General features: G+C 45.7%; 4 protein-coding genes and 1 pseudogene across 4 annotated transcripts; 4 read left to right on the forward strand and 1 right to left on the reverse strand.

Annotated features, from left to right (window-relative positions):
* Positions 1-25,490: 25,490 nt before the first annotated feature.
* Positions 25,491-48,881, forward strand: LOC119433524 (protein patched homolog 1-like). Its single transcript, XM_037700766.1, is given in 15 exon segments — positions 25,491-25,986; positions 29,637-30,187; positions 31,176-31,299; positions 32,849-33,063; positions 33,859-34,006; positions 36,993-37,421; positions 38,287-38,540; positions 39,886-39,962; positions 41,399-41,508; positions 42,358-42,670; positions 43,150-43,319; positions 43,321-44,130; positions 45,096-45,392; positions 46,092-46,317; positions 47,577-48,881. Coding segments are annotated over 15 exon segments (3,897 nt in total). The 5' UTR covers positions 25,491-25,881; the 3' UTR covers positions 47,645-48,881.
* Positions 48,882-59,177: 10,296 nt separating this feature from the next.
* LOC119433828 (putative inactive tyrosine-protein kinase Wsck) lies at positions 59,178-102,982 on the reverse strand. The gene is made up of 17 exons (XM_037701090.2): positions 102,467-102,982; positions 98,765-98,842; positions 98,386-98,495; positions 92,391-92,580; positions 88,470-88,566; positions 86,387-86,633; positions 83,066-83,123; positions 79,222-79,400; positions 78,673-78,895; positions 75,272-75,391; positions 69,198-69,361; positions 67,269-67,370; positions 67,137-67,207; positions 65,213-65,253; positions 64,381-64,477; positions 63,827-63,917; positions 59,178-60,294 (listed from the first exon to the last, which is right to left on the reverse strand). The coding sequence occupies exons 2-17, from the start codon at positions 98,805-98,807 to the stop codon at positions 60,223-60,225; spliced, it is 1,905 nt and encodes a 634-aa protein (XP_037557018.1). The 5' UTR covers positions 98,808-98,842; positions 102,467-102,982; the 3' UTR covers positions 59,178-60,222.
* Positions 102,983-114,825: 11,843 nt separating this feature from the next.
* On the forward strand, positions 114,826-116,271 carry LOC119434006 (intracellular coagulation inhibitor 2). The gene has a single exon (XM_037701302.2). The coding sequence runs from the start codon at positions 114,868-114,870 to the stop codon at positions 116,074-116,076; it is 1,209 nt and encodes a 402-aa protein (XP_037557230.1). The 5' UTR covers positions 114,826-114,867; the 3' UTR covers positions 116,077-116,271.
* Positions 116,272-120,083: 3,812 nt separating this feature from the next.
* Positions 120,084-121,307, forward strand: LOC119432680 (intracellular coagulation inhibitor 2). Its single transcript, XM_037699835.2, has one exon. It carries the CDS (start codon positions 120,126-120,128, stop codon positions 121,305-121,307), a length of 1,182 nt encoding a protein of 393 aa, XP_037555763.2. The 5' UTR covers positions 120,084-120,125.
* Positions 121,308-129,913: 8,606 nt separating this feature from the next.
* Positions 129,914-131,426, forward strand: LOC119433028 (intracellular coagulation inhibitor 2-like; annotated as a pseudogene).
* Positions 131,427-135,098: the final 3,672 nt, after the last annotated feature.

The following is a 135,098-nucleotide window of genomic DNA, read 5'->3' on the forward strand; positions in this document are numbered from 1 at the left end:
AAATTGAAAGAAGAGAGGCCGAAACCGAAAGTATACGTATGCTGCGGAACCACTGTGAGTGGGAGTCCATATATAGGGCGCAGATTACCGCGTACTTTCGGTAACCACCACTCAAGTAAGTCACCGCTTTCACCTGGATGAGCCAGCTAGCCAGGTACGCCCCAAGCTCCTCCCCTCCGTCCCACTTACTTTCGTTTTTGGCCCTTGATTTCGCCTAACGTATAGCAAGGCTGAATACAACCATAAAAAAAAGCAACGAGGAAAGAAAAACGACAGCCAGGAGCTCTAAGAAACTGCGCGTGGACATAAATCTGTCATGTTGCCGTAAGAGAAGCGCTTAGGAAGGCCGGGGCGGAGCGATAGAGGGCGTGGGGGAGGCTCTCGCCTGGTACTTTGCGGTAATTGCCGCAGTAGATAACCACCACCGCTGTCACGCTTCTTCATTGTCGGTTATACTTTAATTTGCCTGCTAGTGAGCGAGTGTTTTAGCCTCCAGCCTGCGGCCTCTGTAACTATATACCTTACCTCACAATACTAATACCGTACAGCGTGGCCCGAGCTGCGTCCGGAGGGAGCCAATGAAGGCGCCCGAACGCGCGACGACGTCGGTAGGTAAGGCTATTGATTGGTCGGTTCCTCGGCCATAGTGCCTCTCGCTATTGTTGATTGGCCGAACATTCCTGCTCGGCGGCAAATCACAAAGCGTTTCCGCGATGCGCCCGGCTTCGCGAACCGAGCCCCCGATTAGCCGAAACGTCGCGCGTGCACCACTTCACACTTGGAGCGCACGGTTGAACTTTCGCAAATGGCACGGCCAGAAGTATTGCGTGTTACTCCATGCTTTTCGTTGCTTAGCTCTTAGCAGCCTACATGCAGTAATTCTAGTCCTTAGTTGCTTGCACCGTCATCTAGGGTGCAGTGGTAGAGGCAAGTGCATGGTCTTTTTCTTGAAATTCATTTCGACTCAAGTACAGGAAGCACACATTTGCAGCGCGACGCGCACTGCTTATTATCTAGGCTTGGACACAACCACGGCAAAGTCACGCTAGGCTTCACAGCGTTGCACGCTAATCGTGAAAGGCAGTATACCTTGCACAGTGCTGCCCGGCTTTAGTGAGACGAGGCGCCGTGGCCGGTACCTTGACAAAACCCGCTCTCCCGCCGAGCGATGATGATGCACGTGGCAAAAAAGCAGCGCGGGCGAAATTGGGGCCTGAGAAGATAGAATGTATTTCTTTGATATACGCGTGGCTTGATTGCTCTATAGCGGCTGCAGCAGCTAGAGCAATCAAGCCCGTATATATCAAAGAAATACATTCTATCCTCGAGCAGCAGCATAAACGTATGCGAGAGATTACGCGTTGCACAAGATGGCAATCAAGAGAATTGTACGCAGTTAGTTTTATAGCCCTTAGTTAACCGTTTCACGAAAGCGTAAGTTTTATAAAAGTTTAGTTTTCTCTCTCTCTCGTTTCACATAGATTTAAACATGCACGTTGGATATGCACGCACGCACGCACACACACACACATACTGTTTTAACACGAAAGTGTTTTATGCCGGGGTCCACCAAGACTTCACTGACGTATTTCCGTCACGGAAATACGTCAGCTTACAATGTACACGAACATAATACAAAGAAAGAAACCAGAAGAAAAAGTTCCACAAACATAGAAAATTTGGAAATCGAACCCACGACCTCTCGGTCCGCGACGATAGATCGCCGAGCGTTTAACCCATTGCGCCACAAACGCATTTGCAGAGAGCTACACAGACGCACCTTATATATCTAACACTCCTCCGTGTACCCGCGCTCTTGCTCGGGGCGGTGCCGCCGCCTACGAGCAGAAAAGAGAAGTACTGCATTATGACACTAACGCGCACCGACAGTGAACGCTTCGGTGGTCTCAGCACTACGACGCCTCGATGCCAGCATTCGAAGGGACGTTGGCATCAAGAAGCACTACCAACGCCACCTAGGTGGCGTTGGTAGTGGCGTTCACCGTACTCAGCACAGCGGAGCGTGGCCTCCGCAATTAGCTCTGAAAATGTTTCTGAAGTTGATCGCGGAGGCTGCAATTACGACGCGCTGTACGCGCTGATTTGACTCGGTGACGATTCAGTTACGTGCTTTGTCTTGCGCGTTGTATTAGTGTGTCAGTTACGTGCTTCGTCTTTCGCGTTGTGCTAGCGTGTGCAGCGTAGTGCAGCTTCCATATGCACGACGGTTGCTCATGGTCATCGACGTTGGTAGTCGTGATGGAGGAGACGTGCCACCAGGCGTCAGCGTGGGTGCATCAACGCCTAAGGGCGCTTTAGCCACAAAACACCAATAGACATTATATATCAATGTGCAATAAACATTACACTACTTCTGTGAAGACACGTTTCACTTTCGTGTTCTATACCGATTCCTATATAAGAGGGATCAACCACATTTTTTTGTTATTCTTTTCTCACTTGTTGCCTGATACATGTATGTTGAACTGCTTTTATTGAGATATAGCAATTATATGGACACTTCAACCTGATTTCTGCCGTCGGCGTCGCGTCGTCGTCGCCGTGAGGTTCCGTATAGATAATATCTTCGCCGCGCGCCGTATGCCCGAGCCGAAGCGTGCGGGGACGCACGCTATCACGGAGAGCGAACGCACTCAATCTCCCACGCGCAAGCAAGGAAGCGGGAAGCGAGCGCCGGAGGGAGCGGGGGGGGGGGGGGGGGGGGGGCACTTCTACTCTGCCAACAACCGCGCTCGTCGCTCGCCCGCACCGTCTCTTATCTCCACACGGCTCTGACCTTTGTATGCGCTGTGCATTCGCCGCTCAGTTTCCGTTGAAGCGATAGACCGCACGTACCTTCGCCCGCTTTGGCGTATGCGCTTGCTGCGAGCGTTTTGACAGTCGTCTGCAGTCATTCAGTGTGATCTATTCTATGTTTGTTTGTGCGCGCTCACACCACGCTTGTTCATTCAGTTAGTAATAGTCGGGCCACATTTTCCAACGCACGCTACACATGTAATGCTGCCCGGATCGGCAGTGCAGCGCTACAGGTGTGTCCCTTCGCACGCGCTGCCCACGGGAAGCGCTTCTCATCAACACCACCGTTTCACACGCGCCTTCTCGTGGTCATCGAGTCTCTCTTCATGTCGGTCTACTTACGCCGCAGCACACCTGCTTACTTAATCAGCTCATGTTTACTACAATTCATATTGCTACCAAAGCCGCTCACTTTACTTCGTATCACATTGCTGTGTTGCTATCGCATTCATTGCTTCGCCCTTAGGGCGAAACTGACATTTTTTTGTTGTTATGTTCGTTCTTACATGGATCCGTTACTAGCCATTGGATAAGAATCCAGACATCACTGCCTGTAGAATGTAATGTGTAAGTTGAATGTAAACTCAATGTAAGCTCGCCGGGGCAATTTTCGCATCGGCTAAATGTCCTGTATAGCACATAACCCTAAAAGCTAAAGGTAAATAACAAATCAAGCTAACATAGATTAGGACGTCAAAAGTTTCCAAGGTGTCGCTTCTATCTAAGTGATAAAATGACGCAGACGTAGAACATGATTGCCGGCGACCACTGTGAAAATGCGGTATACCAACGTCTAGATTGTAACATGTTTTGATTGTAATTGGTAAGTTTTAGCCAACTTTATTGATTATAGAAATATTAATTACGTTGTAGCTCGATGCCAAAGAAACTGCAGTTTCACCAAATTGGCTTGCTTCTCATACCGAAGAAATTACTGATGCTATACCGCTTCGCATCGCATGTCGGCGCTGTGATGATGATGATGATAATGATGATGATGATGATGATGATGATGATGATGATACGATCCTCCTTGAAGCAAATTGGTGTAACATGCCATTAAGCTTCCTCGATCTTTTATCCTTTCTAGTACATCAAACTATTTAGATATTTTATACACTTAGCGATATTACTAAAAATATAAAGTTGGGTATCATCGCATTTTCTCCTTGCCATTTGCACCAGCAATATTAAAGCCGCCTCTTATAATTGCCATCGCAGGTTCATTTACGTTTCTCCTACTGTCCTTGACCCTTTTCAGTGCTACCTACATGTTTGTCTGCATCGTGAACTCGCACCTTTTTTCTTTGACGGTTTTACAGGTGCGCCTAATTTCGCGGTTCCAGCCGTATTCTACACTTTTCATCTGACAACAGTGTGGCTTAGTGAGAATGCGTGTACTAATGTCCAAAGCACGGCTTCCGAGCTCACCGATCACCGACCTCGGGGGCCACGTCCATAGCATGTAGAGTTTTCTACAATAACTGTCGCTGCGACCGTTCAGATGTCGTGGGAAAATACATAAGGTTAGTATTTGTTTAATCTTTATGCTTTTGGTTTCAAACGTTTCTGTGACGCTGTTTATTACGCTTTACCGTTCTAAATTTCCAAGCATACCGTATGTTATAATTGTCGGCCTCGTGTAGTCTGTCTTATTACCTACATCGTCCCGTTGTACCGTGATCGTCTTCGCGCCGTTACTGTCGCCCTTATATACAGTACTTAGTATCGACGTCGTACCCTCATCGTCGTATATACCGTTGTCGTCGGATCGTATTGTAATGCACCTATGACATTTCTTCGAGTGACCTTCTGTCATTTTAGTTTTCAAATATCTTTTAATAATCCCCGCTGACTGAAACGCTTCTGACTGACTGAAACCGTTTTGGGCACTCTCACTTGTGTTTGCTTCTGAAGAACCGGACTCGAACCATGCATGATAAGCGGGACCACGGCTGTCTCAGGCAAGGCTGAGTCAGCCAGCTGGAGTAACCTCCTTTTGTCATAAAAATAGCTTAGTGCAGATCCAGATCTGTACTTGAACGCGATAGCTTTGTCCCATATTAATACGTTTTTCTCGCGAAAAGAGCTGAGAAAACTTTCCTTCCACTCCGTCCACGGCTTGTTGCTGTGCGCGGTGACACGCAGTTCGTACCAACGTTTCGCTATTCCCGATAGGAATAGTCACGTCTTTTTTACTTTCTCTGCATAGTTTTTATTGCACGCATATTCATAAAATGTTAGTCGGGACTCGGGACTACTAGACTCTCCATAAAACATGTCTAGCTTCACGTGTTCTAGACTCAGTCTGTTTATTGCTCTTCCAGTCACGTTTACAAGCAAACGCATTAATTCATTTCGCTGTCTGTTCTGCTCCTGTTGCAGTTCAAGAAACTGCTCCTGTTGCAGTTCAAGACGAAGCAATGGTAGCAGGCTTCGCGCAGTTTCGAATTGGAGTCAGGGCAAAGTTCTCAGAATCTTGAAGTTTCATATTCAGCTTCACTTTTTCTTTCGCAATTAGATCACCTGAAGTGAGCTTCGTTCTAGCACTTATATAGGACACAAATGCGTCGGTGCTCACTGCTTCCGGAAGAGCTTGTTCCTCTTCATCTCGGGGCGTTGCAGCCAATATTCGGATGCCACCGCGATGATTTGCTCCATTGATGAACTCCACCCACATGTCGGCTTGAATGACCACAGAGAAAGTATGTGGCTGCGCCAATTTGTAATAATACACATTAGGGTTAGGCTATGGTGTCAGCCATCTTTTTATTTTGCTGATGATGATGGCCTTCTTCTCAGCGTACATGTACAAGCTATAGCATAATATTGATGAAATCCAGTTTATAATTGTCCCTTTCATCTCTACGTGAGGAATGCAGAGATAGAAAAACTCAACAATCTAATACGCAAATCCATCAATATCGCCATGGGGCTCCCATCCACGGCTTCAACTACGAGACTTCTCAGGATGGGCGTTGCTCACAAAGCCAGTCAATTAGAACGACTGAAGCTCACGCCCACCGGCAGATCAGTGTTCCAACGGCTGAGCTATAAGGCGAAACCTTTATAACCGCCGCGGACCGAAAATGAATTCCCTCGAACATCCGCGAATCACTGCGCATAGCACCAATCGCACGCACCCCACGTACCACAAGGAAAGAAGACAAGCTCGACTGGATACCCTATACGGCGAAGACACAGGCAAAATCCGGACGCCAGATACCCCGACGAAGCCAAATACCCGCAAAGAAGCGCTTACGCCCTGAGCGTCGTAGATTCCGAGGGCAGAGAGCTAGAGTCTGCCACAGTCACGCGCACAAAACACTGAGACTGCAGAAGAGGTGGCGATCACTCAACTACCATGTGCGTATACGCAGCTGTCGTCTTTTTCGATTCTCAAGCAGCTGTCCGACACTACGCTAAGGATCGCGTGTCGACAGAAGCACTAAAGATGAAGCGCCGAAACACTCCGATCCCGGACACCTGCGTGACATGGGTTCCTGGGCACGAGGGGCTGAAGGCGAACGAAGCGGCACACGCCGCGGCCCGCGATCACGCCGGCCGCGCGCCATCCCTTCATACTCTCGAGACACCCGAACCTGCGTTAGCGGGAGCAGAGACCATCCCCATCGGTCCTTCAACATCGCAGGCTAGAGTGCAGGGTGTACCCACCGCCTCACCCAAAGCTCAACAAAGAAGAAATCACCACACTCAGAAGGCTACAGAGTAACTTACACGCACGAAATACTCATGCATAGACTCTACCCAACGCTACAAGGATATACCTCTGCCCAATCTGCGGCGTACCAGATACCTTGGCGCACCTGATCCTCGAGTGCCCATGGCATCTAGACACAGACGCATCGCCCTCTCCGAAAGACTGCAACACCAGACAAGAAAGCGAAGACTTCATCGAAACGTGGGAGGCCAAGCTCGTATCCGAGGACCTGGAACAACAACGACGCCTCGTCGCCAGGGCCAAGGAGGCAGTGAAGGCCAGAGGGTTCCTGGAATGAGGAGACCTCCCACCTAGAGTAGAACCGGGGCTTGCCCCGGGATACTGTTTCGAAAATAAACGTTTATTCCTCCTCTTTTCTGCATGTTTCGTAAAGTCTACTATCACCATCCTTTACACGCGGATCAAACTCATCCCTGCACTGTATACATATACCATTCACCGCCCTTGGACCACGACAGAAAAGTTGGATGCGCATCCTGTCGCACAAACACCGTTTTGCGTTCTTTCATTCTCAGCACACGTCACGAGACTGGAACCACCTGCCCCCTAGTATTGCTTCTATCACGGATCATCGCTTTGATTAGACCATCTTTGTTCGCGTTCTGACGTACGTTGCAATTTATGTACCAGATTACCTTGTCTCTTTTTGCTATTATGATGTGCTTTTCGTTTTTTATTGCTTTATGACTGTGTGATATCTTTCTTGTTCTATTATGCCTTGTTGATAAGTTCTTTGTTTTTTATTTGTATGGAACATGTTGCCCTAATTTCTATTTCTATTATATGTAACCCACTCCCCTCAGCAATCTTTTAATGTTTGAGGGTGTATGAAATAAATAAATAAATAAATAAATAAATAAATAAATAAATAAATAAATAAATAAATAAATAAATAAATAAATAAATAAATAAATAAATAAATAAATCTTGCCAAGCGGGTTGGGACAGCCAACCCACACCTTGCAGACGGGCTGCTCGCTCTGGAGGGTGCGCTCGAACGCGAATGTGCAGGGGTCACGAAGTTGTAACCACTGCATTTTATAACGCGCGCATCGTCGCTTTTGCGCTCGATGATCCATAAGCAACCGTGAATTATTCAATCGAACAGATGTCTGTATAGAACTTAGGAGCGGTGCGTTCAGAGATGAGCATTTGCGCCGTTTGTATGCCGTATGTAAGCACGTATAGGCGACTGGCCTGAGACAACTTGTTTTCAGCATGCTTTGCCAGATGGGCCGCGCACGGCAACCGCAGCTCGTCCTCCTCGCTATCAAGTTGACTCTCGCTGATTCATTTTACCTATGATATATCCGCATCACGCCAGGCGACCTTCAACAGCGGCCAACATACAAAGCGACGACACGTCTTGTAGTTTCGCGTGATATATCGCTCGCTGTGCAATAGGCTGTTTTCGTTACGTAGAGGGCATCGTGGGTCGTGGTGGCCGACCATTAAGAAAACCGCTTCGCGCTTGCCACAACAAGGAAGCTGTCGTGACCCGAGCGACCTTCACTATAATCGGTGCAGACGTACTTGGCCGCAAAGGGTATACCTACATTGTCGAAGGGGGTCATTTGACACCCACGCTGGCGCTCGCCCTGTGCTTGGTGCTGTATGAAAACGTCTGGAACTTCTTTCTAGAGTGCTCGAGCGCGTGGCTGCTGAGCAAATAAAGAGTAATATCACAGCTGCTGCTATAGGTTCCAGGTACCGGTTCTGCACACTGCAGGTGTTTGTCGTGGGACCTTCTGACTTCCGATGGTCACTCCAACATTGCCTTTCAAACCTACCAGCAGCCCACGGACCTAGATTTCCGCGCGTCGCATTGTACCTATCCAGCGCTTTATAGACGGAAGTATGAACGACTATACAAGCGCTTTATTAGTCGGAATGAACCAACTCCGTTTGCGATGTAAGCTTTGCTGTCGGTCTTCGCCGACCAAAAGAGGCTGCACGCAGCGCTCGGTATAGTGGTGGCCTGACTTTGCACGTCTACCAGCAGCGAGAATAGGCCCCGAGTGCATGGTTGTTGCAGATTGCTGCACACACTGACGGAACCATTGTCCTGCGCAGCGAAAAATAGCGGTTCGCCAAGCGGCAGTAGAGGCCTTTGGAATTTGAATTGTGCACGACATCATACCACCGCGATATTTTTTTTTTATTTAGAGTTTTGTTGTTATAGTAACGGGTGTGGGGGAGAAGAGGGGGGGTGCCACTTTGGCGGCACATTCTCAACCGCAGGGAGCCTCTGAAATGCGTGGTTGGAGCGCGTTCCAGGCTTCTGGCCTTCGCTCGATGGCTTTGCGCGGCGCGCAGCTGTCAGCTGGCTAATGGATGATACCGAGCGCACGTAGACAAAGGATGTTACTGTACTGCACGGTTGTATCCTGGTCCGTTGACGCGAACAACCACGTTCATGCTTTGACGCACTGAAAACCGTCTAGATCATTGTGGTATAGCGGTAGCGATCTCTCATTATGTATAGGTGCCAAAACGGCAGAAACGTTTGAAGCTTTAGAGAGACGGTCTGCTGAATTTGGTATGCAGGATGACGTCTGGAGGATATCGGGCATCGTGGATCTGCTCGTCTGAATGCCGCATTTGCAGGTGCTATGTTTAGTGAATCAAGTCTTCATACCTAATCGTTATATCTGAAAGTATATATCCTATATAGATAGAGCATAAGTTGTTACTATTATAGTTGTAAACAGTATACGCGACTATACGCATATGTGCTGTCTTTTGTACTTCGGATGGAGGGTGGTAGGATGGGCAATACTGCAGTTCGGACTCGAGATCGACTGCGATTTGTCGCTCGATATGTATCGGTATCTTATCAACTGGAGGTCTAGTGCATGCATGAGCGCGTTTATTTGTGCAACTTCAACTGACTTTCTAGCGTGTCGCTTTATTGTGTCCTGATAGTTTGTTGTCCCTATGTGTTGATGCTTCATAGCTGGCGTCGTCCAGCTCTTTGCAAACAGCTTTGTCACTTGATGCGGTATGACGCGCCGCATCTAACATATGTTAATTGACCTTAAAAGGGACGATTGTTTCGACTCGCGCTGTGCGATTGCTCGGTCGGCTTTCCGAGTAATCGGTTTCAGATTCGCATTCTACAGGTGCAGTATAGAGTCAAACATATTTGGATGGATGTTATATACAGGAGGAGGTTCCATAGTCGGAGGCTGTACGGGGACCTACTATAACTATAAACGTATTCTAGAAAGAATAAATTGGCAACGACAAAACATATTAAGAAATGAAGTTATCGATCCGTTACAGCGTGCAGCCTAACTGTAACAATGGCAAGTGCTAATAGCAAGCCTCACTATACGATTTTAACTGAAAGTTTCAATCAAAAAGCAAATATAAGATTAAAAAAAAATATAAACAAGAAGTCAGAATAGGCTTCTTGTTAGGTTTATCAGGTGTTTGTTCAGTTGCTCCGGTTCAGGTTTAGTTAATATCAACATTAGTTGTGATTGCCATTTTGAATCGGCCGAATAGTTTATTATTCCATCTAATCCCAACGCCGTCTACTCGGCTTATGCTGTACAGGGGTAACTGGGAGTGCCTGGGAAAGCCCTATAGCTGGTAAGAGAACACCTATAACCCCTTCGTCCTCCAATGGGCTTAAGCATAGGGTCGTGGCGGTGATTATGATGATATTATGAAACGGGCTTTCAGTACACTTGGGCCAAATGAGCCAAGCAATGAGCACCTAGAATTGTGCGTGCCGCTGATAGGTCCGTAGGTTTCGCATTGAAATGACCCCCTGCGATAGGCGAGAAGAATAAGGGCGACTGAGGGTCGCGATTTATTGTTGATTGCAACCACACGAAGTCAACAGACTTTGCAGCAAGCAGAACTTATAACAGAAATGTATGGTTCTTTTTTCATTTAAATGTAGAAATTAAAAAAAAAATGTGCAGATCCTACGCACTGTGGGAATCGGTGTATACGTGAAGCCTTCACGATCCAGAGAGGCGAAATGGCGCATCACGACAAGCAGACACGCGCTGAAGATTTCAGTGACGAACGCGGCCCTCAGCCACCATGGTGGACCTTACAGGGCAAGTGCAAGTTTTAGTCAACATTAAAACGTGTTGAATCGCAAGACAAGACGGGCTTGAGCTCGTAGAAACGCGCAGCAAGAACAAACGCGCAAGCGAAATTCGGCAGGTTATTTCCAGCGTTGCTGAGCAGGTCAATTTCATCTGCAAATAGCAGGTTGCTGAGATACTTCGTTGTTAATCCTCACTCCTAATCCTTACCAGTCCATGATAACTTGAATACTTCTTCTACGCTTGCAGTGAATAGCATTGGAGAGGTTGTGTCTCCTTGTCGGAACGCTTTCGCGTTCGGTATTTTTCCCGCTTTTCTTGGGGAGAATTAAGGTAGCTGAGGAATATTTATACATATTTGCAAACATATTCACGGATGCTTCCTGTACTCCTTGACTACGCAATGTCTCCATGACTGCTGGTATCTCTACTGAATCAAACGCCTTTTCGTGAACTATGAAAGCCACATAGAGGGATTGGTTTTACTCCGCAGATTTCTCAATAGGTGGATAGCAAAATTTCGGTTGTCGCAAGGCATTGTGGGGTACGGCGTATTCTGCTACAACTTCCGGTTCGCGACCACGACGCCGTCTTTGCCGCCGTCACTTCATGCCCATGCTTCACGCGCTTTGTCTTTTATATACTGCGGAACTTTGGTGAAAACCACGATGCAAGGACCGCTGGGCAGTTCCAAAACGTAGGTGTGAGCTATCGCTCCTTCGTACTTATGTTGGCGCCCTTAGACTCGTGTATATTTAGGTGGCAGGCATTTCATGCCCTAACGTGTTTGTGTCGCGTCAAATAGTCATATAACGTTTATGAAGCGCAAACGTTTGTCGAGCGCAAATAAACGTTCGTTAACTTAACAAGTAGTTTTTAATAAATGGTAAGTCAACCTAATAAGTGGCTGTTTGTAACGCTTCTCATAACAAACGGTTATCCCGTCGATCGCTTCGTCCGCTGTTTTGTCTGCAGCGGTGCTTAGCGCGCGCCATGTCGTCGGCTGCTGTGCCTTCGCAGACTCCCGTTTTTTGTCAAGAGACGCATGTCGTGTATGATTGCAGAGAGAAAGCACTGATTTAAGTATCTCAAAAGTGCACGAGTTATTTTGACGTATACCTCTCCTCCCTCTTTCGTGCAGCCTCAGTTGCATTTTCGTTGTACCGGAATGAAGGCGGCACATAATCAATGTGCTGAGGATCCTTGCTGGGTGCACCTGTGTGTATTTAACTGATTGTTAAAAAGGGGGTATTTGTACTAGAACGTTAGTAGACGAAGTTATTCGCCAAAACACTTGCCTGTGACGAAATGATCTTCACATATTCTGGCTCCTACGTTCGGTACCCACAGCTCGCAATTCACGGTCGCTCGTTTGACGGCAACTGCCCATTTACGTTTGTGCGCTTCATTCCATGGAAAACGAAACATTTTTTTTTCCTTTCACGGAAGCGTTCGCGCACCCTAATGCCGAGCAGCCGACCATAATCACGTTGCTAACGCGTGTTTTCTTCGCGAACAGCGGGAAATCGCACTATAGAAACTGCTGGCAAGGCTGAACGAAGCAACAGAAGCGCTAACCCTCGAACCGGAAGTCGCTAGCTGACGACATCGTCATTTTGCTATCCACCAATTACCTGAGTGATGATGTGGATATGATCCATTGTCAAATAGCCCTTCTTAAAGCCCGCCTATCTCCTGCGTTCTAGGGTATCAGAGAGCAAACGGGGATAGCCAATATTCTATAGTTGACATTAAGAGGGAGAAATGAAGCTGGGCAGGCCATGTAATGCGCAGGATGGATAACCGGTAGTCCATTAGAGTTACAGAATGGATACCAAGAGAAGGGAAGCGTAATTGAGGACGGCAGAAAACTAGGTGGGGTGATGAAGTTAGGAAATTTGCAGGAGCAAACTGGAATCAGCTAGCGCAAGGCAGGGCTATAATTGGAGATCACAGGGAGAGGCCTTCGTCCTGCATGCAGTGGACATAAATATATAGGCTGATGATGATGATTATGATGATGATCTTCTGGGTTGCCTAAAGTTCAGTACCGCGCTGATTCTATTAGAGATTACCTTGGTGAATGTTTTGTACAATCCGGAAAGCAAGCTATAATAGGTCTATAATTCTTCAGTTCTTTAACGTCTCTCTTCTTACTGATTAGTATGCATGGTGATGACATTCTTGCAACTCTCTTTGTACCCTTGAAGAATTGAGGCATTTCGAATAATCGGTTGCAAGCTTTTCTAGTATCATATCCCCTCCATCTGTGATCATGATCGACTGTCATTTCTTCTACTCTTCTCCTACTGCATTTCCCCGGGGCATGTCTTGTTGCGAAACCCTTCCAACCTAATCACTATAGATACACATGGGACTTCTGTATCCTGTTCGTCACTATACTTCCACTAAAGGTGGCGTGGCTGCTCTTGGTACTGTACAATTCAGTGTAGAAGTCCTCTGCTGCTTTTACTATATGTCATAGAATTTCCTGATGACATTACCCTGCTTCACGCCGGCCCCATTTTTCACTGCTTCCTCGATATTTCCGATGTTATAATTTTGAGTATCACTTTCTTCTTGTCTTTCATGGTTTGACGGGTTCAGCCAATTCAGCCTGATCTCTGGAGATACTGCCGTCGTTTTATTAGGTCCTTAGCGACACTCTTCCACGCGAAACGCGCCAATATTAATTATTTGTGCTTAGCCTCCTGGCGTGGCTATATGGTGGTTTTGTAGACCGGGGGTGGGGTATTTACAAAACGTTCTTACGCTAGAACTGTTCATAAGAGAAAATTCCAGCCAACACTGATGCTGGACATATTAGTATCAGAGTCGGCCAGCGTGTCCAAATAGCACAGCCGGAAGCTTTGTGAATACGGCGCCATGTGTTTTTTTCTCTTAATCTTAACAAAATTTGTAAGAATTGCCTGTCGGTGATCAAGCAATTTATCAGCCTGAGATAGATTATTCAGGAATGCGACAAATAATTGCGCAGGAAATGGCAGTAACCTCTTAACTAGTTAGTAAAAATTTGTTAACTCTTTAATGCTTCACTTTCGGGTGGGTGCACGTCGCGATTGATTAATTGAAACCGCTGAGTTCGGAAGGCATGCCCACTTGGAACGACTTTTTAAAATAACTAGCAAACTTGAGGCTAAACGCACTGTTGTTCCGCCATCTTTTTCTTTTTTTCCCTTAGGCGTAACGGTCTTTTAAGCAGTGCAAGACAAATTGAACTGGAACGCCGATGTATCTCATCCCACATTTTGAAAAAAGAATATATTGAATCAGGCCAGCAATAGAATTTCTTCTTAGTGAATACGTCCTGCGAACTCATCGGCTTCATTTCGTAAAATGATATATATTGGCCCAACAATGATTATAGCTATAAGTTAATTCGTTAAATCTTGTTAATGATAAATTGTGTGTTTTGATTCGCCTCTTTGCGTTATCCAGCTTCAAGGAATGGAATTGTACTATATTCCAAGGCAATATTTTTAAAATTATGTCAAGATAAATAATGTAACATCTGGCATACCAACCTGGCGCCCGGCTTTTAGATGATAATGCACGTAGGTGTCCCATACAGTGTTGCCATTTCAGCAAATTTCCTGCTATATATAGCTGATTTCAGACTTGCTTAGTGATATAAATGCGCATGGCATGTAGCGGATAGCGAATCTTTTACCAAACTTCGCATGGTGTTCAACTTGGCACATTTTTACTCGATTCACGATAACACTTGGGTTCGAAATGTTTTGGCGGAACTTTTGGCAGTAGCTGAATCGCAACAGAGGTTTGCACTGCCTTCCGCTGATAACGGCGACGTTGTATGTTCGCACAACTCATCCAACGCGATGTGCATTGCAGATTTCTGGAAAAGTGTTGTACAAGAGTATAGTCACATACATGTGCCTTCATTGTATACGTTGGTTCACAACTATTTGGCAAGCGTATATTGCGGGCGTTCATATCACACCCTAACACGTATCACGAGCATAATGTATATTTATTCCTTCTTTCTTTTTTACCTGTTCACTTGTCAGCAACAACTCCAGTGGAAAACTTGACACTTTCAAATCTGTCTTTATAGCAAAAAAAAAAATTGATGCGCGGCTGATATCTTCACAAGAACCGAAAACTGGACAATGCTTCGCTTAGGCTCAAGGGTTAACCGGCAGAACCGGGCTGGGTCAGGTATGGGCAGGGGCGGATCCAGGTTTTTTCGGAGGGGGGGGTCAGCTTTTGTCGGTGATGATGATGATGATGATTATGATGATGATAGCTTCTCATTTACCGAAATTCACCGTTTCTGCTCACGATAAACCCGCGTTTTATATGGCTAGAGCAACACCTGTAGCCCGCCGTGGTGGCTCAGTCAGCTCAGGCGCTGCGCAGCTGAGCACGAGATCGCGGGATGGAATCGCGGCCGCGGCGGCCGCATTTCGATGGAGGCGAAATGCAATAACGCCCGTGTGCTTGCGTTGTAGTGCACGTTAAAGAACCCCAGGTGGTCAAAATTAATCCGGATCCTTCCATTACGGCGTGCCTCATAATCAGAACTGGTTTTGGCACGTAAAACCCCAGAAAGATGAAGAAGCCCTATAGCGAAGCCAGGTATCGGTTTCTCCGAGCTTATAGGAAAATGACATTACCCAATACAGCCATGTGCTTGGCGGCTGTGCCTGATAATACAGGGTGTTCAAAACTAAGCTTGATGCTTTTCTTAAAATTAGGCACTGGGAGGCACGCGAAGACCACCTGTGCAAATAAGTTATGTGGCCAGGGGGGCACAAAGTGAGATAATTATCGCTGTGAGCAGCCCAATTAACTAAAATTGTACAAGAATTTTTGTCGACTGCAGTAAGTGGTTATGTTTGTATTGAAAACTTAGAGGCAGTCGTGTGTCTACACAGCATCAGTCGGGAGAATTATTCTAGCGTGTTCGTGCTCCGAGATGTCCGACTCCAAATTTCAATTGTACTGCGCAGAGTTATCGAGTCGACGCGAGAGCGGTTTATGCTTTGCATTGCTGTGGAAGGGAGGCATTTTGAACATTTTTAGGTCATTGACATCTTGATGGGTGAATTGTTGTCATGAAATTTGTGCATGACAACACCAAATTTAAAGCGGCAGTATGAAATATTCGTTAGCATAGCTAAAAAGGTTTCTGCTGTTGATGGTACCGTTGTTGCTATTGGTTTCAATAAAACTTACAATACTTGGAAATCAGCAGTCACTTTATTTGCGTAGCCCAGGCAAGGACCATGCCCGGTCGTCTAGTCACCATTACGCATGCGCACTGCCCTCCGGCTTCTCTGCGCGCGCCATTATCTCGGCATGGCAGCTGCCGCCATTTTTACAGGCTGCGCGGTCGCGTGTTACGACAGCGGTTACGGGTTCTTCGATTTTTTTTTCGCCAGCCGTGAGGGGAAGGGGGACAGTTATTATTTTTGCCAATGCCTCCGCCGCGTTGTCAGACTAAGCGCCGTACCCAACAGCCGCGGCACATCAGGGAGGAGCTTTGCGCCGATCCTCACTCTCTTGCATGCGTAATCATGCAAACGACAATTAAAATTTGTAGTTGGATATCTCGGAGCATAGACACGCTATACTCGCGGACAACTTGCTGTGGCAATGAATGGCAAGCTACGGGCGCGTGGATGCTGCACATGTGTTACCGCGCCAAGTAGTCCGGCAGCGTTTGACAGTGCTTTTGGTTGCTCGGAACAGACGCTGAATCGACGCAACTTCCACGTGCGACGATTTCGCGTTTGCCCAGACGCGGAAGGGAAAAGCCGCAAAATGAGTAAACTTTTACACTCAGTGGTGTGTTCTGTCTTATTTAACTGTTGCCAATAAGCTGTTTATGTTTACTCTTCGCCAACATAAACCAACGTGGATTAAAACGCGGGACTCTTTTCAGAAGCACCCTCACTTGTGAGCGCTTTGCCTCCGTAGCTTTCCCTTCATTGCCACACAAAGTTGTCCGCGAGTAAATAAGGATTCTTCGAAGTGAAACTGTGTAGAAACACGACTGCCTCTAACTTTTGAATACAAACATACACACTTACTGCAGTCAATAAAAAGTTAATTATTCAATTTTAGTCAATTCGGCTGCTGACTAGCGATAATTATCATCTCACTTTGTGTCCCCCTGGCCACATAACTTATTTGCGCAGGTGGTTTTCACGTGCCTCCCAGTGCCTCATTTTAAGAAAACCATAAAGCTTAATTTTGAACACCCGGTATATCTAGCCTGTATTGTTTCTTAAAATAAAATTTGGGATGATCTGTCGCAGGTTCGTTATAAACGTGTAAGCACGGGTCCATCTTCGGAGTTCTGTTGGGACACCTTGATTTCCTTAAAAAGATTCCTTGTGTTCGGTGAGACACCTTCGTTTGCTTTGGAGCAACGCTCCGCTCCAACGCGGCAACCACTACGCTGGTTGTTTACGATATGCGAATCACCGCGTATGAAGACTCACGACGCCACCTACAAGAAGAACGATGTGGTGTAGTAGCCGAGAGCGCGAGCCAGCGTCTTCATGTTTTGTTTCCCGCGCGACGTCATCCTTTTGCACAAGGCGCGCATCTGCTCCCGTTTTTCTAATCACGCGACGCCATCCTATGCCCGCGCGCTGGCGTTGGCCGCTGACGTCACGCTCCCCCATTTCGCAGCCGCTGCTCGAGGTTTCGCCCCGCTCCGCGAGCACGGCCACTCAGATAAACGAATCCGGCGGCTTTGAGCCTCCTATGCTTAATTTACGACAATACAACTGAGAAATTACAATGAAAAACTTGTAGCATACGAACGGTACTTTGCTCGTACTGGATATTGTCAACGTGTAAGTGTGATCACAATTGGTGCTACAGTTAAAAAAAAAGTCGCCTATGCGTAGTCCTTAGTTTAGCTGTTAGTTGTTATTATTGATATATGAACACTTCAGCGAGAGATCTCTTTCATTAAGCAGGTTGGTCGCGGAACCGATGACAGCCAATGAGGCAACCGATGACACCCCGAGGGGGAACTAAGTTGATCAGGCGCGAAGGCGCTCGGGCGGACCTCGGCATGTTTGGCAAAAGGGACGTCCCCTCGTTCATTCGACGACACCGACGGGACGAGTAAGGCACGGCCGGCGCCAGGAGGTCCAAGGTGTGCATGAGAAAAAATAACTGCGGCAACCTCGCGACACCACACCCCTACGGAAGACAACTAAGCTTGTGAGCGAGCTAGCTTTACTTCTACATGGCTGTTACCACTGGTACTCGCGAAAAATAATTTTGAAGAATGCTGGTGGCCATATTTTTTGCGACAGGGCCATCCCCTTGTCAGCGAGGGGGCGATGCAGAAATCTGAGGGGGGGGGGGGGGGGGGGTCAGGACATCCGGACATCCCCCCTGGATCCGCGCCTGGGTATGGGTCCTTAAGATTCGAACCTGGACTGTGTACGGACCAGGGCCAGTATTCACAGAACTTTCTTATACGCTGGAATTGTTCGTAAGAACAAATTTCAGCCAATCCTGATGCAGGACATATCATTATTGAAGGCAGCTTTCCAATGGCATATTTCACTTCGGCCCCAGGTTTGAAGCCGCCGGGCCGGGCTCGGGCGGGTCAGCGCACCGCACTTTCGGGCTCGGGCCCGGGCGAGGAAACGCAGCCCCTGCAGTGCTCTAACACTGACTGCGGCTCTATAGTTCATTGGAGGTGACAAACGGTATATATATCCTCCTCCTCGTAACAAGCTCGTCTCGCTTATCGAGAAGTTCATCTGGACACGTTTAACACATGAAGCACGGGATGCACCTTTCTTCTTGACACTCCGATACACACAAATGTGTGCCGCATTACTCGCGTGTGTATAGAAGCTGCGCGAGAACCGCGGTGGCGCGCTAATAAACGAACGTTGCCCCCAGTAAAGTGGAAGGCTTACGATTTATCTGTAAGACCGATCAACCGTGTTTTCTTTCCCTTTTTTTTTTTTTTTTGACATATAGACCACGGAACACATATAGCCGAAAGGCGTCGTTCGAAATCACGCCCATCAAAAAAAAAAAAAAAAAAAAAAAAAAAAAAAAAAAAGGTCACTCAACCGCGATATTCATGCGGCCACCCAACCGTCTAAACTATATATTCCACGAAGTAGTTGCGCGCCTTTCGGACAAACAAGACTGAATAACTCCGGCAAGCAAAGCGGACTAATTACGAACTCACGATAAGACTTCGATTGGTTATCAACAATGTTCTCACCGGGGGCTTCAGAACTCTCTCTCTCTCTCTCTCTCTTATAACGGCCGACTTCCAGCTCGCGCATATCAGACAAATGACTGCCTGGAAGGCAGGAGTGTACCCACAATCTCGCAAGTCGAACATCGGCCGTCTCTTCGCAATGCGACCATTTTTTTTATCGAGTCTAGTTTACTCGAGCCGCGCAGATATACGGGTTGTCCCGGGGCGCACTGTGCACGATACGCTCGATCGCGCTTGAACCAATCTCGTCTTCTTAATAAGCGGACGACGTTTGCGTACACCGGCGGTTTTGGAGGGGGTTCTCTCATTTGCCAACGATGTACCGCTCAAGAAGAAGTAATAATAATAAAAAAAAGAAATCAAACGCTATAACAAGTCTTCCCGGGAGTTCGGAGCGGTAGGCTTAGCGACAATGCGTCACTCGCTCACTCGGGACCCCGTGTAATAGCTTCCATTTCTACCGGCGCAAATGCCAAGGTTGAATCAGTCAACATTATAAACTGCCTCATTTAACCGAAACGGGCCTTGAGGCACCGCTGCCGTAGCAGTTATTTTTATTGGTATCATTTGTGTTCGGAGGATTTGCCTCCAAAGTATAATGAGAAAATAATATATAAAAGTGTGCAGTGTATATATGTAGCATTGTGCTGTAGTTTATGCATACTTTAATTATTAGGGGTGCGCGAATAATCGAAACTTTCGGATAACGAATCGAATAAGGTCCTGTTCGATTCGGTATTCGAATCGAATAGTCATGTTCGTAAATGCGAATATTTTCCCCCCCGGATAGTTTTCGAATATTTCGAAACATCAACTATGCGCAATTAAATATAACATTCCACGCGATTCTGGCACTATTCGGCTCGTTTTCAAAAATAACCCCCAGTAGTTATTGTCATTCATTTCTTATATTCCTTTTATGTATTATGTTATATATACTGATTCACACGTACTGCATGTTCCTTCGCATTTATTTTCTTTTTGATTAGCAATAAAAACGTATTTATCATATAATATAACCATTTGTTGCCTGTACGGGTTAGACCTATACTATACAGCCTATGGGTCGAGCAAGTGTTTGCGTTCATACTTCATATGTGTTGCATACCAAGGTACGTGTAATAGAGACATACCTGCGGCACTTTCTCTGAGACCTTTCACCCAACAGCTGTAATTGTCAGGTTATAGGTTCATGTGCGCATGGCTTCATTCCGGCCTTTCTCAGCATCTTCAGCATCATTACACGCGTTCCAGGGTACAACCAAAGCAAGCGTCGAACATCTGTCATTGACCACCTACTCGGGCGTCCTCATCTACACACCAGAGCTATAGTCGTTCACCCGTACGTAGATGGTGTCCCCGTTACTGCTCTGATTGATACCGGCGCGTGCATCTCTGTGATGAGCGACCAGCTTCGTAAACGGCTCGAAGTCACGACATCTGCGGCGCCCTGTGCTGTACGAGTCACTGACGGAAGAACACTGGCCACAATAGGAATGTGTGCCGCTCGCGTTGGTGTCGCTGGCCGCAAAACATCTGTTTTGTTTACTGTTCTTCAAGAGTGTCCTCATGACGTTATTCTAGGCCTTGATTTTTTTATCCGCTCACTCCGCACTTATGGACTGCTTCTCTGGACTTGTTCAACTATAGATTTACCTTGTACTGACCCTCCCGAGGAAGTTGTCAGCAGAATGTGCTTCGCCGAGCACATTCGATTCGCCCCACAGGTCACAAGACCTGCGTCCTCCTTTCTCCAGCTCCACCTGTGCCTGACGGTGACTGCGTTGTTTCTCCTCTCGCGGACGTTCTCCTTGCCCACCACGTTGCTCTTCCGCACACCGTCGTCTCTGTCACCGACAACTCTACCCGCCTTCCTCTCGTCAACTTCGGAATTGGCGACCACGTCCTACCGCAACGCCTTGCGGGGTATAGAGTTGTCGGTGGTAGTGACGCTGTCCTCCTCGCAACACTGCCAATTATTAGCCTTGACTGCTGATATTACGTCGTCTCCCGTTGACTCTTCATCTTTTTTTGCCGGCTGTCTTTCCTGAGCTCACTAACATGATTGCTCCCCAACTTCCGCCTGACTACGCCGACCAGTTATGCCACCTGCTCGCCTCGTTCAGCGACATTTATGACCTGAATGTCGCCCTTTAGGCCAGACCTCTCTCACGACACACCGTACTGACACCGGTGGCGCACACTCTATTCACAGGCGGCCATACCGTGTGTCCTTGCATGAATGACAAGTCATTCAAACGGAGGTCGAGAAGATGCTCTCCCGAGGAATCGTCGAACCGTCATCCAGTCCTTGAGCGTCCCCTGTCGTTCTGGTTAAAAATAAGGACGACACCTGCGCTTCTGCGCGGATTACCGGTACCTCAACAGGATCACCAAGAAAGACGCTTATCCTGTACGACGCATTGATGACGCCCTCGACCGCCTCCACGGTGCGAAGTACTTTTCTTCCATCGACCTTCGTTCCGGCGACTGGTATATATTGCCGTCGACCACATGGACCGCGAGAAGACTGCCTTTATAACACCCGATGGCTTAAACCGGTTCAAAGTCATGCCTTTCGGCTTATGTAATGCTCCAGCTACTTTTGAACGCATGATAGACACGCTCCTGCATGGCCTCAAGTGGTCCATCTATGTTTGTTACTTAAATGACGTCATCATTTTTGCTCATGTACATCTGCCACGCACCTGGAGTGCCTCTCGCTCGTTCTTTCTGCTTTTCGCAATGCTGGCCTTCAACTTAATTCGTCTAAATGTCACTTCGGACGCCGCCAAATTACTATCCTCGGTCATATTGTTGACTCATCTGGTGTGCGCCCAGACCCGGACAAAGTTCGTGCAGTAAAGAAGTTTCCCGTGGCAACATGTATTAAAGATGTCCGGAGCTTCGTGGGCCTGTGCTTGTACTTCCGCTGCTTCGTGCACAATTTTGCGGAAGTCGCCAATACTCTTACTGCTCTTCTGAAAGCATACGTTTCATTTTCTTGCGGCCCTGAACAAGCAACCGCCTTATGAAAGCTTATCTCTCTCCTGACATCTGCGCCCATTGTGGCGGACTTCGCCCCGTCTGCTCCAACATAAGTCCCCACTGACGCCAGTGCTCATGGAATCGGTGCCATTTTATGCCAACGTTAGCGAAGCCACAACCGCGTGATTGCACACGCCAGCCGTCTCTTTCTCCAATTGAGCGGAATTATTCCATCACTGAACGTGAATGCCTCGCACTATTGTTTGGACAGTGGTGAAATTTCGCCCTTACCTATATGGTCGGCCATTTACAGTCACCACAGGCCACCATGCGCTCTGCTGGCTTTCGTCCCTCAAAGGCCCTACCGGTATTTATGACCCTACCGGTCAAAGACCCTAAAGTATTTATGACAGTCGTCGACGCCGACTATGTTCCCGGGGATCTTGTCCTTCTATGTTCTCCGACCCGCCGCGTCGGCCTCACGGAAAAACTAACGTCTCGCTACTCCGGTCCTTACCAGGTCCTCCGCCAGGTGACCGACGTAACTTACGAGACCTCTCTGGTCACACCTATCCTACTCGCTCCATCCAGACTTCTCAGACGTCGTTTATGTCAGCCGTTGAAAACGCCTAAGAAGCACCGGGACGGTGCTTCCACGCCGGGCGGAACTATGTTACACTGCTCTGCACAACATTGAGGAAGAGAAGCACACACAGTGACTGGCCTGCTGTGGACTTGTCAATTGCGTACATAGTGTAAATGCATTTCCCGTCTTGCTTCTTTCCTCCGTAACAACATATATATGTGTGTGCGTGTATGTGTGTGCGTGCGTGGTATGCATGACAGTCAGGATTATCTATTGGCTGTGTGAGCAAAATTTTTCATAGCTTGTGTCTCACGTGTCCATCGACATGTGTGATAGTTACGAAGCCCACGGTCAATGTCCTCCTTTCCTTGTTTTGAAAATTAAAACAACTATATTGTTTACTTCGGCCTCGTGCCCCTCCCCTCCCTCATAAAAAAAAAAGAGAGAAAGAGCCGCTTATTTGACCTTGTTTTGAGATGGTTATCCGCTCGCTGGCCACCGGATTCGTCTGGTTATCCTCTCTGAACAGAAGCTTAAAGACTAAGCAGGCGCGAAAGCCACTGACCGCGAGGACACATTGTGCCTCCAGCAGCAGCAAATGTCTTTTAGACTTTTGCAACGTCCCTCGCTAAGAACTTGGATTCACTCTTGCGTGAATAGAGCTTGCAAGACAATAAAGAACAGGCGCTTTTACACCGTGTGAAAACGGTCTCGGCAGGTGAGCTCCGACGCAGTGCGTGCGCGCCTAGGCTTGAATTGCTGAGCCGTGAGCACTGCGATCGTGCGTCGACCAGTGCGCACCGACGGGGAACGTACTACAGAGCGCGTCGGTTTTTCCGAAAACCACCACCACGCGGGAGTATTCGCGAAGAAAAAAGAACTCTTTCTTATTTCCCTTCTTCGTTGCGGACAAATTGAAACGCCTCTGGCCCGTCAGGAGGGGGCGCGACCGTCAGCCTAGGGGGGCGGGCAGGCACCGGCAGCAAGTGAGTGAGGCTGTCCCAAAACAATGCGCCCCGCGGCGGCATCGCGATGAAGACAGGCGCGCGGCGGCGCGACAAGCGGTGAGGGAGAGTTTTGGAGGTGGGGGGAGGAAGCCCGTGACCGGTCCGCCAGAGGATGCCTGGCCCGACGCGGGTGGTCCGAGGCGGCCATGCTTCGTTCACCCCCATCCCCCCCCCCCCTGCGGGGGTACAGAGGGGGTGACGCCAGACCACCGCCATTCCGTCCGGCCGCGCGAGCGGCAAGAGTAGTCCTTCACCGAACTCGCTTGGTGCAGCGCGCCAAAAAGGCCCGTCATGGAGGACGAGGAAGGGGGGGGGGGGGGGGGCAAGTGGGGGGGTAGGCGAAGCGCCGGTGTGCGGTTTGCTGTCACGCTCTTGGCACACACACACATGCGCTCACGCTCTAGCTCACGCACACACTCCCCCCTCTCTCACCATTCCTGGACGAAAGCCTGGCGTAGACCCGCTTTTCCGAAACCGAAACCCGACCACGCCGCCGTATGGACGCCGGAGCCGTGCCGATAAGCCTTTTCGGAATGTAGTAGCTGATTTCGATAGGAGATGGCGCTACTTACCTCGGGGCCAGGGCAGGTGCTCATTTTAGTTTCGGAACCCTAAGTTGTAGGAGCAGTCTTGAATCACATTGCCGGACGGCTATCAGAATCATGCGGTTTTTGTAAAGCAGCGGCAAATGTATCATTTAAGCAGCGAAATCTTTGGTGATTCTTTTTGAGTTGTCTGCCAGCAATGATGCGAATATTAGTGGGATGTAAGTTCTGACCAACACCGATAGTGAGTGCCTTGATGCTTGATTCTGGGAGTTCCGGCATAAAGAGAGCCTTGGATTTTCTCGCAAGTGGTCTTGCGCCGCCGACCTTATTTGAAAGCTGCAAAAAAAAAAATAATAATTTCGAATGTTCTGAAATTGTGCAAAACGAAGTGGCGTTGGGCTTGTTGGTGACATTCAGAAATAAACACGTCCGCAACACGGTGGTGCCCCTTTTACGCACAACATATTCCTGTAATGGCGCAGATTGGAACGTTGTCCGGAAAATTCGCTTCAGCTACGGTAAAAGCTGGACCCACTCAAATGACTGAAGAGTTTTGCCAGCTAAGCCGAGAACTCGTACATTCTGATTTCTCTCTCCAATTTAGGCGAGTCAATGGAAAGAAGCCCAAGGTCTAGGCTGAATTTTCTTGGTAAAGGCGGTACACTACCTTTACCCTGCAAAGGTAAGCGCTATGCGGCAGCCGGGAAAAAAAAAAAAAAAAAAAAAAACACTAATCGTCGAATAGTCTTCCAGCCGCTGCGCTGCTAAAGGTGACCTTGAGCACTTAATGTCTCGCTGCACGCTTCTGCATCATTCAGGTGCGCACAGCTTAATTTGCTCCGTCTTCTCCGCTCGAAGCGCACTAATTACCGCCGGTGCTTGTTTGCGTGCTCCCTGAACCGCATCCTCGCTCGGTGAAGACGTCTTTCTTCAGAGGCCTCGGACGGACAGGTGGGAGCGGAGTCACGCGTTTATGGCCAGTACGACTCAATGCGCCCCTGCGGAGAATGGAGTCAAAGAAGTGGAACAGAAAGGAGACCCCGGCCATTGTAACGCCGCGGAGTCAGCGAGCGGCGATTGCGCGCGGCACGCAAGAAAAGAGAGGTGCCCACGGGCGATTCGCACGCGTGCACCCTCGCCTGTTGCGTATATTCGCCGTCGCCGTCTTCTGACACGTCCGAGAAACATCTTTCTTTTGCGAAAGAGCCGATCCATAAAAGCGGACCCCCTCTCCTAATCCGCATCTTCGAGCGTGCGATTATGAAAACTTCATCGCGCTGTGTGGTCCCGCGCGCGCGGGAAAAATGACAGCACAAAAAATACAAGCGCTCGCCCGCGCGAGCGCAACAAGGAAGCAGGCACAAAAAGATCTCCCTCTCCTCCTGAGCGTCGCTAGGAGACCGGAGGACCAATCGCGTGGCTCTAATGGCATCACGTGGTGCCTATGGTGGCGCTCCTCTGGACAACAGCGGCGCCGCTCGGCACTCGCGTGAGCGTGTGTGGTTTTGTAATGGAGATGGCTGTCGGTTGAAATTCTCGGGGTCGAGGAGCTGGCGGCTTCTCGGCCGCCCTTGTGTTTTTAACAGTCCTACGCGCAGTACATCTTTCCGGATACGTGGTCGTCACACGGCGCGGTCGGAGAACAGTATTGACCAACCGTGTGCGGCGTGGTTGGCAAGTGTGGTGTTTGGCCCCCCGTGTTGTGTGTGTGCGCCCTCCTCGCGGATCGGTATTTTGCGTTCGGAAGCCGCGAGCTCGTCACGCAGTTTGTGCGTTCGATGCAAAACTTGAGAAAACCTGGCGCCGTCGCCACCGCGCAACAATGTCGAATACCGACGAGGCACGTCGGACATTATTGAGCTGGGCGAGATGAGCCCCAGGTCATCGTCGTCGTATTGCAGGAGACACGATCTTGGTCTTCTGACGCGCACCAGTTGGACGGATGCTCGCACGGCGGTTCGGCAGATCGAAAAGGTAAGCTGCCATGCCACTGAAAAGAACGGCCCAACTGCATGCTGTCGATTTTCCGTACAAGCCCGTAAATATAGCTGAAAGTGGCGAGCACGTTTTATGCTGCGAAGCTGGCTTCCTCGCGAGCGGTCATACGCACCGTTACGACTTTGACGTCTCAATTGCACGGAGGTCCGCTCAGCGCTTGTTCCGTGCAGTCCCATCCTTCGAAGGGAAATCACTTCGACGCTATGCGTGCTTGTCGGATCCGTGTTTTGAGCGGAATGCAGAAACTCGTGTGCCGTGCATTGGGTGCACGTTAAAAGGAACCTCATGATGGCCAAAATTTATCCGGAGCCGCACACACTACGGCGTGTCTCATAATGGGATCGTGGTTTTGGCTCGTAAAGCCCCGGAATTTGTTGTGGTTTGTGTTGCGGTTTGACGGCGTTTGTAATGGCGATTCCGGTGTTTCGTCGGGTGCTCATCAAGTCGCGCCGGCCTTGATGCAAAGATTGCTCTATTTTTAATGGTCAAGAGTTGATGTGTGTTCTGAACGTCGCTGCGAAAGACCGCGGCTAGCAACATACAACTTGCAAATTTCAGCGAGTCGTATGTTTCAAGCCGAATGCAGCTCTGATCGTATTGAAACCGTAACTTGTAGCCGCTTATTAGTACGCGCTGCAGAGTTCGCGTAGTAAGTAGTAGAGGAGTAGTAATACGCACACGTCCGCTTCCGCACTGAACGGACTGCGGCATATATTTCGTCGCTCGCTTCGTGGGGGGCAGGTTTCTCTGACCTCGTTCCTTTTTTCTTTTTAATGCTGTGCTGTCACGTCGCTTGATGTCTTTATTTCTCTCTCTCTCTGCTAAGTCTCTCCTAGCCTCCTCGTCGACCTCCGGGAGCAAATGCGTGGATGGACGGAAGCAGATTTTTTTTTTTTTTTTTCCCCGTCGCTATAACTTTCGCGCTAGCCCGACAGTTCGCTACAACGTGCACACACACGCCGCCGTCAGTACATTTTATGAGACCGAATGTCGAATGCGTGTGCTTTAACTTCGTCGAGACGGCAACAGGGCCGCGTTATTGTTTACCGGGGTCGACAATTCGACTGAAACGGTCGGCACTGGCTTCCACGATGCGGCCGCAACAAATCGAGCAGCGCACGCAGCTGGCGGATGAACACATCTCGCGAGCTGACAGCGAGCGGCCGCTCCTCCTTTGGGAAGCCCCCCACCCCCCCTCCAACACCACCCTGTGGGGGTCAGGCGTCCCCAATTTTATTTATGGGGGATGGCGCACGAGGGGCCCCAAGATGGATTCCTCGGTGCGGGTGGTCCCCGCACCCCCTCTTCTACGAAGAAGCCACCCCCCTCCTACCTCGCGGCGGGAAGCTATAGCCGCCTCTTCGGTACTGCCCCAAGTGAACTGAACCGCGCGGCGTCTTCGGTGACGTCTCTGTTGAGCGTGCTCGGCTCTTCCAAGCTTGGAAAAAAAAAAAAAAAGACGGCTTTTTTTTTCATTTTTTTTTTTTTGCGGGCCTCAGAGCTGGTCAGTTCGTCTCTCGTTTAGGGGTTGTAATGAGCACGTTTTCAAGTAGCGCAGTGCGCCGTACATATATCGAGTAGATTGGCTGATAACACGACCGACGTAAAAATGAAAGTAAAGGAAAAGCCGGGTGATCGAGAGCGCAATGCTTTCGAGTCAACCGGACCGTGCTATTCGATTGCGCACCGTCCGCAAAGACAGAAAAGCGCCGCTAGCGCGCTTCAATCACCGAATCTAAAAAAGTGCAGTAAGGAAGGGCAGGTGCGCACCGACCTGTGAAAGCGCTTCTTTTTTGCATGCGACTGTGTGTGTGTGCGCTAGAGATGAATGTTAGCGCGTAGGTGTCTCTCGCTGTTGGCAGAAGGTTTCGTAAGACGCGGCCACCGCGTGTGTGGTCGCTTCCCTCTCCGCGCGGTTGTACACACTATCCGGGGAGCCGGTCGGCTGGTGGCCAGTGCTGCTCTCACACGCGCATTCGCGGAAGCTGTAACGTGGAACCAAACTGTGAAGCGCGTCGTTCGCACGCCATGCGAAGGCTGGTCACTTGTCGCTCCCTTTTTTTCTTTTTTTTTCTTGCTTATGCGTTTATATACTGCGCTGTCGTCTGGGTCATGGCTCATCACCCTTCTGTTTATAGTACCAGGCTCGTCCTTCTTAAACGCATAAATTCCGTTCCAAACGACTTCGTTACTTGAGCCGAGAGAAACAATAAAAATGTTTTTCATTGTAATTCGTTTTGTATGTATCACGTATCAACGTTTTCCTTTTGGCGCAGACTGCTCCCTACTCATGAACCTAGTGGGCCTCACACCCCAAACCCCATTTATTCCTTCAAATAAATGCTTTTCTCCTACTCCTCCGCCTCCCTACTCTCGAGAGTGTGTGACCGCCCTGCCATCAACGCGGCTGCAAGAGCCTTGCCAATAATTTTTATGGGTCAACTTGCCTTGTGCCAGCTTTCAAGTTAGTTGTGTTTGCCCCCCCCCCCCCCCCCCTTTTTTTTTTTACTTTTTTTAATTTTCTTTCAGCCGCCTTTTGCCTGCGAAGTAGTGCGTACATTTCATCCTGTTTAGGTTGCTTGCTGGGAACAGTAAGGAACACAAATGCCCGACCGGAAACTTTCGTCTCGTGTGCCCTGCTCTAGTTCAACACGGCTTCCGCGATTGTCCGAAAGCAGCAACAAGAGACAATTGGTCACTAATATACAGTTGCCCTTTGAACTGTTTGCATAGCAGTTGTAGCGGCTCTCTGGGAATGGTCATCACCATGTTGTGCCACTAATAGAACAAGGTATATATGAAAGTTTGAAGTAACAGAAATAAAACTTCAGTTTCGGGCACCAACCACCAAGGCATTTACAAAGTCCGAGCGCAACCCATGGTAGCAAGAGTCAGAGGTTGCCTTCCTGCTAAATTAATGAAATGCATTATCACTTGAGCTGAAATTGCTTCTGTTGGTTGTTCTTCAGGGTGTCTATAGTGTTTATTAAGGAACTGAATTAGTGCTCTATAAATACCACACACAAGTGAAATTCAAACGGATACTTATTAAACCCAAACACGATATAATTGTTGTTCTCTAAGCTGTCGTCAGAAGTTGGCCCTTGCCTTAATTTGTTCTCTTGTACTATTTTGTAAGTGACCCAACAAGTTTCTACCATAACATATTTGAAATCCTTGTTGTGCTGTAGCAGTTATTGGACATTGTATAGATGTGACACTCTACATTGAAATTTTGATCATGGTGGAGATCACAACGACAAATGTGAAAATGTCAAAGAGCTTGTGTCCTGGGGCTCTTCCTTTATTGACCACTTTTGACAGTGTATCACATTCCATGCAAGCTGATTGGCAATTCCTGCAACTGTTTCTTGACATTACGTAGTGGCTGAGCGCAGTGGGCAGGAGAAATGTTGCGACACAAACAAATGCCTGTCATTGCTGCAAGGCACCGCGCTGAATGTTGCATCTTGCAAGAGTGGATGTTATCACTAAAGCTGAGATGACCACGTCCTCTGGTTCATGTGCTGTTTCATTGTAGATGATAAACGCTTACATTATAATGCAGCTGTGTGTGTTCCATCGTTACAAGAGTTTACTCATGAGGAACCATCTGGTGCTCGCAGGGTCGCGCCAGTGGTGGCCGCTGGTCACTGCTCGTGCGCGGCCAACTTCAGGGACAGCTTGTGCAGCTGGGCCGATTCGTCGACCGCAATGCGGGCAAGGTGCTCTTTGTCGGACTTCTGGTGCTCGCCACCTTCTGTGTGGGCCTCAAGTCGGCTCACCTCGAGACGGACGTTCACAACTTGTGGGTGCAGCGTGGTGGACGCCTTGAGCGTGAGCAGGCATACGTGCGGTCAACCCTGGGTGAGGGTGCGGGCACGAGTAGCCAGTTGGTGATTCAGACAGCGCCCTCGGGTAGTGATCTCCTGCGGAGGCCCGAGGCGCTGCTGTCACATCTCGATGCCCTTTCCCGGGCCACCCAAGTCACCGTGGACATGTTTGAGCTGACATGGCGGCTAAAGGACCTGTGCTATGCTCCCAGCTTCCCCACGTTCGACGAGAGTTACGTGGACGACATGCTTGAGAAGCTGTTGCCCTGCATCATCGTGACGCCCCTCGACTGCTTCTGGGAAGGGTCCAAGCTGCTCGGACCAGAGATTCCAGCTCACATCCCGTGAGTGCTGTCATTCCTTTTAAAAACACTTTGTGGCTGGCTGTCTGCTGACGTTCCAAGTATTTCCACTTCTAGCATACAATGCAGTTATTGTGAAAGATGTGAAGATGACGACCTGCCGAAGAATTGCCCTCAGAATGTGTACTTCTCGCTGTGCTGGGGATTGAGCATGGATAACCAAATTAGTTAGCCATTTTCATATTTAAAAAAGTCATTTTCTTTTCCTGCTCACATGCATTGTCATCTCTTCAGTGCAGAGTTTACACACACATCCCTGGAGACTTACTACCAGAAAATGTAAAGGCACTGATGTTGCAGCACTTTAATTTATCCTCGCTAATCTTTTTTGCATTGTGATTATCCTCAATAATATAATGCAGAGTTAGGCCAGCCTTCTTCTTTCCTCTTTTGGCAATGTGATTCTTGTCCCTTTTCATTGCCTTTAACAGAACTCTGGTAGTACTGACAATTGGGCGAGTTGGTACGGATGCATGGCTTCAGAACAGCGCAATAAGGAAGACGTGTGTTCTTTCTTCTTTCGTCTTCCTTGTTGCGCCGTTCTGAAGCCATGCATCCGTAGGAACTCTGGTAGTGCCTGATCTGTCCTGCAATGTATTCTACCAGGGGTGATATTCTCGTGCAATCGGAGATACTTTCATGAGATTTGCCGTCACTATAGTGCCAAACGTGTTGGTGTCTTATTAGCAGAGCGTTCCCAGCACAGTGCACGGCATGGTTGGCACAGTGGTACGGCACTAGTCACATGAAATCTTGCAAAAATGAAAGTACTCGTATCTTCGAAAGTGATCATGCAAGAATACTGCCCCAGGACTCGGCTTTCAACATTATTTTCTTTCATTGTCAAGCACCTGAGCTTACATTTTCAAAAAACATAAGGTACCCTAAATTGCTGACTTTAATGAGGGCTTCAGCTGAAGATATAAGCTGTGCAGTGTGTTCTTAAATAGGCTTTTTCCTCCTGATCCAGAATCCTAGGCTTTGGTGTGCAGTGGACCGACCTCAACCCGCAGCGTTTAGTTGCTGAGATCCAGAAAGTGGCGACCTTTGGTGGCTCCTTCCCATTCGACACTATCCAAGATTTCATGCGAAGGGTAAGAGGAAGTACACCTATGATCAGTAGAAATTGATATGCCTGGCATAGTTGAAGAGGCTGTACATGCCTCTTCAACTAAGCCAGATAACATGAGTGTTTAGCAAGTCTAGATGCTTACTGGAGAGCTACATGGTACATATCCACTCTTTAAATGCAATCTTTACTTGACCAAAATTTTGGTGTGGTCTGTAATATGCTCTCAATTGTACATCACCTGATGTGAATTTGCTTAGATCATGTGGCAGTTATGCTACTCGCAGTGATGACTGCATCATGACAGCGGCAGCTGTAGAGGCAAACTTCTTTTCGGGTGCCTGCAAAAGGACTAGAAACTTGGTGTCTGGTGCAAAGGCTGGTATAGAGGTGGAAGTAAGTTCTGATTCTGTGTATGTGGATGCAACGTCTTCAGATGTGCCACCTGACCTTTGACACTTAATGGGAGCTGACTTAAGCAGACTAGAACAACTCCTCTTTTATGGTCGAGTTGGATGCCCTAGGTCAATGTGGCTTGCATTATTCATAACTCGAAACTTATTGGGCTCTTCCCTTTGGTTCCTTTAAAACACAATGCCCTGCACTTCTTTCTACCAAAGTATACACTGTGGAAATCCTAGGTGTTGCGGCAAGCTGATACAAGAGTTTCTTGGCACTATCGTCATCCATCTGTCATTTTTATGCCTTTTCTGGCTGCTTTAATTACTACTTTTGCACAAGTGTGATTTACTAATACCTCTTAAAATAATAGTAGTCCCCTTTAGGTCTCTTTGAGCAATGTTTGACAATGCGTACTATGTGTAACACCAATTTATTTTCTCACTGACATTGGAGATGAATACCTTGAAACTAGGGCTAGTCCCAGAATTTCTACTAATTGTATGTATTGAACTATGACTGGCTTCAATTATCCAACAGAAAATCTACACTAAACTTAATTTTAAACAATATTTAGTGAAATTCACCTTATTTATGATAAGCTGATTATAACTATCACAGTTTTTATGTTTACGACTGCTATGAAATTGAGCAAGCAAAAATTACAATTCTAAATTGAATTTCCTGTTTTCAATACTTGGAGGCAGTTGTTGCTGAGACACCCTGTATGAGTGTGCTGAGACACCCTGTATAAGGTTTCCAGGGGTGATCAGATTGACTGACTATGTATGCAGCCATTGCTGCATTCTGTTTGCTTACAAGAGGCAACACAACCGCCGATCGTCATCATTTACCACACTGGCATGCCAGTTATGAATGCCATAAAGGATAGTGTAGGAAAGTATAGTCGTCATAAGCAAAAGTACCTTCAGTGTGAACAGATGACGATTACATCTGTCAATTTGCTTCTAATTACAGTCTTTCTCGTTATTTTTGGGTGCTTGAATGCTTGCACCGGACATGCGGCTTGCCTGCACTCCATATTTTTGGGAAATTTGGTACAATTTTGTCATTTCCTGCATTATGGAAATGGTTAAGACTGCGGCTAAGGATTTATCACATTCTGTATTTAGTGACATTGAGTGTGTATGGGTTATGTTTGCTTCAAAAAACAGGCAGGCATCACATCAGCATACCAAGAGAAACCCTGCTTGGACCCAAGTGACCCTCGCTGTCCAGAAACTGCACCCAACAAGCGTTCAGGACGGGCACCTGACATCGGTGCACAGCTGACGGGTGGCTGCTATGGTTTCGCAACAAAGTATATGCACTGGCCTGAGGACCTCATTGTTGGAGGTGTCCAGAAGAACCGGTCGGGGCACATTGTTCGGTGAGACATTGTTTACCACAGAAATGCCAAGTCGCAAGAAATATATGGCAGATTCCACTCCTAATTTCAGAGAAGTTGCTAAAGTACTCATATGAGCACTCAAGTTACTCTTGAATTTGGCAAATCGGGTAAATGCAAATCAGCCAGGGAAAACCGTAATGCTTTGTATAGATCACAGCGAATGTCGTCAAGTGTAGCATGCAAAGCTTGATGCACTCCAGAATGTCTTGTTGAATTCGGGCCTTGACAGCAGAGAGGGAGCAATGAATTGTGGACTAAGGTAATGTTGAAATAACCAGAGGCACTCGCGAACCTGCTCTGAAACAACCAGTGGAATTCACCTGTGGTTTCTAAAGCTTGAAGATATTTCTTACCGTCTGAACTTTTCTTTAAATGCTATTGTATGCAGTCTCTGCAAAGTTATTGCCATGAATCCTTGGGACACATACGTTAGCATGTTAACAGATTTTGTAATGAAGTGTTTATTTACTTTGAAAAACGTATTGAATGTGCTGAATTTAACTAGCTTAAAGAGCCACTACGTTACCGACTAGAGAGTGCATGTCTGCTGCATGCTGAAAAACGTTGGTGCTTCTAGCATGAGGTGAAGCCCTTCACCACAGCAGCTGTGGAAGGAATTGTGCTGTGTGAGGAATTTTACGAAGGGCCTGCAGGAAAATAACACGCTTTAGTGCAGTAAAAGAATTATAATGGCTCAATGGGTGGCAATTGCCTGCCCCTTTGCAATGCACGCAGATGAGCCATGACAGTACCGTGTGTGTATCTTGTGCACAGGGCGGAAGCATTGCAGTCGGTTGTTCAGCTGATGGCAGAGCGTGACATGTACCACTACTGGAAAGGGCACTACCGGATGGCGCACCTCGACTGGACAATGGACAAAGCGCGCTCCATCCTTGAGGCCTGGCAGCGGAAATTTTCAGAGGTAGGAAAGGACGAGCAGCATCACGCGTGCAGTTAAAGTCTGCCGTTGTTTAAGGAAATGGGAATGATTTAGAATAAATGACAGTATGAAATCTGGGAAGGGTGCTGGGAATGACATTTGTAGATCTTGTAGCTGTTGAACTTGACTGAACATAGTTGAGAGCAGTTTTCTGTTCACAGCCAAAACTAATAACGAAGTCAGTATGGACGGAATAAAATGGTGTAGGTGTTGCGCAGGGAGGCCAGTTATGCAGAGGACCTATTTTACAGATTTGAGAGCTAGTTGTGATGTACAAAACATTTATGACCTGCTCAACAGTTCACCCACTTCGCATAGAGGAAGGTTCCTTTTAGCTGCCTGATGTTATGTTGAAAAAAAGAAAATTGCCAACCAAAACCTTGTTTCTCCAACCAAAACCTTTGTCAGATGTTCTACGTCAACAGAGGCTTCATTGACTTGAACATTTCTGTGTCCTGTTAAATCTGCAGTGTTGCACAGAGTGGTAATATTGCAATCAATTTTAGTCGTGACACTTTGTGACATGCAGGCCCCTGATTGGCAACTACTAGACGGATAATTCACAAAATTTCAGTTAACACCGGTTAATTGCTGGACAGCGTTACAGAGTTCTGGTCAGGCACTGAGTTTATTTGCCAATGTGTATATTGTGGAGTTTCCATCACACTGTTATTTGTCCTAGTAAAAAAGCTGAACATTTCCACAGCATTGGCTCACAGCCCCAGAGTAACATATGTAAAAAAACACCATGTTGCATTGTTAGTATCTGTCCGCAAGTACAAGCTATGCTTAATTTTGGTTTTTCATAGCACTGTTGTGATGCAAACCTTTGATCACAATTCACTCTTTGTTACTGCGTGGTCAGATCCGACATGAAAATTTATTTTTTAGATCCGACCATTCCTTGTGAACATATTTTCGGTACATGTTGATATCGGTGATAGACATTTTAGATTTACTTTGTAGTTTCTGATAATCTGTATTAGTATATATCCATGTTTGTTATATCAAGGTTCATAGTACATTCATGTCTCATGCCTTCTTTCTTCTGTCAACTCTAACTGCAATAACTAAGAAAACATGGAAGCATGCCAATATTTCATAATTGCAGTCATACTGGGGTCTGAAGAATTATTGCCTGCTATGCTGTCGACGTCCACTGAACAAGTTTCCACTGAATCCATGTCCACTGAACAAGCATCACCAAACAAGTTTTCTAACATTCGCCGTGCACTTGATGCTAGATTTGCCAATTAAATTTTCGTGGTGATGGCAGTTGGGAATGGATGGTGATAAACACTACTTTAGTTCTCTTGTACTTTGATCACACTTGGAGGCATCGTTGCTTGAGGCACAGTGGAAATCATAGTCTTACTGCAAGTCATGTGGGGGGCAATGCCTTATGTCATAAGGAAAGACATTATTTGAACTTCAGCGAACCTGTAGCAGACTCGGCAGACATAACAAGGTCATTAGTTTCATTTTGGCTGCTGCCATCGTGAGACTTCCTCATTGAAATTGTTGCTTGGGGATACAAAGGAAATGCTGAGGAATCAACTACCTGTGCACTTAACATTCAAGCACGAGCTCCTCCTGTGACCAGTTGTGCTGCCTTCATGCCTGAAACATAACAAAGTTCAAACGGCTAATCCTAATCCTGTTGTCTTCTTCGATATGTGTGACTAACCAAGGTTCTCGTTTTCTTTTGGCATGCCGGCAGGATCCGAGGGAACCTTGCATGCATGTCAGGTACTGGACTTGGATGCCTTTTGTCTATTTCACTGCCTAATGCATGCTTGCCTCGCTTGGAGCTTGAATTTGCTGCTACTTTTCAACGATCTCGCTGAGTGAAAATGCACAGTGGCCATTTTCTTGCTAACCACAGCTACCGTTTTTTTCATGCGCACAACCCGCATAAAAAATTCAAGCAGTTTGCAGATGCAATGTAGAAGTGTGGGTTTATGCGCGAATGTTGCCTGTGGTGCGGCTTCACTGCAATATGCTGCTGTATGCTGTGAAGCCACACCATGCTTCAACAGAGGTTGGTAGTTACAGGTAGCATTTTTGATGACCATGTACAAAACCAGAAACCAATTCAATTTTCCAGCTTTGCTTCTCGCCAATAATTTTGTGAGCTTGTTTATTATATAAAATCTGATTGATCTAGATGAACTTGCATGTGCAGGTTATAATTTATTTCTCTCTCTCTCTCTCTCTTTTTTTTTTTTTTTGAAGGTTGTATTAAGAGTGTGGCACAGGCGGGCTGGGCTTTAATTGTGAAAATACATCACGTGCAGGAGAAATTATTTTGAACTGCTGGTCAGTGGTTCTAATATATATATATATATATATATATATATATATATATATATATATATATATATATAGGACTGCTATTCTTGTGCATCTCATACATTTTACTATTAAATTCATGTGCACATACTTGACGTAGTTGCAATAAAAGAAATTGACGTCAAAGAAAGGTAAAAAAAAAAGCAGTAGTGAGCTATGCCAAAAGCCCATCACAAATGGTACATAAAACAAAACATCGATGAGTGTAAAGAAATGTAATAAAATGAAATGTCAAATGGCATAAGAGGGTCAAAGGGCATGCATGTTTCTTTCCCTGCTTTGTTCTTGAAGCTCTGGTTAAGTCTCTCAGTTGTTCTTCTTTTTTTTTTTAATGAGGAATTCCCTTGTGGACTGAAGGACCTTTGCTTAACAAGAAAAACACAAAATAAAATACAAGAAGTACTCTTCCACGGCCAAACGTCTAATTGATGTGCTTGTTATAGTAGGTGTAATCATGCCACAGATACAATACAACATTGCGTCCTGTGCAGATGCTTTAGTTTCTTTTGTCTGGGAGTGTTTGTGACAAGCTAGTATTGACTCTGTAACAGCAAAAATGCAACAAACTTAAAGTTCCATGCAACTGCCTTGCATCTGACTATCATGCCTGTCCCAGGAGGTCCTGCGGGAGGATGCGTCGTTCGAGTACCGCAACACGACGCGACGTCCCATCGGCGAGCTGCACGTGTTCACAGCCACATCGCTTGCTGACGTCATGAAGGACTTCTCGCAAGTGAGCCCGGTTCGCGTGGCGCTTGGCTGCCTGCTGATGGTTGTCTACGGCTGCCTGTCGCTGTGGGCTGCTGCCGCTCGTGACAATCCCTGGGGCAGTGCAATCCTAGGCACTCTCGGAGTTCTTCTGGCTGTGGCCGCAGTGGGGGCTGGCTTGGGCCTCTGCGCCCTTCTTGGCCTGCCATTCAATGCAGCCACGACTCAAGTGCTGCCGTCGCTGGCACTCGGTCTGGCCTTGGACACCCTGTTTCTGCTCGACCAGGCGTACCGGCAGGGAGCTAGGAGTCGGCCACCACACGAGCGCACTGCTCAGGTGAGGCTTCACTGACACCTGCCCGAATAAAGAAGCTCCTCTCATGATAGTGAATGTGTACTACTTGAAGTTTAACAAAGACACCTAAAAGCACATTAAGGTCAGCACATACAATAGAAACATGGGAAGCAATAGAGAGACGAAGGAGTCTGGATTAGAAATCAAATGTGTGTGCATGACATTCTTGTTGTGATTGAGCGGAAAAAGTGAGCTTGGGCTGGTTATGCATTGCATAGAACAGGGAAGCTGCGTGTATTCAGATAACAGAAAAGGGGCCAAGGGAAGTGAGAACACTATCAAGGCGGCCGAAGGATTAGACGAGGGTGGTGAGATTGGGAAATTTTCGGGCATAGGATGAGTTTGGCTGACACAGGTTGGTGGTAATACGAGGTCTCGGTTCAGGGCCTTTGTCCTGTTGCAAACCTAAGAAGGCTGAAGAAGATTAATGTGGTGACGTGACATGAATACGGAAACCATTAAGAAAAGAAGCTAAGGTCAGGTTCCAAGCTGGGTCCAAGTAAAAATTCTGAAACAGTGCAAGCAACAAAAGGCAAATGACATAAATGATGTGTTGTCTGCAATAATTCTGTCTTTTTGTTGTGTGCATTGTTTCATTTAATCTGCCCAGAACTACAGAAAGTTGGGCGAGTTGGCTCATGTATAAGAAAGTTCCAAGGAGTGCAAAAAGATGCAGACACAAGGGAAGAGAAAATAGACCAGACAAGCTCTGCCTTTTTGCTGGCTTCTGTTCAAGGCCTTTATGTCCGTACTGTTCTGCCAGGTTTGCTTATGTGATGCACAGGGAAGATAACTCAATGGCTGCTCAGACAAACAGAAGTGAGCATCCAATATTTCCTCTTACCAGGTGCTGAAGTGCGTCGGACCCAGCGTGCTGGTCGCATGGGCTGGTACAGCTGGTGCATTCTGCGCAGCTGCGCTGATCCCAGTGCCAGCACTGCGGGCCTTTGCGCTCCAGGCTGCTGTGCTGCATACCTTTGGCACGGCCACCATGCTCCTCTTGTTTCCGGCCGCAGTCAGCGTGGACCTCAGGCGAAGCCGGCACAGCTGGCAACAGTGCTGTTCAGCCGAACATGCCACTGTTTTAGTGGCTGCTGAAGGGTGCGTGCATCCTGCTTTCTTATATCAGTGTGGCCTGTTCTGCTATAGGATGATACATTTTGTTACTTTGCAATCCACCTATTGTAGTATGCCTTAACAAGCAAGCTTATAATGGACAATGCGAAACAGTATGGAGAGTCAAGAATTGTGCTTCTCTAATAACTCAAAGTAACTGCTGATCAGTAACTCAAAGTAACTCGAAACTAACTGCGCACGTCTCCTCTCTTACCCCGGCGTAGGTGACTGTGGCTTCATGTGCGCTGTCTTCCAGTGGGTTTAGTGCTGGGGGACACGTAATCTTGAGTTTCGGAAACATGTTGAAGCAAGAGGCAGACGAAGCATTCGCTCCGCTCTGCCTGCTCTCTTCATGATAGTGTTGTCCCCCTGCAGACATCAATATCTGCCATGGTATAGTGTATCCTGAAAGCTTCGCACTTAAGCTTTGCAGGCTTCAGCCTTGTACCGCTGATGTGAAAATATTGTCAGCACGGTCGACACGGCATGAAACCGTGCCTTTGGTTGTCTACTCTCAAATTTAATGAAATGACATTCTTTTCTGATTGAAATTTTTTTTTACGATTGTCGGATAATTCTGAACATTTTATGGCCCTTTCCGTGTAAGAAAAGTACGTTGGCCACATATGTTCGAATTTCGATATAAAGAAATTTTGATATACAAAGTAAAGTGCCAATTTTACTGCCTTCGTGATATTGTGGTTTAGCTGTACTTGTAGTGCTTGTAGTGGTAACAGTGGTAGTGACCCTAGTAATAGTATAAAAATTGAGGAGAGAAATATGGTATAGTCTAACCTTGTTATAACGAAGTTGCATCTGACATGAAAATACCTTGGTTATAAGCATATATTCATCATACGTTGATATTGGCAAGCAAATTTTAGATATACATTGTTATATTTAATCATTCGTTATATTCACGTTCTTTATATTAAGGTTTGACTGAATGTTTTCTTTCTGCCTTGTTCGCCTTCTTCTGTCTACATCCCTTCGCACTTTCGATTCTAACTGGCCTTGGAGTACTAGAGTGAGCAGTACTAGAGTGCTAGATAGTCTCTTAGGGCTTGGTGTGTGGGTCCTTTTTTTATGTAACCAGAGAGGCTGCTGTGTCACGCGGTAAAGCTGTTACAGCATTTCTGGTGCTGTGATGTTTTTCTACACAACAATAAAAATTCAAAACTGTCTACTCTTGCTGCTAGTGGCTGAGCACATCTCATGTGTAGCAGGTGTATGCAGTGAACAAATTAGTAAAACAAGTGATTTGTCTTCAGTGGTAATCAAAACGAGCGGCATCTGCTAAACAAGTGCTCCTTTTCTTTCGTTCATGCAGGGACTCACAAGCTCGATCCACTACCAGACCAGCGACAGTGGTAGCAGTCGGCCCCTTGGAAACTTGGGTGGGCACAGGTCAGTACCTTTATTTCAACCTGTCGCCACGGCACTTTACATGTTGTTCGCATGACAATAGCAGCCATATTTAGTTTTGCTCAATGAAATTTAGAATCTAGGTTTTATACCAACTCCAACGACTGCAAATTACATGCAAAAGAAACGGTTTTCCGTAGAGCTTCTTGTGCATGCCAATGGCATTAAAGTAGTTGTAGCAGTGGTAGTGTCAATAGTAGAAAAAGTAGTCATGTGTACGGCATAGCATATGTAATAATGAGAGCTCTTACCATTTTGCATATTAGTATATTATATTTGCTTCAGTGGCTCAGTTGCTATGGTGTTCTGCTGATGAGCACAGGGTCGCGGGTTCAATTCACACTGCCGCCACTTCTGTATTCCCAGTAAAGAAAAAAATTAACTCCAATTAGCTTTTCCAATAGGAATCAACTGGGACCAATAGAACCAATTGGAAAATGCTTACTTCCAACCTGTTACGACTGGATCAGAGGAGAAACCAATTGGAGTTGCCAATTGAAATGAACTGGACCCAATTGGAACCGAGTGGAAAATCCCTTGTTCCAACTGGTTTCGATTGAGTCAAAGTGAAACCAATTAAGTCCGATTGAACTTGCCAATTGGGATCAACTGGGCCCCTTGGGAAATCCTTACCTCCAGTTGGTTACGGCTGAGTCAGGGATGCAACCAATTGAGTCCAATTGGACTTGCCAGTTTGAACCAGCTGGGCCCACCTTACATTCCCAACTAAGTCTAATTGGACTACCAATAGGAGTAAACTAGCTAGAACGTAATCAACTGGGAAATCATACTTTCAGTTTATGAACCCATTCAAGGAAACTGGAATGAGCTATAGCTATATATGCATGGCAGTACTAAGGCTATAGCAAACCTGTTTCTGACAGCTGCAATCCTATTTAGGTTTGCTTTGTGGGGCATATATGTGTATTGGTATTGCCCACTGGTACAATTGGCCATTCCAACAAATTGGCACCCATTGGGTACAATTGGTCACGTTCCAGTTGGTTCAATTGGTCCAGTTATGTACTAATTTACGATTGGAAATTTTCCAGTTGGTACCAATTGAAAATTTTCCAATTGGAGTCAATTGCTTTTTTTTACTGGGTTCTGATGGGTGCAAAATGCAAAAAAAGGCTCATGTGCTTAAATTTAGGTACACATTGAAGAAACCCAGGTGGTTGAAATGACACTGCAGTCCCCTCACTACGGCATTTCTCATAGCCCTAATGTTACCTTGGGACATTAAACCTCATCATTTAAGTAAAATTTTTATTTAATAATGTATTCAGCTTGTAGCTGGAGCTAACTGAAACCACATTTCAGTTGCAATTGCTGCATTTCAATGATTTTTGGAGAAGGTGTGTTGACCTGTTTGTTGTAAAGTGAGTAGTGGTGATGACAGGGTCTATCTCATGCAGATGCTGCTCGGGTGGTCGACGTGAAGCAAGGCGAGAGGCAGTGCTGGTGGTCATTGGACTACTTTGCCAGTCACTACTACGCACCATTCTTGCAGCAGACACCGGTGAAAGTGAGTATTGGCATGCCCCGTAGCATATGCACTGTTTTGTGTATGAATAGGAATTAATTCAGAGAGTAAAAGTACACCAGCAGTTTCTGGTCCAATGGTGTCAAACCTTAATTGTTATAACAGAGTTGCATGCGATGCAAAACCGCCTTCTTTAACTTGCAATATTTGCCAAAAGCGTACACACTGATATCAGCAGAAAATAAAAGGTACATTTGCTATCGGGTCACTATGAAAGAAACGCAAGCGTCAAGCTAGTGTACCCCATAATTTACCGTTTGAAAATAAACATGCTTTCTTCGATTCCGTTGCCACCGTAGTCCTGCCTCGAAGTTTTTCGTCGGCTGCCATCTTGGTTTTTACTGCCTCGACCAGACAAGCGCCCATATCTAAATTAACCCAATTTTCATTGAAAGTGGGGTGGGCACTACCGCAATATTTTACGGATAAAACTTCAAGTAAAACTCAATTTGCTCACATTCCCCACCGAGGATTTACTCTCGAGCTTGCAACATGTCTCTTCAAGCCATCATAATGCCATCATTTTCAGCCTTGCTGCTGTTGCGTTGTCATTCTGACGACCATGTGTGAACTTGGCCATTGAGCGTTTCTTCATAGAAAAAGATGCGTGCCTTTTGTGCTATTATTACCTGTGCTGTTCCTGTATTTATTGATGGACTGACATTTTCTGAGGAACCATGTATATCTTTAGTAAGGTTGCATCTACCAAAGGGGTTCTGTTGGCGAAGGGCAAAACACGAAGGGGTCTTTGGCACGCTGGGAAGGCCGACGGCATTTCCCCAAAGTGAGAAGTTTGTGAATCTGTCTAAGTGATTGCATCTGCTGCTGCAGGTTCTGACTGTGCTGGGTCTGGTGGCGCTCCTGGCGGCATCTGGTTGGGGGGCCCTGCGTGCAGACGAAGGCTTGGACTTGGCTGAGGTGGTGCCAGGCGGAAGCCGGGAGCAGGCGTTCCTGAAAGCACAGAGCCACTATTTTGGCTTCTTCCACATCTTTGCCATAACGCGGGGAAACTTCGAGTATCCGACCAAGCAGAGACTCCTGTTGGAGTTTCACGAGGCGTTCACTTCTATCGAGCACATCATCAAGAATGACGATGGAGGCCTTCCCGATTTCTGGCTCACGCTGTTCCGTGACTGGCTACGAGGTCAGTTCTGGTTTGTCAAGGTTGCCTAAAATTAGGTGTTGATGGGCTTGATCGCCGTCAGCACAGTATAAAAAGCAAAGCACCTATACTGGAGAAATTATCCCTGTATAATGGACCAAGCACAGGTCCACATCAAGGAAAATTAAAACAACTTGTTCACTTTTAACTTAAGTTTCTGGCCATGGAGAATACATTTGTACAAAATAACAATGAAATGTTGTTTGAGTTAGAGCCTAATTAGTATGGTTATTAATTAATTGGTAATTGGTTGGAGATAGTTGAGCATGCTGAACTATTCCCAACTGAAAACTCACTCCAGCATATAAAAAACGCTACTATAGGCTGAGGTAATTTCTCGTGCTTAAATCAGAATTTTGAAGTGTCGAACTCGGCATAGTATTATGATGGATTGGGTATTACAGAGTTTTATGAAAGTGTGCATCAAGGTGCTTAACTTGTGTATCTTTGCCTTTCTGCAGGCCTGCAGAAGGCATTTGACCGTGACTGGGAGAGAGGCTGCATCACCCGTGAGCAGTGGTTTCCAAATGCTTCAGACGAAGGAGTCCTTGCCTACAAGCTCCTTGTGCAAACGGGCCGGCCAGACAACCCCATCGACAAGAAGCTCATCCCCAAGGGACGCCTCGTTGACGATGAAGGGCCTTGTCAACCCCAAGGGTTTCTACAACTACCTCTCGGCGTGGGCATCAAACGATGCACTCGCCTACTCGGCCTCGGAGGCCAACCTCAGGCCCGAACCACGGCAGTGGATACACTCGAGACAGGACGTCGAACTACGTGTCCCCAAGTCAGCGCCGCTTGCCTACGCCCAAATGCCTTTCTACCTCCGTGGCCTGCGCAACAGCGGCGAGGTGTCACGTGCCCTTGAGAGCGTGTGGGCACTGTGCGCACGCTTCGAGGCGCGGGGACTCCCCAACTTTCCTCGCGGAGCCCCCTTTGCCTTCTGGGAGCAGCACCTGCGGCTCCGGATTCACCTGATGGCATCGCTGGCTCTGGCTTTGGCCGCTGTGTTTCTGGTGCTTGCGCTGGCCCTCCTCAACCTCTGGGCTGCCTGCTTCCTCGTGCTTGTCCTTGCGAGCTTCGTGCTTCAACTCTTTGGTGCGATGGGCTTCCTTGGCGTGCGGCTCAGCGCCATTCCTGCTGTCCTCCTTGTGCTGGCCGTTGGCGTCGGTGTACAGTTCACAGTTCATGTTGCAATTTCGTTCCTGACAGCCATTGGCTGTAGAAATCGTCGAGTGTCGCTGAGCCTGGAATGGATGTTCACGCCCGTGGTGCATGGTGCGGTGTCAACTCTGTTGGGTGTGCTCGTGCTGGCGTCGTCCGAATTTGACTTTATTGTCCGGCACTTCTTCTACGTGCTGTCGGCCCTGGTGGTTCTGGGTCTTCTCAACGGACTGCTGTTTTTGCCGGTGCTGCTTTCTCTGGTGGGACCGCCTGGCGAGGTGGGCATTTGCAATTTGGTGTTGGCAGTTTGCAGTGTACCATTACAAATGTGGTCAAAGTTTTTGCCAGGAGCTGCAGTCAGCTCAACGAAAGAAGATTCTTACTTTACCTGATATGTTGTGCGTCCCAAGTGAGAAACAGTAACTTATTAAATGATAAGCATGTTGCTTAGCATGTGCGGTGCTGGCACCCTTGTATGCCTCTTTGTGGTGCATTGACATAACTTCAGCCCACAGTTGCTGCTAGAGTGCCAGGAAAGTAGAGCCACACATTACAGTGTTCTCTTTAACAGTGTAATGCACTGTACATGGAAAATGCAAGAATATTTCCTTAGGTCGCTGTCTAACTAATTCGATTGAATTTAATTGCACCGAAAGTCAAATTTGGGTGAATGGATTGGAGAAGCATCTTCATAATAAAAATTCAATGAAACTCACAGATCTTACACATAACTGAAGCAGCAGGTTTGCAACCCCATAACTCTGCAGTAGAAAGAAATTTCAATACAATAAATGCACTTCACAGAATTGCAATATCTGCCACTGAATTAGAATATTCTAGTTGGTCTTGACCTAGAGCTCTCCATCTCGGAGAAGAATTTATGGAAGACATAGAGTGTAGTACTGTATAGAGCATAAGCAAGTTAGTACTATTCTATATTGGAAGTAAAAGTGTAAATAGACATGTGTAATCGGTGACCGTTAGTCTGTTAAACTAGTGAATACTGATAAGAGGGGAAGGGAATTGTGTTTGGCCAAGAATTTGATTGGGTAATGAGATGAGAAAATTCACTGGTATAGCGTGAAGCAGGGCCCAAGTAATTACAAAGCATTGTAGAAAGCCTATTGTCTCGTTATGATAACATCTCAGTCTCTAATACTGCCGCTGGGTGTGTCGAAAGCTGCCGTGTGGCGCAGAAAGCTGGACCTGTTCAGAGTTTCATGAAAACCCTTTCTCTATCCAGTTGGTGCCTCAAAGTCGTGGAGATCGCATAGCAACACCATCGCCAGAAGCATCTCCCGAGCCTCCGCAGCGAATGCTAAGGCCACCGCGTACGTTTGGGCGTCCTGTCACTGGTCCACCACTCGGAGGTGCTGGCGTGCGACGTCACCCGTGGGCCGACTCGCTGAGCACAATATCAGAAGAGCCACCCTCTTACCACTCCTGCTCATCCTCGCATGAGATTGTTCTACACCCAGAGGTGGTCGTCGAGACTACCACGGTGACCACAAGCAATGGAACCACAGAGACTACTACGAGAGTGAGTGGAATTGGCACCTCTGTTTCTGTACCACCATAGAACTGCCTTCAAGGGGCTGCTAGGTTTGACTACCTTTGCATAAGTTGTTGAGCTGGCTACTAAAAGGTTATACAAAAATTCTACCTCTTCTACTGTTGGATACCCAATATTGATGTCTAAAGCAATAATGAGCTAGCTGGAGTACAATTGACGTCTGTTTATATGAACCTAGCAGAGCATAGAGTTTCATTGGAATCCTATATTTTTGTGTAAGGAAGTGTTTTAACATTCAATGAGGCCTCTTGGAATGTTTGAATACAATTAAATTTGAAGCCGGATTGAATTTAGAGGCATCAAAAGAAAACAGGTTGACTGTCGCATCATGACACCGCCAATATGCAACATTTTGTGGGAGCGGTCAGAAAAGGTAGGGAGATTACTTAAAGAAAAGCTGAGCTGGCTTTCTCTAGCCTGCTACTCATTCCTAGATTCCTAACTCACACTTTGGCAATGTTTGTTTCTTCACCATCATTACAATGTGACAATTATATAACTGTGCACTTCAGCTTTTCTGAGAGGACAGTTTCATCTTCTGTTGTTGTACAGTTCCGTATGGAGAAAAGGTTAACTCTGTGTGCAGTAGTAGGGCAGTGTATTAATTTCTGTGGAGAATTCGCTCTTGCGAGGCAGTGTTATCAACAATATCATTTTTGCCTGCAGAACACTGTGGACACTGGTGATCGGTCATCGTCAGCTCAGAGCAGCAGCAGTGGTAACAGTGGTTCAAGCAGCCGTTCATCAACGCCGAGCGAGGGTGGAGGCGCTCCGACTGTGGTTCAGTCGAGCAGCGACTGCAGTGTGCACCAACCGGGAGGAGGGGCTACCACCAACGTCACGACCAAAGTCACTGCCAAGGTCAAAGTGGAGCTACACGCACCTGTTCACGGTGAGAGCAGCAACCTCATCAAACATTGCTACCATCAAGGTGCAAAATGTGTTCTCACTAAAATGTGGATTCAGTGCTGCCCCTTCAGGTGTGGGCAAGAGGGTTAACTGTGTTCACATTTTACAATGCTTCCTACATAATATGCTTTTTACAAAATGATTGCGGCTTCCCGTGGTTACATATGGTGCTTTCCACCACTACGAAAGCATCTGGTTGTTATGTGAAGGGCGCTCAATTCCAACTTGTCGTCATAGCATGTTGTGTTGAATACCCGCAGTTAAGCCTTTTTTTCAATAGATGTACATGAAGTGTAGAACATGCTGACTACAATAAAGGGTTATTATTTATATATTTATTTATCTTGCATTTGCTTAACAGAACAGTCACCTTAACATTCACAAGGCTTCAAGCCATACTATTATGGCCACATTCATTTGGGAAAACCTCCGTGTATTCAAACTTGAACACATTCTGAAGAGACCCAGACGGTCGTAATAGTGTCTGAAACCTTTCACAACACCATCTTTCATAGCTTGTGTGCAGTTTGGGTTGTGAAAAATCATTACACTCATTAGTACATCACTGTTCTCTTGCTGAAGTCAAGGTCTTCTTAGCTCGCTTCACGTGGGTTTGGCATATCCTAGATATCTTGTAACCACTCCCAGAAAAAAAAAAAAAAAGGTTTAGCTGGGTCACTTGTAGTTGTATTAAAATGAGAATTCGTAAAATGATACCTCTTCATGCCGAGAACACATAGCAATAGTCAGTAACCAAGAATATAATCAAGATATAATAAAAAATTATGATAATTAGCTGCATACAAAGTGCAATGTGCCGTGCCTCTGGTGGAGGGTGCAAAGTGCCCAAATTTGGTAGAGTGCCTTGAAATCCTCCTCACCCGCTGCTTGGAGAGAAGGACATCGAGGCACCCCAGAGTTCGGGACGAAGGAGAGCTGGGCTGCGTGAGCGCGTTCGCGAGAGCCTTGGGCGTGCGTGCATGTCTGAGTGAGCATGCGTGCTGTCGTCCTTGAACACATGCAGACGCGAAAGCGGCACGCCAGCCTTGATGCATGGTAGTTCATAGTGTGTGAGGGGTCTGTAATGGCCACATGCAGCCGTGTCCGTCTCGCCCAAATGTGTGAATCGTTTCATGGCTGTATAATCAATATTTAATCATCGATTCATTTCAACTACCAGGATTGTCGACCTTGCCTTCTTTAGCATCGACACTTGTTTGACCTTTTCTTGTTTCTTTGCAGCCTCTGAACGAAGTCACAAGCATCGGCGGCGGCGAGACAGCAGCTGTTCTCGCGACTGCAAGTTTTGAAGGGAGACTCGTCCTTCCGCTGCTCAAGGTTGTGGCAGCCAGTATTTATTTTCCTTAGGGACCGCTGTACATAGGCACCTGTGTGTGGGGGTGGCCCGCGTATTGACTAACTACCTCAAGTGAAGCGTCCCCCTCTTCCTCACTCTCCACACAGCATCATACGGGTACAAGAGCCTTCTTCTCAGCAAGGGGGCGCCGCTCTTCACTCAACGCTGGATTGATTAGAAACGGCCACAGTAGTGACACGTCCTTGCATAGGAAGGAAAGCCTCTGAGAGCCCCGCAACGTATACAGTGTGTTTGGAGTGAATGACTGAGAAGGCTGTCCAAGTGGCCCGATGGTGATGGGAGCCATTCATCTGCTCAAGGAAGTGTGCTTGCTGCCGGATGGTACGAACCGTGTTTTTTTTGCCAGGAACAAGAAGTGTTCCTTTCCAGGACAGTCAGACAGGTACTCCGGAGTAAGTGGACGACACCTTTACACTGCCATGTCATCGATTTCTGCTCAGTGAACATTCGCGCGTGTCGAGGACTGTGAAAGCTATCGGCCGCTGGACTCTTGAATTGGTGCCTTGGTTTTGCGAAGTGTGTGAGTGGAAACGCGGATAACAGTGTTTGCCAGTGCGTTAACACATGGGATTTGCCCACACGCTTTTTTTTATACCTTCGACCAAAGATGGCCTGCCTGCCTTTTTTTTTTTTTCTGTTGCTTTCGCGGGCATTTCTCTTTGGCAGCGTTCATTGCTGCTGGAAGTGAAGCAGGGAGCTGTTCAGCTTATAAATCGGGTCTTTCTGGTTCCACAGTAGATATACTGCAATGCCAAGCGTTATTCTTGGGACAATTTCCCACCTCTATTTTCCCTCTCTCCAACTCTTGAAATGCTCATGGTCAATGTACTAACACTGGATATCCTCAGATGCATCCATTCTGTGCACTGTGGACTGGCTTTGAATTGGATGCATCTCCCAACTTCCTGTTACGATCCTCTTGAAATTGGCAAAAGCTACTATGAGCTTGTCCTGTATGACGCAAAAATAGTGTGACAGAATGACCACACATATGGTGTTGTAGGTTAGAATATGACGTTTTAGTAGAATTTATTTATTTTCTGACTCTAGTGAGGGCCCTGTTGTTCCGGCCTCCCTAGCATTGTTACTCATTGAAATTATGTGGGACCACTGACTTGTTTTCTAATTATTTTTAATATACTGAAATGAGTAAAGACTGAAACATGAAATGCCGTGTTGTGTGCTATTGTAGTTACGGCCTATCGGGTCCAAAACCAGGAATCTTTTTCAGCTCCATGACATGGGCCTTCCAGACACTGCCTAGCAATCGGTTCACCTTAGAATGTACAAGATGTGCAGCTCTGCAAGGGACGAGCGTGTTGCAGTGGGGTTCCATAATGTGCCTGAGACTTTCCCTTCCCAAGCATAAAGATTTACAGTTTGTCATTTTTTTCCTGCAGACACCCAACCATTCTTTACATATGTTGCAGCATCTGCAGTTAAGGCCTATCCACGCTTTCTCTGCACCTGAGCTCGTATTCACAAAACTCTCTTAAGCTACAATTGTTTGTAAGAACATATTCCAGCCAATCCTGACGCTGTACATAATATTAGTCAAGGCAGCCGGCCAATGGCAAAGGGCATTTACGCACGAAAAGATTTGTGTATTCAGCCCCTGGTGTCTATCCTTTGGTCTGCTCAAACCTCGCTTTGTAGGGTGATTTTCAAATAGTCATCATATTCAGGAGAGTCGAGGTATCGGCGTGAAACTTTGCAGATAGTGTGTAGAATGTGCACGTGTACTGGTGAAGCATCTTAAAGTACACCTGGAAAAAACTTAAGACTAGCAATTAACAATTTTGTGGGTGCTTGAGTGCATTGGTGAAACAGTGGATGCTTGAGCAGAGTTAGTGGACCTTGTGTAGATAACGGTGAGTTCCTTAGAGTGCCCAGTAAACTTTTAAAGCCTCTAATTAATCACCAAAGTCCCACTGAACCTTGGTAGAGCAAGTTGCCATGGCAGCCGGCCTTCCGAATATTTTTGATGGTCTTCTCATTAGCTTCTGTAGACTAGAGTGATCTCTGCAGTGATGTTACTGCTGCACTGAACTGCACCAAGAAGCGAATGCTGCTATGTCTTGCTACATTCGAGCAAAATATGAAATCTGTGCACCTCCCCTGTGCTGAAAAGGTTGCTCAAGCTACTTGGCCTTTCAAAAACTTAAGTAGCCTCAAGCACTGTTTCTCTGCACCATGGAAAGCGACATGGTGTGGACCTACCTGCCATGATTGTTTAGTGGCAATGGTGTTGGCCTGCTAAGCACGAAGTCGCAAGGTCAAATCCCGGCCACAGTGACCAGCAGTGTGGAGTTTCTATGCTCACGGATCAACTCGCTTGCAACATTTTCTACAGATCTACATTGATTCATAATAACGGCTGCACTGATGGATTCTTCAGGTGGTAGCCGAATCGATCTTCACTTGTGACTGGTTTTGTTTAGGCTGCTTGTGACTCCTGTGGTTTAGAGCTGGGGCAGCAAGCTTCAAGTTTTGTTTTCCATAAACAGGGCTCTATTAGTAATATTAGTAAGATCGCTATTTTATCCATGCAAATGCAGCTTGCACAGATTATTTTTTGAACCTGCTCGATTATTCCCCAAGGCAACACCACGTCCTACATAGTACCAATGTATAACGATGACTGAAATTTCGTTCACTGTACGGCGTCTCGTTGGATTTTTTTGACTTAACGCACAGAATGCTGCCGGCTGACGAAGCAGTGCGTGGCAAGCTGGCTGTCAGTGTGTTCGGACCAGTAGACCTTTTCGGTAATTGGGTGCGAGATCACAAGCTAGACTGGTGGGTGTAGAAGCTGAGATTGGGGGTCCAAGGATGATAACTGTAACTACTGTGAATGCCTACCTAGTTTGTGTGCTTACTGGGCAGAACGGCTTGAAAGCTCACGTGTAGGCAGAAATCTCCAAACTGAATTCGTGCAACACAGCCTAATCTGACAGTGCTGCACAGTCATGGTCACATGCGCATATATCTGTATTTCGCGACAGCACCTGACACACATCAGGCTGTACGACAAGGGAAAGACAAACGCCCCTGCAGTCTCGACCATCGCAGTATTTCAAGTAAATATAGTATATATCAGTGAAGCCCAGCATAGGGCAAACTTGTATTTACCATACCACTATTCTTAAACACCATGGTAGAGATAAGTTATTTTGGGGGATACATTATTTGCAGGAGCAGACATCCGAAATCGCAATACAGTCGAACCTCGTTGATACGATTCTGCATAATACGTTTTTCAGGATAATATGCTTCTTTTTCTTTTCCCGATAATACGATTGGGTTGGCTAATACGTTAGATGATATGATTTTCAGGTGATACGCTTTATTTTACGGTTCCCGTAAAGATCGTATCAATGAGATTCCGCTGTAATTGCGGATGAACTCTTTAGTTAACTTACATTCATGAGTTAACTTATCAATTAGTTACTTTTGGGAACATGTTGCAATTTTGGACTTGAAGATGGTCAGTGCTTGAGGCACATTCAAGGTACACTAAAGAGGAACACTGTCAATTTAGACTGATAAACTATTTTTTCGGAACTAAATTTTTTTTTGTTAATTTTGCTGTAATACGTTGATTATAAGATGAGGAAGAAAAGGTGAAATTTCATTTTTTTGAATTTTGCGCCGAAACCCTAGCTCCAATACATAGGTGACGTCACGAATTTTGAAATAATATTCGTATTTTTAGCATTGTCGCTCAGTAAAAGTTTTTGAAAATTGCTTTGTTCAGTCCTTGGCTCTTTTAGAATACAATGTAGCCCATCTTCACCGATAAAATATTAATTGGGCCCGACCAGACACATCGAAATTCGTGATAACAAGGCGAGTTAAGGCGGGAACTTAAAGGCGGTGTCGCCACCGGTCTTTCGTTTTTGTCTTTTTTTGGCCAGGCTTTGATGTCATACCGGGAAAAGTTAGTTTTTTTATAATCGCCCCATTAGCGTGTGCCATTTTTGCTTCTCGGTCAGTGACTAGGAATCCACTGTAGCGCGATGATAACCCAGATTGAGACGCCTCGACGAGCAGAGTAACGATGTCGTAAACCAGTAGTACGTACCACCGTACCATGGAGGAAGGAAAAAATTTTTCCTTTTTTTCCTTCCTCCATGCAGAATATAGATCCTTTTTGCGGTGTAGTTTGCTCTAGAGAAACAAGATGGCGCTTTCGGCGGCGCGCCGCCTCAAGCGAAAGCGCGCGAATGCGAAACCATTCCCGCTTCTGCCCTGCTACTGTGTGATATGTCGGCAATGCGTCTGGTTGATTGCTTACACACTGTGCTCCGTTCATGCTGCAAAATGTGCAAAAAACGGTAGAGGGAATACGTGTGCCAGAGTTGGCTGCAAAAATAGTGACTGGCATATTAAGGAACGAAATGAATCTGTGTGGTCAAGTTCATGGGTCGCTGCTACAGAAGGACTGCCTGTGTTGTCGGCCCTTCGCGATGCGTGGCTTTCCTCGAGGATAAAGAAGTTCACTCATCCGCCAGCGTTGTACCGCTAAGCTCCAAAGAAAGGACTTCGACCCCGGAACGTCGGCAAGAGTGAGTACCGTTCGTTACACAAAACAGAGTAGCACCGCTTCCTGGCATAGTATGTTTGTGGCACGTTATCTACACGCATGTGCCCCAACTCACACTTTAACTTACGCCCACTTTATCGCCTACGTATCAGAAGTAAGTAAACGAGCCTACTCATGATTCAATGCGGCCCGAAACATGCATGGGCGACGGACTACGTACACTGACAGCACACGAATATTAGTAGTCGAACGTTTCGTGACGGTCCACAGAGTAAGCAAGTGACTAGCGCGATACTACGTTTTCGCTACAAGCTGTTGCAAAGTACAGACATCCACGTTCTAAGCATTGTGCGCGGCAAGAACAAACCTACCGCAATTGAGCACACCTGCAAGCTATTAGGCAGCTAGTAAAAAGCAATGGATATATACCTCACCGAGGAACGTTACCTGAGTCAGAAACATGACAAGCCGTTGCTTCAAAGTGATTGGCAAATAAAGAACGAAGAGCAAAATACGCTAATCCTGATTTAATTCCCAAGAGGAAAGTCTTGACAACTACGAACACATTTCTAGCTCCGCTTCTAGTACAAGTAGTGTAAACGGTGCTCGCGCTATTTGGACAAGGCGACATGTGAGCAAGGGACCACTGCAACATGTGAGCTGCGCTAGTAAGTTACCGATCTCTAGTTGATTAGAGTTCAATATGTGATTCTGTCAGAATTTTTAATGTCTGCAGGTGCAGATAAGAAGTGACCTAGCTGTCTTCAAAATCTGACTATAGTGTGGGGATTGCTTGTATTTCCAATTAAACAGCCTCCATTTCCAGAGACGGTGTTTCATGTTAGCTCGCTGCAAAAATGAAGACAGGGAATCGGTCACAAGAAGTGGCAAAGGTGGCGCTACACGTACGCAGCTGATGGATGTATACAAATTCCATAGAGATGCAACTGCTGCTGTGTCCCTGGCTTGTGACTGTGGAATGTGCTGCAGAATGTGTAGGGTGTCCTGTACCACCTCACCGAGTGCGTTGTCTTGTTCACCCGTCTCGTGCTGCACTTCTGAACAGTGACAAACTTTCCTGAAAGGTGGCGCTTGGGTGGAGCAGTTGCCGGCATGTCTTGCACTTGATCTGCCTGCAGCCATCATCCTCCTCCTCCTCTTGCACATTAGTTGATCATACCTTCGTACATATTACGCTTCCTACAAAATGATTATGAGGGACTAAAACGGCTTCCCGTGGTTACATATGGTGCTTTCCATCACTACGAAAGCAACGGTTTTTGTGCAGCGGTGAAGGCCGCCATGTTATGGTGAAATTGATATCAAATGTAAATTCAACATAACGTATGTTGGAGCTCTGAATTTGCTTTGAAACGTAATGATCAATGATTGTAAATTAAAAGTTGTTTCACATATATCTCATTTGAATAGACAATTTATATGTGCATTTTTTAAAACCAGTAATCGTAATTTTTTTTTCTCATGTTGTGTTGTACCAGCTCCACGTTGGAGGTCAGCTAGGTGTTTCTATGGTTGCGGCGGTGAAAGCACAATGTCGTGGGGGTCGAGAAGAACAGCCCGCCACGACTGCACTCAAACACGGCAGCAACGGCTGTTGCATTCGAGCGAGGCCGTGAGCCAGTAAACCATCCTTTCTCGTATCTGTGTCTTCCGCGATGCACTCATTTTGTGCATTCCTGACAATTGCAATCAAGCATTTGTCTCCCTTTCCTGTGTGTCATTTCCTTTTACGATACGTAATGCATGACATGTGATATGTCCCACGGTGTGTGGACATAAATTGTGAGGGGTAATGCTTTAATACTCGCACACTGTCTCCTACTACTGTCTGGGTGAAGCACGGAACCTTGCGCAAACTGCAAAGCTCTGTTGTTTCGTGATAACACCGTAGATGGTGCCCCCGTTCGGACTAAAAAAAAAGGCAGGGTCTCTCTGGTATGTTTTTGAATTTGTTGTGGTGGCATGTAGCTTGTGCCACGATAAAACGGCACAGGAACCCCTCCTGCAAGCTTATATGCCCTAGTGGCAGAACCAACAGGACACACAGTGGGCTTTGAAAATTAAAAAGAAGTATATCTTTATTTCAATAACACGAGTCTATCTGAGCATATTGCAAGGACGAGCTCCAGCATTAAATGTAAAATAAAAGCACCGGTATAAAAACCTTGCAAATGTACAAAGGCAGTGAATGACATCGCAGAGGACGTATAATCTTGCTGAACTATCCTCGAAGTGCCTTCAGTGCACAGCGGATGACAAGAGCTGCGACGAGTGATGCAGATAAAAACAATGAAACTTGAGTAGACAATCTTGACACCACAAGAAACAGGGCACACAGGCTTGACAGAATATTGCACAAACATGATACGACGTGGCTCCAGAAGCTGCAACTCAATGCACAAATTGAGGGCAGCATATCTGCAAAAGTAGGGATATTCAAACAGTGAAACTCTCAAATGAATATTAATATTAGGGGGAGAAAAGAGATTTGAATATTGCATTGCATACCAAATATATTTCCTATTCCTAAAAGTAGGAAAAGAAAGAGAAAATGCTGACACAGACGCAAAGAGAGGAAGTAAATGAACTTATGTAAAGTTTTTTTTTTTCAAAACTTTATGGGCTACTTTGCCCCTCCACCATATATGTGGTTGTTGTAGTGCTCATTACACTCCAGACCATTGGATACAAGTTCTTTTTGTTCCCAAGGCCGTTGGAACTTATGGCAAACCAAAGAAAGTCATTTAAGCAGCCTGTAGTCAGCCTGGCGGTCTTGGCCCGTATACTTTTGATGAAGATTGTACGTTGTGTGCGAATACCATTACAAGTTTCTTCAACTGGACCGTTTAGAAATGAGCCATACTCTTCCTGGCTGGCTCACAATGGGCACTTGAAATGGCCATTTGCCCTATCAGACAAGCTTCAGTAAATGCAGTGACTACGTACATGTGGACATAATCGAATATACGAATAAAGTGAATGCAGTAATTTGATTTGAAGCCAACATATTCGATTTGTATTCTAAATTTCTGATATTGGCAATGAGTGACCCTTAGCAATAAGTGACCCCGTAGATGTACAGCAGCAGGCAATAATATCACACTTACACATTCTAGCAATGTGTAGCAGGGTTGTCATTATCCCATATTCACATAGTTTTACAGGCTTTACCAGCTTTATATGTTTTGCTTGATGTATTCATCAAGCTGCAGGGACTCTACTTGACAACTAAGATGTTATCTAGTTTACAGAGTCTTCTTGGTTGACCAAAGACCACATGGAAGGGCATTTTAATTTCTACTTTCAGTTAAGGCCACAAGAGAACAACAAAGTATACAGGCTGTAGATTGTGGATTACTTGCAATGTCACAGAATCAAGTGGAATGAGAAGTGTGATGATTATGCTACGTGTTATTAGTTTACCTGACCTTGTAGCAATGGGATACAAACTAGGAAATATACACAACCTTGAACAGGCAGAAAAATAGGGAATGTGGGTGCAAAAAAAGAACTAATAGTATTGTATAACTGTGATACTTCAAAGTGAGTTCAAAGTGGGAAATACTATTGGCTGGTCAGGTAGAAATGCAAAATTGTCACGATCACTTTGTGTCAAAAAAGCAGGGCTTTGGTTTAAAAGCTTGAATGCAAAACGAAGAGAGCCAACAACCTCACCTCGGAATAAAATGAAAATATACATAGTACTGTAATCAATATATATATATATATATATATATATATATATATATAATTAAAAAATAGAAGCACGTAGGAAAAACACAACAAGACGTTACTGACGTTTCGGCCGGGGTCCGGCCTTCATCAAGAGCCTTCATCACTCTTGATGAAGGCCGGACCCCGGCCGAAACGTCACTAAAGTCTTGTTATGTTTTTCCTACGTGCTTCTATTTTTTGAACTACTTCTGTGCCGGCTCCGGTTACTCTTTACTTCACATATATATATATATAAGGTTTACAAAAATGGTAGGAGGTTTACAAAATTCAAGTGAAACTACAAAGCGGGATAACTGCTGAGCACCGGCCAAATCCAGTTAAATGATGGGTAGGTCGGAAAATGTGTTGTACAACTGCATATAATCGGAGTATCTAAGCTGATTTTATACAGCCTCGAATATATAAGACGTATACTGTACTGTTATAAACAGTTATAATTACGTATAAGCAGACTGCTTTTACATACAACATACAATGAGCACTTTTCACACATGAACAACCAGACCACTATTTCACAAATATCGTAAATGTACCCCCATTGTTGTATAGCTGGTGTCCAAAACATGGCAACCACGACTTGTCTCCGCACTTGCAATACACAAAAGCAAGGCCTTCGAGACTGGCTTCCGTTACTGCAAGGGAGCCGTCGCTGGGGGTGCGATTTGGACACCACCTATTGGCATCGAGAGTGTGCCGTTAATGTTGAATACTTTTTCACACTGGTGCACATAGCGAAAAGTTGCACACAACCTCGGCTGATTTCCATTTTCTAAACACTTGAATAAAAAAACTTGCCTGCAGGGTTGTCCACTTCTATGGGAATAGCTAATTAGTGTTTAGGCTCTCAAAGTGGATTAAATTTGAAATAAAAGCCTGTGGATTAATGCTTTTTAACAGATACTATATATATATGTTGGGCAACACGCAAGCAATTTTTGCCACAAGGACGCTACATTTTGACGTTTAATATTACAATTGGACTAAATTCTAACAAGATGTTTGCCCATAAGAGTAGATGATCTTGTACATACAGTTGAAATACATAAATGCATTTGGGCTTTGTTCATTCATTCTTAAAGGGGCCCTGAACCACGTTTTATCGAAGTCGATAAATGCATTTGAAGTTAAATTAGACTATTTCAGAAATACTTTGCCACAAAAAGTACTTCAATGCGTTCAGCAGAAGCGGAGTTATTGGCAGTCAAACATTCCCGTTCTTGGTGCTTCCGCTCCTTCTTAAATGACTTGCACTGTGAAGGTGCGGCTGAGCGGGTTGTACCCAAAACACTCTGCCTACTGAATAGTTCAAATTTGATTTTGAATGTTCATGTAGACGCCACTATTTCCAATTTTGGTGCCTACTATGTGTCAAACACAGTTGTCCTCAGCCAGCAGACTCGTCACAGCACCCCATGGCAGCCGCGGTATCTATGCTACGTAGCAGACAGCAGCTACATGCAATTGCAGTGCGTATGTGCAGCGTTTGCTTTGTGCACGACAGGGCTTGAATGCGCACTTGTGCTCATATGCTCCTGTCTAGATGGTGCGGACCGGCTTTGTCCTGCACCAGCTTGATCGACGGATAGTAGCCACATCCAACTTGTGCATTTTGAAGTGCTATCAATGTGTTCCTCAATACAATGCAAAGTCTGCTAAGGCATCTAACCAGAAGTGGCTAGGAGCGTGCGCGTGCTGGAAAGCATGCGCATAGTCTGACCTTAAGTCTGACCTTAAGAGGCTAGTTTAGTGTTAAAAATTTGTCGAAATTAGCGAGGGCCGTTGGGCCTTGACACTGATAAGCAGGGTGGCCAATGGTCAATTCCTACGCGGGCGAATGTGGCTGAGTCTGCGCAGACGATGATCTGCTTCTTCCGGAAGTACGTAATTATTATCAAAATTCGAAGCAGATTTTAGTTTATTCCAGCCTGTTTATTTATCTGCGTCAATAAGTATACACAGCAACAGTAGGAAGAAGCGCCCTGATCCAAACACCCTTCTTGATTGATCTCAGCTGTTGGCCAATAGCAGCCGCATATGAAAATGAAGTTGGGAAATCTGCAGGCAGAAGTCGGAAATCAGCTAGCGCTAGACAGGAGTAATTGGAGATTGCAGGGAGAAGCCTTCGTCCTGCAGTGGACATAAATGCAGGCTGATGATGATGAGAATCTGCTATATTATGAAATAAATCATCCAGAAAAGAGTGAGGAGCAAGGTTCTGTTGAAGGGAGAGCGTTTGAGAAAAAGGCGACTTTGTGCTCTGCTTGCGAGCTCCACGCACGACTGCAAAATTTGGCTGAGATGTTCACAGCAGTATATGCTATCCGTGGACTGTTTTTATCGCCAATCTCGAGGGGTGGTTCAAAGGCCCCTTTAAAGGGTCATCAAAAGCGTACAGAGAAAAGTGGAGGAGGAAGGGGGAGGCGGGGGTTTAGTTGCACACTCAATACTTTTGAGTGCACTGTACCACTTCGGGTGAATCATACAAGTCACCACATTAAGGCTACTTGAACGAAGGAGTGTTGTCTTGAGAATCAGTGCAGGTGATACGCTTATTTTTTTTTGCTCTCACTTTCATGGCAGTGCACAGTATTCACGAGGCAAGTTCAAGTGCTAGCTTTGCGCGGCATTGATTCCGTATTGGTGTAGCAATAGTGCAATGCCGGTAGAGTGATGTCATTGGCTGACGAAGGGTGGAATAATTATCGCCCGTAACACAGTAGGTACTGCACTTAGTAGGTAACGCTGAGTAACGGTGGCAAGGTGATAATATGCTAAAAATGCTGCACAAATTCTGATGGATATTCAGCCACATAGAACTGCAAATATTTCATTTGGAATGTATACGTTGGGTCAGTACCTAGATTGCCCCTACTTTGAAGGTAAAGAAAAAAAAAATAACAAGAATAGATGAGATGAAAGGCGTAGGACGGAAACTTTCAAAGTCACACGGACCATGTGCTTTGCACGAGTACGTAAGAGTATCACAGAAAGATAACTTGAAATTACTTATGCTCACCACATTGCTGGGAGAACAAGATTTCACTCAAAACTTTGTCAAACAAGCTGCTGTAGTGTTCATAAACTTAGGTCCTCAAAGGACATGCTGTATAAGAAGACCAATTCTAAAATATGGCAAATGTTTTCTTTTTTATCATTGTATTCCTGTACACTTGGCCAGAGCACACACACACACACAAAGAAAAGCAATGCTAATCTGGAATAAAGCAGCAAACTAGCTTATAAAAGTGCTTATCCAATTTTGAGCCCAAAAATGGCCACATTAGGCTATACATGCTACAGGATGTATGTACATCTGCCAGCTCAACCATGTGATGACAGGTGGGTCAAATAACTTTTGCTTTACACAAGAACCTTAGATGCTCATCATACGTGGCTCACACATCTCGCATCAGATCACCCGAGTTGTATTTTGATGGCTGCTTAGTCACTGCTTAGTCACTTAGAAAACTGAGTGAGCTATTCGTTATGTTTTTGAGCGTGCCTAGTGACAAAAGTTATGTCACTGTCATGAATACAGAAAGAAAATTGAAGTCAGAGGTCAATGTCAAGTAAAAGAAGAAGAAGAAGAAAAAAAAAAAAGAAGCTGTCAGTGCACCATGAACACAACACTAAAAAAGAATAAGAGCTGATGTGTCTTGTGGGAGAGGCTTTTGGCATGGTGGTGGTGTGACACTCTGGAGGGTCTTGACTTGCTACTGGTAGAAGGCAGAAGCTGAACAGTAGATAGTCAGTATTGCATCAGTGCATGTCACAAATGTTCTGTGGCATTGTACCATGGGCTTTGGCTTCATCTAGTATCTATGAAACCCTTAGAATTACTGTTGCAGTTTTGCATTAATTGCTAACAGTAGCATTAGATGGCCACTTAATGGTGCTTGGTACTCTGACATATTTTTGTCTGTACTTTCCATGCAATGACAAACATGGGAGTCGCCTTGAATAGCAAACACAAAAGCCTCCCTTCCTTTGTGGTGAATGCTGTTTCACACGCACACACACAAACACACGTCTGTGCGACACTTCATCAAACTTGTGTGCCCTGAAGTGCCCTTCTTGAGATTCTTAACAATGCTGCTGCAAGTGAGGAAGTACTGTCCATCGTTGTGGATCACTGGAATGTAGCTGCCGGGTCACCGGGCTTCACTTGCAAGCAGCCATGGCTGGAGTAGATGGCCTCTGCTGGATTGTCACGCTTCGTCAGCCAGGGGGTTGAACTTGTTGTATGTATATCCGGCGTGGTAGGTGAACTGCAGGGCGTCCTGCATAGCAACATTCCGAGCTAAACAAAAGGCCTCTTATACCAAGGTGTTGAACCGAATCAGAACTGAACTGAAAACCAGAGCTGAACTGTTGTTTTCAGCTGAACTGGAGCCACACCGAACCATTATTTTTCTGCCATCTAGGAACTGCACCAGAACGTTCTGTATTGGTACGACACTGGTACGACAAACGCTTCACAAGATCTTGTAGACAAGTGTTGCCATTGCTACTTTGTCGCTAGATTTTATAACTTTCTTGTCTGTTCAGCGACGAAACTTTGTGTTAAGCGTGCGGTTACCTTTATTTTAGCGACGTGACAGAAAAATCGGTGACATTTCAGCGACTTTGAAAGTAGGAAAGTTTCAAAAACGGCCTTCACCGCTGTGTATGTCTTCTCTGCTTTCATCCTGTCTTCCGCGCTGTTTTTACCCATTTCATCATGAGCCATCCAGCCCAATTCAACACACTTCTGCAGTTCTAGAATGCACTTGATTATTCAAAAGCTATATGCAAGCGGGCGAAATTGGCTGTATGACACGTGGGCTCTGTGACCGTGGTGAAACAACAGTTGCTTTTACATCAGTGGTCTTCACACTGTGGTTCACAGCACGGTGACCTTCACAGGATTCACATTGTGCTGACAAAATGAAATTAAAAAAAATATATTTTTTTATAAAAGCAATATCAATGTGTCCTAATGCTGCGGGTTCAGCACATTTACTAAATACGATCATTCCGTGACTATTTGCATGCGTAGCAGTATATAAGTTTTACAATTTAGAATGCATTAGGTGAATAATAAGGCAGATTGACTTTAGAAAGGCATAATATTGAAGCGGCAGGGCTCGTTCACGCCAGTTTGAACACACTGCTTTCCTTGTCTCATGGTTTCTCGACAAATCAGTATTGCACGGAGCTTTCAGGCATATTAATAGGCAGAAGTGTAGTATTTGACCTGTATAAAGATAACGTAATTTTCATAGCTAATGTTAACATGCGACCAAGTACGTGTCCCAGAATTTAACTCTCCTTTCAGGAGCGCTGAGAACTAACATTCCAGGGATAATGTGGACCAAGTACCTTTTTGGTGCTAGGAAAATCAGATAACTCATGTTCACTTGAATTGTGCTGCATTTGTAACCTTACAGTCTGAAGGTAAACACAGAATTTCAGCTCTCATTGTCCGTTGTTGTGTAAGTGTATCCGTAAAGAAAAAGTCCTCCACACCTTGCTGACCTGCATACCTCACCTCCACGGACATTAAACAAATATGAAACGTGTCGGCAGACGATTTACGCCATGTTGGCTTATATTATAGTGTTCAAATATGCCGGGAGCGAGATTGCGCAAGCATCTCGCTTTTCGTACGTTCGCTTGCTCTCTTGTGATTCACCAGCGTTTTGCTTTCCTCAGAGGCTACCAGCACGAAGCCAATTAAACACCGCTTACTCATTGACGTAGGAGGCAAAGTGAGCATTCAGAAAGCGAGATGCTTGCGAAGTTGTGCGATCTCGCCCCTGCATTACTAAAAATTCTAGCAACAATTTTTGAACAATATGTTCAAAAGTTCTGGCAACAATTTTAGCGACACTGCAGCAAAATTCTACGGCAATTTAGTGACTGTCTCACTTTAACGACACAACCTAGACCCTTTGCAAGGGCATGTAAAAAGAGAAATGTCGGACAAAGGCGCAAAGCCTCCCATAATTGGCAAATGACTCCCATGCTACAGTAAAGACTGAAATAGCTTCATGTCAACTCAGTTCCGACATTCATTATGTTGTTAAAATTTTTTGCAACCAAGGCTGGTTGCAGTGCAGCATGACTATAGAATTAGCTCCATCAACTATACAGTAAATTAAAAAATGCTGCAAAATCTGTATCATATGCACATTAATTCAAACAAATAATAAAAAAAAACACATGTGATTAGCGTCTAAGTTTCAGCCCATTGAACTTGCATGGGTGCATTGTTAGAATTCGGTTGCAGGCTGTGCAGAAGAAAAAAATTCTATTCTGAGCTTTTTCATGCTAAAACCATGATCCTATTATGAGGCATGCTGTAGTAGAGAACTCCGTAATAATTTTGACCACCTGGGGCTATTTAACGTGCACCCAACGCACGCTACATGGGTGTTCTTGCATTTCACTCCCATCGAAATGCAGCCACTATAGTTGGGATTTGATCCCGCAATCTAATCGTTACCAGCACGACCCCATGGTCGCTGAACCACCATTGTGGATGTGTGCAGAACAGCACATCATTATAAGAGCAACGCCTGTCACACAGGCCTGTGTGTTAACCAAATGCTAATGTATTAGTTCCTCACGGCCCCTCGACCTCAACGGGTGCAACATTACAGGCACAACATTGGAATTAAATATGTTTTCAACGCATCGGGCCATAGTGGCTAATAAAAACAAATCACAGTATGCCTGTGCGCTTGCGCTCACAGTGTACCATATTTGCCCGTAAATAGCGTGACCATGAATATAAGGTGGCATAATGGTGGGCAGGTAATGCTCTCAGGACAAAAAGAAAAGGGTCAACCGAGTGTCTACGCTAAAAAAGGCAGGGTTGACGTACAGCACGCTTAAAATGATTCTATAGCACTATAATGAAATGTTGATTATGTCTCTCTATTCTGTGTCTGTCTGCCTATTTTTCATGTTCATTATTTACTCATTTTGTATCTCATTTGCATCGTATTTCACACGCAATTACATCGACCTTGTCTTCTTTAGCATCGACACTTGGTCGACCCTTTTTTTTTTTTTTGACCAAGAAGTCAGGTGGACCAATCCCAGAGACCGTGAATTATATGGTATAGTGTAGCTAATTTTAGACTTTACTGGCACTAATTATGTCCGTACAGTTAATTTGACCTATTCTGTGACTAATTCTTGCTTCTTGTGGGCAATGGCAAAGCCGACTTCCAGACACAATTGCCTTGCATGAGCCCTGCTTAGTCCAGACGAACGCTCGCTCCATTTTCAAAAAGAGTGCCACACAGCAGTTTTGCCTCAACATGAGTATATTTAGGGCGGTGCACTTTTTATAGGGGTACAGTGCAATGTGGTTAATTTTCTACTACAATGGTGTTAATTAAGCCTGCACCATTAGTTTGACCTAATCTGTGACAAAATAATGCTTTTCGCCTTATTGAAACCCACAATTTGATACTATTTGCGACTCACTAGTAAACATTCTTGAAACTTGCCATGCTCAGCCTTCAGCTCCTTTAGAATACAATGAAGTCCATCTTTACCGATAAAAAAAATTTATGAGGCCAGAGCAAATGCCATCAAATTCTATGTTGCCAAAGCAGGTGTGGGAATTTCAATGTGGCATCGTCACCCATCTTTAATTTCTGCATCTTTCCTGGCTCATCAACCCTGCTCTGACTGTGAGAGTGGTTTTTTGTTAATGTTTAAGGGTAATTTATTAATACAGTTAAACTTATTTTTCACTTTAGTGCCCCTTTAAGAAACTTGTGAACTGTCTATGCCAAAGTAAGTGTGTCTTCTTACTGGTTGTAATGCCTGTAGGGAGCAGTGCAGTTCTTGGAAGGTGGGCCGGTCCCTGGCCTGATGATGCCAGCACTGTTGCATGAGGCGATAGCTGCAAGAGAATTGGGTGGGAGGTTAGCACTTGAAAAAAAGGCTGGTTGTACGCATTTTAAAGTGGCAAACGAATCAATTTTGAAGAGCGTTTCACTATGTCATCACTGCCACAAAGGCTGTAGATTGCTGTTGTCCTTGGTGAACTGATGGGGAAACTATGGGTGGAAGCATCTGCTCTTCAAGCAGCAGATGTGACAGTATCATTTTCATTCACAGATACATACACCAAAGAAGAAAGAAATAACTGCTCTGAAGCACTCCACAGCATGTACAACATGTATTTAAGCCTTAGCACAATCTATATTTGAGGATGCCTCGCATCTAAGCATAATAGCAAAATAGCAAGGGCTACAAGTGTCATGGCAACTGCGCCAGGACGCCTGCGTGTGCACTGTGGGCGCGATGATATCGGTCGGTCAAGTGACTGCCGAATGTTGACTGTCCTAGCTGGTGAAACTTACAGGGGAATCGATACTCCTCGTGGCCTTGTCAGCCTCAGGCCCCGCATCACACGATCAGCCACCTCCGAGGTTGATAGATCCACATAGGGACTTCCACCTGCACGGCATTGTTCCAAGTTGACAGCTGCTCTAAGAGGAAAGTTCCATTCCAAGGTTTCATACAAATGTAGAAGCGAGGTCATATTTGGACATTGCTGTATTTGAAACATTAAAACACTTGAAACATTAAAAAGAAAGAGTGCTAAATGACGAGGCAAAAATGTTAAGCAAGGTCATTTTTTTTTCTTCATTTTTAACACAACAGCTAAACCGCAATTGTAAGCATGAAGTGAACCAACATGACTGCAAATGGTAACATGTAAATAATTTCTTTTGGGAAATTCAGCTGCTCAAAGTCTTTACGTTTGACTAAGATAATTCAAAAAACGAGGACAATCTAACGTACAGTCTACTTCCTTAATCTGGCCTTGACAAGACATGATTTGATTTGTCCAATGCTTTATTTAAGAGAACTAAACATGTACGTGCACTTCTTGAATTTTTAAAATGCAGCTTTGAATTCTTTGACTCTTCATAACAAAACTCAACTGTGCTTCTCTGCAGTGTAAAACAGAAGAAGAACAGAATTGCTGACTGATAATTTGGAATCTTCTTGAATTCTTTAAATGCAGCTCTGAATTACATGGTCGGTCACATTTGCCAATATTACATAATTGAAAGCTGACTGTGCTATCGTTCAAGATATTGTAACGTCAGAATTAGTAATGTCAAACATTACTTTTAGATGTACCAAATAAAACTGATGGCTGCATAAGCTTGCTGAAAGACTCACCTAAGGTGAACGTTTCCCACATAAGTACTGCAAAGGACCACCTGCACAAAGTGTAATATGAATGCCGTATTATATTTTGTGCACCAAAACATGCCAGCTACTGTGTATGCAAATTATGAGTGTCAGCAGTTCTAAATTCCAGTATCAGCGATTAAATAATGTGCCGCACGTGAGCACTTAATGCTGGCTTTTTTGTCAGTTGGACAGACTGTAATGCATGCTTTCATGCAACAGACAAAAGAGTAGTCATGTGTGAAATTGCCTTTTGGATCATGCATGTGCTTCCTAAAAAGAGTGCCAAGCTGCTCTTAGTTCTCTACAGTGTTCTGTCGAGTACGATCATGTTTGACTTATCAAGTGAGGTAGAAGATGTGGAGACGGTGCCAGTGCTATGTGGGATGTCTTTTCAATGTCTTGCATGCAGGTTTGTGCATGACAGAAGCTGCATGGCAGGCGCTGTAGGCAATGGAGAAGTGTACGAAGTGTATGAAAGTGACAAGTGACTTGAAGTCACATTTACTTTTTACACTGTAGTCATGATACTAGAACATAGTACAGTAGAATCTCATTCACATGTTTTGGAAAAAAAAAAACACAATAACAAACATACTAACCGAGAAAACGTGCGATCGGAAGTCACTAAAAAGACTGACAGACTCAACTGTAGTTGACACCTACGTAATGCAAAGTGTTGCACAAATATTTGCAGCACCAGACGCCAATGTGAGCTGAGCTGTTAGGGATTGAGCAGCCCGAGACGTGCGGCTTCGGCAAGCTTATGTTTGCGCTCGTCCAATTGGGCATGGATCAGCACCTTCTTCGAGAGGGGCATTTTGGCAGGAAGTTTTCACATGCCGACTCAGTGTGAATTGTTGCCGCACGAGACCCAGATGCGCGTCGAACTGGTAGGGCCCAAGTGACCCGAGAGGCAAGTTGTTGTTTTCCTATTGTGTAGTGCTTTAAGACTGCAATGGGAAATATAAACGAAATAAAGCTTGTGGGCAACACCGTAATACGATGCCGCCAGTGGGATATGTGATGTTTCCTTTGCGCTGCCTGCAGCCGGCAACGTTTGGGTTATCGCCTATTAAAAGCGTGCAGTATGCTTCCAATGGCACTACGGCCCACGTGCTGTGAAACTGATAAGTGCAGATGTTTATCGCAATAGGATTGGTGGCGATAGCTGTGAATGCGGTGTGCGACGACTCGGGAGAAGATTTGCTGTTGCCGGAATAAGAAACTTAGTGTGCACCAGTGTTTTCACGTAAGATGGGTGAGCGAGTATTGTGGGGAAGCTGCTGCGGCGGGCGGCTACTGTTCTCGATTGCGCGTGCCTTGCACCTTTTATAGTTTGCACGGTATCTGGCGGGCGGAAAACATATATGATCGCAGTTTGGTGATCTACTGAACATTGGCGCCGAAAGATAGTGTTTTTCAGGAACTTATGAACCATTAAAAAATAAGCGTAGCTGTATTGGGTAATTTTTTGTGTTCTCAATCACAAACATTGGTGCTGGGAAATCATACGTAATGGGATCATATCAACGAGGTTCTACTTTATGAGATAGAAGGCATCTCAGATCTATACCTATGCACGATTAAACACGCAGAGTGATATGTTTGTGCCAGCACACATTTGCACGAATTCTAAAGTACAGCTCCTGCACTTGTGACCAAAATGTAGAGCATCACACATCGGAAGCAAAAGGTCATAAATGTCAAGTGATTCTATGGTCGCTATAACTTTTAACACATATGAAGTTATGCCATAGAAGACATTGCTAATCAAAAGCCAGTTCACCATAAAACGTATAGAGTGGTAAGTTTGTACGACTGTACTACTAGTGTAGGTTTGCAAACTTTGGCTGTTAATTATGAAACAAAGTATACAATGTTGAATTTAGTAGACAAAAATGACACATACACGTCGCTTTTCTCTGTATGGTTTCCAGTCCGCAGGGTTTCAGGGGCTAACCACCGGGTGAAGTCTAGTTTCTGCAAAATAAAATGGTACCGTGAGGACCCAACCGCTAAGCAGCAAGGGGTTAGGTCGTACCTTTCCTAGAGGGCTATACCGAGCCAGACCAAAATAGCTGATCTTCGGCATCAGTGGTTCGACCATGGTTACACTCCGGGTGGACAATTGGCCATGCTGGACCTGCAAGCCATAACAAAACTCAACTGTGCTTCTCTACAGTGTAGAACAAAAGAGGAACAGAATTGCTGACTGATAATTTGGACTCTGCAGAGACTGCCTAAAAGTCCGTGTAATCAGGAGTCCGAAATAATGGATTCACCAAAAATTAAGTGTTTCTATTCCACAAATGACCAAAAAACCTTATCAATGCATTCCTGCATGCGTATATGCTTGTGGGCGACTTGGTCTGTCTGTATTTAAACAACTGTTATGACATCGCTACAGATAACTGAAAGTGTGGTCACTGTATGCACCAGATATCTGTCCTCTGGCAACTTATACAGAGATTGACCACGCTCCGATAGCCAAATGATTGCAGGTTTCTTGGCAACGGTCATTGTGCAGCACTTTATTCACCTAATCACCACCTTTGTCAGCGCAGACATTAAAGGTGAAGTTGGCACCATAAGATGCTGCTTAGTGATTCTGAGAGTCAAAAATTTATAATAGCAATCGAAGAAGTTGTGCGGGACAATGTCGCTATTTCACACATAAAGGAACAAGCGCTGGACGCATGGAATGCACACGACAAACTACAAATGTATCGTTCACAACTTAGTGACTTGGTTTGATTTCTCCTGTGGTTTGGGTGCCGTTGGTGACTACTGAATTGACTAAGCTTTGCTACTTTTTGTTTTGAGGCAATCACATCAAAGCAACAACATTGCTCTTTCTGCTTAACTCGGTGGCCAAATTAGCATGCGGTCACGCAGGCGGAGTCCGAATTATCGAACTGCCCATGATTTGACCTGGGTTGTGATCTGGGATTTGATCTATATGTGAGCTGTCGTGTTCTTTAAAATTTTTTACGCAATAATAAGCTTACCATTCACAGAACCGATCCTACAGCGGTTATGCGAAAAATTCTGCAGGAAATTTCTTTACAGGAATGTAAAAATTTGTGATCATGTTCATGTTTACGTAGTTCCAGGTGGAAACAACAATAAGTGGATGCAACAGTGACTATGTGCCAATTCGAAGTTGTCACGGGCTTGATCCCAGACATTAGGGGCCAGCTATAATGGGGGCAGAATGCAAAAATGATGCAAAAATGCTCAGTTAACAGGCTTTGGCCGTACCTTTAACAAACCTAGATGCAGGAATTTAATCCAGAGCCCTCCACTATGGCATCTGGCATCTAGCCCCTCTCTCACTCTGGGATGTTCAAGCTCTCTCAATCAATCAAATCAAAACACCCTTTTAAAGGAACACGAAAGAGAAAAATTATTTGAGCTGTATTGGGAAGTTAGCCTTGTAAAATACAAAAAAAAGGGGGAGGGGGGAAGCCACTCTTATTGTGGGAGAGGTGTGGTAAGCCAGAAAAGGCTCAAAAATGAAGGATTGACGAGTCATGGATTTCGACGGCATCATTTTGGACCAAGTTAACTTATTATCAGTAAAGATGGACTACACTGTATTCTAAAGCAGCCAAACACTGAACTTGGAAAGTTTCAAGAACACTTACTGATCTACAAAAGCCCAAAATATGAAAAAGGTATGTTGAAATCCGTGACCTCACACTCATGTACTGGCACTGAGGTTTCAGCACGAAATTCCAAAATGGAATTTTGACATCCTTTCTCTCTTCTAATATACAATCTATAAAGTGGAATTATAAAGTTTTGAAAGAATACTTCCACAGTCAAACTGATTTAGTGTTTCTCTTTAGCGTCCCTTTATATAGAGAAGCCAATAAAGTACTCAAGTCCTCACATTTCCTTTGGTCCAACTAGAAGTGAAGCAAAATGCTAGTGCATGCAATTATGGTAATGAACCGGGTGCCCATACCCCTCTGGATGACAAATGGTGCATGCCCGCTGCCAATGAGACCAGCAGGCCGACCAGGCGTTCCTCGGGGATTGCCGACACTCGACCCTCTGCACCGTGGCGACTGGTCAGCAAGAGGCCACGCAGTGAACTCGAAGGCTGCTCTACAGCCAATTGAAGCAGCTCTGTTGACGATGAAATGAGGCATACATTTCAATGTGTCTGGCTATGGGGGTCATTTAGTACAGTGCTTTAGTCTAGAAAGAAATATCAGTATAGGTGGCAACTTTGCGGTACCTCATTTGTCCATAATGCGTTAGAAACATTAATGTGTTGCACAACTCTCTCTAAACAAGACACGAAAAAGTATTTTGTGAATTTGATGCACTTCCAATGCGCTCTTCTTTCCAGCAGGTAGCTAGAACTAACCAACACTAGAAATTTGAGAAGTTTCAATATAGGCAGTTGAACCCGCTCATAATGATACCGGTTTTAACAATATATCAGATATAACAAGGAGCAGCCGATGCACCGTCAACTTTTGTACGTTTTCTATGGTAAAATAAACCGCTTACTACAATGTTCTGATGCTGAATTATTGGTTCTGACAATGAAATCTGGCTTCGGGGTATGTGCTCCAAAAGAAGAAGAAAAAAAAAAAAACATGAGCCACATTGCCACACCCTCCTTTGTGCTGCACACACAGCAAAGCATCTCCCTTCCACCCTCTTGCCGACGTCGGAGGGGTGGAAGTGAGCCTTGAGAGGGGCGACAACCTAAAGGCCGTTTCACATGATGCGATTGCACCGGAAGTGTGATTTTCGTCGACGGAAATTGCAGTTGCAGTGCCGACTCTGCGATTTTCGGCTGCGACCAATCGATTGGTCGCAACGTCGCAGCGATCACTGCGATTTTCCGTCGAAATTGCGCCGAGAGCTATTTCGCTGTCTGTTTTGGAAAATGGTGTCTCGCTCAACAAGTGCGATGCTTGCGGAGGTGGATTGCTGAATCCGGTACGTACGCGAAGGGAGAATAAAAAACTTGTGCCGCAGATTACATTCTCCCATTTCTATGCGTTTGTTGACACTCTACGTAGCAAACGAAGTGCATTTTCACCTTTGCTTCAAATGCTGTAGACACACCTATGCGAGTTCCCAATACTACAAGGTGTTCAATCCCCACGAGACGACATGGCCTTTTCGGCTCGTTACAGTTTTAATTTGTTGAGTAGCATACAAAAATTGCGCGTATGGAGCAGTTTAAATAATTAATAACCCAGGCACGCCAGATTGCCCGTCTTCGTCTCTCTGCTTCACAGACGCGTCAGAAGTGCCGTTACGATCAGGGCCACCGCGACGTTGAATACGAACCAGGTGCTCTTGTGCTAGTTTGGTCTCCATCTCGACGTGTCAGTCTTTCGGAGAAACTCCTTCCGCGATACTACGGCCCTTATCGCATCCTCCACCAGGTGACGCCTGTCACATATGAATTGTCTCCACTGGATGCTACCGTGCCTTCACCTCTATCTGACATCATCAACGTCAGCCGCCTCAAACCGTTCCTTTCTGGAACCAGTGAGTCGCACCAGTAAGGTGCTTCTTCCGACGGAGGTAATGCCACAGTATGTAATGTGGAAAGAAGAGGACATGGTTGATGCCCTGGGAGACGACAAAGAAGATTCTGGGTTTTGCTTCTCTACGCAGCCATTAAAACCCATCTGTAAATACTAGTACGCTTCTTCCTTCCCGTAACATTATTGGGGACTTTTTATTCTATTCAGTCAGAGCGACGCATAGAAGGCACATGAGAACACACGGCGCTGAACAACCAGCTGCGAACAGCTGTTTACGTACGTCGTGCATAGGAACCGCCGTTGCGCACTACAAAACAAATTTACACTTCAAATCGTTTTTAAATTACGAAACACGTATTATTTGGTCCTAATAAAGAGAGGTCAATTATCTTATAATGCGCACGTCTTTTTCATTACATTAAAAGAATTATGCGGCGTGTGCGACAAAACCTGACAGCAAGCAACCCTGGGTGTTGCATCAGTCGCATTGTTAAAATCGCAATCCTGTGAATTGAGCCCTCAAAAAATCGCATTGCCACGCATGCGACCGCACCGACTTTTTTCACTCCAGCCGCAGCATATTGACACATATACATGTTTATCTTTCACCGGTGGCCGCTTTCCACCGGCTAACAAATGTTAAACGTTATCGCTCGGCGCAGGACGCGCCTGTATCGGAAGTTTCTAGAACGTTATCGATGCTTCTTTCCGTTGCCTGTTTTCACCGACGCTTATGTTATCTGATTGTATGACCGACGCGAATTGTCTAGAACTTTCTGGAAGACACGCGGGCATCAGGGATTAATCTGGAACCTTCGATGACTCAGGTATAAAAGCCGACGCGCTTCGCCGCTGATCAGATTTTCGACGATCGCCGACTGTGTTCGCCGCTATCGTTGTGCTTTGAGTGTAGCTGGCTTTTGTGGGCACAGGTTCGCCCAATAAACAAGTTTCGTCATACACAGTTTTGCGACTGTTTTCTCTACCGTCACTACTACGTGACACTACGAAACAGCCGTGCAGAGTGTGCAGCACAAAGGCGGGGGTGGCGAAGTGGCTCACGCTTTATATGTGCCTCGGCGAAGCCAAGGTCAAACGTGAGGCCGTGCAAGGTCACAGGGTTTGTCGCCGATACGTGCGCACCATCATGCCCCCGGTCGCTAGCCGCTAATGGCTCGGTCCCTCCTTGCTCCATGCGCCCACTCCCACAGTGCTACTTGCTTGGCACCCCCTCTCCTTGCTCCACTTGCCTGTACAGGCGTGCGTGCCACAAATAGAAGTGACTCGGTTGCGCTAGCTGTGCTATGTTGGCCATAGGCCTCTACTTGCAGATACAATGGGCACTCGAAAGTATCAAGCGGAAGAGGAGTGCAAGAGTGCAAAGGCTCTGCAGAGCCTGCAGAGTTATGCGATGCATACCAAAGCGGCGAGGCAGGAGGTGAAGCAACGGGCCGTCGAGATATGCGCGGCTGTGGAGCGCGAGAAAAAAGAGAAGTGATGCGCGGCCGAAGAACAGCGGCATGCCAAGCGAGCAGCTGCTGAACAGGCCATGGAGATCGAGCGGCACCTGAGTGGAAGGCTGCAATTTGCAGGACGCAGACGTGTACATTCAGAAGTACTTTGTCGAAGACGTATTTAGTGCAGCGTATAGCGTCTACAACCGCCTCTGGTTTCGATCGTATGTTGTCAAGGTGTCATGGCCCACGCAGGTGGCGTCCTCGAGTGAGCGTTTCCCCATGAGGATGTGACTTTGTCCGCGCTTTGCGCCAGGTACAGGGGCCAAATGCTTCACAATGATTTAGATAATCGTCGAGGATAGTTTCTGCCGTAACTTTTTCTTTTCCCGGATTTCGTGTTCCTTTTCTTTTTGGTGAAAACACCCAGTAGCGAGATTTCATTATTTTAGCGAATAATGCTGCATGGAAACATTGTAGTAAGTGGTTTATTTTACCATTGAACACACACAAAAGTTCAGGGTGGGGCAGCTGCTCATTGTTACATTCGAGTATTGTTAAAGGGACACTAAAGAGAAACCGGAAGTTCAGCTTTAATGGTAGAGTATCCTATCACGATCACAGACATACCATTCTTACTGTGAACAGGGGTTTAATAAGCGATAAAATAGCGAAAAACTGAAAGATAGGTGCTGACGCCTTCGAATTTCCCGCACTACACGTTCGTGACGTCGGAGATCACAAATGCAGCCCGGCCGCGATTGGTTGAGAGCGATTTATCGCTGTTAATAAAACACAAAATGAAATACACCTTAAACGTACATAAACAGCATTTGCCAACTTTTTAAGCCGTTTCAAGCGAGGACATACAAGTTTAGCGCAAAATTAAATAAGTAATAAGAAAAAATGGCGTGGCGCTACATGCGGTCGTGATAGTTTTGTAGTTTCGTTTTTGCTCCATGCATCATCGCGCGCGCCGTGTTGCGTGGCTCGAAAAAAGTTGACTTCGTGGGAAACAGCCAGAAAATGCCTCGTGTGTATAGTGTTGAGGGCTGTATCAATGGTGCAAGGCGCTTGCTCAGTGGCAGCGGCAGTGTTGTCCCGACTGTCCTTTCATGTGGTGCCACGTGATGAGCCCCGGCGTTTGCAATGGCTCAGTGCTCTGCCGATAATAAAACTGCAAAAGAGCCAGAGAAACCGATGGTGTGCTCTCTGCATTTCTCGCCCTCGGATTATGTGTATAATCCTGCCCTTGGAAAATATCTTGGCGTGCCCCAGAGGCCAGTGCTTTCTAGAGCAGCTGTCCTATCCATCAATGTCGCCTTCATCAAATCCCCGACTGATGCCCCTGCAGCAGCAAACTGGTGGCTCGGTGAGTGCTGAATATCATTAAAAAAAGACACGAAAAAAACCATACTGAGTACGCGCGCAACTTTCTACGCTTGCTCTGTTGGGAACATCGTTGCCGGGCGGACCGGCCGCCTCGCCTTCCGTCGACGAAAATGAGGCTTCACTTTCCGTCAGTGTGGCTGGCTGCTCACCGCCATCGTACGCAGAAACACGTACCGCGCGAGCAAGGAGGATCTTTTGGTGCTCCGTTTCACTGAAGTTGCTCAAATGCAGTCCTGCTTCCCTGGCGAGCTCTTCGTTGCAAGGTTCAGCATCAGCAACGGTATACATCACGGCCACACACCTTAGCAAAAGTTGCAGCGAACGCAAACGCAGTGGCCATGCAGCCTATGATGGAGCGAGCGCCTCGGCCGTTTACGCAAGCGGTGACGTATCATGGCGCCCTCTGATTCGCTGAGATCAATGAAATTCGTGACGACACTGCTTCAGAGCTGAATCTGGGGTGAGAGAAATTGAGGAAGAGATATTTGGTCTTTGTTTAAAAATTTCTCTGCTAATAACTCATATTTTTGCACCCAACAAAAACTGCATGCATTCCTGAAGGTCCCTCTTTTATTCCAGATGAACTTCCTGTTTCTCTTTAGTTTCCCTTTAAAACTGGTAATGCTATAAGTGGGTTCAACTGCGCTTCTTTCTCTCTAAATAAAATGTTTAACTTAGTTTTAAAACATTTCTTGTTTCTATAATGTGATTAAACACCAGCGGCAGCAGAACAGATATTAAATTTCAAAATGTTCAGTGTTTTCTACTGCTTTCACGAATGAGGACTCCAATGCTTGACTCCTAAAGAATAATTCAGGATGAGATACTGGGCAGATTTCTGCAAAGTATGCTTCTGCATAAGAAATCTTAGCTGTATGCAGTGCTGGGCAGTATCGAGGACACATGTATCTTAGATAGTATCTTTGGGTACTCTTTGGGTATCTTGTATCTGTATCGTGATACGCCTGGCGAGACGTGCCTCAGTATCTGTATTTCCGATACATGAAAGAATGAATTGGTGTATCTTAAGATGAAAGATACAAGTGTTTGCTGCACCATCCTGCAGAGGCTTTTTATTGATGTTCTTATAATGAGGTGGCAACCAGCTAGCTGGTCGGCAAGCAAAGCAGAGACTCCCATCAATTACAAAAGCGACAGGCAAGAACTGCTGACAGCGCAGCATGTAATTAGCTTTCATGTTAAGCAGCTAAAGCAATCCCAGTAAATTGTACTAATACAGTACTAATAGACGTTTCAATGAAATAAAACAAGGTTGGTTGGAGTTAAGAAATTGCCAAGCAGACATTTTTGTGCGTATGCGTTTGACGCTACATTATATAGATCTGTAATGAGCAACTTGCGAATGTATCGAAGTACTTTAAGATACAAATGGAAAGTATCGTATCGGATACAATAATTACGGTAGTATCTTGTATCTGTATATCAAATACTTGTTGCCCGAGTATCTTGTATCGTATCATGATACAATTGGCAAAGTACCTTTGCCCAGACCTGGCTGTATAACACACAAGGCCAAAGCTGCACAGTTAAAATACCAAAGCGTGTGCTACTTGTTTTAGCCCCGCAATATTACAGGTTACTAGTTTACACAAATCTGTTTGGCAAGTCAATGTAGCAGTGTCAGGCATACGTAGGTAAGCTATAAACATACATACCAGGCTCGTCTTCACAAGCGCCCATGAATTGGACCACATTGGGGTGACTGCCGATGCGAAGCATGCCCTCAATATCTGCCAGAAGACTTCTGCGTTCATGGTCAGGTAGCGTCCACTCGGCTGCAGTCAAAAGGGGGAGCTATAGTAAATGCACATTTGCAGTATAATTTTGGAGTGAAATTGGAGAGTTCCTTCTAAAGTTTCTTGACTTTATTTACTTGTAACAAAAAAAAAAAGCATTCCTAAATGCTCATATAAACATCAGTCATCAGTCAAAGTCAAAATCTTAAACGTGTACGTTTGTAATAGTACTCGGCAATGAAAGCACTCCAAGGTGTTTGTCTAAGGAGATGCACAGTTACTGCAAATGACTTTCTTTTTGCAAGCTTTATTTTGGGTTATATTATTTCACGCTGAAAATCTGAATTTTTTTCAGGGTGGTACATTTTGTGAGATGGTTAGGTCACAAATAGGTTACACAGCTGGAAAAACTGCTTCCACAAATAATTTAACGGAACCAATTTTTTCGTATGTACACCATTCATGAAAGTAACTAAAATTAGATCTGCCAAAATTAAGATACTAATACATACTACGCAAGTTTGTAAGACATACATATGTATGACTGTTTTACCTGTTTTTTTTGTTTTTTTTTGTCTGTCTTGTCTGTAACACGTCTTTTGCAAGTTTAATATTGATTACCCACTTACCCAAGTTCACACCCTGTTCAAATTAAGTTGATCACAGCATATGACAAAGGTTGTTGAATAAGTCAACAATTGTGGAGTAATAAGAGGAGGGCTGCCTAAAGGCATTCACCAACATGTGGAAATTGGAAATGTTATAGAAGCCCATGGGGGGGCAAGGCAATGCTCCACATTTCTTTAAAACCCCATGCGAATGCCATGTTCTTAATCACACTTATGTCCTCTCAGGTTTACCTAACTGTGACGTTTACTTTACAGTTAACTATTGTTTATCGCATTACACTGAGTGATTTGTCAGCTGCAGTGATATTTATGAGGTTTTTCTTGTATTTATGCTAGACGTGACATCTTATCAGGGTTGTAGTGTGTTATCACTACCCATACTTACTGGTTCTTTTTTGTTGCATGAGAACATATCAGACTCCAAATCTTGGATCACTTTATGACATGGCTACAGTAGCCTTCTAGTCCTCTAGCAACATAACGGAGGGAACGATCCTACAGTTTTAGGCTACAAATTACAATTTGTATTGATTGGTTTTAACAACTTCCAATCTTTGTGAACAATGTTTTGGGGAAAAAGAAAAAAAAGAACTTTAAAACCACTGGGCTTTTTTGATCGGATAACATCAAAACCACAAACTGTACAATATACAGCAAAAGCTCGATGATACGAATCTCACGGGGTCACGAAAAATATTCGTATTAGCCGAAATTCGTATCATCGAAACACAATTAAAACTGTCGAATCTCAATAATTCGAACTCGAAGGGGCCCGAAAATTTGCTCGAATTAAACGGACGTATTTTTGAAGTATTCGTGCACCATAGCACGATGCACGAACGGTGCGAGTCATGAAATATCGCGGCGCGCAAGTGCATAGCAAGCGCGGGCCACGAAACTGCCCACGCCGGCTAACGGTCGCTGCCCGATAACGACAGAAAACGAAGCTTCAGGGAGCGAGCGGGCGGGGCCGGCACACGGGTGCACGCGGAGACCGTCGAAGGTGAGGGAGGAGGGCGGCAGGGAAGCGGATTTGGCTGCGTCAACTCTGCCGCTTCGGTGGCTTCCCTCGCCCTCCCTCTCAACTCCCTCGTAGCTCTCTCACCTTCGACTCCGTGCGCACATCTCCGTGCGCGCCCGCCGCCGTGCTGGCGCCAGCTTATTTTAGCCGCCCCCTGAAGTTTCGTTTTCTGCCGTTATCGGGAAGCGAGCGTTTGCGGGCATGGCAGTTTCGTTGGCCCGACTGTGCCTCCGCCGCTGCTTCCCTCTGCGCTGCTGCCGCGGCGTGCAAGGTCAACATGTGACTAGAAAATAGAGGAGAAGGGTTCACTGCCATTTTATCCGCGTGGCTGAGACGTCGGCACTAGTGTGTGCTAGAATACGGTTGTCTAGAACACTCTAGTCGGCACGTACACGCTTGTTCCGGCGCGATGCAGAAACGGCGGCCTTGCAATTTGAGAGAGAGGGAAATTTCCGCCGCGGGGTCTTTTTTTTTTTTTTTCCGTTCCTTCGCGCGCGGCATTGAGGGGTCTCTCCTGAGCTTTTGCTCTATGGTGGTGTCGGGGCAATGCCGGTCGGAGGCGCCGCCGCGTGATTTGGCGCGCTGCTAAGAGCATTGTCGGTGCGCGGTATGTTCGAAATAAGCGTGTTCCAATTCGCTTGCTTCGCGTTGACGTTGAACGAAAGCACGTTTTTCACGATAGTCTCGCTGTGCAACAATTGTGCTCAGTGTTGACGTTGCGAGGCCTAGCTCCTTAGCCAACTCCGTCCGCTTCCTCTTGGGATCCTCCTCGACCTTTCGAAGAATGTCTAATTTCGCTTTAAAGCAGAGTGCTTTCCGCTTGCGAGACATAGCTCGCTGCGACTAGGCAAAATGGCGCAAACACGAAGAACGCGGCCCGAAGCGCAGCAGCCACTCCATCTGACGGCTCGCAGAAAAGGAGGAAAAGTACAAAAGCACCAAAAGCGCCACCGCTTCAAACTCTTTGCGCCCAGTCGCGGAGTCCACGCTGTCTGGCGCCGCGCCTCCGCACCAAAAGAGAAGGAGAGAAAGCGCGTGACTGCGCGCTGTTCTCTTTCGCGGTCGTCGGTGGGGCGGCGTATATTCGTATCAACCGACGCAGGCTGAAAATCGATTCGTAACAACCGTTCTCTAGCACGTTGCAAAGTAATGGGGCTCGGCCGGGACCACCGAAAAATTCGTATCATCCGGAAATTCGTATAAGCCGTGATCGTATCATCGAGCTTTTACTGTACCTGTACGTAATGATTACGTTGTGCTAAATTGAACCCCAGGTGGTCCAAATTTCCGGAGTCCCCCACTACGGCGCGCCTCATAATCAGATCGTGGTTTTGGCACGTAAAACCCCATAATTTAATTTATTTTTATGTTTTAAATTGTGTGGAATTGTGCTGGAATGGTCTCGTTGAATCATTGCTAAAGTGGGAATGAAAAACAAAAATTGAGGGTGAAGATGAAACAAAGTAATGACGAAGGAAAGGCTGTGTTTCACGCTTGATCCTGTCCTTTTTCACTGTCCATTACTGCTCCCGTTTAAAGGTCAAGTTAGGTTCTTGCCTCTGTCATTCTGTACTGCTCAGAGCCCTTTACTGCTAATTACTAACAAGCTCAAATCAGGATGCTGCATTAACAACACGCTTCCTTTAGCGCAATCATAATGGAAACTTCACCTGGACAGCGTTGCACGCTCACTGGCACCTTTCGGCTATCCTCTGTGACGAGGTACCCTGCTCGGACTGGCCCGAAACGGCCCTGGCCGAGTGTGGTATCGGAGAGGAGCAGTCGTGACCGAGGCACCAGGGGCAGCATGGAACGCAGCTGGGTGTAGAACGCTCCCAGGTCGGCTCCCTCGCCCAGTTGCAGCGAGCCAGCACTAAATGGAGTGACATCGTCCTGAAAGAGAGTGCTTGTATGTAAGGGCCTCACTTGCACAAGCCACTATCATGAAGAGTGCAACAAGCAAATTGGAAGGTTACAGCCACTCGGCATATGACGTGTACTAAGTGCGATAGAAGTCAGCACAAGAAAGTTCAAAAACGTGACATCTTCCCCGAGGAGGGAGTTTATCTTTAAGGCTTGCTTTCGCTGTGACACAGAGACTGGAAGATTGTGCAAATTTGTGTGTTAAGTGTCATGGGGGGGGGGGGGGGGCTTAGCAAAATATTGGCTGTTCAAATAATAACTCAAATTAAACAGCAGAATGCATTTTGAGAACTGACCATGTCCAGGCTCGGGTGAGAGCGCAGCATCAACTCCTCCGTGCGCCTCCTGCGGCGACTGTAGTGGCGCCGAGCAAAGACGTAAGCCACGATGAATGCCAACAGCAGGCAGGCGCCTAGGGCCGTAGCAGCCGAGAGCCATGAGGACAGCACTTGTGACCTCTCGTCCATGACTATAACTGGAAGAATAAATATTGGCACAGATTCTGAGGGACTCAACGCTTGTTTTTAGCACCAACTTTGCTACACTAGCTGAAACAATGCACCAGGGCATAAGACAGTATGGACTTTTCCCTGCTTCTGATACCAAGTTGTTTAGTTCTTCCTTGGTCTTACTGGTACTTCATTAAAACACGGTGTTTCTGTTCTCTCTTTTCTTTCTCTAAGTTCTTCGTTGTCGTTTTCTGTTCTTTGTGGGAGACCGTGAGGTTGATTTTCCCGCAATGTTCCGTCACCTGGTGGCAGAATAACTCATTGGGAACATGCGAAACTGCCCAGGTGTGCTTCCCCAACACATTGCATTTGACCCAAGCAATATGTCTATAATAGGAAATGAAACATCGGCACACGCATCAATGCTGCCATTCCTGCGGCTCCGCCTTCCTCACACTGTCTTAAGGGGGTATATGGGGGCTAAAATCACGATTTTCGCCAGAAATATGCATTGCAGAATATTGTTTGTTTTGGATTTATAAGCATATAAAGAAGCTCCTTACCAAATTTGGTTATCTGCACCATAGAAGAGAAGAAAATGAGCTTTTTTTTTTTTTTTACCCAGCTGGCATGTGTTTCGGCATGTTTTCAAATCACTGAATCAATTTTTCTCAGTTTGCACTCTTTGGCCAATTCGCACTTTTAGGAAAAATATTGTTTCGTAAGTGCGAAGACGAAAACTGTTTGCGAGATTGTTTCTAGGCTGAACATTTGTGAGGAACAGGACTATGGACATTTTGAACTTCTAAATTTTTTCTATTGGTAACCAAGTATAGATATCTAGATCACAGTAACAACAGAAAAACAAACTTAGTTTTCAAGTAATGCAGTTTCTACAAGAGAAGGCATAAAATTGCAAGCAGCTGCCCCTGTTCTGTAATAGAAGGCATCCAGAAGATATTTATTCAGAAAAACTTTACCTACCTTCATAATTTTTAAAATGATATTTTCCCTAAGGTGACACAGACATTTTCTCAATGGGACATGCACAACTTTTTTTCCATTTGTGGTAGTGTAATCAAATTTACTACATGTTCTAATGACAAGTAAAACTCTCCGGACGAATTTTGTTAAAATCGGCAAGTCAGTTCAAAAGTTGACCTTTCAGCTCCACATTCCCCCTTAACATTTAGAATGTGCTCCTAAACTTCAACATCACTGTGAGTGGCAGGACTGCAATCTTTTGTCAAGGCAGGCAAGATGTGCGGAAAAGTCTGCTTATGGCTCCTTCGTATATCCCAGAGGGAGTTAAAAAAGAAGAAAAAAAGAAAAGCCCTGCACATATTTGGAGCACGGTTCTGTGTATAATGCAGGGTGCTTTCTAAAGGTAATGATTTTGCAAAAGGATCTTGCATTATAGTTGTGCGAATACCGTAGGTTTTCTTGCAGCCCATATGCATGACTTAAAACTGAGACGTCCACTGTGTTCTGCACACAAGTGGAAAGAGTGTCTTTCAGCTCCAGGAGGAATTCCTCGTTCTTGTGCTACATGAGAAAACTTATTTTGAAGGGGGTGAAATGCAAGAAACGCACATGTTCTTAGATTTAAATGCATGTTAAAGAACCCCAGGTGGTCAAAATTACTGCGAAGTCTCTGACTATGGCGTGCCTCAACCATATTGTGGTTCTGGCATATAAAACCCCAGAAAAAATTTTTTTTCGGTTGCTTGAGCTTTTGATTTAACTGTAGCCGACAACCATACTTCTAGATGCAAAAATGACACTTTTGAAAAATGTAAATGTACTTTAAATGGGCTTATGTTTCTTTTTAAAAGGACTGTTCACACTTCTAGTAAACAATGTCTTGTAATGCAAAGATGCTCGTGTACCGGGCATTGGGTGTACATTATAAAACCCCAATGTGATCAAATTTAATCTGGAGCCCCCCATTACGGCATGCCTCATAATCTACTACTGAAAATCCCATCACGCTAACTTGCTGCATTGACTGCACACATAATCATCACAGTGTTTATTTGCTAAAGAATTTTTATGTGGCACCCGCTCTGGAATGAATGATGCCACACATTCTGAAAGTGTCATGACTTAAGTGTCTTCTAGTGCACTGAAAACATGCACATACTATACATCGACACCATTTGCTGCCTCAGGGTGAAATTTGTAGGTTTATTATTTTAAAAAATCGGGCAAGTTTGCACTTGGTTGTGCAAAGCTTAGGCACAGCGAAGCTTACTGGCTGCTACTGCTAGGTATGAACTTGGTTGCCGCTAAGTCTTAACTTGGTTTAACTTAACTACGCATGTAGGAAGGTATTCTTGAGCGATCATTTTCGAAGGTACCTTCCCTTTCGCAACATTTCGCGTGACTAGCGCTGGACACGGCGCCTACGAGTGACAGCGCTTCCTGGCATGCCACAAACGCAGGCAGGCTAATGAAGTTTGGTACAGTGCCAAGAACGCTGTCGCTTGCCGACGCCGAAATGCGTTGGCGACATTTCGCGTGACTAGTGCTGGACGCGTCGGCGCCTATGAGCTTCAGCGTTCCTGGCATGCTACAAACACAGGCAGGTTAACCAAGGTTGGCACAGTGCCAAGAACGCTGCTGCTTGCCGACGCCGAACGCGTTGGAGGCTAGCCGCTTGATATCAATTGGCCAGCTTCACTGTGTCTTGAGCTTTGTGCGTCCTAGTGCAAGCTTTCGCCTTTTTTTTTCTCCTGGCTCAGCGCGGTGTGGAAAGAAGACAGGCAGGGGTCGGGAAAGCAAAAAGCTGGCAAAGAGGAGACCGCGTGCGTCTCCTCCTCCTCCGGGTTGCCATGGCTACCACGGCTATGCACCACAAATTGTGGCTGGCTTAAACAGCTTCGCTGTTAAAATCTGACAACCAGTGTTAGCAATATTATTTGACTGCATGTATATTAACATCTAAAATGCACTTTCTCTTTTTCAGTGTTGAGTTTTACAATTCCTGTACCTGAACAGGCATGAGTGCTTCTTCTCAGTGTTTAGTCTCATGCTGAGCTTCACCTTGCAAACAATGAATGCTGACACGTTGATATATTATCACACAGCCACACATGACATCAGAACGAAGCTTCCTCAACTTAAAAAATTAAATGCTTAGAATCAGTAAGTAGCAAAACCATGACAACTGGCTGGACAGCTTAAACTTGTCCGCGTCGCATGGGCTTTGGTATCGAAAGTTGGGCGAGTTGGTGTTGTTTAATTCTTGGAGCAGCGTGAAAAGATGGGATGTGAATAAGGTAATTAAATTCTGGGGTTTTATGTGCCAAAAAAAGGATATGACTTGAGGCATGCCATGGTGGGGGACCCTGGATTAAGTTTGACCATCTGGGATCCTTCAATGTGCACCTAAATCTAAGTGCGTGAGCATTTTCACATTCCGCCTGCATTGAAATGTGGCCACTGCAGCCGAGATTGAAAACCCGCAGCCTCAAGCTCAGCAGTGCGACGCCATAGACATTGAGCTACCATGGCGGGTAGAAGAAGGAAATAAAGAAACAGTAATAGTATGTTGTCTTTTCTTTCTTCACGTCCCGCCTTTTCATGCTGTCTTGAAATGGGCTTTAGGCTGCTAGAATTGCTCATATTTACTAGCATTGAGCAGGCCGTAAGCTTCTGTGGCTGGTTGTGTTGAGATCGCGGCACTTACCAGGTGGCTGAATACGTTCCGTGCTTGGGCCCTCCACCGAGTATGCATATTTGGTTACCTGTAACAAGGAAGGCTGCTATCACCCAACTTTTCTCCACTGCAGAACAAAAATACTCCACCCATACTCCGCAATTAAAGGTACAGTAAAGAGAAATATTAGTCTTCCATTAACCCTTCCCGTGCCAAGGACGAGTCTCATTTGTCCAGCCATTTTCTCTATTCTATGCCAATAATGGAGAAAGTATCATATGTGTGCCTCTGTTGTATGCCACAGACTTGCGGCAGTTGTTTTAAAATACTGGCTTCCCATGTTCTGTAATGAGAACCTGCAGCGAATGGAACAATGTGGCTGCCTCCATCAACGGGGATGCTAAAGTTACTGCTTGGAAATCTGCTCTTTAACATTTCTTATATCTATGCCTGCTTGATGCAGTTCTTTTTGCTTTTTGTGCAACCTATATATACTACTATAACTGTCATAGTCATCTGCAACTTGACCGATTAAAGGCCAAGTGCAATAAAATTTCACACTGGCTAAATTGGTTATAAATCACTAGTGTATACTACTCAAGCAATCTTGGCAAAGCTGCAGGGATGGTAATTGTCTAAGTTTCTTATTAGCAGCCTTTAAATAGCATCTGAGCAGACAACGCGTGCGCTTTGTGGCTAGTGGATATGATGCAAGCCTCGTCATATTACCTCCAAGATTTTTCAGCACACCACGGGTGCCGCGTAATCTTGGAGGTCATGCCGAAGAGCTGCACTGGTTCTTAACGTTCCAAGTAGTGCCACTTCCGGAAAATGGTAATGGTACATTTTTTTTTTTTTTAGTTTCAGTATGAAAAAAATGTTTCCTTTTACAAGCCTCTCATGACGCATCCATTCGTACTTCAAACATAAAATTTTGCATGGAGGCTCAAAGGCGAACAAGCAGTTTCTCTCGCCTTCGCTATCCTCCCTGCTTGCGCGCTCTGTATGCTGCATACTTCTCTAGGAGACACCTTGACACACTACGGCAGTATTGAATGTCATACTGGCACAGTTTTTTTTTTTAAAGTAGACGGTGTTTTTGAAAACACAGTCTACTTTCGCTTACCACGACTGCACGCTAACTACATTCTGTTGCCGCTGCACACGCAGTGCAAAGCACGCTACAGAACATGAAATGCGCTGGCTGCGCACAACAGGCAAGTGAGATAACGAGGAAGAGCAGCTGTGCGACTGCATGGTAAAGGCGTGCTAGCAGATAGATTAGAACTGACGTCTCTCGTAGACGGATCAATCGATAGCTTTTACCCTGGTGTCATCACGTGCATGACCCAGTTGGCATTACAACACGTGAAGACCAAAAAAAGCCAGGGAAGAGCAGGCAATTGTTTTTTTTTTTAATTTGCCTGCCTTGTTCGCAAAGGATGGTTGTGATAGCATTTTGTGCACTACAGTCGAATTCCACTTATAACGGTACCACTTTTTACGATACATATATCGGTTATAACAATGAGAAGCTGCTGCACTGTCAACTTTGTATGTTTTCTATGGTGAAATAACCGGCTTACTACAATGCCCCATGCCGCATTATCGGTTATAACGATGAAGTCTGGCTACTGGGTGTCCGTGCCAAAAGAGAATGGAATGCGAAATCTTTGAAAAGAAAAAATAAATTCGAGTCGCTGCGCGGTTTTCCAGCCTTGGCAGCGCCAGCCTCGCACGTCTCTCCCGTTGCTCTTCCACCCCTCCGAACACGAATGGGCTGCGGCCCATAGCTTTACGCCACATCACCCTCCGAAACACGAATGGACCGCGCCAACTGCGCTGATAGCACTGGCCACGATTGCTTGCTGGCCGCTCATATGGCTCATACTACGCAGTTCTGCTGACGGACTAATACGGGTGTCGGACGGTGCACTTTTGATCGCCATCAAGCCCGATCTGGATTGAATTTCTCGGTCATGATCGACTCCTTTGCCAGTCATGACCGCCAATCGTTGTCGAGAATTTCGATCCAGATCGACTTGATCGCGATCAAAAGTGCGCCGTTTGACACCGGTATAAGTTGTTCCGAGTAACGTGGTTTCTCAGCCTCGTTTGACTCATCGTCGGAACGGAAGATGGCTGATCCGCCCGCGGATCATCGGCAATGCACGACGTTGCCAGTCGCATTGCTATAGATTTGGAAAGGAAGTGCTTCTAACCAATGTGGCGATTGCCGCGAACGTGCTTGCATTGAATAGCGACGGCAGCAGCGATGACACGGTAGGGCGCGTTGCCTAAACGTTGTCCCGCAGGAGACCCTGCAGATGATTCAGTCCCTCCGGGGCTTCGTTTTTGCGAGCGACCTTTGCGAGAGAAGGATGTCGGGAAGCTTCGCAATTTTTTTCATGCAACCCGGTTAGAACAATTATCGGTTATAACAAGTGAATTATCGTGGCACTTGAATATTGTTATAAGTGGGTTTGACTGCTTATACATATTTACCTAGAATGCAATCAAAATGTCAAATGCCGTTTCATCATCAGCCTATATTTATGTCCACTGCAGGACAAAGGCCTCTCCCTGCGATCTCCAATTACCCCTGTCTTGCGCCAGCTGATTCCGACTTGCGCCTGTGAATTTCTTAACTTCATCACTCCACCTAGTTTTCTGGCGTCCTCGACTGTGCTTCCCTTCTCAATGGGTATCCATTCTCTAACCCTAATGGTCCACCGGTTATCCATCCTACGCATTACATGGCCTGCCCAGCTCCACTTTTTCCGCTTAATATCACCTAGAATATCGGCTATCTCCATTTGTTGTCTGATCCACCCCGCTCTCTTGACTGTATATCTTATCAGATGACTGTATATCTTATCAAAGAAACTAGTAAAACAGATGAAGTTCTCATTTTTAACAGCGATGTTTTAGCCGGGCATAATGTGTTTGCTGAATCCAAAAATGTGGGCCGATGCTGGCAGCAGTACTGGCACAAAATCACTGAGTACATAGATCTTGAAACTTAGTGACTACCTCGCAAGGTCGTTTTTTTTTATTTTCTTTGTTTGGGGGTAGACAAGTTCTGTCATAACTAACTTTTCTTTATAATAAACAGCATTTAACCCATGCAACAGTTTTCTGTACATGGGCTTAATGAGGCTTCAACTAGGGCTAGCTTGTATGACATCGTTGTTTACTGCACTGTACTTTTCATATATAACAATATAAACAAAATGAATTAACATGTGTGCAAAGATTTGTTGGTCTCATTTACATTTTCCTTTGGGTGAAAAGCACAGTGCCGTAAACAGAACAATGTGCGTGGGCTCTAATGCAGATGCTGGTGCTTACCCCGTTGAGTGTGCTGGCAACGCCCTCAATTGGAAGGTAGTCTTCACTGGGCGACAGGGGGGCATTGACAAATCCACCATAGGAGCGGCCATCGCCGAATACGAATGTTCGATTTTCCCACTCTGGTCCCACTTCAGCTGCAATGTAGAACGGCGTGCCGGCCTCAGCAGCCTCTTGATGCCCTGCCAGCCGCTCTGGGCTGAATGCCATAAGGCTACTCCGCTCAAATGCAACGAGTCGGTAACCCCTGAAAAGAAGACCACAAACTTTTTAGAAGTGAAGCTTCCATTGCCTTTTCCCTGAGGTTTAGTGTTTGTCATCATTTCCTCGCTGGATATATTTGTAGATATACCGTATGGACTCGTGTAAGGGCCGCACTTTTTTTTTTTCACAATTTTGACGAGGTGTGGCCCTTACACCGGACCGAACCTTTTGGTCAAAATGGTGCCGGCCCAGCCGGTGACTTGTGCGCAACCTGGCTCTCGCCATCTAGTAGAGGCATGCTGAAGTACGCAGCACGCGAAATTTCGCCGATGTCAGCGCGCGGCATCGGGGTACCGAGCGCTATTGTTACTCTGTTGGAAATTTTTTCTCCAAATTTTGGGCTGCCAAGTTGGGGGTGCGGCCCTTAGGCGAGTTTATACGGTGTATATAGACAACTTGGGCCACTCAGTATGTGCTGGCTATTTGTTGTGCTGAGTAGACGTGGGGCACTGGATATGATGCTGAATAGACAACTTGTTGCTGGCTGCTGTCTGGTCTAGTGGACAATGTGGGTCGGTACATGCCACTGGGTATCTGCCCATTCTTGGCACAATCCCCACGAGTATGTACCACTATGACACAAGGGGTATGAAGCCCTAATTTATTTAGATGTGTGTCGTACTTCTCTGCGCATGACCTCTCGGCAACATTTTTCCCTCGACAGGCATCGCATATCACCTTTGTCCTTGTGCTGCTGACAGCTTACAGCCACAGGTGATGAGGCTGTGCTCATGTCCTGAGCTACTGCTGCTACCTCGCTAACCCAAACAAGTGTCGCATCATTTAGATTCCATCATTGCACTGGATCAAAATTTTTTCTCGAAAACATCAAGAAATGGCTGTGTTATCATTTCACTTACCATAAGCATAAATAATTAAAAGGTGCAAATGTAATTTTCACTGCAATCTTGATTGCTTTTACCAGAAGGTCATACATCATAAAATGACTCGATGTAGTAATTGGAAAATAATTATGCAAACTAGGCTAATTAAATTTCTAACTAAAAGAGCTGTGCAATCGATCCAAATGGAAGACTTGAAACACATCATACGAGCTTCTTCACTTCTTGAAGGAGACTGGACTGTATGAACACTTGTGACAGTGGACCTTCCTCTGCGACTGACTCTGTGAATGACTGACTCTTTATTATTTTTTATATTCTCGCTTCTTATCTATTCTTCTCCCTTCCCTCTCCCCAAGCGTAGGGTAGCCAACCGAGCACGTCCTTGGTTAACCTCCCTACCTTTCCCTTCTCGTTTCTCTCTCTCTCTCCAAAAAGTTGACGCGGCAAATTTTTTTTTTTTAATAGAGGTGAATTCTGGCCCATTTCACACAGAAAAGCGAAACTGAACATCTGAGCAACCTGAGCTGAGAAATTGAGCAACCTTCACGCCCATAGTAGACGCCCAAGAGTGAAGGGAATGCTTGTGCCTCACAGGTGGGGGAGCATCATGCGAGCGTCCTTATCAAGCTGCGATCTCGGTTCCATCATACTCGCCTAACAAATCGATTCACTTTATTCGCTTCATTCGTACACATAACTTGCAAATCACTAACCGTACACGTAGCTCTAGGCTAGCTCTGCTTCAAGAATAGATATTATAAACAGGCAAGCATTATAAACAGTCTTGTACAATAAAAGAAAGATATTCAGGAGGAAATATATACAGCATAAACTGCGCGAACAACTGGTAATAATTACTGTTTATAATAACAGGTACTATTGTTTACTACGCTGCATGCTGACGGTCAGTCCACATAAGAAGAGATATAGTTGCAACAACTCTAGAAAGCAGGGCACGTTAGTAGCACACTTACGTAATTGGACCTTTGGAACTTGTCCCTGGTGAAAGCTGCACGGCCATTTGAGTGCCATTACGTGACAGAACTTGTACAGTAGGTGGCAGGTCTGGCTCTGCAGAATATAATGTGGAAGGGGAGATGTGCTCTGAAGTAATGCTTTACTCAAAACGACAACTTGCAAGGGGTATACAGAGTGTTTTAATGATGGCAGTCTCCAAGTGTTCCTAAAAACTGGGGATACAAGACAAAATGACAATTTCTGTTGGCCAATACTCTTAGAACAGTTCAACAGCAGGTCACAGTAGTTTACAACAGTTTTTAATTCGCAGTAGGTTAATAATTATACTTTAATGCATATTGTATTGCAATTGTAAAATTGATGAAGCCAGTCAGTGCCCAAGCCATATTTACTAACTAGAAATACTAAGACTAACAACAGCTCTAATATACAGTTATATATTGACATAACGAAGCTGGTAAAATGGCGCTTTACTTCATCATGTTGAAATTTCGTTATATGTATTGAAGTTTGACTTTTATTGCGAATGAGTAGTTGCTGATAACTCTTTTTTCCACAGAAGGGGCCTTCAAATTTTCCAAATTATTGGGCAATTGAAAAAAAAAAACTATTTCAAAAAGAAAAAAATGTAATTTTGTTGAATTTGAATGTCGGCGACCAATGATACAGTTTCATTCTATGTCAACGATATCTGCACATCGGCGGTTTGAAGCAAAGCCTGCGAAACATTTGTGCACACTCTGCCTCCGTGGCTGATAGTGTCACCTGCAGGGGGATGACGCTTTCATGAAAAGCATAGGGAGAGGAGAGCGAATGCTTCGTCTGCCCTCTCACTTCAATTGGTCTCCGAAACTCGAGATCATGCGACCTCCAGCACCAAACGCGCAGGAAGACAGATAGATATGGCGTGCGAGCTGCATATGCACCTGGCCCCGCTGACAACCATGCGCAGTTTATGGCCGGGCTAGGGAGGAGACGCACATCTCACCTGCCTCCCACTCCCCCTCTGCCACTAGAACACGCTTGATCATGTTACCGCACGCTCGGCGCGCATCAATTTACCATCCTTCTCGGCTCATCCTCGCACACTTTCCCTTCCGCACTGACAGCGTGATAGGATCTTATTGTACTAGGACTTAATGCTGAACATGATGTTGAGAAAGTCTTACTGCTCCGCTTCGGCAGCCCCTCTCTGTTGCGCGGCGCTTGAGTTTAAGTGTGTGTTCGCAAGCAGCTGCATGTAATTCAACCATATGACTGACTATCTACGTCGCGACAGTTTCATTTATTGCCTCGGTTTCCGTTCATGGCGGCAGTGCATTTTTGTTATCTTGAAAGCATGTATAAACACACCTCGTTATGCTGAGGTTCAAAACACATAGCATTCTGTGGACAAAAACTTTAACAATATATATTGAAGTTCATTAAATCGATGTTTAAGTGGATATAGCTTTGTGATGCCTATAATGACTATTGGATATAACGATCTATTCGTGTCTGATGTGACTTCGTTATAGTGAGTTTTGATTGTACATCCCTAAATTTGTGGTGAAATGACTTCCTACTAAAGATAAATGAACACATTTTGGACACAGACTAACTTCGACTATCTTCAATTCCATAATAGGTGGTGTTCAAATCCATGCCTCATAGGTTGGCGCCCTCTGGATTATAAATGTGGATCTTAAAGGCTATGCTTCTGCTGGTTGAATGAGGTGGAGGTGATATTGGGAGCTGGGAAACGCATCATAGACGTCGGGTTTTGGACAACACGTTATTGGAATGTGATGTTAAGTAATATATAAATGTTCATTGAAAATTAATTTCTAATGTGCTTATCAACACAAGTTATGATGTCCACTACAGCTATAACATTGGCATGCATTGTTATCATGCATAATAACATGCATTATATAACATTAATGCATAATAACATGCACATTATCATTATGTATCAAATTTCATATCTTTATAACATTTAGAAACAGTCATTGCTGATGTCACTTGATTATCATGAGCAATGTGAATTGTAGGCCATACAAAAATATTGACAATGCACAAATCCTTCAGTATTAAAATCATACTCTACATTCAGTTTCTCTTAAACAAGTGACATAACTAAGTCGTTTGAGTGTTCGTGGCCTGCCTTTCCTTTGCTGTCAGCCATATTGGTCATGTGCTGGAGATGAAGCAATTTTTGCAAAATGTTTGGGAATCTATTCTCGTCGTATGTGTACTCATTGGGTTTCTGGTGAAGCATATATCTGCCTACCACCAAACGTGCCAAACACACAAGCTTTCCAACTCTCCTCCTCCAAAAAGTGACAGATTAGCAAAGTCACTGACCTTTTGTGGTTTCCTTATCTACTCTCAGATGTTCTGAAACTTAGTTTAGGTGTTCATTTGACGCAAATATACAGCAGAAAATGCCAGTGATGACACTACGTGCATGATAATCTTGTCTTGCGTTTGAAGCCTTTAAAGAATCTTGTCAACCTGAGTTCACCATGAGCAATAGCCACTATTTGACTTATGACTTAACCAGTTCGTCATGGATATTTTGCCACTTTTTGAATGACTTATTGCACACAAAGAAACAGTGTTTTTCTTTTTTTTTTCAATGTAGATGGCTATGTAGACGTTCTACCATTATCATCACTTTTACTGAATTAGTTTTTCCACACTATTTGCAGTCATATTTGTGTGTTTTAACCATGTCATTAAGCATATCACGTAACTTAATAAACCATTATGGTACAACTTTTTGTGAAAAGAATATAAGTTCCCTTAATGTATCAAAAGGTTAATTTTAGTGAACCTTGTGAAGCTACCAAGTGTAATGACGTATTGATGTTGAGGCTTGTTCTTCTTTCATATTGAAATAACAGCCATGTCCCTCGCAGTCAGGGTCATGTGGAAATGTGGATGGTGCATATTTTATTTGTTTATTTATTCATAATACCTTACAGGCCCAATGAAGGGCATTGAGTAAGGGGGGTAACAGTTTCAACAGAAAAAAAAAGTTACCATAAAAAAAGTTTGCGAAACAATGGTTACAAAATAACAGTGTTATCAAAGTGCGTATTTAGGTTATCATGAAATGTTTTGCGGTTTGACATGGATGCGATGTGGTCTGGAAAATTGTTCTAATGTGCAATGGCGCAAGCCAGTGATGATGAGTTAAATGCCTGCGTTTGACCATGCATGCACAGTGTTGTGAAGACGTTGTGACGTGCACACAGGTGCATGAATTTGCAGATGGTGACATTTATTGATATAAATGTACCTATGAAACAGACACAGAAGAGTGATTATGCGGCGAGTTTCTAATGACTGAAGTGAAATGTCTTTTTTTATTCGGATAATGCTCGAAGGATGGTCGTACTTAGCGAGATTAATCTAGCTGCTCTATTCTGAACAGCTTCTAACATGCTGATAAGGTAATCCTGATATAGTAACCATATGGATGAAGCAAATTCTAGTTGCGGACAAATATAGGTTAGCTTTTCTAATTTACGTATGTTAGAAGGGTTTATTATGCAAGTGTATTACGCAAGTATACCTATATATGTATACTTGGAAGGACTTGTGCTCTCATTCTCCCCTCTTGTGTGATGCATGACTGTCTCAGTTACTACAGGGCAATGCTTCCTGAGCCGAGGCCTGTATAGTGACACTATTTCAGTGCCTGTGACTCATGCTTATCTGTGTAGTAGTACACGTTGAGACATTTTTTACTGCTTTCTTTTTCTACATTACTTTTGCCAGAGTAGTGTATTTGGGATTTTGGGATAGCCGGCCGTAAAGTGTCCGACCTTCCCATTTTTTTCTACATTTAAACAACAATGACATTTTCAAATCGAAGGTACAACAGCCCATAATGGGTAACCTAGTAAAGAAAAAGAAAGCAGCCAAACCTCCGACTTCCGTCCAAACCACTATCGAAGTGGTCTCACTGGGGCCGTCAGCCGTGTCGGCCCACACGCTCACGTTGTACAGGGTGCCGGGGTTCAGGCCCAAGAGGCCCGCTTGTCGAGCACTTGTGTACTTCCACTCCTGGCTTGGACCCAACAGGGGGCCATACGTTTGAATTGGGCTGGCACGAACCTGCAATCGCAACATCTCTCCAATAAAACAAGTTGCCGAAAATGGGAAAATCACACTGATGTTTAGGTTATTTCACACCGTAATACACTGCCCAGCCATAAAATTTGAGTATCGCAGGCAAGATGATCCAAAACAGTCGATCCTCGCCTGCACAATTGTGAAGTATAGTTCCGTTACATTTCCACTAGTCTCTGCAGCTCACTGTTAAACAAAAGGCATTAAAAACGACTAAACCTTTATAAAAGCACTAAAAGAACACCTTTTTATTTACCTTAGTAAAAAGTGGCTCAAGTCCCATCGCTTTTTAACACTAGGCTGGCATATTATTCGCCATTATTGGCACTGTATTGCCAGCGCTATTGTGTCTTGTTTATGTTTTGAATTTCTCACTGTTTTTCACCACCAGCTCAACTGTCATGCTGCGCCCAGTGCTGAAGGCACTACAGTCAAGTCTTGTTATTACGTACCTGCTTAATAAGTAATTCCGGTTTAAATATAGTTGCGATGAATCCCCCATCCTGTTGCCACTGAACATAATGTATTGGCAGACCGCTTAAGCCGCATGCCTAACGGCTAATGTGTAGTATTTACGTCATTTTTTCAGTATGCGCACAGGCCATGGATAGTGAAATTGCAGCGCATGAACCTTTCCCCGACTGCAGTCACCACTGATAGTGACGTCAAAACATGGTAGCCATGATGTGTTTCCTGCTCCCATAGCTTCTAGCACTTCCACGTCGTCGTCACGGATGACGACGTGGATGATGGCCCTTCCTTATCCGACGCGGATAGTACGTTGACTGACCGTGATGAGGGCATTCGCAGAGAAGTGGGGACAGATGGAGAAACTGGCTCACGGCCTTCCGAGTTTAAGATGCCATTGTCGCTGTAAGGGCCGGCATGGCAGCAAGTGAAAATCACAGATTTCTTGCTGTCTGCTTGCAAATGAAAATTGTCTGCATTTGTGTTTGAGTGAGAATTTATATTTTTTGGGGGGGCCGGTAAGTCTATAGCCGCTCATCTGCCATTGTTGGCTAATTAGTACATCGTTAATAGTACAATTAGTACTCGCCATCCACTGCGCCAAGTGCGGGTGCAGGCCGGTGCTTGATGATACTAAGGTACTGCGCCGTTATCGAGACAGTTGAGCACGGGAAATTTTTGAAACCTTGACGATGATGCGCATAGGCCCGTTATGCGTCGGCTCCCCTTCACTCGTTCTCACCGACAAGGAATACAGATATTTACTTGACTAATCATTATATGATTGTTAGTTTTACCTTCAGACCCAAGCACGACTGGCATCTAAACCACTCCCCCCCTCCTCTTTTTTCTTCTTTTGTCTCCCTTTCACCCTTCCATTTCAAGCTATATATTTGTGCATGCACAATAAAGCAATCGTTGGCAGTCAGCGTTCATCCTGTGTTCTTCCTTCTGTCTGTGTTTTTAAGCGCTGTTTTTCGACACCAACAATTAGTACACTTAGTGCATACCTTATCCACGTTACCCACAAACTATGTATTAATGAGGTTTTACTGTTTTATGCTGTTAGTGGTTCCTTACCCCAATAAAGAAAAAATAATAGTCACCTTACACCTCAAACAGCAACTATGTTTAAAGGGTTGGAAAAATAGGAAGCACTTCCTAAGTAGTGCAACTGTTCTATGGGAAGAATGCACATGAAATAGGGAAATGAGGGAATTCACATCATTTGCCTTTCTGCGACATCTCAGTAGAGCTGTTTTGCCCAGGGGCGTTGAAACAGGGGGAGCGGGGGGGAGCGACGGCTCCCCCTCATCTCCAAGCGAGGGAGCATGGCTTCTCCAGTCGAAGGGCGAAATTACAAACACTTCTACAGAAAATTTCTGTAGTCGCACACAAAATATCTCTTATCTGTGCCGCAGTCTTGGAGGAGGAACTGGAGCTCTACTCCTCCAACTTCGACATCTCCAGGCTTATCGCACAATTGCTGATGCTGCCGTCAGTCGGAAGCAGCAAGTGTGACACCATTCAAGATGTTCACGAATTGCTGAAGGATCAAGCTCCAAACGTTAAGCTAATTTTTGAGGAAGTGTTGCAACCTTGTGCTTCTAATTCTTAAGGTCCCCGTGTCGTCGGCAACATCCAAACGATCCTTCAGTGCTCTGTGTCGTATGAAGACTTGCTTTCGAACGACAATGTAGCAGGAAAGATTGACGCATCTGCTCCTTTTGCATGTACATGGCGATGTAACCGCCACTTTGAGCTTAGACTCCGTAATTGAAACGTTTGTTGTAAGAAACGCGGAAAGGAAGTCCACATTTGCCACAGTGTGACAATGAGATGCAAGAGCGCATAAATGTGTTTGTGCGACTTTGTACCATTTCAAACATCACTTAGGAATATACATTTGGATCCCAGATTGATTACACTGTATAGTTCATATTGATACATTGCCAAGTAGACACGGACTAAGCGAGTAAACTGGATGGAACGAGCGCTGTTCTTTTCGGTTTACTCGATTTGTCCGTGTCTTCTTCGTACTATTTCAGTATGAATACGTGCTAACTAGCCACTATGGTATTGTTATAGCATTCATTAATATTGTAGCATTATATTACCTCTTCATCTTCTTCATCCGTATATATTCATCATCATGGCGAGCGTCATTCGCTCCAGCGCGCGGCCTGCTAAATAAACCGTCGAGGTTTAATAGCTGTCTCGCAAGTGGTGGAGGTGCTGGGTTCTGTGTTTGGAAAGTATGTTTACGATGTGTAAATTATGTTTGTGATTACATTAACCTTATTTTCTCATTGTCATACCCATATACATTATTTTATAATGGTGAGTCTGCGATGCATATGTGCATATCGTAATATTCGTGGACACGTTTATGGCTTATGGTTGTTTGTTCCTCCTGGCTAGCAGTATCTCACGCAGGTTTAAATTTATAGTACTTATTTTCTGATGTGTCATAATAATCCATGTTTTGGCTGTAGCTTGGAATATGTAATTGCTTGCTGCAGAAGTAGATCACGGTGCCGAAGAGCGAACAAGTGAAAATGTGTTGGACTAGTTTACTTTCCTCTTTTCCACACTTCATTTATTTATTTATTTTAGATGCCCTCAATCGCCGAGGTATTGCAGAGGAAAGGGGGTGACCTATATAAGCAAAGAAAAGAACGGAATGAAACGTGCAGCATTATACACTATTAGCGACAAATTGTAAGTGTGAAATTAAATATAACAGAATAGAACTAAAATAAAAGTAACTGAACTGAACAGATATAAACACAGCATTTTATACAATATCAGCGGCACAATATTAACGAAGAAGAAATTTCGGAAAAAGAGAAAAATGCAATAAAAAGAAAAAGGGAAAGATGAAAAAAGCAATAGAAACTGCAGGCATCACGGCACACGTAAAAAGGAAAAGAAAGGAGTAGGGAGGAGAGATACATGAGATGACTAAGCAGGGTTATCACAATGTAGGTGCGCAGATAGAGAATGGCGAAATAGAGATAGAACAGAAATGGAAACACTGTTGTGAGGTAGGTGGTTCCAATCGTTAGATGCGTGTGGTTAACTTATATCCATGCATGTGTGTTCTTGCATGCGCACTTTGCTGTCGCTCCCAATGCTACCTGAACGACAGGTATACCATGTCATTGATTTATATATTTCTCAATGCCAGCTCTCTTATGTTTAATCGCTTTGCCAACCTCGTTTACCGTGGGTAAATGGAATCGCATCAAGTGATGAATGTATATAAGGACAGTCTGGCGAAATCTGTTGAATATCGGTAACAAAAACTTGACAAAAATTGGAGGACGCTTAAGCTCCGCTTTTAAGAGTGGAACGCGATAGCATTCAAAGATCCCTGACTGCTTCTCACGCTTCCCGACAACTGCAGCTTATGCAACCGTAATGGTTACCGGGAAATGCTGGAGGCGAACTCTATGCACGAAGGTGAGCTTTCTGGTGGAAACGCTGGCCTCTTGCATGGGGCGATCCCGGAGATAATGGCACAACCGCTCCAAAAAAGTTGAATCATTTTCAGGTTTCCGTTTTTGTTTCGGACTTTTAATATTTCAGTCTGAGAAGATTTAACATAAAAGGCATGCACTGTGGGTGTTTTGTTTCAGGACATTTGTTTGTGGGTTGTCATTCTCAAAATCCCGAGGAATAGCTTTGTCAAGAATGTAAGACAAGCTATGAGCAACATTAGTGATAGAATGGTGTGGCACTATAACCCGCATCTTGACCTGCCCCGCCCTGTTCTTGGCTCAGTCCAATGAGCGCGGGGCTCCGCGTCCACGTCACCGCTGCGTTTGCAACCAGTTTCCAAGAGGGTCGCGCCACCGCACGAAAAGCCGTTTGGCTACCCGCACGGGTAATAGGGGAAAAGGCGTCTGCTCTCCTCACTTCCATGGCGCGCGTAAGGACGCGGGAAAATATTGTGACAGAGCAATGAAGAAGACGTTTTGAGATGACTTGAAGAAGACGACGCTCTGGACTTCGTGAGCTAACTATGATCTTGTCAGCCACTGCCATTCTTGTAAATACAGTGTAAATATATTTCTTTTCACCGTAACATTTTTGGTGGAGGTGCGGGGTAATGAGTGGGCAATGCGGCGGCTCTTGGCTTCTTCAAACCGCCGGCATTTGGTAATGATGGCTTGTACAGTAGAAGAATTCTTAAACACAAGGAGGTGAAAGGCATCATCTGCTATGCCTTTAATGACATGTGCGACTTTATCAGCTTCGGACATTCTCGGATCCACTTTGCGGCACAGAGTGAGCACGTCCTGGATGTAGTTGAGGTAAGACTCGGTGCACGTCTGGACATGCGAAGCGAGGTCTTTTTGAGCGGCGCGCTGACGTCCAACAGGCTTGCCAAACAAATCCGTGAGCTTCTGTTTACAAATGTCCTAGGTGGTAAGTTCCTCCTCGTGGGTCTGAAACCAGACGCGTGCCGTTCCCCGTGAGATAAAGTATCAAATTAGCCAGCATGGCGGTCTGGTGGTTGCTTGTGCTCACCCGCTCCTAAAGTTGAAGCCAATCTTCAACATCCGTGTTGTCAGAAAAGGTACCAGGGTCGTACGGTTGTGCCAGAATGACGGTTAGCGTGGGGGCCGATGAGCCCGAAGCATCCTCGCCTTGAGCTGGCATGCTAGATGTACCCAAGGAGTGCCCGCTGCGTAAATCCGTCTTGCGCTTGAGTCCGCAAACTCCACCAAACCTTCGTAATTCCCACATCAGACGTCGCAGTCAAATCTAGCCTGCTTCCACGCGAATCCCCTGGAGCAATAAACGTTGTTGTGCTTGTTATTCTATCGTGTTTCTGCTTGTCCTGGTACCGCCGAAGCTTGGCTGTACAAGGCAAGCACAATGGAGTTGGCTGTCAAGCCTAAGCCTTACGCACAAAGGTGGCTTGAGAGAACCGGAGACTACAACATATACCTAAATATATTCGGAGGGCCTGCGTGGTTGGGGATGATTTTCTCGGCCGCGGATGCTGGTGCCGAATTTTCTGTGACACGGGGCCCTTAACGCTTTTGCGTTAAAACGTCGCATAAAACATACAGCTCAGCCACTACGTTTCTAATTATTTGCTGCAGTTCGTAAACCAAATTGTAGTTTGGTTATAATATTGCCTTTATGTCTGTGTGTTGATTGTGCTTGTGTATTAAATGTTGGGCACTCAAGGAGAATAAATGATGATGATGATGATGTTTTGGAAGCGTACCCCCCCCCCTCTTCCAGTGAAAAAAAAATAAAAACATTCTGACGGCACTGGTTTTGACACATGACAAGAATGCTCACCGTATAGAGGTTGACATTTGTTGAGGCTACTGGGGTCCACTTGATATCTAGCGTGGTCTCTGTTGAGTTCTCCAATGAGACGATTCGAGGTCCTCTGAGAGAGTTGCAGGCTGCATGGTGCACAGAGACAAGGCTTAAGAGGAAGCTCTGGTTCAGGAATTACACTGACTTGCCAATAAAAATTCATGTGAAATGCATAAATGCTCTCTTTGAGGAACTGCTCAATCAATCTGAACAAAATTTGTTGCATTTGAGAGAAAATGTTAAAACTTCAGCCACTTTTGGGAGAAGCGCCGAAAGGCCTTGGTATTGGGAAAAGGCATCGCTACAAAATCGCGGCCCAGAACTGTGTAGGAGAATACTGGAGGTCGGTACTCACCTGGAAGCCATGTGAGAAAAAGCCAAAGCCAACGTCGCTCCATGCCAGCCTACCTCTCCAAGCAACCAGGAACGAGGGCTGCGCATGTGAAAATGCCAAGTTAAGCATTTCTAAGGTCTTGCAGGTTCCCCTGCTTATAGCTTTGGGTGTGGTTTTATTCATGTTTCCACACCTTATGAGCCCAATAAGATGAGCTCATGACAGGGTCAATTTTAGAACAAAGAATCGGAGTAAAAAAAATAATAAATGGAATATGTGTTAAAGGTTTCAAGGAACTTGATGGCACAAACATATGCAGTATCAGGTTAGGAGAACTAACCTTGTTCACTAGTCACACAGTAAACACCACACCGACTAGTCCAAACTTTAGGGTCATTCAGGATTAGTGTATGTAACACCAACGTAACCTAACTTGGAGACCATCAGGACCACAGGTTTTCTAGATACAATACAAAGTCTGAAATGCTTGTCGGGCCTTCCACCAATGTCTCTACCTCTAAAAGTGCAAGCAGAGGCAGCAATAGTGTACTGTCTCCATCACCATATGCATTAAGTTGCACACAATTCAGACATTAAAAAAAAAAAAGCTAACAGATCTGCAATGCTAGAAGAATGGTTTAAGGTCTTATCAAGGTGGGGGGTACAATGGAAAAGTATGCACAACCACTTAACAGTTACCCCTGCAGGCCAGCTGTGTAAAGTTTCACAAGGTAAGTATAGTGCACCTTGCGCTGTCTGTGGGAACAGCGGTGTACTTTTAGGCAGAGTACATGTGACAGGCTAAAATTCTTTAATTACTTTTAAAGTGAAGCTTGCCCCCCCCTCCCATACCACACACACACGAACACACGAAAGAAAGGCTGCATGTGCAGTGAATAAATGTATCAGCGAAGGGGCTGATATAACTCTTGTATGCTGACCAAGTATGTATACCTCTGTTCTGCGCAACAAAAAAATTACTTCCTACACAAAATCTGCATATAATGTCGGCCCACCGGCATCTCTAAAGCATGCCGGTCTGTTAATGGAATGGTGAAATTACATTTAACGAATCTGTTGATTGAGTTTATCTTGTTTGATTTAACCATTGAGTATGTGCCATTGGGTGTGTACCTGCTGGCCAGTCCTCCAGAATGGTTGTGCCCCACTGTGACACAAGAGGTACAGAATCCCTAAATGTTGCTTGATACGTGCCATCCTTTTCTGCGCATACGATACCTGTCATCACCATTCTTCCCCTGAAAAGCATCATACATCTCCTTCGTCCTTGTGATAATGTGTACATGTCTCGCACTGTGCATCTGCCTGACATGGAGTTGGTTTCGGCTTAGCTTGTGAGCGGCGTAGTGCAAAAACATAAAGTTGTAACCTTAGTGGCGGATAAACGTAAACATACCTTGCGATTACACATTGCATAGCATGAAAGCAACCAAAATTGTACGCATTGCCATTGTTGTAAAGCATTTAGTTAACTGCTTCACTAAAGCTTCGCTTCACATAGATTTCAATATGTGCGTTAGATCTAAATACTTTTTTAAAATTCTAAATGTAGAAAAATGGGAAGCTCGCGGGCTAAACTGGCAGAAATTGTTTAGGATGTGTCTCTGCACTTGCAGCTTCGTTCACGTTGTGTTCATTACTGTGGCATCACTCGAGCTTTGGCAGTTTTGGGTCTACCATTCTGAATGGTTATGTCCTGCTCAAATTTCAATTTAAAGTTATTTATTACTTAATGCAGCCTTCATTGTCATTAGAGGAAATGCTGCAGAACGTACGTGTATTGGCCATATACACCAATAAAAGAGGAGTTGGCCCCAGAGCTCATGGACACGTACCTTTCAAGTTAAGTGCTGGATCATGAGGTAAAAAAAACAAGAACATGTTATGCTATATTAGACTAGTCACTTTTGAGCCCTCTAGAGCGCTCTCACGAAGCTTGAGAAAATTGAGCGCTCTGAACACATTCGCCTGGTTCATTCTGAGCGCTGTGCTCCAGCTCGGAGGCGCTGAGCCTTTGAGCTGGGAGCGCAACTGAGACCTAACAGAATCTCGATCACATGGCAACGTTTGGCTGGGGCACACTTTCTCCAACTCTAATCTCGACAGGGCTCTGCATTGCAGCAAACAGGGTTGGAGCGTGGTAGGAACCAGTCGAACGTACCATTAGTAAACATGAAGTAAAGTAAGCCATACTAGTCTACAGTGCAACAGAAGAGTGAAGATTGGGCGAGCTGAAAATGGTTAGTGGCAGCCATTGCAACATGCCGGGGAATGTGGAAAATCTGTCTTTTCTTTAGTATTGTTTGTGAAACTGCATCGTGCATAGGGTATGATCAGAAGCATTATCAGAACTTGTGAACACAACTCCATGCAGTCAATGCAGTTGAATCATCTGCTGCAAGATGTTGGTCTCAGCTGAAATGATTTTTGTCCTTGTAATTTTCAGTGAATGTATACATAGCCTTCTGATTCTTAGTAATGTCATCCCCATTTTTGCTTTAATTGTTCGCATGCAGCATTTTTTGTTTGTGTGTTTTCATCTTTGTTTCGAGTACAATTTAACACTCTCTTGGTGTTACCTAGTGGAATGATTTACTTACTGATCTGCACTACTAATAAATCATACTCAAACTTGCTACACTCTAGGAGTAAATGTAAACACTACAAGAAATTGGGAAACAAGGTGACAATTTCAGTGGCCCAAACTTGTTGCACCTGTGTCAAGCATCGCGATTAGGGCGTGTCTTCCACACCCGACATTTCTGCATACCTTCATGTTTGCCAAACATGCACGCTTGGTTTTGTATTGACCGCGATCGAGCAATGTCACAGAACCAAGTAAAATTAATTGTGCTCGTTCCGGGTTGCAATCCGGGCAACACCAAGCCAGGTCTGGCGTCACGATGTACGTGTCAGCGATCGACGAAGTGCCATGACACGCTATAAGGAGTGAATCAATAGGGGAACCTGTAACACTTCCTTGCGAGTCACGATCGCGGAATGGTTGGGCGGTCGGTGCCGCAAGTTGTTATGCTTATGAGCTACGCTTGCATGCGCTGCCGTCAGAAACCGATTCCATCTGCTCGAGCGCTCAACGTTGTGTGATCAACCACATTACAAGGCTCAACATCACCTGCGTTAACTCTGAAGTTAACGCGTACTGCTAACATTAAAAAGAAAGCAGTACAAAGAAATAACTTAATTGTTTAGAATCCAGTTAACGAGTTAGCGTGACTACGCTCGTGCACGCGTCGCTTCACGTGCGCGTCTGGACACGGGCCAGCAATTTCGCTTTCTCCACTTATACAGTTGTCTGAAGAAAAAGCGGCTACGGCCAGATAGTTCTTTTTAATTAGCATTTCTTGACTATTTGCGAAAAGGCACGATCTTTATAGTCGCGATCAGCCGCAAACACTTATCAAATCTACCTGCATGCTGTGAAGCGGAACAACATCCGGCATCAGTCAACAGACGTTTCGTAAGTTGATCCGGAAAATTATCCGGATAAGAAAGGCGATAACCTCTTCGGCCTCCTGTCAACAGCTAACGGCCACATCGGCTAGCAGCCGAAATTCTCGCGGAGTGAGACCGAGCGATCGAGCTACGACAGCCTCGTCGATGACAGCAACCTGCTGGAATCCTTGGAATCTGTGCGACCGTGCAACACAGGGCAAAACGTACAGGTGTAGGAGCAGTACTTACGAAAAATCAGTGAGACCAGCAATCCATAGGTCGTTGACAAGACAGTGACAGCGCAAGCAATCCTTGAGCGGCACACACTCGCTCGCAGTCACGAGCGAAACAAAAGAACGGAGAGACTTTCCTTACGGCGCGCTGGGTTTTGAAACGACAGGCGACGCTCACGAACTGGCGGGCGAAACCTCGGAGGGATCAGGTAACGGCACGTGCGGGCGGATTTCACATGGTCTCGTTCTTCATCGCACACGGCTCAGATGAAACTTGCAGCGCTTTGAAAACGGCTTGGTTTCGCCGCCATGTTGCATGGGTGGCGTCCTACTCCGCCGTGTGTTACGCGCCTGTTCATAAAATCAGAAACAAAACCGGTCAGACAGGCGTGAAACGCCTCTCATGCAAACAGGACGGAGAGGAGCGGACAGGTACGTTGTACACGCCAGATATTTCAAGCGAAGGGCACCGGAAGCGAGCTGCCAGCGCGTCTGTACACCACGAAAGGCCGAAAGTTTGAACCTCGTCCAAAGTGGATGATTTTTTTTTTTTTTTTTTCGGGCCAACTCTCTGCGCCGTCTTCTGCGTAAGCCGTAGAAGTGAATTTGTGAACGCGCCTACATAAAACGTCAACACGTGTGCCAAGTGTATATAAACACTGGCGAAGCTCGCGGCACTTGCACGTTCACGCGTTGGCATGGGTGTTCTGTGATAATAGTGCAAAACTCATCAAGCGTAGCTTCTTTTTGTTGCAGATTATTTTGACTGCGCTTTCCAATTAGGTAAGAGCTGTTTGCGTCAATGCGACCAAAAAAAAGGATTTGCGCGACTCACACTTCAGCCGGTTTTCATCATGGGGTCTGCGCATATAACGCAGTGTTCGCATGTAACAAATTTCAGTGCTCTTTGTGTACTTCCACCTATGCTTCCCCAACTTCATGACTTTCGCCTTTTTCACTTGGCGTTGCTGCTATGACTTGCACGGCCAATTTGATGATTATGCCAGGAAAAAAAAAAGAAAAAAAAATGATCGTACAGCTGAAATGCTTGGTCATCGACTAAAGCCGGTGCCCCGACCTCTCGGAGAGAGCATTATGAAGCTAAAAAACGCAAGGAAGCCGCAAGTAAACGAAACCGAAACTAGCTGATGTTTTGCGAATATGGCCTCAGTCTCAGAGGCCATGCTGCAAGATTGAGGGCGGTGAGGTCTGCTTCTGGAGTGATGTGGTATTTCGAAAGTGAAGCCGGTCGCCGCCATCTTGCTAGAGGCAAGACGCCCGAGCGGCCGTTGCAGAGCACAGAAGTATGTTCGTCGTGTTTATTGAGAAGAGCGATGAATTGGGCTAGTTGATGTGTATTTATTTTTCTTGCGCTAAGTACTGTAGAACGCAACAGGGGCGAAACAAACACTGGCTATAAAGCGGACACCAAGTGACACGGGAGAGCGCAATGACACGGAGGAGTAACACGGGGTTGCGCTCCCCCTAGTCACTTCGTGTCCGCTTTATAACCAGTGTTTTAGGGGCGAAGCACCTTAGGGCTGAGCCTTGTCCCTCGTCGTCCGTCCGTAGCTCTGGTTTGCATGGAGAGCGCTAGGGGCGCTGCGGTGCACAAGGGCAGCAGCGCCGTCGCAGGGTGAATTCTACGTTTCGAACACTGGAATCGGCAGCGAAACGGCAGCGGCGGGAAGCTAATCCGGATGCATAGTTGGGCGTGTTGGTTAAGCATGATCTGAAGTGAAGACGCGAAAACGACGACGGACGAAGAGAGAGCACAAGGCGCGCTGTGTGTGTGTGCTCTCTATTTGTCCGTCGTTGTTTTCGCGCCTTCACTTCAGATCTTGTTAATCCGGAGCTACGCAAGAAAGAAACGCAAGTCAAGCGTACTTGAAGGAAAGCGAACCCTGATTTGTCCCAGCAAGAGGCAGAACAAAGCCGCAATCTCCGAGAGGTCCCTTTGACCGACGGCGCAAGAGATTTCCTCGACCGGTAGTTAGCAGAGAATGTTAAGCAGTGAAAGTCAAAACATCACCCATAATCACACGAAAACCACCGGAAAACGAACACAATCACAGAAACCCACAGAAGATCACAGAGAAGCACAAGAGCACCACAGCTCCGCTGTTTCAGCAGATTTCACATTGGGTGGAACTTTGTTTACTTTTTTTACAATAATATTGCACAGCGTTGTCTAAGGTTTTGGTATACATCACATCAGTATGTATACTAAGCGAGCGAATCGCGAAGAAAAATAAACACTGCTTTTTAGATTGTAATATTTAAAAAAAATTAATCAACGCAGAACCCGAGTTACAAATTTATAAATTTGTAACTCGGGTTCTGCGTTGATAGCGTGTATAGTGAACCGTTATGCATTGTAAAAGTTCAGGTGTCAATTGGAAATGTTTTCTGCTGTTCCTATGTTCGTGTAGCATTTCCGACTGATGTTTCAGTTGTCGCATGTCTTACAGTAAGAAGTTCTAGACGGGATGGTTGAGTGGCATCAATTTTTCTGAGCACATATGGAATATAGAAGAACGTCCACAGTGAATTTCATGACGCAAGCTCTGGCTTCAGCATATGACTATCAAGTTGTTCAGGATGCTAAACACATAGCTTGCGGTGCCTTGTGTTTGGTAATGTTGCACTGTAAAAAAAATTGCTTTGGTTTTACGGCAAATCTGCTGGTAATTTGTGACCGAACACTTTCCGTAAGTAAAAAACGGTCATTTCCGTAGAACGGACAACCGTAAAAATAGAGACCGTATTACAAAATACGAGTGCTTACATGTTCAGAAAACGGAAGACTCTGTATGCTGAATCGTATGGTTCGACCGTTAATGTACAGGTGCTTTCCGTATTCAGAAAACGGAAGGCGCTGTATGTTGAATCTGTGTACGACGGACATTACGACTCTACGACATTACGGTACGACTCTACGGTAATTACCGTATTTGCACGTGAATAACACGACCACGAATATCGCGAGGGGGGACTATCTGTCTCTCAGAAAAAGAAAGAAAATTTCTTACCATAGAAATTACTATACCAACAGGAATTATTCTCTAAAAACATAAAACAATGCAAGAAAGCGGATGTCCACAAGACTCATCGTTATTTCCAAATGCCGTCGAAAGATAACGTGAAAGGCCGATTGCTGACGTACTTATCCCCATCGGCGAGAACTGCATCTTCGTCCATAACATCCATCAAGGTTACTGAATGTCACTTCATAAATGCCCACGACACACTTGAACACGGCAGAGCCCTTTAGGCGCATTGCGCGGTGATGCACCGCGCGACTTCGAAGTCCGTTAACTTGACGCGCCGCACAGCAGCGCCTATCGTATCTTTCACGTCAATTAGTGGGTAAACAGTGATGAATGTTCATTACGCACTCGCATAACATAAGCTTAGACTATACGGAGAGACCTTTCAGAATTAAACCAAGCCAGGAAGTGCGATGGGCGAAGCGTGCAAGCCTGCGGCAATAAATGGACGCAGGAATAATTTATCGACACCAGCGACGCGCAAGTGCGGGCTGATATACTTTCTAAAGGGGTTTCTTCTTTATTTGTCATCGCGGGACCGTAAACACAGGGAGCGCCGCGCGTATACTGCGTATACCGCGGCTGCCTATATGCTGGAACCGCGCTCTTCTGCCCCTAGAAATATGGCCGCCGCCGGCTTTACTCGCTCGCGTGCACGGGTGGCCGCTGGGACTGCCACTGCAGTTTAATATAACCTCTCGGCTGTGACGAAGCAGTATGACGGCGCAGGAAATTTGTGCGCAAGGCAAGAGTGGTGTTTCGAAAATGTGTTCCGTGTCTCAACCGCACGACATTCAGCGACGATATTTGTCATGGGAGTCGCATAGCGTTAAGGGGCCCCGTGTCGCAGACTTTCATTGGCGATATCGCGTGTAACAAATGTTTGCGGCCGCACTAAAGACCTGCGCAGCGACTACGTTAATGTAGCGGGCTAATGTAGAGGAATGGACGTTCATCGTGAAAGCCGAAGCACACACAGAGCTAGGGGTAAGAAAAAGGAAGCGATAGGAAAGCGCTTTGCTCTTAGAACCTAAACATTTGACAAGCACACCACATATCCTCTTCTACGTGTGTCAGCTGTTGCGCTTCAAAAAAATCCTTGGCGGTGGACATCAGGCGCGCAGCCAGGGGGGGGGGGGGGGGGGGGGGGCTGATGGGGCTTCAGCCCCCCCCCCCGAAATTTTTTCGTGCCGGCATGCACCGCCGACCAAAACTACCACCGACGCTGGGAATAATAATAATAATAATAATAATAATAATAATAATAATAATAATAATAATAATAATAATAATAATAATAATAATAATAATAATAATTATTATTATTATTATTATTATTATTATTATTATTATTATTATTATTATTATTATTATTATTTATTTATTTATTTATTTATTTATTTATTTATTTCTGGATAATTTCTGGATTTAGTTCTGGATAAAAAGTTGCACGCTGGCAACTTGACCAGCCCAAAAGCCCATCAAAGGCAACAGAGGGCGTCGGGCGCTCACATGTGAGTAAACAGATGGGAAGGTGTCAATTTACAAAAACAGGAAGAAAAATAGGGAAAAAAACATAACATAGCACTATATTCAGTGCAGCATAAACTAAAGCAAATAAAGGGGGGGGAAAGTCATAGAGTATTGCATATGAACAAACTCATTAAACAACAAGGATTAGTTTGACTGAAAGTAGTTGTGCAGGCTGCATAAGGACAGAAGGTCTATTTCTCGTAAGGCGAGGTTATTAAGTAAAGTCGGAAGTGTATGTCGAAGCATTTGTTGACCATAATTCGTTCTTGAGTGCGGAATGTTCCATTGTTCAGGTGTCCTAGTGTCATAGGCTGCGACATGTTCGTGTAGGCGAGCTATGTTCAATCATTCTGCATTCTGTCTACAATGTCTTTTTCACGCTCGAAAGACATTTTGGCACGAACATTGCGAACTCGGGCTGGATTCATGGCACCTGGGGTGGATTTCGGGGCACCTGGGGTCACGTAACGCAAGGAGCCCCATCCGAGCACAAACTTTCAAGGGCTTTTCGATAGCGAGCGGGCGCGTTGCGGCATGTCGCAGCGGCCGCGGAATCTATGGAGTGCATGGATTGCAATTCCGAAACTGTATGGGTGTAACGTTCTCATAAACTTTTGACGCGAAAAGTGCACTGACGGTGCACTGAGGTGCACCATAGGCGTGCTTTAAAAGATTTTCAATTCTGGAACTTTATGGGGTTAATGCTGTTATAAACTTGGACCAACATGCGTGCACTGGAGCTCTCGTGCCCAAGCCGTTCCAGAAATGAAAGCACGCGCTCGCAATCTCCCACACACACGAAAATACTAAATATCACCATGACTGTCAGCTAGCAGCTGATAATTTTCTCCAAACATTTTCAGGACGCTTGCCCAATGTGACCGATCAGCTGGACCAGGTCAGGCAAAGTAAAATTTGAGAAAACAGGAGAAAGGAAATGGCCTATTATTGAGGAAATTCTTTTTGCGGGCTACAAGGTCTGGCTCTCGTTGGCCACAGGGACAGTGGTCCTATGGATTTAAGCATAGGCCCCGCTGAAAATACAGGTATTTTCAGAGCGCTTCTTCGCATGCGAGCTGATTGTGGAGATACATATCTGAAGAACCATTTGGAAAGTTGCCCCAGTAATGCCTCGTATTTAAGCCCAGATGCACAAAACCAAATTATAGAAATTTGGGGCGAAATTATCAAAGAAAGCCTAGTTGCAAAAGCAGGCTGCTTCTCCATGCGTCCTGACGAAACGACGGACATCACTGGAATCGAACAGCCTACTGTTTGTGCAAGGTACCTAAACAAGGATGCCAACGACATCGAAGGAGTGTGTTTAGGTTTTAGCACCGGAATAGATGCCCTCTCCCTTTGCGATTGCAGGTTCTATGTAAATGTGTACAAACTGTTCCCGATTCTAGTCACCCTTCCAGTGACCACTGCCAGCGCAGAGAGAATATTTTTTAACAAGAGTTTACTAAAAAACTACTTGCGCTCTACAATGTCTGTGGAACGCATGGTTAGACTGGTGCTTCTATACACCCACAGAGACGTCGGCATCAACGTGTCCGAAGTCATTGACCGCTTCGCTCAACTTCCCCGCCGAGAGAAGTTTGTCCTTTAGATAGCGAAGCAGGAACATTCAATGCAAATAAGAAGCTCTGTTCCTTCACGTCCATAATCTCGTAATTATGAAAACGTAGGACTGTTCGTTAGCTTTTAAAACCGCAGAAATTTTAGCCGTTTATTCTAGCAGTTAGCATCATGATCAAAATTATCATGCGAATACGAAAATTACGAGGACATCAATAACCAATGTTGACCGACCTTGCTCATTGAAAGCCCGGCCCACATGGCGTTTGCCAAAAACACACTCGGATATTGGGTAGTAACTTGCCGCATCATCTGTGGCTTTCGTTTGTCCTTTTCTTTCCTTTTTAGCTACCTGATTTTACTTCTTTTTTGAAACGAAGCAAAACCATCCTTTTATTTTGTGTGCAGAATAATTGTTTCCGCTGTGCAGGCAGTTAAATTACACATTTTCGTACTGATTTCTGCATTATTCCTCTATTATTCTACCTGTATGGTGCTGTCGCGACCGCTGCATGGCCCCAGTACATATCACGATTTCTGCGATCATAGTTTTGTTCTTGCCTAGATCATCTGTCTTTCTGTGCGCCAAGTTTACTATCTCTGACTCCGCAACGTGTTTATTTGTCTTGTTTGACGCATAATATACAGTGACGTTTGCTTAAATACGTAAATTTATTGGAGACTTAGACGTATATTTAAATATCTTGTTGCGAGGTGTTGTGTATACAAGCAGTGAACTTTGTTTCCAGCGACTCTTTTTTCCCTTTTAGCGAGTTGTATCTTCGCATTTGTATATTCCATTCTATCTTCGCATTTCTAATGTATATTTTGCAGAGCTCCTACTTTTATGTGACTTCCACAGATACGAAGATGAGAGGATTGCCCTTCGGACGGCTATGGGGCACTTAGACGACAGGCCTTTTACGGAGGAAAAGATCTTGGGCGCGTGGCCTCGTGCGTCTGCTGTGTGCAGGGCTACAAAGGCGCTGCTGTGTTTTTTGAAGTGCGCAAGCCTGTATGACCGCTTGTGACGAAACTCAGCGATGAACGCTTAACTGTAAATGTGCAACGTGTGAACTTCTCTCTTGCTTCTCTTTCAATCCCTTCTCCCCTTCCCCCGTGCAGGGTAGCCTACCGGGCTCAGCTCTCTCTCTCTCTCTCTCTCCTACTTTTTATTTCTACTCACTGTTGCGAGCATAATCTCGGCGTAATTACAATATACGACCGGTAACAGCTGCTCCTGCGCAATCTATTGCAACGAGGAACAGCGTCATTGAGGTTTTTTGCTGGCCGTTGCATATGTTCAAAAATGTAAACAAGGTTCTTGAATGACGAAGATTCATCAAAATATTTGTCCTCAACTTATTCATTTCATGACCTTTACGTTCTTCATATCAGCTGTATACAACCCGCCGTGGTTGCTCAGTGGCTATGGTGTTGGGCTGCTGAGCACGAGGTCGCGGGATCGAATCCCGGCCCCGGCGGCCGCATTTCGATGGAGGCGAAATGCAAAAACGCCCGTGTGCTTGCGTTGTAGTGCACGTTAAAGAACCCCAGGTGGTCAAAATTAATCCGGAGCCCTCCACTACGGCGTGCCTCATAATCAGAACTGGTTTTGGCACGTAAAACCCCAGAAAGAAGAAGAAGATGCTGAGCACGAGGTCGCGGGATCGAATCCCGGCCATGGCGGCCGCATTTCGATGGGGGCGAAATGCGAAAACACCCGTGTACTTAGATTTAGGTGCACGTTAAAGAACCCCAGGTGGTCAAAATTTCCGGAGTCCCCCACTACGGCGTGCCTCATAATCAGAACTGGTTTTGGCACGTAAAACCCCATAATTTAATTTAATTTAAATATCAGCTGTATACACTGCTTTGCTGGTTTCGAACTGATATAGTTCTAATGTCCGTGTGATATTTTCTTTTCTTATTAAATAGACAAAAAAAAAACGCGGCCGCATTGATATCAGTTATTTCTGCCAGAATTTTGAGGGCATCCGTATATATCCTTTTATGAAAAAATACATATTTTACTTGACAGTGCGTAGCGTTCAATAATTTGTTTGCAGCATCTAATATACAATGGCATTGGCAATGCAGTTATTATTCATGTATTTGATCCCTCGACAACTTCTATAAGGAGGAGGCCGCGCTTTAACCTGAGCGCCCCCCGAACAAAATTTCTGGCTACGCCACTGGTGGACATCGACCGTCTCGCCATCTCGCTGCATCCGCAGACAGCTCACTTCAGACCGGAGAACACGGTATACTTCTTATGTGCATCGGCAAATGCGGTGTGCACAAAATGTGCTATAGAATTAAGTTCCGTCATTCTCCCGATATTGCATCGCGGAGTGCAATTGAGTAGGCGTGGCGCGCCCCGGCCTGTTGACAGGGAACAGAGTGACGTCAGAGCGATAACCCGAAGCGGTGGCTCGCAGGCTATGATATTATACCGCCGCTGAGTGCCTGGTTGTGTCTAGTCGATTTCCGGTCGCGGCACCTGGATGTGGGTAGAGTGTGGATATGTTCGTGCACGTAAAAGTAACACTGTACAAACATAAACAGCAAACCACTTTAGACTGCCAAAGTATTCCAAAACTCGTTCCATTTTCGTTAATTTCGCGAAAAGAGGCCGATTACTGGAAGGGAAAAAAATGAAGGCCAAACTTTCAATTGAATTTCGCGCCAGAAATTTCAGCACCGGTATACGTCAGTGTGACGTGGCGGATTTCGAAATAGTATTTTTTCGTATTTGGGCTGTTATGGAGGCAGTAAATAGTTCTTGAAAGCTTGCTATGTGTTCATTCTTTGGCTCGTTTAGGATACGGTGCATGTCTATATTTACCCGATAAATAAGTTAGGTAGACCCGAGAAGAGGCGGCCAGAACCTGTGACGTCATGTCGAGCTGTTGCGGGAACTTCAAGAAGGCGTCGCCACCGGTCATTTTATTGCGATAGCAATTATAGGGACACTTCAACCGGATTTCTGCCGTCGCCGTCGCCGTGAGGTTCCGTATAGATAAAATCTTCGCCGCGCGCCGTATGCCCGAGCGGAAGCGTGCGGGAACGCGCGCTATCACGGAGAGTGAACGCACTCAATCTCCCACGCGCAAGCAAGGAAGCGGGAAGCCAGTGCCGGAGGGAGCGGGGGGGGGGGGGGGCACTTCTACTCTGCCAACAACCGCGCTCGTCGCTCGCCCGCACCGTCTCTTATCTCCACACGGCTCTGACCTTTATGCACTGTGCATTCGCCGCTCAGTTTCTGTTGAAGCGATAGACCGCACGTACCTTCGCCCGCTGCAGCGTATGCGCTTGCTGCCAGCGTTTTGACAGTCGTTGTCTGCAGTCATTCAGTGTGATCTATTCACGTTTGTTTGTGCGCGCTCACACCACGCTTGTTCATTCAGTTAGTAATAGCCGGGCCACATTTTCCAACGCACGCTACACATGTAATGCTGCCCGGATCGGCAGTGCAGCGCTACAGGTGTGTCTTCGCACGCGCTGCCCACGGGAAGCGCTTCTCATCAACACCACCGTTTCACACGCGCTTTCTCGTGGTCATTGAGTCTCTCTTCATGTCGGTCTACTAACGCCGCAGCACACCTGCTTACTTAATCAGCTCATGTTTACTACAAGTCATATTGCCGCCAAAGCCGCTCACCTTACTTCGTATGACATTGCTGTGTTGCTATCGCATTCATTGCTTCGCCCTTAGGGCGAAACTGTGACATTTTTATTCTTACGTGTTTTCTGGCTTATCTAGTCTCCTGTCCCAGTAAGACCGCATTTTTCGATATTGTAGAGGCGTAATTTACTAATAGATAGTTAGCACGTGACCTCATGGACTCGGTTGCTCGCCGGGCTGGTTCACCAACATGGCGCCTATAGGATGACGGCGGTGCAAGTCATCTATACAGCCACACCTGCTCTTTCTCTCTCTCTCTCTCTCGAGTGTGCCTTTAATGAGCCCCACCCAGCTGGTACAAAATTTATCCGGAGCCCTCCCTTCTACGGCGTCTCTCCTTATAGTCCACGTGCAGGAGCAGAGCTAACTGGAATATAGAGTTCGGAAGCAGCATGCTTCCAGCTTCCCTATTTTATTTACGCGTAGTTCGCGATGTTTAATGACATCACCTATTACAGAATGTGGTGGTTTGAATACATTTTAAAATATGGATAAACACAATAGGTTAAGCTCATCGCAAAGGAGGCTGTCTCTAGCTGTGCAGTTCGCCTGAGAACCGCCGTGAAATCAACTCGTAAGAAATTGTGCAATACCGTGGGTATATGCTAATCAAATGTGTACGTCTACTACTATATAATTGGTTAGCCCTTTCTCAGTTATCCTACGCATACCTAGTGTGGGGCAAAACCAGAAAAACGAATCTAAACCGACTGTTGTTAATTCGAAAGAAGTTTATGAAGAATAATTGCAAACGTCCCATATGATTTTCACATGCAACCCTTTAAACAATTGAGGGTTATAAATGTAAATATTATGACTGTCGTTTACTCGAGTCATGCTGCTCGGGCACTAAAAAGAACTATTCTTTTTACAGCGAGATTTCATAATTAAGAGAAAATATTGCCGTATTCACTATACGCGTCGCCCCAATATTTGACACATACCTACTCCTTGTAACACCTATGCGAAACCATCAATGACTTTTACACTTCCAGCTTTGCTGAATAAATTTTCCGTCAAATCTGCAGCTGTGTAAAAAAAAAAAAACAAAAAAAAAACAATGCGACATTACTTTTTGTAAATTATGTTGTACTTAATTATTTATTTTCTTTCTATTTATTATATTATAATGTTAGGCTGTGTTCCTTTGTATTTTGCAAAATGCTCATGTTCCCGTGTGAAATAATTCTCTGTACATGTGTGCACAAGCAGTCATTTGTATGAAAAGTGCTTGTAGACTGCTGCTGCTGTGCAACGGGGCAACCACCACGGCAAGCTACTGATCTCGGTAGCATTTAGTGGCTACTGCCTTCATTGTATATCTTATTCAAGGAGAATACACTCAAATTCAAAAGCTGCAGAATTATTTTTGAATCATTGCTGCATCAACTGATGCAGCAGCGCTCCCTCGAACTGATTAACGTTAAAACGTTTCGATGACAGTGTTAAACACAACGACCGCTATTCTTTTGACCGCTAACGCGCTCGTATGTTGCCGTCACCTCGAGCTGTCCCGAAAGCCTCCCCGTCATTAGCTGTCCCGCAGCTATGGAAACTGATTTATGGTTGTGGCTGCGTGGCTGTGCCGTTCTGCTGCTGGGCATTAGGTCAGGGGTCCGAGTCCCGGCCGCTGTGACCGAGTTTCGATGTGGCCGAAATGCAAGAACGCCCATGTGCCTTAAATTCAGGCGTCCATTTCAGCACTCAAATGTTCAATATAATCCGGAACCCTTTACTACGGTGTCCTCAATAGCACCAGTCTTGCTTCGGGATGTTAAAGTTAGTCAATCAATCAATCAACCAATCAATCAAAACGTCGTGTACAAGTTCGTTGCATCTAATCGTGGCATCCGAACAGCCGGGACTGTTTAAGGACGCTAGCAGTTGCTAGTCGAACACTGACAACACAATTAGTGGAGAAGGTGGTGGTCACACTTTTTACGAGGAAAAAAAAATAAGAAAACAATCATACTGGTAATTTTTCCCGCATGTTCAACAGCATGAAGTTATTGTGTTCAGCTTAGGAGCAGTACAGGTAAATTTCATAGCAATCATAATTGTCCGACACTTTGTCTCACTAGCTTAAAGATGTCTCAATCGCAATTTAAGATCCCCCCCCCCCCCCTTTTTTTAACGTGTGCGTTAGAAGCGTTGCGAGATTGATTTTCCTTTCTCTGTATAATTTACAACTCACTGCATTGAAATAACACGTGTGCATTGAAATGTACTCGCCTAAGTGCTCATCCTGTCATGACCTTCGACACACGTGCCCTGCAATTGCGCCAGACGACGACATTTCGTGGGAAACACGCAGTTCTATTCAACAACCGCGCGCTACAGTAATCAGTCTTTTTGACGGTGCTATGAATGACCATTTATCCGTAAAAAACCCTTGGTACCTGGACAAGGCGATAACGGAAATGACGGGACGTTCTGCCGACTCGGGGAATGTCCTCAATTGATGTTTGTCGCGGGCAACGATAAGGGAACAATGGAAGTCCGCTTGCCCATAAATGTTCGCCAGTGAAGCACCTCGCATCACTTGAAAGCACAACCGCCTTCAAGATGGCTTCCGTCGTTGCCGCAGTCCTGATGTGCGCGGCATTCCTAGCGCCAGCCTCTGCCCAAGATGCCGAACTTCGTCACGCTCGGGCCAACAACGGTTTCGGCGTCGCTCTCTTCAAGGAACTCTGTTCGAAGAGGGCGGACCAGAACGTCTTCTTTTCACCCGCCAGCATCAGCATCGCCTTGGGAATGCTGTACGCCGGAGCTGGGGGCAAGACCCTCGAGGAGTTGTCTTCCGTTCTGGGACTCTCGGGCGCTGAGCTCGTCGACAGGAACGTCGTGCTGACGGCCTACAAGTCACTCGTCGAGACGAAGCCCGCTAACGCCACTTTGGACATAGCCAACACGGTCCTCATTCAGAAGGACTTCGAGATCCTGGACCAGTACAGGAATGACGTAGTCAACTACTTCCAGGCAGAAGCGAGGTCAGTGGACTTCGTTCGAGATGGCTCGAGAGTGACGGCCGAAATCAACAAATGGGTGAAAGACAAGACCAAGGGAAAGATCCCGAAGCTGCTAGACGAGGCTTTGCCAATGAACACCGTAGCCTTTCTCATCAACGCCGTCTACTTCAAGGGAACGTGGGTGACCAAGTTCCAAGCGCGTAACACCAAGCCGCTACCTTTCTACAACCAGGGTCGACACGAGGTGAGAGTGGCCACCATGTCGGTTCGTCGGCACTTCGGCTACGCCGCGGTGGGCGAATTGAATGCGAGGGCTTTGGAAGTCCCCTACTCGGGAGACAGGTTCAGCATGATCATCGTGCTTCCGGAGAGCAAGACCGGGCTGCCGACGGTCGAAGCCAGCCTCACAAGCGGCCTGGTGGACAAGATCGCGAACGATCTAACGCCGAGAGACGTCCAGCTGTGGCTGCCCAAGTTCAAGCTGCAGACCGACTACGATCTCGTGGCGCCGCTCCGTAGGCTGGGACTCGAAAGCGCCTTTGGTAACAGTGCGGACTTTTCAGGCATCAGCGGCAGGAACGACTTGGCGGTGTCCGACGTCAAGCACAAGGCCATGGTCGAAGTTAGCGAGGAAGGCACTGTGGCAGCTGCCGTAACTTCAGTCCGTATCAGGTGGAAGAGTACAAAAAGCGTTGGACCTCGGCCTCCCATTTCGTTCCGCGTCGAGCACCCGTTTGCGTTTTTCATTTGGGACAAAGTGAGCAAGCGTGCGCTTTTCATGGGGGCGGTTAGGAGTCTCAACTGATCTATCATTGCGCGTACGTGTAACCCAATTTCTCAAACGTTCCCGACAAGTCTGTTAACAACTTGCAAAAATTGAGTTAGTGCATCTCAATTGTTCCGTGATAGTCTTCGCTTCGACGTCGTCGCTCGAATTCCTTGCGTTGCTTGGGACTTAAAGTGCAATCGGCTATTATCTCATTTTGTAAAGGTAGATAAATGGTTTCCCGTCTTTTATCATTAACGATACGTAGCTTAAACACAGCCACACACAATGAAATAAAAGAGTGGATTGGCAACTGCTGCCTGGAGGGGCACAACACACTCCTTATGTTTTCTTGTTCGTTTCGTTTATTAGGGATCAATTTAGCAGGGTAATCGATTGGATTCGGTTAGAAAATTTCGAACTGCCAAGCAAACATTTCTGTCGCTGAAACTTATAATAGAACCGCCAAAAGACAGGATCCCTGATATGGACAAATTTATGCCAGCACTGCGTAGCGGAGTTAGTAATAATTTTTGTCGTATTGGAGCGAAACGTCTGCAGGACAAAAAGAAATGACCTGTTGTCTCTAGTTCGCCACAGAGTGGTGGCCGATAGCGGTAAATTTTTTTCTTTCTTTCTGAAGTATGTCAGAAAAAACAAACAAACATGTGTTTTACTCAAGGTTTCCTTTTTGTCTGTTTCTTTCATTTATCCATGCATGTACTTTTCTTCACTATTAAGTCAGGCCAACCTCCCTCGAGAATGCGAGCCATGCTTTGAGGCAACTGCAATACCAGCAACGACACACTGCTGATTATATTCAAATTCACGCATTTCTAGATCCAGTGACCTCTTTGTAATTTGCCTAACAAGATTGAATCTGTTGACCATTACTGTTTTGAATGTCTTCGATTTTCAGCCCGCACGTAAAAGCTTCTTGAAGCGTTGTAAGTAAGCCTGCCTCCATGGGTTCTAGCCACATTGATGAATTGCTGCGAAAGGATTCAGATGGGAGTTCTGGGGTTTTACGTGCCAAGATCACGATCTGATTATGAGGCACGCCGTAGTGGATCATATTTTTATGATCAGAGTCACCATACGTAGCCTTATTCCTACACGTCAGTAAATTTATCTCTGTACAATATGACGTCACGACAATGTTGATGACGCCAGCCAGGTCCTGCGTTTCGAGACCGAATTATTAAATTAAGCTATCTCATTAAAAAAAAACACACACAAAGGTTTTGTTCACTCACAAAGTCAAACATTCATAGACGTTTCGGAACCCATATGGCTTCCTTGTTCACAATCGATAGTGAACGAGAAGACGTGTTCTGAAACGTCAACTGACTTTTGACTTCGTCTGTGACTTGTGAACAAAACATCAATAAATTTGATTTGGTTAGCGATCTGTAAACAAGGAATTCGCTTGGGCTCAGAAATGTCAATTCAATTTTGATTTAGGACAGTAACCATAAGCCTTTGTGTTTATTTTTTTTAATATGCTACGTGAGCAAAGGTGTTATCGCCGAAACCCTGACAAAACTATCTACGAAATGTTTTCCAACCTTCATACTTGCTAACTGCAATCCTTTTATACGTGCTGAAATCATGTGCTAGGGCTTCTACAACTGAAGTCTGACGACGCAAGAAAAAAAAAAAAAAGGTACCTTTTACGCCATCGTAGGAAAAATGGCGCTCGTTCTCGGTCGCTTCCTTCCCCTCTTTCGTCACCGTGTCGCCGAAAGTAGTGTTCTTCATGTTAATCTCTGCGATGGAGGACGAAGACATCCATTCAAACCTTTTATATAGAATAATGACCCACGACCTCGGATGAAAGCGGCAGACGTTGGCCGCAAGCGCTAGTTCAGGACACTGCGGACAGAGGTCGCTTCCTGCAGACGCCGCAGACAACAAGGAGATAACTCAAGCTGTTCGTTGGGCCGGACCGGCGGTGATGTCGGAGACGTGAGGAAAGGCAGGGGGGCGGCGACATCGACGACAGAGACACTCTTTTTGCTGCCAGTTTCAGTTTCAAGCAGCCTGCCAAGGGCAATTGTTCGCGTAGGTCCCGCATGAACTGCGCTATTCAAAATTTGATCGTTGGTCTAGGTAGTGTCGAGGACGGGCCCCAAAGTACTAATTTGCTGTAGCCACCTACTGTTGTTAATTGGAAAGTTAATAAGCGTAAATTCGCTGATTACGCACATAAGTGCGGAAGTTGCTCTGTATCTAGAGGCCGCCATTCCGTACACTTGAATGGTGAATATAACGTGACCAAGATTTACATTTTTCTAATGTTAAAAATATGGTACAGATAAAAAAAAAGCACCCTGTATATGTATACAGAGTGTTTTAACAAAGTCGTGCCAAACGTTTTTTTTAAATCACGTGTGAGTTACGAGAATGCAACCAACTTACTATTGTTGGCGGCCCTATTGAGCGAAAGGTACTTTTTACTACGAACTTAGGTATTTATTTACAATATTTATTTCACTTGACTTCATATTTATTTCAATCAGTGGAGAAGGCAGTGGTAACACTTTTTACGAAGAAAAAAATAGAACAATCATATTTATGATTTTTGCCGCATGTTCAACAGCCAGAAGTTATTGTGTTCAGCTTTGGAGCAGTACAGGTAAATTCCATAGCAAACATAATTGTCCGACACTTTGTCTCTGTCACAGACCCCGTGAACGAGGCGCAGACGCCGGACCAAATTCCAAAGCCGACTTATCAGCTTCCGAAAATAATCCCACGAAAGCAAGGACAATTTGTAATGGGCCCTCTGGTGCGCCAGCGAACGCCGGTTGTTGTCCAAAGACCGAGTCAGAGCCCAGAGTTGTCAAAACACTACAAAATATATTCATACAAGGCAGTTACACGCAAACTTGCACACTTAGACTAGACACAACACAATACAATTCAGACGGGTATTCACAAAACACAGGAAAATAATTAACGACAAGCACTAAGAGTCCAACACGTAAAGTACAAATTGAATAGGAAGAATAAGTGTCCAATCGCATTCACCCGTGTTGGTCTTGGAGTCAGACGATCTCGGCGTAGCTCGGGGCAAATCTCGAAGAAGGAACTTCTTCCGGAAATGTAGACGCTCGAATAACTCGTCGACTAGCTTGCCGGGGAATGGCCTTCGTCTGCAGACGGTCAGTCTTCACGTAACACGTTGCATCTCTTTACCGGAGCGGTCTGAGCTCCCTGAGATTTTCGCACGGCGGTTTATATAGTCCCGCAGGGGGTTCTCGAACTTTCCTATCGGAGTCGGGATCCCGTAGCATGGCAAACGCCTGGCAATCTTCTAGTCTTTCCTCGCACCTTCGACCGCCGCCGTCAGAGCGTCGTCGACGGAGGGGGGGGGGGGGGTGATGACTCATCCTGTTGGCGCACGCTCACGCTGTAGTAATCTATCTCTCGACTCCCCGGGTGAGAAGGTGTCTAGGCGCCCGTGCTCTCTCTCTCTCTCTCTGGTTACCGTCGCTTCGTCTATGCTTCTAGAGGTCTCGACTCCGTTGGTCGCGTCGGCTGTTTGAGGCGTATGCGCTCTCTCCCTCTGTTGAAGCTGCCGCGGGCCCGGCGTGTTTCTTTCGCTGGCTTGCGTGACACCCGACGCGCGCTTTGATTACGCGCTTTTGTGACAGTCTCACTAGTGTAAAGTTGTCTCAATCGCAATTGGAGGTCCCCCCCTTTTTAACCTCTGCGTTAGAAATGTTGCGAGATTGATTTTCCTTTCTCTGTATAATTTACAACTCGCTGCATTGAAATAACACATGTGCATTGAAATGTATTCGCCTCAGTACTCATCCTGTTATGACCTCGACAGACGTGCCCTGCAATTGCGCCAGACGACGACATTGCACGGATTACCCGTGGGCACCTGGGCAAGGCGATAACGGAAATGACGGGACGTTCTGTCGACTCGGGGAGTGTCCTCAATTGATGTTTGTCGCGGGCAACGATAAGGGAACAATGGAAGTCCGCTTGCCTATAAATGCTCGCCAGTAAAGCACCTCGCATCACTTGAAAGCACAAGCGCTTTCAAGGTGGCTTCCGTCGTTGCCGCAGTCCTGATGTGCTCAGCATTCCCAGCGCCAGCCTCCGCCCAAGATGCCGAACTTCGTCACGCTCGGGCCAACAACGGTTTCGGCGTCGCTCTCTTCAAGGAACTCTGTTCGAAGAGGGCGGACCAGAACATCTTCTTTTCGCCCGCCAGCATCAGCATCGCTTTGGGAATGCTGTACGCTGGAGCTGGGGGCAAGACCCTCGAGGAGTTGTCTTCCGTTCTGGGACTCTCGGGCGCTGAGCTCGTCGACAGGAACGTCGTGCTGACGGTCTACAAGTCACTCGTCGAGACGAAGTCCGCTAACGCCACTTTGGACATAGCCAACACGGTCCTCATTCAGAAGGACTTCGAGATCCTGGAGCAGTACAGGAATGACGTAGTCAACTACTTCCAGGCAGAAGCGAGGCCAGTGGACTTTGTTCGGGATGGCTCGAGAGTGACGGCCGAAATTAACGAATGGGTAAAAGACAAGACCAAGGGAAAGATCCCGAAGCTGCTGGACGAGGCTCTGCCAATGAACACCGTAGCCTTTCTCATCAACGCCGTCTACTTCAAGGGAACGTGGGTGACCAAGTTCCAAGCGCGTGACACCAAGCTGCTATCTTTCTACAACCAGGGTCGACACGAGGTGAGAGTGGCCACCATGTCGGTTCGTCGGCACTTCGGCTACGCCGTGGTGGACGAATTGAATGCGAGGGCTTTGGAAGTCCCCTACGCGGGGGACAGGTTCAGCATGATCATCGTGCTTCCGGAGAGCAAGACCGGGCTGCCGACGGTCGAAGCCAGCCTCCCAAGCGTCCTGGTGGACAAGATCGCGAACGATCTAACGCCGAGGGACGTCCAGCTGTGGCTGCCCAAGTTCAAACTGCAGACCGACTACAACCTTGTGGTGCCGCTCCGTAGGCTGGGAATCGAAAGCGCCTTTGGTAACAGTGCGGACTTTTCAGGCATCAGCGGCAGGAACGACTTGGCGTTGTCCGACGTCAAGCACAAGGCCATGGTCGAAGTTAGCGAGGAAGGCACTGTGGCTGCTGCCGTAACTTCAGTTCATATCAGGTGGCAGTGTGCAAGAAGCGTTGGACCTCCGCCTCCCATTTCGTTCCGCGTCGAGCACCCGTTTGCGTTTTTCATTTGGGACAAAGTGAGCAAGCGTGCGCTTTTCATGGGGGCGGTTAGGAGTCTCAACTGATCTATCATTGCGCGTATGTGTAACCCAATTTCTCAAACGTTCCCGACGAGTCTGTTAACAACTTGCAAACTTGACTTAGTGCATCTCAATTGTTCCGTGATACTCACGCTTCGACGTCGTCGCTCGACGCGCGCCAGAATATACCGCGCGTCGTCTGTTCACCGATGACGCCATCGATAAGGCATGCGGTGAGCGCGGCCACCGATACCGTATATGGAAACAAAGCGCTGCATGAGCGGAGGTCTGTCTGTGGCTGCTGCTGTGAATCTCTCGTGATCTCCCGATTAGCGAGGCAGTCGCGCCACATTTCGCTCCGTTTGGAACGTGTCGCACGAGATAGATTTGTCCGCGTCGCCAATATATCGCGAAATCAATACACGTATGGAGCTTCGCTCAAATTTCGCATTAGGGAGTTTCGTAATTGTCGGTGAATATTTTTACGAAGCTTCAATTCAGTCGGCGTCGCGCGGTGAGCGAAGGGGCGGACAAGCGAAGGCAAGCGAGAAACCACAGCGCCCGCGTAGTCGTTCATTTAACGCCTGTAACATTGGTATTACTCCACTATTGAAGAATTCTTGCTGTGTTCATTGTAGATTGGTACGTAGCTGCACTGTGTAACAAATTTTCGAGCTCACTGCCTCCACCCGCTCTCCCCACCTCCCCTTGTGTTTGGCATGCATGGCGTCTGCTATTGGGAAGACGGGCACAAACGAAGGAAACCTGGCGTATTTTTTTTTGCCTTGACAAGCCACACATTGTGTGTAGGGAATCGGATTTCTGAATAATTTTGTTGAATAGGCACAATAAGCTACTAATCGACTGCGTTTAGTAATATTTCATTTGAGCTTCTGTGGAGAACCTTCGTCGGAACCACCTTCAGAATAACATAAAATTTATATTTTTATTACCGAAAACTTCTTACGACGGAAACTACACGGATAGTGATGTTTTAAATGCGAAGCATTTCTTGCCGGCGGCTCTGTCTGTTGTCCCGCGTCCCACAGCGCATGTGCGTCTCCTCCCCCTCTCTCTCCTCTCCTACGCTCCCCCCCTTCTCTCCTGTAGGAATCCGGAGCGGCGCTCTCGACAGGTGGTGCGACAGCTGCATACTCCGCTGGGGACGTCACGGTAGTTTCGCAGTATGAAAATGACAGAGCGCGCGCGCCTCATTCTCTCTCCTGTGCAGCGCCGCGATGAGCGCTCGGGCCGCAGCCGCGAAACCATCTCCCACTCAAGCTAACCATATCCCCGCTGCTTCGCATCCACACATGGTTCCCTTTAGCGGGAGATGGAGTAATTTTTTTCTTTTTTTACTTCCAAAGACAGTTCTTGGTTTCCACAGAAGTGGTCCCTTTAGGCTGAATTGAGAAATTTGTCGTAAATACTGTGAGCATAATAAACTTTGTTCCTTTCTTTACTATCCTCAATTAACATTTGTGTACAGCCTCACAACCCACCTAAGTATAGGCAGGTATCTCATATGTGCGACTCAATTACCCTAATTTCTGAATAAAAGATGCAGCTGTTGATCGCGCTAGTCAATGCCACTCCATCAGAACGTGACTATTGTACATAATTAAAAAAATACTGCGCCAGTTTCACAAGAGATAATATCAGAGGAGACGTACCTACATGCGTAAAGTTTGCATTATACTGGGGATCATTTTTCAGTTTTATGTAATTTTAAAAATTGGCCTGTTGCAGATAACATAATTATAGTCCTTGAGCTGGATTATTCAGAGAGGCGGGCATTACTTGCACGAGAAAACGAAACACATATTCAACTAAGTAGCAAGCATTCTGTAATTCATAATTAATTACCGTACTGCACATACTGCAGTTTACGACTTTTAGCCAGTGAGCTTGCAACGCGTATCCACTTGGAATAAATTTCCAGAATGACACCAGTTTGGAGATATGCGCCATCAAACTCGCCGTAGAAATGATGTATTGTTCCACTTACTCGAAATGCTCTTTTATGCATTGAACCAGAAAAGTAACTGAAACGTCAATGTATTTCGTCCCACACTTTGGGAAAAACTACCTGGAAACAGGTGTTATCCTGTAGATTCATTTTAAGTGGATACTTCTGGCAAACTCATCACCTACAATTCGTAAATTACAATGTGTGCCGTAAAGTAATGAACTGAATTCTGGGGTTTTACGTGCCAAAACCACGATCTGATTATGAGGCACGCCGCAGCGGGGGACTCCGGAATAATTTGGACCACCTGGTGTTCTTTAACGTGCGCCTAAATCTAAGTACACGGGTGTTTTCGCATTTCGCCCCCATCGAAATGCGGCCGCCGTGGCCGGGATTCGATCCCGCGACCTCGTGTTTAGCAGCCAAGCCACTAAGCAACCGCGGCTTTTTTTTTCTTTATTAACTAAGCAACCATGACGGGGGAAAAAGTAATGAATGAAGAAGTTATTTAGTAAATCTTTGTTAATTAGTTGAAAATGCGTTTTGAGATGTCAGGATAGCAATGTCCGCCACTTCACATAAAAATACATCAACAGAATATTTACTGAAATTACAGAAGGAGTGGGTAAATAGAAAAGTTATGCCACTAAAATTGCCGTACAATTTCTCTTCTTGGTCAAAAAAGAAAAAAAAAAGATTTTACGGTGTGTGGTTTGACAGACACCTAAATAAAACAAAGTAGAACATGTGAAGCATGTGCTCAATAGAGATTGAATTGAAACTCGGTTGGATGGATGGATGGAAAAACTTTATTATGGCCCATTGGGTCGCGCTAGTTTCCTATATCCCGAAGCGGTCCGCTCCCACGTTGGGACCGAAAGGCCTAGCCGATCGGCCGCTTCGCGGGCCCGTTGGATTGCCCATAGCTGTTCATCTAATGTGAGACTGCGTAGAGCTGCGTCCCACCGCTCTTCAGTGTTGTCCTTGTCGCTGCGTAACGCGGAGCAACGCCAGAGCATATGACTTAGATCAATGGTGTCGTTACATTCATCGCATTTTGTGAATTGTCGGTTGTGAGTTTTAATTTAAGCTCAGCGGCGAACTTGTTCTAACAACGGACTAGAAATACCCAAAGAACGTTGAAATACAACTCAATTCACTCTATGGAGGAAATTCATATAAAACCTAAATAAAATAAAAAAATATCTTTTTTAAGGGTAATAGTGTCTTTTTAAGAAAAAAAGAAACGCGGTGTTGGGCAGGTCATGCAATGCGTGTGTCTATTACCGATGGTCAAACGCAGCCGAAGATAGCAGTGAAAAAAATTAAATTATGGGGTTTTACGGTGCCAAAACCACGATCTGATTATGAGGCACGCCGTAGTGGGGGACTCCGGAAATTTGGACCACCTGGGGTTCTTTAACGTGCACCTAAATCTAAGTACACGGGTGTTTTCGCAGAAGATAGCAGTGAACCAGATGGTGTAATGATATTAGCAAATTTGCAGACATAGAATGGAGACTGCCGTCGCATGGCAGGCGTAAGTGGAATAGGGGGCTTTCGTCCTTTTGTGGGCATAAGATAAGTTTATGATGACGTTAAACCATCACACCATCATTTGCTTTATTCATTTAGACCACCACTATCCTTGTGTATACATTTAAACGTAAAATTTGTTGCACTTTACAATTGATTGCGTGCGTTTGGATATATTCTCTTTGTCGTGGTTTAAAGGGGCCCCGAACCACTTTTTATCGAAGTGGAGAAAGGCACTTGAAGTGAAAATAGGCTATATCAGAAATGCTTTCCCGCAAAAAGTACTTCAATGCGTTCAACAGAAGCGGAGTTATTGGCAATCAAACACGGCCTCCGCTGTGCTCCCGTTTCTTCTTCAATTCCTTGCCCTGCGAAGGCTGCGGCGGAGTGAGGTGTGGCCACAACGCTCCGCCTTCTAAATGTCACCGTGGCGCGCAGTTCAAATTTCATTTTGGATGTTAACGTGGACGCGACGACTCCCGATTTTGTTGCCTACGACGCGCTAAACGTAAGCCAAACGCGATTGTCCTCAGCGAGCCGCAGTGCGCTTAGCCAGTGGACTCGTGGCGGCACTCCGCAGCGGCTGCGGTATTCTACGCTACGTAGCCGACCACAGCTACCAATAGCAGCCGCGTATGGGAATCCGCTTTATTACAAAATAAAGCGCCCAGACCAGGGTGAGGAACATGGCTTCCGTTGAAAAGAGAGCGTTTGAGAGAAAGGTGACTTCGCGCTCCGCTTGCGAGCTCCACGCACCGTGTACGACAGCAAAACTTTGCTGAGATGTTCACAGCAGCGTATGCTACCCACGGACTGTTATTTCATCAAGCCCGAGGGGTGGTTCAGGGCCGCTTTAAAAGTATACACCGCAGTTTAGTCACGTGTCAGCTATTGGGAAAGCGATGACCCAACAGAGGAGAGAAAATCTGGAGAAGAGAGATCCGCTGGGCCGTGACGACTGTGCCAGCGTACCGTTCTCTGATCCTGACAAAGCAAGGAGCTTAACTTCTTAGATAGGCAGTGCCGTATGTGGTGATGATTACGTAGAAATGTGTGAACATATATCTACTGCTACGCATGAGCCGTTCGGTCTGTTTGGGACAACGTTTTACTGAAGTAAAGTCAATTGTAGGTCCAACGACCCTACATTTAGCCTTGCCTTCTTGGCATCCCCCCGGTTTGCTATTGTGTTCGCCGGAATTCCCCTGCTCAGAACCATGTACCAATTGACCCAACGAGCTGCCCTCGTGAGTCGTCTTGACATCCGTAACCTTGTCATCGAATTTTCATGTCGCACAAGTTCATACTTTCTCTGTATACAGCTTCTCTTGCAGCGTTGTGTTTGTTTTCATATCAAAACTATTCCACCGAGGTGAGCCATCGAAACCTCAAACGTTAGTGATATCGTCTGTCCATGTCTGTGTATCGGAGCCCTTCAGTTGTTACAAATGACTACGTATATAGAATAGATGATACGCGCTGCGTTTCAATTTACGTGGATTTTATTGCACCAAATTTGAGGATTACCTTGTAGGGAGAATTGATTCGTTTGCAGGAGCGTGTCTTACGCATTGTCATAAACGTACATGCGTGCGCACCTGTGGACAGGACCGAACGCAAATAAAATATGCTTGTTGCAATAACGTTTCAAAACCTGCTTTTTATAAAAATTTATTTTAGTGCACGAATCACCGTCCACTACCTACAGCGGCGGTGGACCACTGCACGTGGAATTGCACGAAAGCTAGCTGCTTTAAATATTGCTCGCCCGGCGTGCGAACGACACAGCCCGCCAGTCCAGTGATATGATTGAAAACCCATTTGTACATCGTGAAAATAACACAATACCAATGACGCAGTTAGGCTGCTGTTCGGTTTTAGGCGGGCAATCTTAATCAAGGGGAAACGAAGGTGAGCGCTACTGCGGGGTTACGGACCTCGCTTGAAAGGCGGTGCGAACAAAATTGGCAGCCACATGAGTTTTCAGGCGCCGGAACACGCGACGTTAATAACGCAACCAAAAGCTTACCTATGCAAAAACTGACCACAGGCGAAGTGGGTGGCTGAAGACAAAGCAGCGTCGCCGATTCCGTAGTTCCAGGTAGAAGTTGCAAAAGAAACAGCGAAAGACTTGTTTGAATTCGCAGAATCGTAGCCCAGTTTCTTTCGAGCGGTTCTACGAATTAATCTAAATAATTAAATTCCGAGGTTTTACGTGCCATATCCACGATATGATCATCTGGCACTCCGAAGTGGGGGACTCCGGAATAATTTTGACCACCTATAGGGTTCTTTAACGTGCACGCAATGCATGGCGCACGGGCGTTTTTGCATTTCGGTCGCATCAAAATGCGGCCGCCGCGGCCGGGATTTGAAACAGTTGTATTAGTAATTATCGCATACGTTACGAATTTGCCCTCATATAACGCTTTCGAGCACTTGCTTATAGAATATTTAGCCGAGGCCTTAATTTATCCACACACTCTTAACTTCATGAAAGGGAAAAAAAAGTTGTCAGTAACCTGAATTGTAGCACGAACCTACAAAGGAAACCCACACGGGTTTCTGACATGTTTTCCCTTTCATGTACGTTACTCCACCTTATTTTGCGGGCTTCCGCAGAACTGATTGACCATACTCTTCGCATGTAAACTAGCCATCACCACCATCATCAGCCTATTTTTATGTCCACTGCAGGACGAAGGCCTCTCCCTGCGATCTCCAATTACCCCTGTCTTGCGATAGCTGATTCCAACTTGCGCCTGCAAATTTCCTAACTTCATCACTACACCCAGTTTTCTGCCGTCCTCGACTGCGCTTCCCTTCTCTTGGTATCAATTCTGTAACTCTAACGGTGCACCGGTTATCCATCCTACGCATTACACGGCCTGCACAGCTCCAGTTTTTCCCGCTTAATGTCCATTAGGGTTTACGTGCCAAAACCACGATATGATTATGAGACACGCTGTGAGGGGGGGACTCCGGTTTAATTTTGACCACCTGGGGTTCTTTAACGTGCACCCAATGCACTGTACACGGGTGTTCTTCCATTTCGCCCCCATTGAAATGCGGTCGCGTGGCCGAGATGTGATCCCGCAACCTCGTACTTAGCAGCGCAACGACCTGATTTACATAAATAAGAGACAGTGACGGCCCCAGCTTCGAACCTGGTGGGTCACCTTGTTGTAGTATTAGTGTGCCAGATTCAACGATTACGATAGCCATCTGTACACAACTGTTTTCTGTTACGCAAGTAATTATTTAGCAAGCTGTTATCACGCTTAGTAATTTAGCCAGTAATTATTTAGCAAGCAATCCGCCAACTCCGTATACAAGTTTTCTGTGAAACTATAGTGATCTGTGAAATAAATCTACTTTTCCGGGTCCAAGAAAGCAAGTTCGATATCCTTAATTATTTTATATTTTATATCCTACAGGCGTGCGCAGCTGACTTAAATTTTTTGGAAGCCGTACTGGTATTTCGACATTACGTTGTGTCTAGTTAAGAAAGTTGAAGCCTCACGTAAACTACACATTTAAACACTTTTTAAGAAAACAGTGACAACTGAGATCGACCTGTTTTTTGGGTCACCTTCGTGTCACAGTGACAAATACCCGTTCTCGGAAATTGGCGCAGAATCCGATCGACATATTCCCGTATGTAGTGGCCCAAAAATGGGGTAGCCGAAATATTATAACTTTAATAAAATCGAGCAACCCGTTGGATATCGTGCGCGATTTCACTAAGAGGTCTGTGTGCTTTAGAGACAGATATAGGTCGACATTGTATGCGCATGTCTTATGTCGTGATTTATTGTTTTATTACGCAGAACAAATACGTCATAAGTGGCACCACTTCGTCGGTCAGAACTCGGTGCTAATTTGAGCTGGAGCCTCCTCCGGTGACTCAACTATGCCAATTTATGCGTTTGCCTTATTATGGTGTAGCCCAAAGTATGCGAGAGAAATCCAAGGTGTTGCATATCATGCGCTATTCCATTAGGAATGCAACCGTGTAAGTACGCCCACGAGACGAGGACAAAAGGAAAGACAAGACACACGTAGCAATGCTGAACCAACTCGCCCAACTAGGTGTGTTGTCCATTATTAAGTCAGTGCGGTTTAGAAATACGTATGAACCGACATTACATGGTCAGATGTTTTATATCGTGATTTATTGTTTGCTTATGCAGAACACAGTTGCCCGGCCTCACTGGCATAACTTAATCGGTTGAAATTTAATCAGGCTACTCGGCCAGACGTGCGAAGAAACTCCAATAATGCCTCGCATTAAAAAATTCACTGGTGAGAGCAGCGCCATGATCTTTCGTTTGACTATTTGTTCTTGTGTGGTCGTGCTACTAAGAGGAGCGATTAATTTACTCCAACGCTCTCGCCTTTCTGTCCTTACGCACCTGGCACAGATTCGTTTTGTGTAAGCGCGGCATTCAGTCTGCCGTCAAGATTTAGTGACGTCAGCCTGCCGTAGCAAGCCGCGTCCTGATAACACAATGGAAAAGGCGGCGACGGCAACGCTTTCTTGAAATGGAAAATAAAATAATGACGTTCGTGAATATTTTTGTGCCCATGTTTTGAAGCGGGAGTTCATTGTTTTCAGCTTATTGGGACAGCACTGAAATATCCTCGCGTAAGTATTCACCTATCCCGACCCACATACACGTGCTCTACAGTGGCGCAACATGCCAAAACTGCAGGGCCTCCGTTTTTCGTCGGGGAGATCATCATCATCATCATCATCATTTATTGTAGGTCCCGTTAGGGACATTAGATAAGGGAGGAGGGGGGGGGGAGAGACAGGGGTGTGAAGCGGTCATACGTAGGCATGGGAAAACAGGAGAACGAAAAAGAGCGCAATAAGAATAAAAAGGAATAACAAAGGGGGTAAGTATGACAAGCAATGTACAAGTATTGAATATATTGTGGAAAACACGCACTTCTGATCAGAAGCAACGCGCACACTGAGCCACCATTACTGTACTACGGATGAACAATTACCCGTAAAACGCCGCGGCGTCAACAAGGTGATAATGAACATTCTGTCTGTTCAGGCCCTGGAGTCATGTTGGTAGCAGACAACAATGGAAGTGCGCTCTGCTTATACGTTCGCCACTGAATCACCGGCGGCACAAGAGCTTTCGGGATGGCTTCAGCCGTAGCAGCATTCTTGCTGTGCGCAGTGTTCGTAGCGTCAACATCTGCCCGAGATGCCCAAGTTAGGCACACGACGGCTAAAAATGGTTTCGGCGTTGCCCTCTTCAAGGAACTCTGTTCGAAGACGGCAAATCAGAACGTCTTCTTTTCACCCACGAGCATCAGCATCGCCTTGGGAATGCTGTACGCCGGAGCTGGGGGCAAAACCCTCAAAGAGTTGTGTTCCGTTCTGGGGATTTCGGGCACTTGTCTCTGTAGCCAGCAAGGCCGTGCTGTCGGCCTACAAGTCACTGGTCGAGACGAATCCCGCAAACGCCACTTTGGACATAGCCAACGCGATCCTCATCCAGAAGGACTTCGAGATCCTGGACCAGTACAGGAATGACGTAGTCAACTACTTCCAGGCAGAAGCGAGGGCAGTGGACTTCGTTCGAGATGGCTCGAGAGTGACGGCCGAAATCAACGAATGGGTGAAAGACAAGACCAAGGGAAAGATCCCGAAGCTGCTGGACAAGGCTCTGCCAATGAACACCGTAGCCTTTCTCATCAACGCCGTCTACTTCAAGGGAACGTGGGTGACCAAGTTCCAAGCGCGTAACACCAAGCCGCTATCTTTCTACAACCAGGGTCGAGACGAGGTGAGAGTGGCCACCATGTCGGTTCGTCGGCACTTCGGCTACGCCGCGGTGGGCGAATTGAATGCGAGGGCTTTGGAAGTCCCCTACGCGGGAAACAGGTTCAGCATGATCATTGTGCTTCCGAATAGCAGGACCGGGCTGGCGAAGGTCGTAGCCCACCTTACAACCCACCTGGTGGATACGATCACGAACGATCTATGGCAGAGCGACGTCCAGCTGTGGCTGCCCAAGTTCAAGCTGCAGACAGACTACGATCTCGTGGCCCCGCTCCGTAGGCTGGGACTCAAAAGCGCCTTCGGCAACAGCGCGAACTTTTCAGGTATCAGCAGCAGGAACGACTTGGCGGTGTCCGACGTCAAGCACAAGGCCATGGTCGAAGTTAGCGAGGAAGGCACTGTGGCTGCTGCCGTAACTTCAGTCCGTATAGTGAGGAAGAGTGCAAGAAGCGCTGGACCTCGGCCTCCCATTCCGTTCCGCGTCGAGCACCCGTTCGTGTTCTTCATCTGGGACAAAGTGAGCAAACAAGCGCTTTTTATTGGGGTTGTTAGGAGTCTCAACGGATCCGTCAATACGCGTGCGTACAACAAAGTGTCTCAGACGTTTCCCACGAGTGTTTGAGTAATTTGCGAATTGCGTTAGTGCACGTTCAGTTGTTCGTGGGGCTTCTCGATTGGTGCCGTCGTTCGTAGTTTAGTCGTTGCTTCGGGATAATAAATGCAATCAACAAATAAATAATTTTGTATGGATGGAGCACTGGTTTCCTGTCTCTTATCACTAAGCTTAGGTAACGTAAACAAAGGCGCACATAATGAAAGACAGAGGCAGGTTGGTAACTGGCGTTTGAAGGGGCGCATCACACTCCCTATTTTATCTTCGTCGTCTCGCACATTGAGATTTAGCCCCATAAAGCCCAATGTATAATTTGTGGTGCACTAAATTTCATGCCTACGAAGTGTGATATAAACGCTGGAAACCTAATGTAGAGCCCACACAAGAGATTTGATATGCTGGAGGCAGTTTTCAGTCGTGGATAGTTCCGCAAATGAATTACTAATTACGTAATTACCATATTCATTATACGTTTCTCAATTTTCATTTGACCGTTTTCTTCGTACCAATATGCTACCCATGGCCAGAAATAAATCTGAACAAGTTGTTTTAATTTTCTTTGGTGTGGAATGGTTCTCGGGCGTTGGGGGATTAAATATATTATGCATTGCCTGCGCCACTCGATATTTTTGGCCAATCGACCTTAATGAGTATGCACCATTGTTTGAGCTCATTAATCATCATCATTATTGCCTGCACAGGCGGAGAACAATGAGAGCAGAAAGACTATAGAGATGATTGCGCATAGTGTTGCAATTTTTCCTTGCGAAGTATGTCCGTCCAAATGTTTTCTTTTTAATTTTATAGTTTTTTGCATCTCTCCTTGTATTTTTTATCACTTTCAGTGAGGCCAAACTCCCTCGCGGGTATGAGTCATTTTTGGAGGTCACAGCAACATCAGGAACCACACTGTGCTCATTATGTTCAATATTTTTTATGGTACAGTGACGGCTTTTTCATTCGCATAACGAATCTTAATCTTGAAATGTGGTTCTGACGCAAGCAAAACCAAGTGGAAAGAAGAAGGGACAGAAAGAGCCTTCTTTCCGCTTAGTTTTGCTTGCGCCATAACCGCATTTCCAGCATGAACCAACTAGGTCAACACATCGCATTCTGCTGAAATTGAATTCATCCATCATTACCTTTTGTAATGTCGTTCGGTTTTTAGTCCACACTTAAGGGCTTCTTGAAGCTCCGCTGTCTCGGCTTAGAAAACTGGGCTTTAGCCACATCGATATATTACAGTGAAACTTCGAAACGGGCCAGATGAATGGGAGAATGGTCGCCCGAAGGCCGAAAATATATTGAGAAATCTTGCCCGCTCTGAAATTCTGAGGGGGATGAAGGGGTATTTGAAGGGTGATATCTGTGCAAAGAAATGTACGTGCGGGGTAATTAGGCATATGTTGTGGGAAATTAACAAAATTCAGACAATTGTGCTTCGGTTGTCTCAACAGCGCGTCCTTTCATGTATTTCGCAAACCCAGCGGTACATCGGAATACGACAGAACTGCGCCGGCGCCCGATCCTCAACGGAACCTTCCTTGCGTTTTCCAGGCAGCTGTGTTTGGCTCGAAAGGCGGCTACTGGGAAGTAATTTTTGGGTTCACCTGCAATGGCTATGGCTGTTTGTGATTGCTTTAGGGCCCGTCTAAGAAGCTTCACATGTGTGTGGATTTCGTGGCGGCGTATATAGTTCTTGGATGAATAAGGAAGATGTGCAGAAAGATAAACTTTCACTGCCTTTATGTGATTGGTGATATAGACGCGCAGCGAATTCCCTCACAGCCACCGTGCAATGGCAGACCTTGCAGAGCGAGCGCAAGTTTTATTCAGAATTGAACCGTGTTGAATCACGAGACATGACGTGCTTGACCTTGTAGAGACTTTCACAGCGCCACGAGAGATGCGCAGCGAATTTCGGAGGACGAACGCGTCCCGTAACTTCTATTTTCATCGTCAGCTAGAAGGCGCGCGTGCTCAGGCTTGCACTGGCGTGCGCGAGGGAAATACTTAAGGGTGTTTAATTGGGCCTTTTTAGGCATGAGCCCGTGGCCTAGTGATTAGAGCATCGGGATTCTGTCCTGGGGGAACCGGGTGCTAAACCAACCATCCGAAATCCTAATTTCTCTATAATATATCTTTAAAGACCACATATCTCGTGGCACTATTTCCATGACTCGTGGGAACGCGGCGTTTGGATGTCAGTGTGGAATTGCGCAGTCGATAGCGCTATACAAGTAACGGACACCAAAGGGTGGGAGCGGTGCCAAAAAAGGCATCGCTTTAGACTGCGCAGATGATTAACGTCACTAAGCAGGCGCACTAAGCAGGCGCACTAAGCAGGCGCACTAAGCAGGCGCACTAAACAGGCGCAAGAAGCAGGCGCCACTAAGTAGGCGCACTAAGGCGCAAGCAGGCGCACTATGCAGCGCCTTAAGTACAGTAATAGTAATTAAGTGCACTCTTTACTAGGCACACGGTCATCAAGGTGCGCGTCCAATGCTCGACAGCTTACTACACCCTTCACGTAAATCGCAAAAGAGCACTCCACAATCTTTACTTACACAGCGACGGCTCTAGCGAAGCGCGTCGTGCATCATCATTAGAGCCAAATGTCCCACAAGTGCGCCCCAAAAGCCATTGTGTGCGACCTTAGCGCTTAGTATATACTAACCAAACCTACCACGGTCGCAAAATTTATTTTTTCTTCGGTGACAGGCGCCAATTAGCTGACGCAGATACTAACCCGTTTGCCGGAAACGTAGTCCCATTAGCATAACGCTTGTTTTGAGCTTAAGTGAAATTCACTAAAAATCGTCTTCTGCTAAAATAAGCTCGAAGAGCCATAGTATAGGCATGGTCGTTATCATTGCGATAGCAATTATATGGACACTCCAAATGGCGCTTTAACATTTTTCTGTACTTGCCTCACATATGTACTTGCTCTCTGTTCAGCTGGCAGGCTCACAGATGATGCAGCCGACACTGGTGTTGACAGAAAGAGGTTAGGTTCAAGTGGTGTGGAATGATCAGGTTGTACTCGCCCACCCGAGTGAGTGTCCGGGCTAAGATAGGCGGTGAAATGGTGAGGCACTACCGGCTTTTGGCACCACAGAAGACTGCCCTCGCACATTTCCCCAAAGGTCGATGTTGCCGGCACTCGGTTCTGCGTCTCGTACAAGTCTCGGTTTTCTGCGAGCTTCGTGAAGTCTTGAAGGAGTGGGATATCCAAGCCCGCTAGGTTTTGAAGACCTCCAGTCAAGCTCAGCCACGCTGCATCCCGATATCTTGTTCCCTCGTGGACGTCTCCATTGCTGCGACAGCTCTGTGCACGACAGCTCGGGCGGCGCCTCCTCGTAGCCTTTCTTCAGCAGCAAGATCACCTTAACTATAGCCCTAGAGCATGATGACAGGTGCTATTTTCCCTTGCTGCGCATTCACATGTGCAGTCATGGATGTTCCCACCATATGTAAAAGCTACAGAAACTCTGTGTGGAGGGGCCATCTTTTTTCTGAATTCTGTAGCAGAGTGTGCACGCACACGAGTGAATGTTGAGTCATTGAAAAAAAAAAGTATACAAATAAGGGTTATTCATTATCGTACATGGTATATGTAGTTCCTGCTTACAATGACACTTTCACGATACATCGCTGCAGGAATACGGGAGTGCTGTAGTTACAAACATAGGCGCGTGTACGAGGGGGAGATTCAGTCTTGCAGCATTTAATAATTCGCAAGCAGCACCTTAAAGTTCATGTATGCCAGATGAACTGACGATAAAGAGCCCTAAAAACACTGTAAATAAGATGCGCAAGCGGTACCACAAGTGGGAAATGTGCATGTTGGTTGCTTTTCGTGTAACTGTTTTCCTGTGCCCGACAGTGCCTCATAGATACCAGGGGAAAACA

This window comes from Dermacentor silvarum, chromosome 11 (assembly GCF_013339745.2).
Source record: "Dermacentor silvarum isolate Dsil-2018 chromosome 11, BIME_Dsil_1.4, whole genome shotgun sequence".
In the NCBI taxonomy this organism is placed as follows: Eukaryota; Metazoa; Arthropoda; class Arachnida; order Ixodida; family Ixodidae; genus Dermacentor; species Dermacentor silvarum.

Bases quoted from the DNA above. Each gene is read 5' to 3' on its own strand.
- LOC119432680 (XM_037699835.2), top strand. From the start codon at position 120,126: ATGTGCTCAGCATTCCCAGCGCCAGCCTCCGCCCAAGATGCCGAACTT.
- LOC119433828 (XM_037701090.2), bottom strand. From the start codon at position 98,807: ATGGAGCGACGTTGGCTTTGGCTTTTTCTCACATGGCTTCCAG. The intron at 92,581-98,385 runs GTGAGCATTCTT...TTGCGATTGCAG, and splicing joins CAAATGTCAACCTCTATACG to GTTCGTGCCAGCCCAATTCA. The intron at 63,918-64,380 runs GTAAGTTTCACC...ATTCTCTTGCAG, and splicing joins CGAGGAGTATCGATTCCCCT to CTATCGCCTCATGCAACAGT.
- LOC119434006 (XM_037701302.2), top strand. From the start codon at position 114,868: ATGGCTTCCGTCGTTGCCGCAGTCCTGATGTGCGCGGCATTCCTAGCG.